Source organism: Mesocricetus auratus, unplaced genomic scaffold (assembly GCF_017639785.1).
Source record: "Mesocricetus auratus isolate SY011 unplaced genomic scaffold, BCM_Maur_2.0 Super-Scaffold_100007, whole genome shotgun sequence".
Taxonomy (NCBI): domain Eukaryota; kingdom Metazoa; phylum Chordata; class Mammalia; order Rodentia; family Cricetidae; genus Mesocricetus; species Mesocricetus auratus.
The window spans coordinates 51,102,107-51,243,615 of record NW_024429191.1 but is presented as its reverse complement, the minus strand read 5'-3'; the positions used below and the strand labels follow the sequence as shown (position 1 = coordinate 51,243,615).

At 45.2% G+C, this 141,509-nt stretch overlaps 6 protein-coding genes and 1 long non-coding RNA gene across 20 annotated transcripts in view; 3 read left to right on the top strand and 4 right to left on the bottom strand.

Moving 5' to 3' along the window:
* Positions 1-2,433, bottom strand: part of Xaf1 (XIAP associated factor 1) — an 11,090-nt gene extending 8,657 nt beyond the window's left edge. The window contains exons 1-2 of one of the 2 annotated variants that reach the window (XM_021225684.2): positions 2,196-2,433; positions 504-639 (exon numbers count right to left, since the gene is read on the bottom strand). In XM_021225684.2, coding sequence (XP_021081343.1) covers positions 504-639; positions 2,196-2,227 — 168 coding nt within the window. In that variant the 5' untranslated portion in view covers positions 2,228-2,433. The remainder of the gene's footprint in view (positions 1-503; positions 640-2,195) is intronic. The other variant, XM_005067820.4, reaches the window with a different exon arrangement.
* A 20,154-nt stretch (positions 2,434-22,587) lies between these two features.
* Positions 22,588-26,210, bottom strand: LOC121141397. Its single transcript, XR_005878294.1, has 2 exons — positions 25,691-26,210; positions 22,588-23,626 (listed from the first exon to the last, which is right to left on the bottom strand). It is a non-coding gene; the product is annotated as an uncharacterized LOC121141397 (long non-coding RNA).
* A 164-nt stretch (positions 26,211-26,374) lies between these two features.
* Positions 26,375-51,176, top strand: Slc13a5 (solute carrier family 13 member 5). Of its 2 annotated transcripts, XM_040749076.1 has the most exons (13): positions 26,375-26,573; positions 26,935-27,055; positions 31,631-31,759; positions 32,028-32,164; positions 33,450-33,637; positions 34,573-34,741; positions 36,178-36,300; positions 41,021-41,239; positions 42,024-42,124; positions 43,186-43,304; positions 45,432-45,593; positions 47,931-48,068; positions 49,565-51,176. In XM_040749076.1, the coding sequence occupies exons 1-13, from the start codon at positions 26,479-26,481 to the stop codon at positions 49,694-49,696; spliced, it is 1,833 nt and encodes a 610-aa protein (XP_040605010.1). In that variant the 5' UTR covers positions 26,375-26,478; the 3' UTR covers positions 49,697-51,176. The 2 variants fall into 2 exon arrangements, with proteins under 2 accessions (XP_040605010.1, XP_040605011.1); XM_040749077.1 differs by lacking the exon at positions 47,931-48,068.
* A 22,715-nt stretch (positions 51,177-73,891) lies between these two features.
* CUNH17orf100 (chromosome unknown C17orf100 homolog) lies at positions 73,892-77,055 on the bottom strand. The gene is made up of 2 exons (XM_021225686.2): positions 76,160-77,055; positions 73,892-74,501 (listed from the first exon to the last, which is right to left on the bottom strand). The coding sequence occupies exon 1, from the start codon at positions 76,855-76,857 to the stop codon at positions 76,456-76,458; it is 402 nt and encodes a 133-aa protein (XP_021081345.1). The 5' UTR covers positions 76,858-77,055; the 3' UTR covers positions 73,892-74,501; positions 76,160-76,455.
* A 47-nt stretch (positions 77,056-77,102) lies between these two features.
* On the top strand, positions 77,103-84,706 carry Med31 (mediator complex subunit 31). The gene is made up of 4 exons (XM_040749074.1): positions 77,103-77,239; positions 78,330-78,407; positions 78,678-78,774; positions 84,344-84,706. Exons 1-4 carry the CDS (start codon positions 77,212-77,214, stop codon positions 84,534-84,536), a joined length of 396 nt encoding a protein of 131 aa, XP_040605008.1. The 5' UTR covers positions 77,103-77,211; the 3' UTR covers positions 84,537-84,706.
* A 924-nt stretch (positions 84,707-85,630) lies between these two features.
* Txndc17 (thioredoxin domain containing 17) lies at positions 85,631-88,158 on the bottom strand. Its single transcript, XM_040749075.1, has 4 exons — positions 87,935-88,158; positions 87,405-87,486; positions 86,779-86,854; positions 85,631-85,966 (listed from the first exon to the last, which is right to left on the bottom strand). The coding sequence occupies exons 1-4, from the start codon at positions 88,077-88,079 to the stop codon at positions 85,898-85,900; spliced, it is 372 nt and encodes a 123-aa protein (XP_040605009.1). The 5' UTR covers positions 88,080-88,158; the 3' UTR covers positions 85,631-85,897.
* Positions 88,159-88,245: 87 nt separating this feature from the next.
* Kiaa0753 (KIAA0753 ortholog) lies at positions 88,246-141,234 on the top strand. 12 transcript variants are annotated; one of them, XR_005878290.1, is made up of 20 exons: positions 92,420-92,540; positions 93,226-93,368; positions 96,462-97,062; positions 100,444-100,550; positions 102,014-102,076; positions 106,034-106,249; positions 108,234-108,444; positions 116,582-116,811; positions 118,811-118,977; positions 120,383-120,502; positions 121,558-121,647; positions 121,880-121,969; positions 125,876-125,954; positions 126,971-127,084; positions 129,738-129,923; positions 130,973-131,054; positions 135,609-135,729; positions 136,160-136,384; positions 139,623-139,900; positions 141,113-141,234. XR_005878290.1 is itself a non-coding variant. In XM_040749069.1 (19 exons), the coding sequence occupies exons 2-19, from the start codon at positions 93,276-93,278 to the stop codon at positions 139,738-139,740; spliced, it is 2,913 nt and encodes a 970-aa protein (XP_040605003.1). In that variant the 5' UTR covers positions 88,246-88,503; positions 93,230-93,275; the 3' UTR covers positions 139,741-141,070. The 12 variants fall into 12 exon arrangements, 8 of the variants coding, with proteins under 8 accessions (XP_040605003.1, XP_040605001.1, XP_040605004.1 ...); XM_040749069.1 differs by lacking the exons at positions 92,420-92,540; positions 141,113-141,234 and adding an exon at positions 88,246-88,503 and having other exon boundaries at positions 93,230-93,368; positions 139,623-141,070; XM_040749067.1 differs by lacking the exons at positions 92,420-92,540; positions 141,113-141,234 and adding an exon at positions 88,246-88,503 and having other exon boundaries at positions 139,623-141,070.
* The last annotated feature ends 275 nt before the right edge of the window (positions 141,235-141,509 follow it).

Sequence of the window (141,509 nt, the reverse complement as noted above, 5' to 3'; positions counted from 1 at the left end):
CTGGCCTCTCCTCCCCTCTCTGACTCTTTCTCTCGGTTAGTCTGTTTGCCTCTAGAGGAGAAATCCAACTTCAGCAAGGGAGGACTTGAACATGCTGATGACATGGTACAGACTACTTGAACTGTGCTGGTTGGTTTTATGTCCACTTGACACAAAGCTAGAGTTATCTGAAAAGAGGTAATCTCAATTACCTCTTCCATAAGAGCTGGCTGGAGGACATTTTCTTAATTAGTGATTGATGGGGGGTGCCCAGGCTATTGTGGGCAGTGTCATCCATGGGCTGGTGATACAGGGTTCTATAAGAAAACAGGCAGAGCAAGTCTTGGGAAGCAAGACAATAAGCAGCAGCACCTTCCATAGTCTCTGCATCAGCGCCTGCCTCCAGGTTCCTGCCATGCTTGAATTCCTGTCCTGACTTCCTTAAGCCAAATAAACCTTATCCACAGGGCCGGTGAGAACTGGATTCCAGCTACTGACCCCTGTCCCTACTGCCACCTGCTCACCTGCTGGTGCACAGTTGCTGCATGCTCCTTCATCTCTGACTTTGGGATGGGCTCCTCACATTCCGGGCAAATGACCAGAAAGCGCAGGCAGTGGGCCTCATGGAGGGTGAAGTGGACAGAGGCCACATTTCTTTTGCTTCAGGATAAAGTGGGGGGGATAAAGGTTCATTGTCTTAGTATAAAGCACGAAGCCTTGTTGCATACCTAGGGCAAACTCTTCCCAGGCCTGTGGCATGGAAAATACAGTGACGCAGATGATGCTCTCCTGCCCTGCTTGTGCTGGTGAAAAAGTAGAAAAATTCACTATCACAAAGTAAGTGTGAGGGCAGTCTACAAAGCGCTACACTGCCCAGGAGAGTGGGCGGGAAGGAGTGGTAGGAAGGGGTTACCAGGGCAACAGGACAACATTAGAGAGCGATTCATTTCCTAGGTGGGATGATTTCACAGATAAGCAGCGTTTGTCAAAGTGTGCACTTTAAACATGGACAAGTCAGCTGGGCCTGTTGTCACAGGTTTGTAATACCAGCTGTTCATGAGACTGAGACAGGAAGATGGCTAGTTCAAGGCCTACTTATGCTATAGAGTGAGTTCAAGATCAGCCTGGGCAATTTAGTGAGACTTTGTCTCAAAATGCAAAGTAAAAATAGATCTGGGGATACAACTCTGAGTGATTGGCTGCTGTGCAATACCCTAGGCTTAGTGCCCAGTACTCTCCCCACCCCCAGAGACGGGGGAGGGAGGGAGGTGAAGTTTATCCTTTTCCAGTTATCTCTCAGTAAAGCCATCATGGAAACAAAATAACACCGGTTGGCATTGCAGCCATGACCACACTTCCTACACCGGTGAAAACAGCTTTCAGAGGCTCCAAGGGTTCCCCAACTCTCCAATAGTGAAAATTCAAGCAGCTGTCTCTCATCCCTGGGCTCTCCTGAAGCTACCCAGATAGGGGCTGAGACCCGGAGAGTCTGCCTGGGCAGGGTGTCTCCTCTGATAAGCTCATTACCTCATCTTTCCACCCCCTCAAGCTGGTGGCTGCTAAGGAGAAAGGAAACTGATCCCAAAGGGCCAGGGGAGGTGCCCCAGGGCCCTAGCACCTGGGTCAGGGCCACAGAGGGACGTGGAAAGCCTCACTGCTGTCAGCCTGATCAAGCTGTCCCCATAGATACACAGGGTGAAGTCCCCTTGATCTGCTTGCTCTCTGTTCTGCCTCCAAGCACACTCAGCACTTCTTCCAGAGTCGGGAGATCCTGGGCAGGTTCTGGAGGTGTGGCCATTGCCCCCTGCTGTGTCCTCCATGTTCTACCTCCCAGCTCCTGTCAGGTGGAGAGTGGGACTGACCCTGGAGCACCTTTGAAGTTTCCTTCACAGATGGGTGGGAAGACTACATTTCCAGGGCCCCACATGAGGACCTAAGTTTCCACAGGAATGAGTAGCCCACTAGGGACAAGTCCCTGGTTACTTAACTTCGTGGCTGACCAGCCGGCCTGAAACATCCATGTGAGGGAATGTAGTGACCTTGAATTCCGCTGACCGCTCCCCACCCCAGGGGTTCCAGTCCCTTCAGGCTTGTCCTCTGGTGTGTCCCTAATCCTCTTCACTTCAGAAACAGTGCTCTGCTCTGCCCCTCTCTGCTCTGCCCCTCCCTGCTATGGCCCTCTCTCTGGCCAGCCCTGGAGAGAGTAGCTTTCTTACCAATTGCTGCACACCTGGAAGTCAGCCTCCATGGTCTGCTCCTTGGAGCACACTGTGGACTTGAGCTACCGCAGGCAAGAAAACAAAACTGAAAGTGTTTCCCCAGCCTGGCTCACAGCAGCAGGGAGGAGGGGACTTTCAGTATTCTCAACCCAGGGCGGTTCCCAGCTCCTTGCAGCAGGACACGCCCAGAAGGCCACTCTGCAGCAAGATCTAGTCCCCTGCCATGCCTCTCATCCTGTGTTGTCCCTGAGCTACCGTGACTGTGACCTCTGGGGTGGGGGTGAGCCGACAGATCTCCTCGGGCACCATAATGACTCCTTCCTTCCTCCCCCTCCCTGACTGGTTTCACTCAATCTGGATCCCCACCCCTTCTCAACCTGTGACATCACTCCTCCACTCTGGTTCTGGTCCCATCCTCTGTGTGAAGCTTGAGTCTGCTCCATGAAGAAGGAGCCCCTGCACCTGCACTCTGCCTGGGTTTCCGTTTGTAGCAACTGGAAACAAGATCCGTGAGGAACTGGGCAGGGGTGCAGGGTGCTGGATGCTTAGACTAAAGGCTCTGCTGCAAAAGAAGCAGTGATGTCAAACACTTACGTAAGCCCAGGGTGGCAGGCACCACAAGGGGGCCTTGTCATCTCATCCTCAAATGGTAAAACTGAGGCACCTAGGGCCCAATAACCTGCACAAGTTCCCAGGCGACGCGGTCCAAGGTGTGATTCCTCTGCCATAGCTGCAGAGCTGTGGGATCTGCAGTCAGATCCTGATAAGATATTGAACTGAGCCTTCTCAGTTCAATCTCAGCCTTCTGGAGGCTGTTTCCTGGTTGGCTGGCTTACCCTGGGGCTCCTGGGGGAACTTTAGGGTCCCCGTGCTCCTAGAAATTGAATACAAAATCACTGCCATGTCAGAATACGCTTGTTCTCAAGAAGGTGCCCACAGACCCAGGCAGCTGACTGACAAGCCTAGCCGGCCTCATGTCTTTGAATCATTGAAGCTCAAAGATTCCAAATTCAGTTAAAGGCAGCTCATGCCCACGAGTAATATATTGCATAACGAAACCAAGTGGATACAGAACAGTTGCTGCTGGTTTCTTGTGTTCATTTTCTTTTTTCCTCACAGGAAGAAACAGAGTGTTACTAGTTACATAAATAAAGATGACAAAATAGGTTTGGGGGATAGATAGCGGTATGGCCCTTGCCTAGCATGACAGAGGTTTTGGGGTTGGTCCCTACTACACACACACACACACACACACACACACACACACACACACACACACACTGTACACACAATCACAAAATAGTATCTTTCAGTGACAACTGATATATTTACAAATACAGCCAGGCACCAAATAATGACATGTCCGACAACAGTAACCACATAAGATTATAGAGAACTGTAGCAACTTTTGAATGTCACTGCACTGAATCACTTGCATTTGTCCTGCCTTGGCATGAGTGTAGGGTGCAAGAAATCAGAGGGGCAGCTAAACACTGAGCTGAACTCCTGGAATCTAGTTGTAGAGATGGAGGAGTGATGAGAAACGGGTCAAGACCATGTTGAGGAAACCCACAGAAACAGCTGACCTGAGCTGACGGACTCCAGACTAGGGAACCTGAATAAGACTGAACTAGGCCCCCTGAACGTGGGTGTCAGTTGGGGGGCTTGGGCAGTCTATGGGACCACTGGCAGTGGAACTAGTATTTATCCCTAGCGCATGAATGGGCTTTTGGAGCTCATTCCCCATGGAAGGATACTTTTTCAGTCTAGATACAGCAGGGAGGGCCTCGGTTCTTCCCCAAATGATGTGACAGACTTTGATGATCCCTCATGGGAGGCCTCACCCTCTCTGAGTGGATGGGAAGTGGGATGGGGAGATGGTGGGGGGACAGGAGGAACTGGAGGGAGAGGAAACTGGAATTGATATGTAAAATAAGATTGTTTTTAATTTAAATAAAAATTAATAAAAAGCAGAGGGGTGTGTGTGAATATGATCAGTTGATTACACACATGTATTAAGATACAAAAATAAGAAACAAAAAATATAGCAAATAAAATTATATACAGGACAGGTTCAGTGGGTAAAGTACCTGTCACTAAACCTGAGTTTAACCCCTGAATTCAACCCCCTGGGACCTACATGGTAGGAGGAGAGAACCAGCTCCCTTGAGTTGTTCTCTGACCTCCACACACACAAAATAAATGTTTTAAATATTATGTATAGTACTCGATAATCACAATAAACAGCTATATTACTGACTTGAGAATTTACTATGGTATATTTCCTATTGTCATTATAGAACATATTCTCTTTATCCATAAGCAAATTGTTTAGGGCTGGGTATGCTTAGCATACACAAGGCCCTAGGGCCCATCCTTAGCATATTTAAAAGAGAAGACATAATGAAGAAATCACAATGTTGGCTATTGACATTAAAAGCAATGACAATTCAGAAAGAAGAACTGGCTTGTTCTGAGCCAACTTGAAAGAGCATTTCCCAGAAATATTAACAAGTTAACACCCTGGTTCCCCAAGAACATGGTCCTCCAAGGATGTGTGTTACCCTTTGAGTATAACAAGTCTGCTGCAGACTGTGAATACCTGTCCCCAAGCTACCATGCTGTTTTAGGAGCGTGTGAAACCTTCAGGGAGTGGGGCCTGGATGGAGGACACAGGTCAGTGTGGGGTGGGTCTGGGGGGATATAGGTCACCCCTGTACCCTGTCTGGCCTCTTTCTGCTCTCTGTACCAGGCCCACTGCCGTGCCTCCCCTCCACGACAGATTAACGTCCCTTTGTATGAGTTACTTTCTCCTTGTGACAAAATACTCAGCAACTTAGAAGAGAAAAGGGGGCTTACAGTTTGAGGGTCCAGTCTGGCATAGTGGGGCAGGCGTGGTGCTAGGAGCACGAGGTGTGGGTCATGTTGAATCTGAGTCAGGAAGCAGAGGGATGAATGCTAGCGCTCAACACTTTCTTCTTATCAGTTTGCCACACTCGGGACAGTGTTGCCCCCATTCAGGGCTGCTCTTTCTGCCTCAGTCAATCCTCTAGAAACACCCTCAACAAAGCCCGAGGTTTGCCTCCTAGGTGACTTTAAATCCAGTCAGTGGCAAGGTAACCACCCTCCCCTTCAAACTGGGGGCCAACAGAAGTCCTTCCTCCCTTACGTGATGTTTACAGGTATGTGTCACACCCAAGGAAAGTCCCCAGCTCTATGTGGTCCCATTCAGAACTGATTACACAAACCTATCACGGTGGGCAAACTTTACACAGATCCAGATGTTGGTTAAATCAGACAAGACATCCCCAGCAAGCCTCGGTTGCTGCCTCAGCCTTAAGGTGTAACAGTCCTGAGGCCTATCATCCTGCCGTATGTAGTAAGAGTTTGTTCAATAACCACAAAAATTGTAAGTAACAGAAGTCAATGATAAGTGGATGCCAGAGAGTTCTGAAACAGAATAGCCCAGCCCAGCCGAACCTAGGCTTCACAACTCACAGCACCTCATGTATCAACAAAGTCACAACAAGGTGACTGTGATCCTGTGCCGACAGGAGATGTTCCAGAGAGACACTGTGACCTTCCCTTTAGCCACGAGACTGTCATTTTTCCCCACTTATAAAATTAGTGTGCTTAACAGGCAGCCAGGAGTCTTGAGCTTGAAGCTGACCCCCAAGGAAAGTTGTAAAAGGCTTCAATGTACACATATTAAAGGAAGGGACCTAAGGGACAAAGATTCATAGGGGAGTTTCCATTCCAGGAAACACCAAGAATGCTTCCTTTTTAAAAATGGAGGAATCTAAGACCCCATTATTCTTGGCAAAGATTCAATAAAAAGCTGTCTCTGTGACAGAATGGAAGCAGTCTGGAACCTAGGATTGTTCTTAAATTTACATCTGTTCTAGATTTTTTTCTTATGGCTTTCTGTAAATTATAAGGTGGCCTCAGACATGGAGCAGGATTAGACTTCTCAGTTCTTATTGGTCAAACTGAGTAAATCCAGAGTCTTCTATTAATTCAGTTCCTTTTTTATCTATCTATCTATCTATCTATCTATCTATCTATCTATCTATCTATCTATCTATTTATTTTAGTCTGGGTTACTTGTAGTTCAGGCTGACCTCAAACATTCTCTGGGGTTGAGGGTGGCCTTGAACTCCTGATCCTCCTACCCCCATCTCCTGAGTATGGAGATTATCCAGTATACATTATCAGGCCTGGCTCTTAACGAAGAAACTGGGTATATTAGTTTCTATCCAACAAAAAGGAACTCAAGTGAGGACAGGTTTGTTTTGGCTCCCTGTTCCGGAGATATAGCGCATCCTGGCCAGGCAGGACAGAGGCAGGGGCAGGAGGTGGCTGTTCTGCTGGTCACACATTATATTCGAAGTCAGGAAGCAGAGATCAGAGAGTGATAAATGCTTGCACTTAACTGGCTTTCATTCAGTCTAGCTCCCCTCCCCACACTCCCCCATTAAATAGTACTGCTCACACTTAGAATGGGTCTTCCCACCTCAACATGCCCAGAGATTTGTTTGCATGGTGATTCTAAGTCCCACCAGGAGAACGAGGCAGTTTATGGACCCGGGTGTGCCTGGTAACAAGAGAATGCTCCAGTGGTGAGATTTAAAGCTGCTAGAAGCCCTTGGCTATGGAGGGGATCTCTCTGAGATGCTTCTGTTCACACCAAAAAGAGGTTCCTGTGACCATCTAGAACAATAAAAACCCGAGGAACTTTTATGAACTATGAGCTTCCAAAATGCTTCCAGAGATATTATTGATGGGACAGATGTCAAAGAGGCAGATGTAGGGGGGACACCAGGAATCTGTGGCAAGGACGGGAAGGGCAATTAGAAGTGATCTGGCAGCTTCTGTTGTAGTGTGCTCTGATTGACTTTCACCTATAAAGTCATTTTCTTCCAAGACTTCTTCAATGCTTCTCTCATGCTCCAACTTTTTTTTTTTTTTTTTTTTTTTTTTGGCTTTTACGAGACAGGGTTTCTCTGTATTGTTTTGGAGGCTGTCGGTCCAGCCCGGCCTCGAACTCACAGAGATCCACCTGCCTCTGCCTCCCGAGTGCTGGGATTAAAGGTGTGCGCCACCACCACCCGGCTGTAGCATGAATTCTAATTGGTCTTAATAAAAGCCCTGAGTCAGATATAGGGGTTAAATGCTGAAAGATCAGAGAAGCCGCCAGTTCTTACCTCTACTCAGATCTAAAGGGGTGATCTTGTCCTTATGATCAGGTCAGTGAAAAAACAATGAGATTAACCCCTATATCTGACTGCAGGTTTTTATTATGAAGACCAATTAGAATTCAAGCTACACAGGATCCATTTTTAAATCTTCTTTTAAACTTTTATTCTTCTCTCATACATCACATCCTGAGTTTCTCCTCCCTTCACTCCTCCCCTTCCTGCTTTCTACCTTTCCTCTCCTCCAGACCAACTCCTCTTCCAGGAATATCCACTGAACATTGCCTAATGAGGACTCACTTATCTTTTTGTCTGGTTCATCTCAATTTGTCCCCAGCAAACCACAGGTGTAGGTGACTGAGAGCAAACTTGTTCCAATTTGGGGATTTGACTGTTCCCCTAAGACCTGTATGTTGAAGGCTTGGTCCCTAGCTCACGATGTTACTGGGAGTCGATATTTGGGTGTTATTTAGGACATAGGGCCTAGTGGGAGGAAGTTATGCCATTTGAGGCATGCCCTTAAAGGGGGAAACTGGAATCTTGGCCCCTTCTATTCTCCCTCTGTGGCTCCTGGTGTCATGGAAAGAATAGTCCTCCTGTGCCATGTGCTACCACAGACCTAAACAAAGGTACCAAATGACTATTTCAGGAGTGTGAGACCTCTGAAGGCCTGAGCCAAGTGAACCTTTGCTGCTAAGACGTTGTTAACCTCAGGCATCTCATCACAGTGATGGAACACTGGCTAACGCCAAGCCCTTTCTGTCTATCGCCTGCATTTCTGAAGGGACCCATGTGCCTCTGGCCTGGAAGACAGTGACGGAACTGTGGCTTGCAACGGCGGCAGTCACATGTTGGCTGACCTGAATGGATGTGGATGGCTGTGTGTTTGAGATAATTAAATAGTATGTCAGGAATCTCCTCCACCCACACAACACCCTAGAACTCAAAGTGGCAACAAAAGCCATTTTTCTTTTGATTTTAAAAGAAAACTTATAATTATGAAAGTATGCATGACTACATGCTCTTTTTAAAGAACAGGGAATGTTACAGATAAAACAAAATTTCTTTCTGCCCACCATGCTTGCTCCTGAGCCATTATTATTTTTAGCCAGAGTGTAGATGAAGGCACAATCTGGTTAGCACAAAACCCTGTCCCCATTCCTGATGCAACTTGAAGCCTGGCTGGGAGGCTTGCATGACTGCATTGTTCTGTCGTCCATCTCTGGCCAGTTACCGGCTCCCCTCCCCCATACAGTAACACAAAAATGCTGCAGAATCACTCACTCTGTTGTGGACTTAAAATTCCTTTCTAGGACGCTGGGGCTACCTCTCAGCAGCTTGGTGGTCACCTGGAGTTTCCTGCAGTAGCTTTGTGTTTGGCCTGTGGGTCAGGGGAGAGGTGGGGACTTGTGAAGTTTTCCACAGGGAACTAACCTCTGAGATATGATTTGGACAGGCTGCTATATGGTACCTTTCTCTGGGACTCAGAGCTCTGGGTTGGCATGAAAGAATAATAATACATATTTCAACACATTGATTTGACAAGGAAGAGATTTTGTGTGACAGCTGTCTGAGATCATGAAGGACAGTATAACACTTTCAAAGAACATTACTGTGGCTGGCTTGAGGGGAGTCTTGTTAAGGCCTAATCCTTTCAAGGGATTGCTAGGCTAAGGGAAATCCTGTAAAGACAGAGAAGCTCCACTTCCCAGACAAAAATTACACGTTGGAATTGCACACACTCCTGTCGGCTGTGTGGAAGGGCCGTGTGGTCAGAGTGGGCCGTGTTCTGGGAGACATGATCATAGATTGCAGTCTCCTTGAGTGCAGTGCATTTGAGTGGGAGTTTGTTTTTCAAACCACATGCAAGTGCATCAAATGACTAGTCTCTCAGTAGAATCCAAGCCTGAGGATATCTGTGATTGTGTTTGGGGCAGGCTTCAGGCCTGGTTGGCTCTTGAAGTCAGAGAAAGTCCTGGCAGATCTTGTATATTTGGCAAGTACAGGAGAGGAACCTGGTCATTAGCCCCATGGGCTAGACACAGAAGCTCCAGCACTTGATGCTTTTCCATCGACTCCTGTGGGAAGTTGACTCTTGCACATTCGAAGTCTTTATCCTAGTTAAAACACATTGTTACCCATCCCCACCCATTCCAGGCAATCTTCAATCTCAATCCAATGACAAGGACATTTCAAGGTCACTGGGAAGACCCTTCTACCTTTTCATATAAGGTTTTTGTTTTGTGTATTTACTCATCTATCTGTTTGGTTTTGCTTAGGGCATTGCACATACTGCTTGCTGATAGAGTGCTCTACCGGGGATGCTTTCAGAGAGCCTTCATTAGGGCCATCTTGACTGGTGTCAGATCTGTACTTCAGTCCTGACAGCATAATTAACTGGGAGCTTGAGAGGCCTCAAACTTTCTAGGCTTCTGTGTTTCCTTATTTAATGAATGTCACTAGGGCCTTGGGGGCACTTTAGGAATCTAGGTGCTCCCAGAATATGTGTGCGAAATTTGTCACCATGTCAGTATGTGCCTGTTCATGAGGAAGCACTCATTCCAGAATGACTAAATTAGTCTAAGTCTTTGAATGTTCGAGACTAAAAGAAACCAAGTTCCAATAAAGGCAATGTGTGCCCAGAATTAATAAGGTGTAATAGAATCAGGTGGCTAGACGATGCTTGCTGGTTTCTTTTCTTTTTTTGTTTTTTTTGTTTTTTTTGTTTTGTTTTTTCGAGACAGGGTTTCTCTGTATTGTTTTGGAGGCTGTCCTGGAACTCACTCTGTAGACCAGGCTGGCCTCGAACTCATAGAGATCCACGAGCCTCTACCTCCTGAGAGCTGGGATTAAAGGCGTGCGCCACCAACGCCCTGCTGCTTGCTGGTTTCTTTGTGTTTGCTCTTTTAGCAGGAAGAAGCAGGCTGTGGCTAATTAGAGGAATAAAAATGACAAAAGGGGCTTGAAGTTTAGGTTAATGGTATGGCACTTGCCAGCATAAACACCCATTTTTTTGGACACAGGGCCTCACTATGTAGACCAGGTTGGCCTTGAAGTCACAGACTTCCTTTTGCTGCTGCCTCCTGAGTACCGGCATAAAAGGAATGTATCACCATGCCTGATCATATTTTGTCATTTTTTTCAGTTATATTGATCCCAGAGTCTAGTATATGCTGGATACATCACTCTTGGATACATCCCAATAAGATGAGCAGATAATCCAAGAAGGAATATGGCATAGGATCAAGAAATAAGAAATCCCACTGAGGGGAGGCAAAGGGAATTTTTGGGTTGCCAGCAAAGCGAAATCCCGGATGCCAGTTGTGTAAGCAGGTCTAGAGGACAGGTGGTTCATGCTGGAGCAGAACAGATGGTTCAAGGACTTATTTGCTTTTAGCTCCAAAGGGACAGTGATAGATTACCTCATGTTAGACCATGTGTGAAATCATAGCAAGTGGCTGTTTGAGATGCAGGCAGAGTTGAAATAAGCAGTAGAAAGTTCAGTGAGTAGCAGACAGCACTAGCTCTAAGGAAAGCCATGTAAAAGCCTGGGAAAACACACAACAATACGGTGCTTGGCTCAAAAGGTCATTGTTCTAAGAATTTGGGCATTGATTTAACTGAAACGGTGATAACATATTGAGACCATGCAGGAGGAGGGGAGGGGAGAGAGAGGCAAGGATCAGGCACTCAGAATTTATCAGAGGAAGTCGGCAAAGAGTTTCCAAACTTGAGAAGTTGCAAAATCATAGTTTGTTTCATTTCGAAGTGTGTAGGTAAATAAGTACTGGAAAAGCCTTCTCGAAAGCTCTGTTGCAAGTGTTTGCCTTGGGAGATGAGTAGGAAGAAGTGGGGTGGGAAGGTGAGTTGTTGTTATAATAATCCACTTTGTGGCATTGAACGTCTTCCTCTGGGTCCTTCCTGGAGTTATCTCAACTGTCATGGACCATCTCAGCACTCTCAAGTGGCATGGAGAGAACAGGCTGCCTGGGTGATTGCCCTGACTTGCCAAATAGGACCACCATCTTCCATTCTAGGGACATTGCATCAAAGGATGCTGATGAAAACAGCAAGTGAGACAATGCAGGCCACACTGCCCGAGTGGGCAGGAAGAACCATCTCAGAATCCTGGAGGATTCTCTGATAGATGTGTAACCCTAAGCTTCTCCACACTGCCTCCCTTACTTCTCCCACCCATGCTTCCAGAGTCATCTCCATCATACCCAGGGAGATAGCATGTACCACACCTGCCAATTTCCAAATCAGTTCAATAACATCCTTTTGGAATTATGATAAGAAAAGTAATTTTAGTCTACTGGGAAATCCTGCCTCCCATTTGCATAATTCCCTTGCTGTTGCAATTCCTTCTTGACTATCTTTTCCTTGTATAGTCATGTACAAGCCAATGTCCTTTGTGGTTAAAATTAAGCAAAACTAGATTGTTTACTGACATCTTGAAATGACAGCTGGGTTTTGGTGACACGTTCTCCTTTCTCCTTATATTTTTATTCTAATTTATCTAAGTAGAGACCCGATTTTCATGGATTCCTCTCTTTTAAATAAAATGTGATCTTCCTACAAACTTTAGTTTTGAACTATTCTTCTCATTTATTTCACATGAAGAAAGATATGAAAAATATGAAAAATATTTATCCATATGTAACCCGACAAAATATTAACAACAGCTTCCTATATTCTTAATTTCAGCATCCTTGCCTCCCCATATATAATTATTCTCCTGAACCTGAAGTTTATTATTCCTTCTATGTGGTTCAAAATATTGATTACATCTGTGTGGATCCATTAATTCTATAATACTGTTTTTGTATACAGTCCAACCTTTTGTAGATGAAATGAAAATATTTGTATCTCTTTGCAGTCTTCCTCTTCCTTTGGCTTTAAGTTTTTGAGATCTGCCCACATTTCGACCTAGAGTTCTATTTTATTCATTGTAATTTCTGCCAGATATTCATGTAGGGGCTGGAGAGAAGGCTCAATGTTTAAAAGCATTGCTTGCTCTTGCAGAGGATCTGGATTAATTCCCAGCACCCACATGGTGACTCACAACCGTCTGTAACTCCAACTCCAGGGTCCAACAACCTCTTCTGGTCTCCAAGGGCACTGTATACATGTGCTGCTTAAACATATATGCAGGCAAGAGACATATACACATAGTACTTTCTTTAAGTTTCATTTGTACAACTGTGTACCTAGTCATTAACCCATTCTTCTGTGAATTAAGATTTAGATTTTCCATATTCTTTGATCATTAATGATGATACTATTAAAAAAGTCTAGGACTGGCGAGGTGCTCAACTCTTAAAAGTGCTTGACCTGATTTGATTCCCTGATGCTACAGAGGAAGGAGGAACTGACTACTGAAAGTTGTTCTCTGATCCCTACACATGAGCCATCATGTATGTGTGTGTATGCATACACATACATACACATAGTAAAATGAATAAATACTTTAAAAAAGAATTGACATTATTAAAGTCAAGACTTTTAAATTTTTTTATTTTTAATGATGTGTAGGCATGCATCTTTCTGTGTGGGTGTGTGCATTTATCTTCTGCACATAGTCTCTGTAGTCTAGGAGGCTATATCCTCCACTGTTTTCTGAAACAAGAAAACAATGTTACAGAAAGAAACTAAAGAACAAAAAGTTACTCTTAGTTATCTTGGAAGACAAAACTTAGAAAAAGTCACCTAAGTAAAATAAAAATCCGGACGAGAGAAGCTTTTTGCTTGTTGAGGCATTACTCTCCTGGCTACTTTAGATCTTTGTCCATGGCTTCTTTTTTCTTTTCTTCCTTTCTTCTTTTCAAGACAAGGTGCCTCTGTGTAGCCCTGGCTGTCCTGGAACTCACTCTGTAGACCAGGCTGGTCTTGAACTCACAGAGATCCTCCTGCCTCTCCTCCCGAGGGCTGGAATTAAAGTTGTCCACCACCACTGCCTGGCTCCTTTTGCTTCTTGAGAATACTTAAGGAATTGACTTAAAGTATTTGGCCAATTAGTATCAATGTCCGTGTGTGGTGGTTTGAATGGAAATGGCTCCCAAAGGCTCGCAGACTTGAATACTTGGTCATCGGGGGCACTATTAGAAAGGATTAGGAGATGTGGCCTTGTTGGAGGAGGAAGTGTGTCACTGGGGATGGGCTTTGAGGTTTCAAAAAGGCCATCCCAAGCCCAGAGTCTAGCTTTTCCTGCTGCCTGCGGATCTGGATGGAGAACTCCAGATCAGGATGTCAAACAGCTACTTCTTCCAACACCATATCTGCCCCAGTGCTGCCGCGTTCCCTGCCATGATAATGGGCTAAACCTCTGAAACTGTAAGCAGGCCCCAGTTAAATGCTTTATTTTATGAGTTTCCATGGTGATAGTGTTTCTTTGAAGCTCTAGAGCACCGACTAAGACAGGAGGGGGCACCAGGGAGCAGGGTGTCGCCATTGCTTTTCTGGTGCTGTGATGAAACACCATGACCGGAAAGTTATATATAGAAGGAGTTCGTTTGGTTTAAGAATCTGTCATGACCAGGCAGCATGTCAGCAGGCAGCAAGCAACAGGCATGGCAGCCGGCGCAGGAAGCTGAGAGTCTCACAGTTTGAATCACAAATTTAAAGCAGAGAGGGAGTGACGGAGCAGCCATAGGACCCTGGACTGGCCAGGGTACTGCCTGAGTGCATTCTGCCAGGTCAGGAGGCAGGCCAGTATGATGCCTGACTCCTAACACATTTATCATTCATACCACCACAACATGCAGGGTAAGCAATGGAAAGGCAAGCAGAGCAGGCTTCCCTGTAGATTTCAATGTGTTTCTCTGAAGAGGAGGACAAGGGCTTCCCTGGCGCCTTCAGCGGCGATGTGCAATGCTCTGTGAGATGTGCACACCTGACTGATAAGGGTTCCAGCACTCAAGCAGATATTTTCATTCTGTCTGCTAACGTGTATACTTAGTAAAGCATTCACTTTACACTCGAAAAGGGCTAATGAGGCTCAAGGCATAAAACAAATGACAAATATTTCAGACAGAAAGAGAATAGCTAATGTTTCACTGCAATGTTAGAGAATCACATTCCACTCAGCCCAAAAGAATTCAGAATTTGAAACTTCACTCAGCCCAAAGGAATGAGGCTTCAGAATTACTCAGCAAGGCCACCATTACTATTTAGTGGTATAAAACTCTGGACTCAGCATTAATTTAGGGAAGAAATTAAAGTTCTCAGTTTGATTAGGGCATCATCATATACATAGTGATAAAAAGAAACTTGTTTGACCTCAAAGCACACAGAATGACCTTTTCATCCCCACATTGCTCTTTCTTTTATTTGCCTGTTTATTTCTTGAAATGGACTAGCCTCAAACTTTCTATGTAGCTGAGGCTGACCTTGAGCTCCTGATGATCTTGCCTCTGCCTCCCAAGTGCTAGGATTACACTTTGAAACAGAACCTTTCTATGTAGTCTGGCTGATCCTGAACTTTTCCCCCAGGTTTCCTGTAAGCATTTCGTTGGATCGGATGGGATGGGCGGGGATGGATTATGGCACTCGGGAGTCATAGAATACTGGGTATTACAGCTTGGAAAGAAAGGTATTCTGGCACTTGGGAGCCAAGGAATACCACAGGTCATGGTAAGCATAGCAGCTTACAGTCTTGCTTCAGGGAAAGGTTTCCCCAGTGTATCAGCTCTGCTCCTGCAGGAGAGGCTTTCCCCAGCGAATTTGTTACAGTACAACTCCAGCTCCATTCCCCTGGAGAGTGTAACAACTTCAGTTTCCAGGGGAAGATTTACCCCAGCAAAAAGTGTTACAGTCTTGCTCTGATCTGCTCTACTCAGGGTCATCTCTGATCCAGTGAAAGAAGGTCTCATCCAAACCTCATACAAGAGATTTTTTGGGAGGGAAGAATCCAGGAGAGTGACTGTCCTGTGGCAAAGGACAGCCGCACAAACAGCCATAAGCTGAACAGACACAAGATTTATATAGGGCTTCTTAGAGGGCAGAGTTTTCCAGGGTGGGTATTGGTCAAATTTCATCCCCAAGCTTAGGATGGCTAGAACTCCTCTGCTCGGGGATTGGTTAGTTTTCTGCATAGGGCTAGGGTCAGATTTGGCCCTGGTTTCAGGGCCAAAGTGTGTTTCTTTCTCTGGTCCTTTTTAGCCTTTGGCTCTAGTTTTAGGGTCAGGGTGTATTTCTTTCACTGGCCCTGATTCCAGGAACAAAGTGTGTTTCTTTGGTACTGGTATCAGGGTCAGGGTACATTTTTTTTTGGTTCTGGTAGCAGGACCGAAGTGTTTCTTTGGCTCTGCTCAAGGTGTGTTTCTTTGGCTGGACCTTTACCCCTACATTCCCCAAGTGCTGGACTTGTAGACTTGTGCCTCTGTGCCATTCTTCTTCCTTTCATTTAAGCTCCCTCCCCTTGGAGAAAACAAATGGCTGGAGGAAGGATGGTTCTTGAAATAACTAAATTTATAGTAAGTGGGTCATTGGCTTTTTTAAAAATTAATTTTATCTGTATGGTTGTTTTGTCTACATGCATGTTTGTATAGTATATGGGTACAGTGCCAAAGGAAACCAGAAGAGGGCATCAGATCTCCTGGAACTGAAGTTACAGGCAACTATGAACCATCATGTGGGTGCTGGAATTGAACCTGGATCCTTCTGGAAGAGTAGACAATGCTCTTAATCACTGAGATATCTCTCCAGTCCCATTTTATATTCTTTTGCCTAAAATATTTTTCTTTTATTTTACCTTGAGCCTCACTTATACTTTTTTAGTATAAAATCAATGCAATCCCTTTTTAGAATGCTGCACCCATTTATTATTTAATATTTAAAATAAAGTTTAAAGTGATGAAGGATTATCTGATATGTATTGCTATCCAACTAGAAATAAAATATTTTAGACACTATTGAAATATCCCACTCTGCTCACCTGGTCCTACCAGGTTAAAACTGGGTTAAGTTTGGTGTTTATTTATCTTTGTATTCTTTGGACTTTACTTTTGTTTATCTTCCAAAGCAAAATTATAGCAATATGTTGCATAATGTAAGCTTTAAAGTGGTACCACACTAAAAGCTCTCACCAAGTATTTGTAAGCTTTGTCTGAATGCATTTACACACCCCTGATTCCTCTATTTTCACTGCTATACACCAACAGCCTAAAATACTCTATTTATTCTGACACCAGTCATTGCATAATTCAAAATTATTTGTTCTTGCAAAACACTATTGCCATTTTTTCTTTTCTTTTCTTGGTCGAGAAAGGGTTTATGTAGCCCTGACTGTCCTGGAACTTGCTATATAGACCAGGGTTGGCTTTGAACTTACGTAGATCTGCCTGCCCCTGCCTCCTGAGTTTAAATGCAGGGGTCATCACACCCAGTTTTCTTTTTTAATAAGCCCTTTTTAATGCTAGGGACTGGGACCACGACCTCATGTGTACCAGGCAAGCTGTCTACCACTAGGCTGCATCCCAAGCTCACAAACTTTTTTCTTTTCTGAGACAATGCTTTGTTATGTAACCCAGCTGTCTTCAAACTTTCAGTCCTCCTACCAATCTCCTGAGTGCTGGGTTTATGGGTACGGGGCACACTGAGCATGTCCTACAGGCACGGAGCACATCCGAGCATGTCCTACAGGCACGGAGCACACCTGAGCATGTCCTACAGGCACGGAGCACACTGAGCATGTCCTACAGGCATGGAGCACACCTGGGCATGTCCTACAGGCATGGGGCACACTGAGCATGCCCTACAGGCATGGGGCACACTGAGCATGCCCTACAGGCATGGGGCACACCTGGGCATGTCCTATAGGCACGGAGCATACCTGAGCATGTCCTACAGTCATGGGGCACACCTGTGCATGTCCTACAGTCATGGGGCACACCTGTGCATGTCCTATAGGCATGGGATATCCCTGGCTTCTACCAGTTTTCTTTTATGTGTTCTTGTATGTGAGTTCTAGAGGCCACTCCCCTTGTAGGAGAGTGGTCTTTGGACTTTTTCATGAATGATCAAAGATAATTTTAGAAAAAAGTTATGTAGCTCTTCAGTGTTTTGTTAAAATGCTTTGTTTCTAAATTGCTATTTTTTAGTTTAAGTATTAGTTTGAGCATATGAAATTTATAGATTGAAATTAACAATTTTATATGATTTATATTGTAGTGACTGTCTTGTTCTTTCACTGTAAATATTTAAATGTAAAGCCGGGGAGGGATGAAACCATTCATTCATAGCAGGAAAGCATAGTTATCAGCCACCTGGCACGCACAGATGGTATCTAGATTTGGGCAATGTGAATTTCAAAAAGCTAGAGGAGTCCTAGAAGTTTTAGCAGAAGGAAATGTTTGAGGAGATAAATGTTCCACTGTGATGAAATATGCACATAGGGAAGCATCACATTGCATTCCAGGGATGCTGCGATGGTCGGTTGCAACATCAGTGTGTCACAGATTAGAATCACCTGAGTAGGGGGCCACCCCCAAAGAACTGTCCTGAGTGCCTTGACTCATACAGGAAGTCCCAGCCCAAGTGTGTGGGCAGCACGTTGTGGTAGAGGCCCAGGAAAAAGGGGGCGTGGCAGGAGGAAGATCACTCATTCTCCTTTTGCTCTGCTCAGTTAGTGTTCCCTCTTTCATCCGACTTGTTTTTACTATGGTGGCTATTGATTTCGTCATTGATATAGATCCAGTGTGTCTAGGATTAAGGACTAGTGACTTTCCAGGAACCTTTCATGATTTCAGGACCAGATTGGAACTACTGAGGGACACAGCCACTGCCAGGTTGCCAACCACTTCAGTGTGGGACAGCCCCTGTGGGACAGCCCCTGTGGGACAGCCCCTGTGGGACTGCTCCTAATGCCGAGATACCCTGTCTCAAGGACTGAGCATCTACCAGGTTCTCCGCCTCTCAGGTCTGAGACAATTGGTTTTCTAACATAAACCTATTTTATGTTATATTGGTTCAAACAGAGAATCCTCACTAATGCAGCTATGCATGCTTGTTTTTATCCAATTGTTAAAATAAACTTAAAAGGGCCCATGAAATGGCTCAGCTTAACAGCCTGAGTTTAACCCCTAGGACCTCCACACATGCACCATACATCACAGAGATGCACCATACATGCACAGAGATGCACCATACATGCACAGAGATGCACCATACATGCACAGAGATGCACCATACATGCACAGAGATGCACCATACATGCACAGAAATGCACCATACATGCACAGAGATGCACCATACATGCACAGAGATGCACCATACATGCACAGAAATGCACCATACATGCACAGAGATGCACCATACATGCACAGAGATGCACCATACATGCACAGAGATGCACCATACATGCACAGAGATGCACCATACATGCACAGAGATGCACCATACATGCACAGAGATGCACCATACATGCACAGAGATGCACCATACATGCACAGAGATGCACCATACATGCACAGAGATGCACCATACATGCACAGAAATGCACACACAACCATAAAAAGTAAATAAATGATGCAATCAGACTTTGTCTTTTGAGACAGGGTCTCACTATGTATCCTCAGCTGGGCATAGTGATGCACCTTTAATCCTGGCACTTGGGAGGCAGAGGCAAGTGAATCTCTGTGAGTTCTAGGCCATCTTGGTCTACACAGTGAGTTCCAGGACATCCAGGGACACACACAAAAGAAAGAAAGAAAGAAAGAAAGAAAGAAAGAAAGAAAGAAAGGAAGGAAGGAAGGAAGGAAGAAAAAGAAAAAGAAAAAAATTTGGTTTTGAGAGAGGGTTTCTCTGTACAGCTTTAGAGCTTGTCCTGGCACTCACTCTGTAGACTGCCAGGCTGGTCTCAAACTCCCAGGATTCACCTGCTTCTGCCTCCCAAGTGCTTGAATTAAAGACATGTATGTACCACCGAATAAAAGACAAAAAATTTAAATAAAAAACCACAAGTGAACATAAATAGGATACTTTATATTTTAAAATATATCCAAAGAACTCTAAAGGACACTTTAATCCTTTTCTCATTATTTTGTATTTCCATTCTCCTTAACCACAAAACTGCTATTAATGGCTCAGAGGACATATCAGAGCTGAGCATGAGGTCCACAGTTTGGTTCCTGAAACTCCAACAAACAAGAACCCCATTAACATATTTTGTTAAAATCTTCTATTGTCACGGCATTCATATCTTCTCATAGGAAACTTGTGGATAAATTGAACATTAGTGTTTTCAAGCTTCTTGTGATGGTAAAGACCTAAGTTGGAGCATTTTTCTTGCTTTGTCATAATGTTAAGTATCATAAGAATGTATATGATCAAAGAGACACAGATGTAGCAGCACACATTTGTACAAGTAATTATATATAAAAAGAAAGCTTGGCTTGGGAAGGAAGCTTAGCTGGACTGGAGGCCTGGCATCTCCACTCAGGTCCTGGGTGTGTTTCCTGTCACTAGCTGGAACGGGACTCTGAACTCATCCCAGCCCTGTGTCCCTGTGTGGATGTGGCCTTGGAGAAATGTTTCCATGTAAATGAAAACACAGGAATGAAAGCTATTTTGTAGAGTAGCATCTCTCAAGTCTGTGAATTTTCCCCGTGTTATGTGCCCCAAATCACATAATACTTACTCATAGAGGGTTTTTTTTTTTGTTTCGTCATTCAGCAACTCAACTGAGTTCTCTTTTTTTTTGGCAAAGAATTAGAAATAACCTGACTTGGGAAAGTTTTTGTTGTTCTGTCTTCAGACTAACCATTCACTCTACTTTTGAGAAGTACAGTCTTAATATGCTTTGGCTCATTTGACAAAATGCTATAAAATGGTATTTCCTTACCTTTATGAAAAACATTTTTCTCATAGTTTTTCCCAAGGTCAAAGCAGGCACAGCTGGTGTCTGGTAGGAGACCACCTTCTGGGCCATATAGATGGTACCTTCTAAGTGGGACTTCACATGAGGGAACAGGCAAGCTAGCTCGATAGGGTCTCCTATATAAAGCTGCCAGTCCTATCCAGAGGGGGTGCAGCCCTCACGACCTAATTGCCCCCTATGGCTTCATCACCTTAGGGGTCAGCATCTTAGTGTATAAAGTTTGGAAATACTAACCGCATACCAGAGGGCTTGCCTCACATTCATTAAGCACTGAGACCCATTTTCAGCACTTTGCACAAACAATAAATGAAATTCTGGAGACAGGTTTTGCTAAGATCTTTCAATGGGGGTCGGGGGAGCTGATGAGATGGCTCAGTGGATAAAGACACTTGCTGCCTGCATAGTGCAAGCCCGAGGACTTGAGTTCGATTCCCATGACCAAAGTTAGCTGGAAGGAAAGAACTGACTGACTCCACAAGATTGTCCCCTGACCTCCACCTGGGTGGTGGTTCCAATGAGAACGGCCCCCATATAGGCTCATATATTTGAATGCTTGGTCATTAGGGAGTGGCGCTGTTTGAGAGTGGTTAGGAGGCGTGGTTTTGTTGGATTAGGTGTGATCTTGGAGGCAGTGTGTCACTGGGGGTGCTCTTGGGGTTTCAAAAGCTCAAGCCATGCCCAGCGTCTCTCTGCCTGCTGCCTGCGGATCCAGATGTAGAGCTCTCAGCTGCTTCTCCAGCACCTCGTCTGCTCCAGTGCTGCCATGCTTCCAGCCATGGCGATGATGGACTAAACCTCTGAAACTGTAAGCCAGCCCCAATTCACTGCTTTCTTTTATGAGTTGCCATGGTCACGGCATCTCTTCACAGCAATAGAACACTGGCCAAGACAACATGTGTGCTGTGACATACACGCACACAAACACACAAAAATAAATTTTTTTTTTTGGTTTTTCGAGACAGGGTTTCCCTGTGACTTTGGAGGCTGTCCTGGTACTCGCTTGGTAGACCAGGTTGGTCTCGAACTCACAGTGATCCGCCTGCCTCTGCCTCCCGAGTGCTGGGATTAAAGGCGTGCGCCACCAACGCCCGGCCACAAAAATAAATTTAAAAATAGATTAAATCAAAGGCTGGGTGGTAGGATAGCAATGACTTTCTGCCACCCTGCGCTTCAAGCACACTTTTGTCAAAAATTTGAAGCTATAAACAGTTCAATTTATGAGAAGTATCGGCTCTAAAACCTAATAGGCAAGTTAGTCTTAATTGCCAGCCTAATTATTTGAATCAGACTATCAAAAAAGTAGTGTAGTTTCCTTTCCATTTGGGGTAGGTGTGGATTTGCATCCCTGTGACAACTGTCTGAACCCAAATGACTCATGGGAGTTGTCCCCATTTCTGTGCATGTCACTCAGAAGAGAAGCAAATGTGCTGGTCTGAACTTAGCATCTGCCATGGAAGGTAGACAGCGCAATTGGCTCACGCTGGTTAATCCCCCCACCTTTCCCTGTAGACGGTCTTTCCTCCAGTGTACTCATTTGGACTTAGCCGGGTGACTAGACTGGCTGAGAGAAGATGAGGGTTGAGAAGCATGCACGGTGCCTGCCGACAGCACAGGCTTTTAGATTAGGTCTGTGGGTTCCCACAAGGTCCTTCTGCATCTGCCCCTGCACCCTTCCTCAGCCCACGTGAAGCCCAGCCACTGTCCAGAACAGGAAGGATCTGGTGCGGCTCAACATCCATCCTCAGACGGGAGCAGACCCCCCCTCCCACTTACAACTCATGTAACATTTTCTGTTGTAGGTCTTGCCTTGGGAAAACTGACCGGTAACATTCTTTGAATCCTATATCTAACTTTTTAAGCAACCAATTTGTTTACAAATAAGAGCATTCCTAAGTTAAAGCCCAGAGGTGGTATTATGGCCAGTCATTATAGTAGCCCATCCATGGAAGTACTCAAGCCGTCATTCCCAAATAGGCATACACTAGCAAAAACTGAACACCCAAAGCCCAGGAGGATCTGCTCATCAGCTACGTTTCCAGGAGTGTCTTTGCAGGCCACAGTCTCATCAAATGATAGTGTTTTCTTGGGCTCAGATGTTAATACAAACTGTAAACTGAGAAGGATTTATCAAGCAGGAGCTTATTCATCTGTGAAGATATAAAAACATGCTTACTTGAACTTTCAATTTCAGTTTAACCTACAAAGAGTTAAAAAAATACACTGAGTTCCACACACCTTTCTCCAGGTCCCCCTGCACTAACAGCCCCTTTGCCCACAGTGAAGAAGTGGCAATAAATGAAGTTGTGGGAACAATTTGTCAAAGAATTCAATAAATACATTAGTTTTATTATAGAAGATAGTTTAGATTTTAAAATGTCAGATTTTAGTAGCGCTATTTTTGGTCCCCTGTTAAGAGAAAATTAAAAAAAACTTTTAAAAACATATATGCAGCCTTATTTAAACATCATATATTGACATTGATAAAATACTACCAACTCAACTAAGGGTCATGCTTAGTTTAATGGTTTCTGCATAGGCAGTAGGTGAGTGTGTGTGTGTGTGTGGTATTTCAGAATTACATCACACATATAGATTTGGGTGTTGGTCACCACAATCAGGTCACAATACTGATTGGTCACCACATAGTCACCCTCTAGTTGTCTTTCATAAAAAAAGAAGAAAAAAAAGCTAGTAATAGTCTCCAAACCTCACCCTTGGCAAACACTGGTCCGTTTAGCCTCTCTGTAATTTTGTCACTTGCGGCATTTTCTATAAATGGAAGGACACCATATGTGACCCTTGGAGCCTGGCTTTTCCACTCAGCTCAGTGTTCTTCGGTGCTGCTGCAGTCCAGGCATATGGGCCCCTTTCAGGCTGGGGAGTAGCCTGCATGGCTATGCCTGTTTAGCTCTCCACTCCCCTGGCCCTGGCAGAACCTGTGGGCTGCTTCCACTTTGGGACTGCCCTAAAGAAGCTGCCAAAAACAATCACACAGAGGTTTGTGTGGGAATGCGGGCATGCATCTCTTGAGGGTAAGTGCCCAGGAGAAGAATGGCTGGGTTCATGGTAAATGTATGTTTAACCTCCTAAAAAAACCGGCCAAGTTGTCTTTCAGCACACCGGTTATAGTTTACGGTTCTGGCAGCAAGGTTTGAGAGAGTCAGAGATTGACTGAGTGTTCCCTTTACAGTGCAGAGACTTTTTAATTTTATGGAGTCTCATTTGTCAACAGTTGCTCTTGTTCCCTGAGCTGTTGGAGTCTTTCTCGGGAAGTCTTTGCCCATGCCTGTAGAATGTCTACCCTATGTTTTCCTCTGCTGACTCCTGCAAGGCTCCAGGGGTAGACATGGCTGGGGCTGTGAGAAGATGGAAACAAAAAGCTGGGATTAGGAGGACTGTGTTCAGCACGCTGGAAGTTCAGCCTGTTGTTATATAAATCTGGAGAGAGAGGTGGCTCTAGCTGGATGACGTGGCAGGCCTATTACATACAGATAAAAAAGAAGGCAGCATTTCTGGGTCAAGGAGACAGGCTTAGATGATCTGGGCAGGAGCAGCTTCTGGGGGAAGCAGGTTTCAGGTCATAAACACCTGGGTGCAAATCGATGGTGAACATTTTCTGCACACACTGTCAGCACCTACACTTGGATCCCAGAGGGAGGTTTTGCCATTTCTCTGAGCCTCACCGCAGGGTGTGTGTGTGAGTGTTTTGCCATTCTCCCATGGGTCTAAAGCTATAGCCCTTTGATATGACTGTCCCCTGTCAGCAGCACACACTCACTCAGGACTTCACTCTCTTAGGGCTTCTTCTGCTCTAGCACAGCGCTTCTCAACCTCCCTAATGGTGTGACCCTTTATTACCATTCTTCATGGTAATTTGTAGACTCTGATTGCCCTGTGGAAACACTGGGCTTTCCTAGCTCTCTTAATGCCCTCAACTCTCCCCATGTAAAATCAGTGGGTATAGTTTAGAGGCAGTCTTGTCGTTTGATGCTTCTACTCAACAGACGGTTTATAAACCAATGTTTTTGTTGGTGAGACGGCAGTGTCAGCGTTTGGTTTGCTTGTGTTTTGGTATTTTGTGGAGTTGAGAGCTTTTTCTGGATGTGTTTCTAATGTGGAGATTGCCTTTGGAGAAGTTGTATTTGCTGCCTTACTGACAAATTCTAGCCTTAATGTCTTCTCTTTTACTTTTCTGTTCTACTTCAGATACAGCTTTATATGACTCCTCACTCTGCAACAGCTCCAGAGTGTTTGATATTAAATTACATAAAGACCAAAAATTTAGTGGTATGGGCTCTCCTTTCTGATGAGCTCATCTCAAAGTTCTCATAACTTGTGTCCATACCTTCAGTTTCCACTGAACATGAGGAGTTGCCTGAAACCAATGACAATGCCATTTAATTAATACCAAAAGCTCTGTATAAAGCAAGAGCAAATGCTGTTGGTTGCTGACTGGAGGCCACAGCATCTTGTTAAACACTCAGAGCGTTTACTCATGGTTCTTGGAAATCAAAGCTGGTATGAATCTCTCTATCTGTGAGAAGATGAATCAGGATGGAAGCGTCAGACACAGCACTAAGACAACACATGGGTGGAATAAGGACTCAGGCATCTAGATGCAGAGCACAAACTATAGCCTCTGTAAAGCACTTGAGTTATAACAGAATGGTTGACTTGCATTATATATCATAGAGAGATAGCTTTGAGTCCACCCCCAACGCTCAGTAAAGGGTGTTGAGTGAGCACACAGTGATAAATAAAACCAAGATTAAATAAAAACTCCCATGGGCTGGAGAAACGTCTCACAGATAAAGAGCAACACTTATTGCTCCTGCAAAGGACCTGGGTTCAGTTCCTGGCACTCACATGGTGGTTCGAATCATCCATAACCATCATTCCAGGGGACCTTTGTTCCAGAAGGCCCCTTTTCTGACACTGGGGTCATGAGGCATACAGATGGTACACATGCACACATACATGCAAAATACTCATACACGTAACATCTTGAAACAACAACAACAACAAAATAAACCAAGAAATATAGTGTTAAGTGCTCTGAGGGGAAGTGGGTGGGGCCCAGGGCCTCATGAAAAATGAAAATAGAAAATGAAGAGAGAGAGAGAGAGAGAGAGAGAGAGAGAGAGAGAGAGAGAGAGAGAGAGAGAGAGAGAGAGAGAGGACCTGAAGAAGGCAGTTGCAGACTTGAGAGAATTGACAGGTCACAGGAATAGAGTCAAGATCTTGATACAGCCATGTGCTGAGTTTAGGGCTTTGGACACACACAGGCTGAGAGAGGTGGGAAACACAATAGTTCTTTCCTGATGGTGGTGGCGGCAGGGTTGGGGGTGGGGGAGTGAGAGGAGAGGTTGGGTCTTCTCATACACTGCCTAGTGATTCATATAACTTAGTCTTCAGTTCACCTCCAGGTTGCTTGCAACACCTAACACCAAGTAAATGCTGTGATAATTGTTGGTCTCTGTATGGCTTAGAGTATACTGATGGTTTCCATGTTTACAACAGAAGCAGCCGTCCTAGGCCTAAACACTCTAACCATGTCAGCAACAAAGTCGTATTTGGATCGATGATGAGAGCTGTCTGTACGGGAATCTGGACTCAGCCATGTGTTGTGAAATGTGTAACAAGCAGCCTGTGGTAAGACTTCCCCAAAGAAGCTGAGAATGAGAGGCTGGCAGACTAGAAGAGAGGAAGAAGTCACCGAGGTGCCGACGTCTTTGCATCCTCCTGTCTTGCTGCCCTAAACAGAACTTAGTTAGTACACCAGGTACTAAGCATAGCTCTATTGATGGCAGGCTGAATCAATGAATGAACGAACGAACCCCATATCCACAATTGGCAGGGTTATGTCCTCTCTTCTTTACCCCATCTCCCCATCTCCCTCCGTAAAATGACACTAGCGAGGTATTCCTCACGTGGGCAGCAGCAGGTGCTGGCGCCTGGAGCTGAGACCGCTGCTCACGCGCGTCCGCTGGAGGGCGAAAGTCGTTCGGACTGCGAGGGCAGTGACCGCCTTCCTTAGCGGTCCCTGTAGAGCGCCCAGGGTGCGCTGGGTGGAAGACGGCACGAGGAGTGAAATGGGTTCTATGTCCAGAGTAGGGCTAACTCAAGGGGGAAGCCAGAGGATCCTGGGGGTGAGGGGGACGCGGTGGTGCAGGGCTCAGCCACTGCCTCTAAGAGACACCCTTCCGTGATGAGAAGGAGAGAGCTTTGGAGAGAGAAGCCTGAGAAACCTACAGGCCGGTGGAGCTTTTCATCTGGGACCCTTCCGAGCCCAGGAGAGAGCAGGTGCGGGTACAGAAAGAATCCTCACGCTTAAGCTGGCAGGGTGACCTGCACACCCTACGTAGTACTGGCGTCCAGAGTAGCGCCAAAGGTCTTGGTGAGCGGTGAGGTGCCAGGGTCCAGTCACTCCGCAGAGGACTGGTGCCAAACACTGGAATCTGCAGACGCCTTTCTCCGCCGCGGGGTGGCAGAGTCCCGGGACAGACGCGTCCGACAGACCCCGAGGGGTGGCTCCGCCCGGGCACCGCAGGGAGGCCCCGCCATGGGGGGCGGAGTTGTAGACGCCCCCAATCCGGTGGGACCGCGCGGCCCCCTTTTAAGCTCGCGGAACTTCTAGCTGCTTCTCAATCTTCTCTCCCGCCAGTCTGCCTCCCTTCTGTGCGATGGCCTCGGTGAAGACTTATTTGACCAAGTTCAAGTCCTTCGTGATTTTGTTCTTCTCCCCGATCCTGCTGCTTCCACTCATCATTGTGGTACCTGACAAGGTCAGTTGCGTGTCTGGGCAGTCCGGCGGAACCCGGGTGCCCAGTGCAATAACGGGCACGGAACCCGGGAATGCTGAGCTGGAACGTGCGGATTCCCTCGCGGGGGAAAATCTCCCTGGGGTGCGTGCTCAGATGCTCCAGGCACCAGATGGGAGGTGACCTGCAAAGAATCCCAGGGACGCGGAGACCTTAAGGTGAACACGTCCTGGAGTGCACCGATTGCAGGGCGCAAGAACCTTTCGGGCAAACACGGAGACCTGAACGTTAGGACAGATCTGAACAACACAGAGCCCACCACAGGCTTTTAGCCTCTGACTCAGAATCCTCCCCCCTCCCCCCGGCCCCCAGAATGCACAACCAGCGCTATCCCAGCTCAAAGATGCTACTGGAGGCAGCAGATATTCCAAGGCCTGGGCTTTCCAGCGTGTTTTTTTTTTTTTTTTTTTTTTCTCTAGGGAATAGACATTCTCCAGCTGTAGATGCCTTCAGTCAGGGACCTGCAGGAAAAGAACATCACCTGTATGAATCTCTGTCTCTGGCCTGAATTTTGAGGCTCACTTTCCCCTCCCATGATCTATATTTCTTTCCTTCTCTGAAACCAAAGAAGCCGTTCTGAGTCCAAATCCTGCTGCAGCCTGAAAGGCAGGTCGGGCTTGGTCTCCACTGCCCACTGCCTGCTGTGGCTGAGGCAGGAGGCGGGACACGTTCCCAGAGCTCGCGCCTTGGGTGGCATGGCACTGGGTTGCAGGGAAGTCCCATGCCCTGGCTTCCTAATGCTTCTGGGAGGAAGGGAGAGAATGAATGGCCTTGGCTGCAGGGCAGAGGAGGGGCGGGAGCCCTGGCCGGGCTCTTTTGGGCTGTGTGCAGCCAGTTTGGCGAGGCCAGAGCTCTTTGAAGCCTTTTGTGGCTGCTGGCTGCTCCTTCCTCCATTCCCTCTTTCAGCCCTTTCACTCTCAGCCCAGACAGGAAACCTTGCTCGATCCTGCTTCCCCTTCACAGGCAGGTTTGGGAAACAGTGGGACTCTTCAGGGAATGTTTGGAGAGGAGAGGAGCGCACTCGGGCGCACGGTCTATTCACTTTACATTGTGCCTTTCACCAAGACCCTGTGCTCTCTGGGTCTGGGTGCTTTGGTGGGTACAATGGGGTGACCGGATTCAGACACTTTAACGCTTTGAGAGTAAAAGGGGATCGTTCTGGTTCCTAGGATGGGGGAAGGGAATGTGCTGAGCACAGGCCCCACATGGGCCAACTGTGATGGCTTTTCGGTTGCCACACTGTTAGTGAGCATCCACAGAGATTTGGGATCGTTCTTGTCTGTGGGAGGCAGCCAGGCCAGAAAGTTGTGATTTTAGCTCTGCTGGTTGTGGGAGGGGGGTTGATGTTCCCTGGAATAATTATAGTCGCTTGGTTGACCTTCCTGGTAGAGGACAGTATAACGAGGACCCCGCTTTCCTCCTGGCAATGCATATACACACTGGGGTGGGGGGAGAAGGAGAGAAAATGGAGAGGAGAGAGAGAATAAATAACATTGAGCCAGGTTCCCAGCTGGGGTGTATGTGTATATGCCCTGGGAATGGAGACTGGGGGACTGGGAGACCGTAGTGAAGGTTCTTCTAAAAGGCTCTCTCCCTCTGCCTTCCTTCCAACGGGATTAGGTACTGGGAGCCTGGGCCTCTGGCTTCCTGTTTTCTTCCTTTCTGCTTCTGTTTTGATCACCACCAAAGAACACCCTGTCGCCACTCACTATGCCACTCAACCTGGAGATACACAACATTCTCAGGAGAGAAAGTCAGAGGACCCTAGGGGCAGCCTGAGCACCGTTGTCCCAACCAGATGATGGCTTCCAGAACATGCTGCCCTCGGTGGCCCATGGCCCCTCTCCAGGTTCTTCTGCCTTGCTTGCTTCCAGATCCCGCTCTGATCCACTTTTCCTACCCTTTCTCTAAGTCTGCCTCTGCTTTTAAAACTCATTTTAATAAAACCTGCGACAAGTTTAATCACTTTGTTAAACTTGTATGAAATTCTTATTTCCACAAGTATAAAGTATTAAGTATAACGTGAAATCAGGTATCCTCATTGCCTTATTATTAATGTCTGAATGGACAACTTTTCCAAATACCAGTCAACTGAGCTCCTGTCTTACACACCACACACACACACACACACACACACACACACACACACACGGTGAAGGGAGAATTTTGTCTACTTCAGTTTCATGCAATGTGTAATGAGCCATGTAAGGGCATTTTATTCAATACTGGACTACAATCATGACACAATCAGATTATAGTACATAATGATGTCATAGCCACATCACTTTGCCTTAGTTGACAATAACGATGTCACCTAGGGGCACATGGATTGGAGCATGCCCCTTGCTGACTGATGAGTACTATCAGATGAGCAGTCAGCTCTGGCTGATTCCACTGTGCATGGGTGCCTCCTGACTCCCTCTTGTGAGCTAGGCTCTGTGTTGAGTGTGGCTTTTAAACCTACCTTCCTCTCAGCTTCTGTTGCTTTTCCAGACACCTTCTCATTGGCAGGAAGTGCAGTACATTTACTTAGAATTCATCATCGTCTCCAAGGTTGCCACTTTTTCCCTAGACATTTGTGTGTGTGTGTGTGTGTGTGTGTGCATGGTGTATGTACATGTATGTGTTTGTGCATTTGGAGGTCAGAGATCAACATCAGATGTTTCCTCAGCTGCTGTCCATTCTGTTTCTTGAGATAGGATCCTCAGTGGCCTGAATCTGACCATACAGGCTGGGCTGGCCTGTCTCCACATTCTTAGTGCTGGTTGGGACACTTGTGTGACACATCTGGTGCTCTCATTTGTTTTAGGAATCAACTTCAGGTCCTCATGCTTACATGGTCAACACTTTCCTGTCTGAGCTCTCTCTCTCTCTCCTGAAACCCACCCCTAGACTTTTCCAACATCCCTTTCCTACTCTGTACTCTCTGTGGACACAGTGCGAGTCTAGATTAGGGAGGGTTGAGTGTGTTGATTGATTATTCAGGACTGAGACGTCTCCCGGACTTCCTGCTAATGGGTGGAAATGAGGCAGTTAACTTTGTATTTCATCCTCTTGGAGGGACAGTTAAAACAGTCACAGGACATCTATAGTCAGAGTTCAGAGAATAAGGGCTACTAAGGAGTTCCTGGCTTTCACACATTCTGTAATTTACAGATGAGGTTGGGAAATGAACCTAAAGAGGAACCAAGACTGGGAAGAAGGGAGGAGACTTGTGAGTGACATTGTTTAGAATTGCTATACCATGACAATATAGCATTATTACTTAAGATTTCTCTACAACATATCTTTTTATTACCCATGCCCAGAAGGAACCTCCTCTACCACCCACCCCTGGAGCTCACCTATAGCTTTCAACCAGTATCCGTCCTATAGGAGAGGAAGGGAAGGCTCCCCTTTGCTCTCTGACCATAGACTGATAAATGAGAGAACATCTACAGATTCATTACTCACAGGAAATGAGTCCCTCCTCACAAGCCTGTGTTGATGCCAAAGCTCACATATCCTGTCCCAAAGGGGAGGGGGGACCATGAGACTGTAGGAGGTTTTAGGTGACTACTAAATGATTTTTAGGGTAACCCAGTTAGTTTAAACAAATAAATAGTTGCCAGGGACAAAATCCACTGGGTCCCACAGCATAGACAATGAAATAGTGCCTCAAATGGAAGGCAATGGAATATGACAAGTGTTTGCAAGGTATGTTGACAGACTTTGCATTTTGGCTTTTATGTGATTAGTAGCTTTTTGATGTTATTGTTTAGAGTCTTGCTTTGTAGTCCAAGTTGTCCTGCAGCTCACTATATATGCCAGGCTGACCTCGACTCTGCAAAGGTCTAGATGCTGGGATTACAGACAAGCACCACCATGTCCTACTCAAACTTCATCTTCCTCACTGCCTTGGGAGTTTAGTTAATGAAGACCCAGAGAAGGGATCAGGAACTATTGTTTCTTATTGGTAGGACCCGACTTAAGCAGACACACAGCCTCAGAGCTCTTCCAGAATATATTGTCTTCTACCTTCCTTCAATTCAAAATAATAAGCATTTCAGGGCTCTTCCTTCTGGGATAACAGTCCCTGAAGTCCTTCAATCATCTCTCCTGCCCACAGTACGAAATGTATAGACCATGGAGCTAGCTTTCTCTTGTCATGAATAGAGAGAATGTTACTGCTGTCTTTTGGGTGGAGGACAAGGATGATGCTAAATATCCCACTGTTTAGAGAACGGTCCCCACAAAAAGGACCTGCCCTCACCCCAGACATCAGTGCGTGGGATTGGGAAACATAGCTTCAGTCCACGGGGAGGTGTCCTGGACTGTTTATGGGGTACAATCTTTCTTTGAAAACATTTGTTTATTCTGGTGGTAGGACTACACAGCAGGAAAGAGGGAGGCAGAGAAAGGTTGGACTTGGAAACAACCTGACTCTGTCCTGAGCCTTGGAGAGCCACACTACCCAGGAGCAGGGCACAGGCTTCTCCATCACAGATGCAGCTGGGATGTACAAGTGAAGCCGTCCAGTCCTCAGAACTGTCTCTTCAGTTTGTCAGGTGTGCCTATGTCATCATCCTCATGGCCATCTACTGGTGCACAGATGTCATCCCAGTGGCTATCACCTCCCTCTTGCCTGCCTTGCTCTTCCCACTTTTAAAGATACTGGACTCCAAGCAGGTGAGTAAGCTGAACAAGGGCTGGTGGCTTTTGGTCCTCCCATATAGTCTCCTCTTTTCTGAGCCCCTCTGAGCTTCCAAGGCCTAGGGATAGCTTCAGAAGTCCAGTAGTGGATCCCTCGAGGACAAGTATAGACAGATCACTCCAAGCTACCTTTGATATCAGTATCTGGCTTGCTTAGCTGTCTAGGGGACTTTGGTAGCAACCTTGGACCTAAGTAGTATATGATTGGGGATTGTCCTGATGGGGCACCCCCGCCACCCTGCAGGTGTGTGTCCAGTACATGAAGGACACCAACATGCTGTTCTTGGGTAGCCTCATTGTGGCCGTGGCTGTGGAGCGCTGGAAACTGCACAAGAGAATTGCCCTAAGAATGCTGCTCTTTGTGGGGACCAAGCCCACCAGGTAAGTATAATTTCTTTCTCTGGCCACATGGCTCTACTGGGGCCCCTGGAGAGTGGAGTTGTGACACAGCAGGATATCCAAGAGGAAGGAGAGGGCTGGCCTCTGGGTAGGACAGGATGATTCTGCTTAGATCTTTGGGATTCAGGAGAGGAGAGGCTCTGTGTAAGACAGTGGGAATCTTCTAGATCTATGTGGAAAGCTAATCTACCTTCATGTGGAGCTGCTCTGCCATACTCTGGGTCTTGCTAAGGCAAACTTCCCTGCTAAATGGGAGTCTCTTAGAACCACAGCTGAGTTTGAAGCCTCTCTCTGGCCTGGCAACAATATAGACATCAGCAATGTTTTTGAGAAGAGGGGTGACAGGGAATCATGTCTGTGACCAAATTCCTAAAAGGAACAACTTAAAGGAAGAAAGATTTATTTCAGCTTATAGCTTTGGATGGTGACCAGTTTGTGGTTGATAGGTTTTACATATCTGAGCAGAATATCATGGTGACAGAAGTGTGTGGTAGCAGAAATTCATCCACATCAGACAGGAAGCAAGAGAGGGAGCCAGGAGCCAGGAGCCAGGAGCCAGGAGCCAGAGGTCATGGCAAGATACACCACCAAGGACAAGCCCCAATGACATACTTCTTCCAATTAAGCCCCACCTCTCTTTTATTATTTGAGAACTTCGTATGTGCATATAGTGTGTGTGTGTGTATGTGTGTGTGTGTTTGTGTGTTTATCAAATCCACACCATCCTCCCCACCCCCAAGTCTTCTGCTAGCCACCATATGCCCTGTGGTGTTGTGGTGACACAAATGATACAGGAGTAACCAACCACCTTCTGATTGGGCTTAAGGACTTCTCCAAAAGATGAAACTCATGGCTGTACCACTGACTGGGCTCCAACCATGTGGCTGGGTAGGTCACAGGCTCCACCTCTCATGTTTTACCATCTCCCAGTACGGCCATCACATTACAAGTCCATTGAGGGTTTAATCTACTCATTATGCCGGAGCCCTCATGATCTCATGGCCTGTCCTTCACAGTCACACCCGGAAGTGAACTCTTTGACGAGGCATTCCTTGGTCCAGCCAGGTTGACAATGAAAGTGAACTGTCCAGAGAGGGAGGAGGGACGGGATGAAGGGCGAGAAGAGAGCCGCTCAAACTGCCACCCCGTGTCGGAACAGCTGGCCTTGAGTTGTCAGGAAGGGTGGCTCCAGCTCCCAGCTGTGCCCTGGGGTGTGCTGGGTAGGGCACAAGGGACTCTGGCTTTCCTCTTTGCCCCTCCTCGACAGGCTGATGCTGGGCTTCATGTTCGTCACGGCCTTCCTGTCCATGTGGATCAGCAATACTGCCACCACAGCCATGATGATACCCATTGTGGAGGCCATGCTGGAGCAAATGGTAGCCACAAATGCAGTTGTGGATGCCTGCCAGGGGACGCTGGAGCTGTCAGACAAGAACAAGGCCGGCGAGTTTCCAGGTACACACTGGCTTAGCTATTGCAGCTGTGGCCTTCCCTGCAGCTGCCAGGTGCTATGGCTACCTCCTTCCTCCTGGTCTCCCTATGCCATTCCTTAAACATCCATAGAGGGGGAAGAACAGGGAAATAGTTTTTGCTATTAGTATTTGAGTTTTGGCTATCACATAAAAGATCAATCCTTTACTCAAGCTTAGAACATTGCTTGATTTAGTCAGAGGTCATAGCTAGTCCCCTGATAAAAAGCATTGGGTGTTCATTTGATAACTCATTTATGCATCTTTGAGCAGCTGATGGATGCTCCTCACCCTTGCTACTCTTATTTTCTCTGGAGCTGCCTTCTTGGCTCTCCTTGAGCAGGTCACCACTTACTCCACTCCCACAGGTCTTGGGGTTGCTTCCCTATTCTTTCCAGGGGTTCTGCATGGGAAGAGCTCAGGAACTGTGGCTACTGCCTGGTTTCTAGGTCCTGGGTGAGGCAACATGGAAGTGGGCATATGAACTCTGACCTCTGACTCTTGTGGATCCCAGTGGGATGACCTAAGTGGGCACTCTCACCCAAATCATCAGCTTCAGGCTAGACAGCATGGCAGCTCAGAGAAGGAGGACCTCACTAGGAGGAGAGGCATCTGAGGTAGACTGAATCCCTTGGATTCAGGGAGTAGCTTGAGCAACAAACAGGAAGGAGCCAAGAAATAGGAATACATGCCTTAAATTTCTGGGCTTGGCAGGTACATGGAGGATACCTAGGGAAGTCATGCGAAGGGATCATGGGAAGGCAGATGGGGCCTGACTGAGGTTTGGGGCCTGGAGCTGAGGAATGTGTGTGTACTGGGTGAGGTGTGTTCCTGACCTCATGTTAGTAGCAGAGTAAAGAGTTCTGAATGGCTGGGTGGCCCTCACAACTGACATGGCTAACAGCCCCATGTCCCCCCTAGGAAACCAGGTGATATTTGAAGACCTCACTGCGCAGAAGCAGGAGGATGAAGACACAAAGAACATGTACAAGGCTATGAACCTATGTGTGTGCTATGCAGCCAGCATTGGGGGTACGGCCACCTTGACCGGGACGGGACCCAACGTGGTGCTCCTGGGCCAGATGCAGGAGTGAGTCATGACTGTGCCTTCAGGAGACATCACCATGGGTTTCTGGGGCTGGAGTTGCTGACTCAGCCCTCTTCTCCTGTCTTGGCCCTGAAGCCATCAGTCTAGTAGCGTGGGAAGATGAACCCATATATAGTCTCTGTGTCCCAGCATCCCTGTACCCACTAAGAGTCCTCCTGGGGAATGGAGACCTGACATCCTGAAGCTCATGGACAAGGCTGCTTTCTGCCACGGGGCAAGTCCAACTTCTTTCAATGCTCAGGGCTTCTTCTCAGACAGGGAATGAGGTCTGGATTTAGTGCTAACATCACAGGAAATGGCAGTGGGTTGAAGTCACAAAAATGGACATCTCTAAAGGAGCCCCTCTGAGCTCACTAGCATTGGCTGATAATGGCCGGGCTCCTGTGATCTTTGGGGTCTACAAATGGCACAGAGAGTTGGAATTGGGTCACCTATTGCCTGGCAGTCTCCTTCACTATAGTTGCATTAATTGAGTATCCCCAAGGCCTTGGGTGCACTACAAGGACAATCTAGAAATGTCCATCCTTGACTGATGGGACATAGGTTGTGAGGATCCCATGTGTGGCTTCTGTCTTGTGCTGGGTGGGCTTGGCATATCATGGAGGGGAGAGAAGTCTGGGCCCCATCATAGGCTTTTCATGGTCTGCTGGGGGTGTCAACTACAGGGTTCTTCAGGCAGCCTGGCAAATAAATGTGCTAATTGAAGTACGTACAACTTATAATGGTAAGAAACAAAAAGGAGGCAGTGCCTCTTTTGTGTAGACAAGAGTTCTGGACAGGGGTGGGGAGAGCAGCTGGCACTGGAACTGGGCGGGACAAAGGAGAGAGTCTCAGACAGGGCAGCAGCTGGCCTTTCGGGTCAAAAGCTTGAGATTCAGTGACTAGGGTCTTTTGATCCTGAAAGCGTTTTCTCCGATCACAACCCTCGGACTTTCCCTTAAATTCTACTGCAAAAAACAGTCTGCCTGGCTGAATGGGGGAAGTTCTGTGTGGGATTTAATGTCAGGCTAAGGAGGCAGAGTCTGGTTTGGGAGGAAGGCAGGACTTGGAGAACATCTTCCAGTCCACAGAGAAGTCCCCTGCAGAAGTGCAGAGTGAGGTTCCAGAGGCATCCATGCACCCCCTTTAAGCTGCATCCAGATTGTGTGCATGTGTAGCAAAGGTGTACTTTTCCAGAGGCCAGGGCTGATTCAGCAGGGTCTGTATCCACAGGTGTCTCCCCAGTCATTCATTCTTCAGTCTTATCTCTTGCTGAGGCCATGTTCTGGGGCCCCCAACAATGATGAACCCTGGTGACTGGACCCCAAACTTATGTGGCCTGCTGTCAGACCCATCCATCTTTCAGGGTTCAGCTGCCTGGCCTGCTCCCCACAACTCAGCACGGCAGTGGAGGTACAGACCAGCGTTTCTCCTTTCAGATTGTTTCCTGACAGTAAAGACGTCATGAATTTTGCCTCTTGGTTTGGATTTGCCTTCCCCAACATGCTGATCATGCTGGTGCTGTCCTGGATGTGGCTCCAGTTCTTTTACATGAGATCCAAGTAAGTGTGGGCTGTGCTCAGGCTAACATCTGATGGTGCCAGACCCCTGCACCAAGCCCTCAGCTCTGGGCCAATCTACAAAGTTCTTCTCTCAGGCCCTATTTCTCCAGCCTGACCTGCTGGCTTATTCTCCCATTTTCATCATGCCGGGAGACTTGCTGTACCTCTGCGTGTGTTGTCCCTTCAGCTCAGAGGGAGACTTCCTACCTTCCGTCTGCTGGCCTCCCCAGCACCGAAGGCCAGCTTCGGGGCTGCCCCTTTCCCAGCTGTCCCTCTCCTCCACTCCACCTGGGAATAACTCATTTTTCTGATCACCGCTGGGTGGATCACAGCACTATGCTTTGACACTCATCCTCATGCTCCAATACCACGCCTTCCCCTTGGCTGGGTTCCAGGCCCCCTTTGACTGCTACATTGTCTCCTGGCTCAGGGAGCAAGAGCAGGTGTGCCATCTATGTGGCTTAAGGTAACTGAAAGAGAAGGCTGTCTCCACATGCCAAGCCAACACAGCTGGACACATTACCACTTGGTCACCTGGGTCTAGTAGGCCAGATCACAGCAATCCTTTTTAGACAGTCTGAGTTAGTCAAAGCTCAGGGCTTCACTGAATGCCTGTGGTGTTCCCAGAAATGTGCCAGGCCAGTTTACCTTCCTATTCCCAGCACGCTGCCAGTTTCACCCAGAGTCACCTTTAATGCAGCCAGACTTTGGACAGAAACTATGATGTGGAGCTGACAAACAGCTTCCCCATTCCACCCCAAGACAGAGTTTCTTTGTGCAGTCCTGTCCATCCTGGAGATCTGCCTGCCTCTGCCTCCCCCAGGGCCCTGCTAAATTGCTGTTTTAAAAGACATAAATTTACCAGTGGCACAAAGGTGACCATGCCACACTGGGAGGGAAGACAGGAACCACCAGGGAGCTTGAACCCAGAAAAAGATGGGTATCTCTGACCCCAGGGAAGAGATCTGGTAGGAAGGACTTCATGGGGGTAAATGGGGGCATTTAAAACAATCCATTGTCTCCTGAAAGAGGAACCCATTTTCACAAAATTACATTTTAAAATTGCTACACTTATTCCGAGCAATTACAACAGTGCTTACTAACACCAGGCAGTGTTCCCCTCTGGCCGCCTGCCCTCCCTGTGTCCAGACCTCCCCTACTCCCCGCAAAGGGGAATCAGCAACAGCTCTCTCCACTCAGCTTCTCGAATATACACCAGGACTTAAGTCCTGCTGCCCACTCACATCCGTCCAGTGCGCTGATCAGCAGATGGTCCCTTGAACCTGCCGAGGCCTCATGAGGGAGTAAGAATTAAAGAGACTATCAGGTATGGTGGTACAAGCCTGTAATCAGTCTTCAGGAACCTGAGGTAGGAGAATCGTGAGTTCCAGACTAGCCTGGACTACATAGTTAGACCTTGTCTCAAAGGTAAAAAGCATAACAAAACAAACAAACAAACAAAAAACCAAACAAACAAAAAACACAGGCCCACCCACAGCACAGGGGGTCAGTGGGTAAAGGCACTTGCTGCCAAACCTGATAGATGATATATGAGTTCTATTCCCCAATACCCACATGGTGGAAGAGAACTGATCCTACAAGCTGTCCTCTGCCCTCCATACTTGCACTGTATAGCATGTGTGCATGAACACACACACATACACACACATGCATGCACACACGCCTACATAAGTAAATGTAATTAACAAACAAAACCCCCAGGGATAAGGGTGTGGCCCAGTGGTAGAGCACTTCCATGGTATGAGGCTCTGGATTCCATCATCAGCACTACCAAAGAAAAGAAGGAAGGAAAGAGAAAGAGAGACACATTGCATGACAGACACTCTTTTAAGCACTCTACATTAATGAATTAATCTTCACAACAACCTGTGAAGTAAGTGCTAGAGTAGTTATTGCCAACATACAGATATAACAACTGGAGAGGTTATATGACCCATGTCACACTGTACCGCACAGAAGTGGTAGGCCTGGGATTGGAATCCAGTCAGTCAGCTCCAGAGCCTGTGCCAAGGGTTGCTGTCCTGGTGTTAGAAGGACTACCTACTACCTATGGCCCTAGGTTTCCCTGAAACCCTAAGTTCAAGGACACAGAGGGAGTGGTTGGGCAGCAAGACTATCAGGGCACCATCAGCCTCCCAGCTAGCAAGTGATAGGGACACAAGGGCCCTGAAAGCTTAGCTGACAACCCAACTATAGTTCTACCCGGCCCTGTACAGCTTCTACTGCTCTTGTGGGCCATGGGAAACCTGAACAGCACCTGCCGTGAATATATCAGGACTTCTGAATGCAGGCAGGGGAGAAGCAGGCCTATCTTCTACCCTAGTCCTCTTTGACATGCCACTCTAACTCAGACACCAAGTGCAGCATGGCTCACAGGTAGCCTAATTTCCGTTCCAGATCCACAAGGTAGAGAACAAATGGCTCAGCAGAAATAGGAGCTGTTTTCTGCCTTAGGCCACGTCCCACCACATACCAGAGCCTGGTGATCTCCCCACACATCTGTGGCTTCCTGGACCAAGTCTGGTGAAGGCAAGAATCTTGTTTCCCATCCACAAGAGGTGCCTCTACTATTCCTTGTATCCTGTATTCTCATCTGAAGATGGGTAGCAGTACCAAGGTCTTGCAAGCAGAAAACTCTTTTTTTTTTTTTTGGTTTTTTTTTTTTTTTTGGTTTTTACGAGACAGGGTTTCTCTGTATTGTTTTGGAGGCTATCGGTCCAGCCCGGCCTCGAACTCACAGAGATCCGCCTGCCTCTGCCTCCCGAGTGCTGGGATTAAAGGCGTGCGCCACCACCGCCCGGCATCAGAAAACTCGTTTTGCTCAAGTTTATAGACAGTCACAGACCTTCACCCAGGACCACTAGGAATGGCGTTGGCATATTACAGCTGTCTTGCACTCATGCATCCCAATCTGTCTCAACTGGAAGTGCCTCCCTTCTGGCTCCATGGCGAGACGTGTGCATCCAGGGGCCCCTCTCACTCTCTGTGGCTCTGCGGCATATCCAGTTCACTGTGGTGCACCACATTGGAGGCCATTCTTCTGCAGAAGGACACTGTGGTCCCTAACCCAACTCTAGGATGCCCACAGAACCCAGTGGCCACCAGATGAAATGAGCCCAGAGGAGAAGGTGTTCAGTTAAACTGAACAAGGGTCAGGAGGCTTAGTGTCACCACTGTGGGGGCAGCATCAGAAGACTGAACATTCCACGCAGCCCCAGAGTCTGTGGATCAGGAACTTCCCATCCATCAGCACCAGCTAGGCCGGGCCTTCTTATTGCCTGTCCCATGCTAGGCAACTAAAACCACCAAGGCCACCCCTTCTCCTGGAATGCAGGAGTCCCCAGGACAGTTCTGAAGTCTCTCAGATGTCAGGAAGTAGCAGGCCGGTGCTTGGAAGAGCATAGACTGGAGCCAGTGATGGCAGAGAGGTTCCCACCAGTGACAACAGAGCCATCCCCACACTTGGAGTTCTTATGAGGGAGGCCCTCCCCAGTTCCGCATGGAGGTCCCAGCTGCTTTTGAAGGCACAGGAGTCTCATTGCTGCCTCATGTTCTGATGACCTAGTAGTGTCCTTGGGAGCCAACTATGCCGCTGACATTGCCCCTGAAGGTGGCTCACATCTAGCACAGCCGTGGGAACCAGACACTCTTTGTCAGCCCAGCCTTCCTGTGAATTCTGTGCTGGGCCCTGAAAGGGTTCTAAAGGGGAGAGCTCCCCAGGGTCAATGCTCTTGGTCTTACTCCACTGCTTCGAGGCCAACATGTCTGGAAGAACTTGAGGCCTGCATTTTATCCATTACTGGCCCCAGTTGCTCACTCCATGCAGTCCAGTTGCCTTTCTCCCTACCCCCCCCCCACTTCCTGCCATTTCAAAAGTCAGCACCACCCCAGGTGAGGCCGTATAAGCCACCCTGGCAGGCCCATGTTCCGATGGAGCACCCTGAAGGAACCATCCCAAAGTAAAGCCTAGGCTGGCTTCCTTCCTGTTTCAGCCATAGCTGCCGCTTGCCCTAGGTCTCCTGAGTCCTTAATCCAATCCTACACTTCTAGGCCCTGGGAATCCAAGAGTCCCAGCCCTGTCAGGCCAGCTCTGTTAAGTCCCTCTCATTTCTCCTACCCTCTGGAATCATTAGTGATGGGGTGAGATCCCAGCACTGTGGAAAGCAGCTCCAGGCTGGGATGGGAAGAGGAAAGCTTGGGGATCATGTGAGTCCAGGTCCTGTAGGCTCTAGAACTTCCCCTAGCCTTCTTCCTGGGGACCCTGGAGCACAGTCTTCCCTTGGCTAACGGCTACACCAGCTCTGCTGATGAACACGAGTTACATGCTCTATCCTTCCACTCGCCCTTCTAACTTCTCCTTTCCATCGACTGCTGTCCCTGTGACCTGGCTGAGATGGAGATACACCCCCTTTGTACCACCTCACCTCCAGCTTTGGAGGTGTTCTTGGGTTGTTCTCTGCGCCCTCAGCCTCTAAATTTCAACAGTCTCTCCCTAAAATGATCTGGGGGGAGTGGGGAAGAAGATGAAAATATCAGGAGGAAAGAGGGAGGGAAACCCTTGCAGGCCCCAGAGCAGTCAGGACGCAGTGTGGTGAATGTGACCACAGTACTCTGCTGTGAGTCGGTCAGATTCCTCTATCCCAGTGGCCCCTGAGTCATTCCATCTGCCCTGCTATCCTCTCATCCACACGTGATCTAGATTTAAAAAATCTTGCATCTGCTGCGGGCTGAAGAGAAGGAACAACGAGAAGGTTGCCTACAAGGTGCTGCAGGAGGAGTACAGGAAGCTGGGGCCCCTGACCTACGCCGAATGCAATGTTCTCTTCTGCTTCATCCTGCTTATCCTCCTGTGGTTCTCCCGAGACCCCGGCTTCATGTCTGGCTGGCTGTCCATTGCCTGGGATGATGGAAAAACCAAGTAAGTGGTGGCAGAGGAAGGCCTTATTAGGAGAATGTGTCTACATGCTACTGTTGCTTGGGCGCTGTGTTGCGGAGCTAGGCTTCAGAGGAACATTCTGTGGGCTTCATTCATTTGTTTCTGTGGCTCCCTCATGTCCCACAGAAGACTGAACCAAAAATGCTTGGTGAGCAGGGTGACCAGAGCCCTGGTACAGTTTATTGGGCTGCAGTAGGTCCCTTAGAGCCATGGTTTCTGCCATCCTCCTTTCTTATCTTTCTTCAGAAGCTATCTAAGATGCATCAAGTTTACTTGTAAACTTAGTGAGAGAGAGTACATGTGGGCTCTCCCCTGGCTTTGATGGGGTGGCATACAAGAAAGCTGAGGAATGACTATTATAGCAAAGATAGAAGATATGAGTCAGGAGGTGACTGCCTGAGGCTGCCTATTCCATCTTGGTTATTTGGCTTAGCAGCAGAGTTTGTGAGGTCCGGTGAATCCAGAAGTCTAAAACTCCTGGTTAAGAAATCATGAAGTTCACCCATAGAGCAGTGTAGGCTGACGGGGGGGGGGGGGGTGAGGGGCAGGGGGCAATCACCCAAAGTTGGTGGCCAAGAATTTCAGGGTATTGGTTGTAGCAAGACTCAGCCTCCCACCCACTCCTAATCTTGATTTGGGGGCCTTTGGTTTTCATACGTAGCAGAGCCTGTTTCCTCCTGAAGGAGCATTTAGATGCGGAACTGTGGGTCGGGGCAAATTTGTTGTATGACTATCACTGAGTTCCTACATGTGCTTCCCTACATAGTTATATCACTGATGCCACAGTGGCCATCTTTGTGGCCATCTTGCTTTTCATTGTACCTTCACAGAAGCCCAAGTTCAACTTCAGCAGCCAGACTGAGGAAGGTAAGGCTTCTCATGGCTTTACAGCCATCATGATTGGATCCCCGTGGGATGCTGTCTGGGTCTAGAGGGCAGAGAATTCTGTCCTACTGAACATGACTGGCTACATTACAAAGGCTAGGATAACTGAGATTGTTAAGATATGTACATTTTCTTTTTGTATTTCAATACTTGAAATTTTATTTATACATCACAGCAGGTACAGGAAGTGTTTTAAATTATCCATAATGGTGTCAACATTTTTTCTTTCGTCCTGTTTTTTGATATGCATATATACTTTAAAAAGTTGTCATCTAAGCACACACAGCTTGAACACTGTCTCTTTGTTGTTTTTATTGCTTGTAATTCTTCAATACTTTATCACATAGAGGGATCCTGTAGCCATCCTACTATAGAGTATTTGGACATGTTTTTTTCTTTAAAATTTTTAAAATTTACCCCCCCCCGCGCCCGTGTGTGTGTGTGTGTGTGTGTGTGTGTGTGTGTGTGTGTGTGTCTGAGTGTGTGTGTGTGTGAGAGAGAGAGAGAGAGAGAAACAGAGACAGAGACAGAGAGACAGAGACAGAGACAGAGAGACAGAGAAACAGAGAAACACAGAGAGAGAGCACCAGAGTGCATCTTTGGAGGTCAGAGGACAGCCCTTGGGAGTTGTCTCGGGCTTGGTGAGATATACCTTTATTCTCCCTAAACCTTCTCACCAGCCCTGAACATTTCACTATAAGTCAAATATTCTGGATACAGCTTTTTCTTTGTAGGTGTTTCTTTAGGCAAAATACCTAGCAGTGTTACTGTCATGGTAAAATAACAGAGATGCCCTTAAATGCATAATAGTTTTTAAGAATATGACCAAGTGGCTGTTTGAAAAGGTGGTTCTGTCTTACGATGCCCTTAGCCAAGAATGTAGCCAAATCCTCCCCCAGCAAGAGGTTCCATGATTACCATGAGTTTTTAGCTACTATGCAGGTATGCACTGGTATCTCATTCTCTTTATTGCCTTGTTTCTTGTGATTACATCTCTTGCTTTCTAATGCATGTATGCACGAGTGTGTTCTTTTTCTTCACAGAAAGGAAAACTCCGTTCTATCCCCCAGCACTGCTGGATTGGAAGTTCACCCAAGATAAAGTGCCCTGGGGCATAGTACTGCTCCTGGGGGGAGGATTTGCTATGGCAAAAGGATGTGAGGTACTTGTCCAGCTCTAGGTGGCCCTTGAGTTCTACTAAGAGGTGGCAAATGTCACCATCTTCCCCTTCCATCCCTGGGCTGATCGTCTCCACCACAGAACTGCATATTCTTTAAGCATGGAACTCTGTGCTGTCATCACCAGCAGTGTCCTGACTCGGGAAACAGGGAAGCACGAGAGGCTGAGGATGCTGTAGCCTCAATGAGTCCTAGGGAAGACTCTCCCTGAGTATTCTCACCATGTCCATTGGGTCCTCTACTTTCTGAACTCCTTGTTGACATGGTTTTGGGATTTTGAAAACTTTTTCTAGCTAAGTACTTGCAGCATAGGAAAAGATCAGTTTTTAAGGTAATTTAACTGTCCTGAGCAGAAAGGGCTGAGCTAGCTTGGGGCTGCTATCACCCATCCATCTATCCCATCTTCTCTCTGTCTCCCTCTGATTCCTCTGGTGCTCTCTCTCTCTCTCTCTCTCTCTCTCTCTCTCTCTCTCTCTCTCTCTCTCTCTTCCTTCCTCCATCCCTCGCTTTCTCCTCCTTTCTCTCCCCTCCCTTCTATCCATCCCATCCCATTCGTTTGCCATTCCTTTCTTCTTTCCTTCCTCCTTATTTCTTTTTAATTATTCCTTCCTTCCTCGCCATCCATTCTCTCTTTGTAAACATCCATTCAACACATCCGACCATCTTTTTATCTATCTAGGAATGTAATGTAACAGATAGACTTGGTCTGTATTGTGTTTACTGTTTGCTTAGCACCTAGGGCAAAGCCTGGCACACAGTGCACACGCGCATGCTATTTCATTTGTGCTGGGGATCATCAAGTTAACACAAAACACTGTACCATTGAGCCATATCCACAGCCCAATATATAGGCTATATGTTTAAATAAGTCAATACATGTTTCAGATGAACAAACCCACAAGTCTAGTTACTTCTCTCTCTACCATTCCTCCACCCACCAACTTGTTTCTCCATCTGGCATTTTCTTTCACTTAACAAACATTCCTAGTATGTCCCTAGTGACAGACCAGGCATAGAAGTTACAGAAGACATTGAGACATAGGATCTGTTTCTGAAAACTTCCAGGTCTAGAGACTCCGGTGCATCTACAAGAGCCTTTTGGAAGAAGTGGCATAAGATCAGAGAGGTGCCTGGTTGTGGCAGTGAGGCTGGAGAGGCCGGCAGACACCTGCATTCTAAGTGTCTGGTTTCAGGGTAGCAGGTGTGGCCTTGATTCTGAAGGCAAAGAGACACAGCCGGGAACGGCTTGGTTAGATGTGCACTTGAGAACAGTCATCCTGAGTCTGGAGTGGTGGCTCGGGGCCAGCAGGCCTAGGGAAGAGCTAGAGGGCTCTCGGCAGCTGTCGTCTGACTCCTCCTCTCAACTTGGCCGCTTACCACCATGTTGATCTCCAGGATGGCTCTTTCTCCTGCCTTCCTCCTTCCAGTGTCCCTCCTCTTCTTCCTGCCTTCCTCCTTCCAGTGTCCCTCCTCTTCTTCCTGCCTTCCTCCTTCCAGTGTCCCTCCTCAACCTTCTCTGCTGGTTCTTCTTCCGTTCCCCCATCATTTCCAAGGCTCTGCCATTGCCCCCTTGTCTATCTGCTTTTTGCTCTTGTCATCCTATCCCAGAGTTCCAAGGCTAAATCCTCAGTGGTCCAGGTTATTCTCCAAAGTCTTGAGAATGTGGAAGCCTAAGGGGAGGAGGTGGCTAAGAGTCATCTAAGGTGACTTGTGATGACTGGGTCCTAGGAAGCAGCAGGTCATGAACCCTCCACTATGATTCCCAGTAGCAGTGGCAGGTAGATCCAGTTACTAGCTAGGGATCCCAGAGAAGCAGATTCCAGACTGAAGAAGAGGAACCTAGATTGGGCCATGTTGAGCCTGATGTGCTCACAAGATATTTGGACAGAAACTTCCAGATAACATCTGAGGTTTGAATCTAGTTAATAGATCAGCTGAGCCACAAACAAAGTTGTAGGAACCAAAAGAAAGAGGAGGATGAATATTGTAGGGATGGATCAGATTTCCTATGTGCAAGAGAGAGAATTGGAAATGGGGTGGACTGAGCTCCACGGACCCTGGAGGAATTGTAAACCAAGAGTCCTGAAATGATGGTCTTCTGTGCTTCCCAGGCTTCTGGGCTGTCTGAGTGGATGGCGAGACAGATGGAACCCTTGAGCTCAGTGAGACCGGCTGCCATTACCTTGATCTTGTCCTGTCTTGTTGCTATAACCACAGAGTGCACAAGCAATGTGGCTACCACCACCCTGTTCCTGCCTATCTTTGCCTCCATGGTAAGTAACTGTGCCGGAGAAGGGAAGAACATTTCATGGGAAGTTGTGACCCCATGGCCATTTCCTGAGTCAGTAAAATTAGGATCCAAAGCCTCACCAGGCTTGAAGACCCAGATGTGGCCCTGGCTGTAATGCGGTCTTGGGCACACTTGATGGCCCCGGCCCTGAAGCCCTCTCTCACTGCTTTGTCCACTCTTCTTGGTATTTCTTCACCACCGCCCAAAGCATCAACTTCATTTTATCAGTGAGCCAGACTAGGGATATAGCTCAGTGAAAAAGCACTTGTCTAGCATGTGCAAGGTCCTGGATTCAATCCCCAGTTACACACACACACACACACACACACACACACACACACACACACACCCCACACCACCACCACCAGCCATACATCCATCATAGTCATCTAACTACCTGGGTTATGTTTCAAGGTGGTGAGAAGAGGGCATATATCACAGAAAGAAGCCCAGGAGCTATGGGACTTGAGAGTGGGAGGATGGAGGAGGAGGCATGCCTGAAGACTTCTCAGGGAAGAGAGGGGTCACTGGGATCTGAGACAGAGAATGGAGGCGATAGAGAAAGGACTGATGAATGTTAATTCCAGGGCAAGCTCAGTTGTGAGCTACGAATTGAGGAGGAAGCAAAGCCTATAGGGAAATCAGCTGTTGTCTGTTCTTAAGTTACCTCTGTCATTCATTAAAAGTAGTATTGACTTCAGGGAATTCAGGAAAAGCCAGATGACCTATGCCCCATCCTAGAGGTGTGCTGAGAGTCCCCATGAACCGTACATGAACCACAGAGAACCTGAATGAGGGAACCACCAAAGCTGTCCTGGAGAGGAACAAGAAAGGCTGTGGTTAGTCTGAGCTCAGAGACAGACTGATTCACAGAAGCTCTGAGCCTCGTTACAAAGTTGGTAAATTCTCATCCCAGCAGCCTGGGGCATCCAGTTCAAATAAGCAAATCTGAGTGGTTTTTCTTTCTATTCCTAGGAAGACAGAAGTGTTTAAAATAGCAAGGGAAATGTTTCCTTCACTAAGCAGGCTGCCCACACAAGGCTAAGGAAGCAGAGAAGGAAGGGGTGAAGGAGGAGGAGAGGGAGAGAGAAAGAGAGGAGGAAGAAGACAGGCTGAGGAGGATCAGGAACGGGGCAGGGAGGGTCTTTTGATACTGGGCATGCAGTGGAGATGCTCCTCTCTTAAGCAAAGGCTCTGGCTTTGTCATCTCCTGTGAACCCTGTGAGCACAAATAGCCCCTCCTAGGCAAACACAGGCTTTAAGCTAAGGAGGTAGTTGGGCCCTTTGAAAACAAACTCTTCTATGGGGCTGGAAAGATAGATCAGTGATTAAGAGCATTGATTGTTCTTCCAGAGGTCCCAGGTTCAGTTCCCAGAACCCACATGGAGACTTACAGCCATCTGTAACTCTAGTCCAGGGGTCCAACGCCCTCTTCTGGTATCCTCAGGCACTGCACACACATGATGCACAGACATACATCCAGGCAAACACTCATACACACACGCATATGATGCACAGACATTCATGCAGGCAAACACTCATATACACAAAGTAAAAGTAAATAAAATTTCAAAAGATAGACTCTTTTAGAGCTAAAATTTCAGAGTAAATTGCTCTTCATGTTCCTGCCTGAGCACTCACACGTGGAAAGTGAAAAGCGGTGGGCATTGAACTGAGTGCCACTGTTTGCACACACCATTGTGATGCTGCTAGCCATTGCATCAGTTTCCTGTGTGTTGGTGGTAAATCATTGTAGTGAGATCTCTGTAGATGTGTTTGCCCATGGAAATAAACCTGATAAGGAGTCCCTTTGATAGCTGTTAAAATTGTGTTATCTATTTATTCACTAAATATGTGGCAAATGCCAACTCTGTACTAGTAGATGTACAATTTTAATATGTAAAATGAAAAAGGTGGATACTGGGTTCCAAATTCAAAGCGATCCCATGGTAAGAGGACTGAATCCAGTTCTTCAGACTGCCTCTGTCTATGACAAGGCAGGTAGATGGCTCACAGGACATTTTAAGATTCAGTACAGGCTAGAGGAAGTCCAGTGTGGCCTCTGGCTTGTAGCAAGTGTTGCCCCCAAAACATATGAACTAAATTGAGGGGCTCCAAAAAGGCCTCCAGGAGAGGTAGCCTCTGAGCTCAGTCTTCTGTGGTCAGTAGTTACCATGTAGAGAAGCACATGGTTCAGAGGGAGTAGCCAGACACAGTGGAGAAGGCTGGGCTGTAACCCAGGCCTCAGGAGATGCTTCTGAAGTATGGCCAGCTTCTGTGTGTTCTGTGCTGTGAGTTGCAGTGTTGTGTGTCTCCCCAGTCTCGCTCCATCGGCATCCACCCGCTGTACATCATGATTCCCTGTACCATGAGTGCGTCACTTGCCTTCATGTTGCCTGTGGCCACCCCGCCTAATGCCATCGTGTTTGCCTATGGACACCTCAAAATTGTTGACATGGTAACATCTCCTTTTACTCGTTCCTGTTGGATGTTATTGGAATAAGGGATGTCCCATTTATGAATGGTGTGTGGGTTTCAAAAGGATGGCATATGGGGCTGGGGAGATGGCTCAGCTGGTAAAGCACTTGCTGTGCCAACATGAGGACCTGAGTCTGGATTCTCAGCACCTACACAAAAAGCCAGGCATGGTGCTGCATGCCTGTGACCCCAGGACTGGGGTGGTGAAAGCAGAAGGATCTCAGGGACTCCTTGACTAGTCAGGATAGCCTAATCAGTGAGCTTCAGACCCAGCTTCATGAAACAGAGGGCTGGAGAGACGGCTCAGTGGTTAAAAGTGCTCACTGTTCTTATAGAGGACCCAGGTCCAGTTCCCAGTGCCCACACAGTGGCTTACAACTGTCTGTAGCTCTTCAAGCACCAGACATGCACATTGTACACACACACACACACACACACACACACACACAGGCAAAGCACTCAGACACATAAAATAAATCCAAAAATATTTAAAGATGAAGAATTATAGAGGAAGACACGCAACACCAGCTTCTGCCCCCACTCCCAAACGCAAGCATGAGTGAGCACACCAGCGCACACACAAGGAAAGAACAAGGAAAAAAATAATAGAAGGCCCTCCTGTGACCTGAGAGTGCCACAGAACACCTAGACCTGTATTTGACATTTTCGTTTATTGTTCAGCCTTTCTTATTTATTGAAATGATCTCATATTTTATATGAGTTCTGTTCCCATGGAAGGTGCTATCTGGAGAAACCTTTCTGGGTCCCAGTGAAGTCCTGGCTGAATGTTTGGAAGGGATGGAGTGGGGCCCTCATATGACATCAGAATTCACAACTAGCAAGAACCCTGAGGACATTAAGGAGGGGGACAGTAGTCAGAGAGACCTGTGGGGTGTCTGAAGAAGGGATGCATGAATGACATGCCCATTTGCTTGGGAGTCAGTGATGCCTTGGAAGCCAACAGTCACAGACAGAGCTTTGCAAGCCGGGTTTGACTTTCTCACCTCTGGTGGGGGAATAGTAATTCTGTGACTCTGGGCTAGGGATGAGTGATTAGGTGAACTGGGGAGCCCCATTGGTCCTTACCTTGGGCACTGTGGGATTCCTCCTGAGTTTTCTTTAAGCACATCAATCCCAGAACCCACACGCTGCGAATTTGATTCTGAGCCCCAGCAAAAAGTCCATGCTAGTGTGTTGGAGTGATGGCTCATGAAAGTTAGGGAGGCATTCAGCCTGGGTGGCAGAAAGAGCTGGAGGGCTACAGGAGTGGTGAGTGTCTTGTATCACCTCTCCAAAGTTACTTCCCAACACCATATGCGTGTAGAGAACCTACCTGTGCTGACTCCTTTCTGGAGATTCCTCCATCAATGATGACACTTGAATTGCTTTGTCTGGGGATGAGAGGGGCCCTGAATACAGGAACACAAGGCCCAGACAATTCCTGTGTTGCTGACTGATCTTGTTTTTATTCTGTAGGTAAAAACAGGATTAATAATGAACATCATTGGAATCTTAAGTGTGTTTTTGTCAGTCAACACCTGGGGACGGTCCATATTTAACTTGGATGTTTTCCCTGACTGGGCTAATTTGACAAGTATCAACACTTAGGAAGAGCCCCAAGAGCACAAGCATTGGCCCCCCACCCTTTTGAGGACTTTGAACCTTCTGGCACACCTTGCACAGAACACTGGTGCTCAGACCCCAGTGTGATCCAACGATGCCAACACCCCAAGAAGACCTAGCCGACTAGCCACCTCTTTCTCCAGGCTCAGATTCAGAGATGGTAATAGGTGACTGGAAGATAGGTTTAGAAGAGGAACCAAGTCCCTTTGAAAGGCTGCAAAGCCCATCTTCCCCAGGACCCTGCCATGCCCTCTGGGACAGACAGGAAACAGGGACCAGGACTCAAGACCCTGTACCATGTGACTTTGAAGGACTACTGGTCTCCTGCTGGGCTCTGGCTCTCACATGCTTGTTCTCATGGTGGCCACATGGGGATCAGACCACCAGGATGAGAGCCCAGCCCCTGTGCCTCTTCTGCTCTGTCACTCTGAAGGGACTTCCCATCCAGGACTGAACTCTGATCTTGAACAGCTTCCCACTGCCAGAGTGAGGGCTGGAGTTAAGGTCTCCTGAAGACTTGGACCCTACCTGGTGCCATCACCAAAGGCTGAGCCACCTGCGGTGCTAACATCACAACATGCCTGCTCACCCTTGGCTGACATGTCCCCTACTTGCCTTGTTTCATATTAATTAACAATTCAAATCCCTTCCCCAGTTCCCACTGACTCCTAGATCCCTTTATTTTCTTGGACGGAAGCTGCTCAGCCCCCTGGCCAAGGCTCCTGAGAAAAACCTCTGTTTTTCCAGGGAGCTCAGTTTGATTCTTCTGGGAATGCTCTTCCTGCCAGCCTAGTACAGCTCGGATCACACTCCGAGGATGGACAACGGTGTCTCTTTGGGGGGTGGTATCAAAGTGGGTTACCTAAGTCTCCCCTTGGCTAGACCCAGAGCAGATTCAGCAGCTCATCTCCAAGGACCGGGCCACTGCAGTTAGTCTATCTGCTGGAGTCTGAGCTCCTCTGGGAAGGTCTTTCTGTTGCTGGCTGTATGTTGTGGTCAAGCCTGGTGTCCACCAGAGCATGGTTGAGACTGAGTGGTTTGTTGGTCCCTGAGCAGACAGGCCCTGCCAGAGTAAATCAATTGACCTGACAGTGTGGGAAATTACTCCAGAACGTCCATGGGAACCCATAGGACCCCTGGCATGAAAAGGAGATAGGAGAGGAAGCTCTCCCTTGTCCCTCTGTGACACTCTCTTCCCTGATGAAAAGAAGCTCTGGTGGGTAGATAAGGTCCATGGATGTCATTTTTCCAGGCAGAAGACAGCATGGGGACCCCAGGAGTCCCCATCAAAGACGACCATTGTGCCTGGTTCCTTGAGAGGGATAACTCCTGACCACGATGTTGAAGGCTTACTCTTGTCAAATACTCTGCTATGGAAAGTTCCAGTGTGCTGACTGGTCTGTGATTTTGTGCCTTGTGGGGAAGACAGAGGGAGGTAGATGAATAAACAGTTACTCTCTGTCCACCTCCTGGGTGCTGGCCTTCCTGGACCTGGCGAATCTGCCAGTTATCATTTTCCATATTTGCGGCTACCCTGTGAGACAGCCGGCATTAGGATCCTCTCTTGTCCTAGAAGAAAAACAAGGTTTAGAGTAGACAAGGGACAAGTTCTATTTTCCAGCTAGTGGTAGTTCTGGTTCCTATAAAGATAGGCCTCTTGCTCTAAACCCTTTTCTCCTCCCTCTAACCGTGAAGGGCCTTAGTCTTATTGGGCTTATAGGCAAAGGTGTGTGGCTGAGAGTCAGCCTCCCGTAAGTCCCTGCTTACCCAGGAATGATCCCTAAACATGAGGCCTTCCATTTGCACCCTCTGAGATGGGCTCAGGACAGTGCTGAATTAGACAGAACTGGTCCTCTCCCTAAGACTTTCCCCGAGGAGAGTGTGATAGAAATAGTGACCATCATGTCACATTGATGGCCTCACCTTACCCAGTTCTCTGATCTCCACAGCCCTATTGTGACTGAAGTCCTCGACTGGTGCTGGGTCTAGAGCCAGCACTGTGGCTGAGCCAGAGCAGGGTCACCATGAATGACCAAGGACTGATCTGTGTAGAATGGGCATGTGCTTCATGCAGTGGGAAAAGTCAGGGCGGAAGAGCATCCCAAGAGGGCACTGAAAGATAAGTAGTGTGGCCAGTGGGGAGGACAGGATTTGGTAGCATGAGTGGAAGACTCTCGTCCTAGATACCAGAACCCATAGTGGAAGAGGATGACCTAAGGCTGTCGCTAAGTGACATCTCTTACAGCTGTGTGGAGGTGCACCAATATGTCTGGCTTGCATTCATGTGGAATGCTTTGGGGTGTAAATAACCGAAACCCCAGTGGATGGGGCATTGGCCATAGGACAATGATGTTTACTTAATCAAAGTGTGGAGATAAGATCATCCAGTGGCTCACTACACCACCAAAGGCTGGGCCTCCACAGTCTACTCTGTCATCCTTAGGGAGTCATAGTTTTGCCCTCTCACTGAAACCTTGGGTCACATCTACTATGTTCCTTCTAGGAATGAAGAGAGGAATCTAGGGGTGTCTGGTGGTGCCAAAGTGTGTCTTCCTCTTATTAGGGAAAACAGCCTCTCTTAGAAGCCCTAGGGAGACTCTCCTTCATGTTTCATTAGGTAGAACCAGGTCACATGCATTTCCTTTGACCTGCCACTGACAGAAATAGGTTTCAGTGCCAGCGCCATGAATTGGGAATTAGCCTGTTTCCATTCACTAAACAAAAGAAAATCTAAATTCTAGCAGGAGAAAAGGCGAGGTAGGGGGAGCTGCTGGGTAAGCAACAGTGTCTGGTGCCATCTCCCCGGGCCACTTGGTGGCTCCATCTCCACAGAATGCCACAGGAAAATGTTAGCAAATAGCAAGAAAGCAGGTGGCTTGGCTATCAAAGAGTTTCAGCACTGTCTCCACTTTCCAAGGGCCAGGCTTCCTCTGAGGGGCCCACTGGACCAACGTGGTTGCAGTGTGTGCCATAGACCCAGCTGGGTCCCCATATGTGACATGGAGCAAGTCATTCTGTCCTCTGGGCATCTGTTTCCACTGTGAAAGGGTCAGACTAGACGGTCTGTTAGGGCCTTTCCCAGAGCTGGGGATCCTCATCTTAGGTGACCACCCCTTTCTTTCTGCCATCTACGACTCCTCCTCAGCGTCACTGTTCCCATCCCCATGCATCGGCTGGGAGCAAGCCCATGACTTTCGGCTCCCATCTGATGTTTAGCCAGTAGCAGAAGGCTGTCTTTGGCCATCACCTATATTTGCCTTCAACATATTGTATTGAGTCCCTTTTCTTGATATGTCAACCAGACATTTGGGGTCACAAATTAGCTGAACACAAAATCCTGACCATTATTATCTTCTAAATGTATTTACCAGGGTCTTAGGAGTTCATAAGGAGCTTTCATTCCAAATGCCAAGGCCCAGGGGCTTCTTACTCTCTGATCACCAATTAGGTGTCTCCAAGGGCAGCCTGTGGGTCTCCCTCCCTGCTTCCTCTGAGCTCAGTTTCTTTGGGGCATCTGCCTAGGACAGGTAAAGTCACATCTCCCAAAACCTCTTGCTTGTAATAGAGAGGCTGGACATCAACTCACTAAGAGTCACCCCTGAAATGGAGAAAGATACTCTTGGTAAGGACATGGGTATATTCTTATTTGCAGAAATAAAAGCAAGCTACTGCATTGTCTGGCTGTCCCATTCCAGAGCAGGCTCCCTTCTCCCCAGTGGCCTCGTTCCAATCCCACAACATCTTAAAAGTCTTGTCTTAGCCTAACAGAGGAAGTTTCACCCTCTTAACCATCACAAGACTTTCACTCAGACAAATTTCCCCATATCACAGGAGGGACTGGAAGTGTGTGACATGTCAGCTCAAAATCTTTGCAACCAGATTTTCAGTAAATTTCCACTGGTGTCTGGAACCAGGGAGAACCTAGGCGCTTGGGAGCTTGAAGGATCTGCCTGTCCAAATGCCACTTCCAACTTGAAACCTCGAGTTGTTCCCTCCTTCCTGACCTATCAAGGGGAGAGAGAGGTTAGAATTCAACCTCAGAACACCCTGTTATCCAATGAAGGCTTTAAATCAGGCTTCATAGTAACAAGAATTAATATGAGCAAACTAAGAAATGACAACAGAACAAAGAGCTATCTTAATATGTCTTCCACTTCAGACCTGAGTCCCCACAACCCCTCTCCAAAGATAACTGTCAGCACTTGCTCACAGAGCCTTCTGGAAACATTGCGCATATCCAAGGTTATATATAAAAAGTGTCTCTTTAGGGCAGATAGAATCCTATGGCATGTGTATTCTGTCTCGTTTCTTCCCTTCCGCCCCACATAAAATCATTTATTTGGAGGTTATCCCATTCCAAGGGATATTAAGCTTGGCTAGCAATTTTTCATTCAGTAGTTAATTTTGAATTTGAATTAAGATAAAATCAAAGGGTATAGAGAGATGGATCAGTGGTTAACAATACTGGTTGTTCTTCCAGAAAACCTGAACTCAGTTCCCAGCACCCACATGGTGGTTCACAAACATCTGTAATGCAGTTCCAAGGGATTCACTATCCTTTTCTGACTCTCAGGGGCACCAGGCATGAATGTGTTGTGCAGACATACATGTAGGCAAACATTTATATACATAAAATAATGAAAATATTTTAAAACAAAAGATAAGTTCACATTTTGTAGAAGGTACAGCCTGAAGTGTGTGCAATCCAGTGATTTTGACAAAGACACCTACCTTGTAAGGCACACCCTGATTCCATCACCCTCCCCTTAAAAGATTTTCCCATCTCTTCCAGAAACCTATTCTTCCTTCAGGCAGGCAGGTCCTGGTTTGTCTGTGTGACTTGGTTTTACCCCCTGAACATCCTAGAAAAAACATCACATAGTTCATACTCTTCGATCTGATTTATTTTGCTTGACAAAGTACTTTTGAAATTTATTTCTGTTGCTGTGCATATCTGTTCATTTATTTTCCTATTGTTATATAGTAACCCATCATATGACCTCACTGTAATTCAATTATTCTATTCTGTGGGTGGACGTTTGGGTGTTTCCAGTTTGGGGCTATTATGAATAAAGCTATTTCAGAAGTCTCTGGATGGTATGTTTTTGGTGGACATATGCTTTCATTTCTTTTGGAAGGTCTGAGAGTGAGTCTCCATCTTTTAAATAGCTGCTCATGGTCCACTGTAAGAATGTACCACAGAGTAAACAAGTGCCCCACTGGTGGACATTTAGGTTACTTCCTATATAAGGCTGGTGCTACCCAAGAGGAATCTGTGTGTTAGTGTTTGTACACATAAGTAAGAAAAGTATGTTCCTAGAATGACATGCTTGCTTGAAAGATGAGTTTTGGATTCTGGGAAACCAACATGAAGTAATTTGCTAAGAGGTTCCGTCCAGGTGTGTTTTAAGAGCTGTGCCTGGGCCTGATCTCACATACGCCTGGGAATAAAATTCTACCTTTGTTCTTTTATCTTTAAAAAATGCTTTTTATGGCAGACATCCATCCATCCATCCATCCATCCATCCATTCATTTATGTGATGTTAGGGCCTAATGAATGTTAAGCTCTATTGCTAAGTTATAACAGTCATGTATTACTTTAAGTTGTGAATAATGTTGGACATTTTCCCTTGTGTTTATAGTCTATTTAAAGATTTCTGGTTCTTGCTCATTTTTTTTAAAAAAGAGTATCTTTTAAGAGTTTTTTTCCAGAGGTAGGCATTGGTGGTGCAGACCTTAAATCCCAGCACTGACGACAGAGGCAGACAGATCTCTTAAGTTTGAGGCCAGTCCTGGTCTCCAGGACAGCCAGGACTATACAGAGATCAGGTCTCAAAAATACAAGACACAGACACATACACAAATACACACACACACATACACACACACACACACACACACACAGTGGGAGAGAGGGAGAGATTCTCATTTGTCAGAACTCTTTATATATTGAAAAAATAAGCCATACATCATGAGATTTTTACATAAGATTCTCTGAGGCTACTCACTCTTGTTTATTCTTTCTTTTCATTTTTGTCCCAAGCTAGTCTCACATATTTTTCCATAAGAATTTCTGAATCAGCTTCTCTGGTTCCAAAACATCGCTGGCTGTCCGGTCAGCATCTACATCCCTGGCTTTGTCTCCTACTCTTCTGCCCCCACCCCCAGGGAGCCTTGACCTCAACGCTATGGACAATTCGGATGGAACAGTTGTGCTGTTAGGGGCTGCTGTTGCTGGACGATAGGGGATTTATTCGCTGTGTGCCAATAGCAACTCCTCCTCCAGCTGTGGCGATGAAAACTGTCTCCAGACATTGCCAGATATCCCCAGGAGGGCAGAATCCCCTGTGACTGAGAGCAACCAACTCCCTCTCATCTTGCTGTCCTGGCTTCTAGCTGTCCCTTCTCTGACTCAGATCTTTTCTTAGAAACTTGCTTTACACTGCTTCAGATTGCACCTCTCCCACCCCTCCCCGCACCCCGACACCTGGCATTCTCCCTGCCATATTTGGATTTTCTCCATTATCCTTCCTCCTCCTACTTGCTCCCTAGTTTACCAATTTAATTCTGTATTTTGTCTCTCTCCCATGTCTAAGAACACAAGCCCCGAGAGTATACGTTCTCCTGTGGATCATCCTATGCCTAGAACACATGGCAGATGCACAATAAATACTGTCTGCATGAATGTACCAGGGTGAATTTGTAGATTGTCAGGTCAAAAAAAAATAAAGAAAAGAAATTTTCTGTGAAAAGATGGCATTTCCTCCTATACTCATTTGTTTTGCAGGGGCCAAGGTGATGGCTAAGGGAGAGAAGGGGTGCTTTCTGGGTAAGCCTGATGGCTGAGTTCAATCCTCAGACTCAGGTTAGAAGCCAGATATGGTGGCTTACAGCCAGATGTGGTGACTTGCATTAGAAATCCCAGCGACCCTCGGCTGGAAGTTCAAGGGCTGATCTCGAGTATACAACACACCAGAAGAAGCCAGAGAGATTCCCTTGGTGTTGGATGGTTCCTTGGACCCTCTGAGTCTTCGCCAGGTAGTCCAGAAGAGTCTTGGAAAAGAGACCTTGCCCATGAAGACTCTGAGAGAAGAACTCAGCAGAAGATTGCCCATATCTTCCCTTTCGTCAGACCCTTACAGATGGGCCACACTCCTGTATGGAGTGAAGCAGGACACCCAGGAGCCTGGAAACAGCCTCCCCTCTCTGGGACACAACTCTTCCAAGGCTTTGAGAACCCCCTCCTGCTCCCCAGGATCCTTCTTGCTGGGGCCGTGGTGAGGGTGGACATCAAGGCCAAGTGAGAGTCAGACTTGTCTGAACAGACCCACCTCCGGGTAACATTGTAGTCAAGGCTCCCTACAGGGGCCTGAAGCTGTGACCCGGTGCCACAGGCACTGAGTACCCAGTACTGTTGGACCTCTCCTCACAAGACCAGGATTGTGAGATGACCCCAGGCCACCATACTCATGTTGAGGGCAGTAACCTCTGCTCTGGGCCTAGCCGTGCTGTTCTGAGAAGGGAGCTGGGTTTCTGAGGCTTAACAGTCGAAGCCTGCAGGCTGCAGGGCATCTGAAAACGAGCTCCTGCCCACTGCTGGGCTGCGACAGTGTCTGGTGGTTGACCACTTCACATCAATGGCTACAAGGCTTCTCAATTTACTGTTCCTGCGGTGGCGAACCACAGCTATGGTCTGCTGGGGGCCGGTGTTGTGACAGAAAGGGCCAGTGCCTTGGGCTTGTGTCTTTTCCAAGCACTGCAGTGAAGGCTTCCCAAGCGTCTTCCTCCTACCTGATATTCTGCTAGGAGCAGGAGTCCTGCCAGAGGTGTGTGGGTTCTTGTGTCCCAAGGAGGGACCCATGATGGCAAAGTTGTGGATGGAGAGGAGGGTGAGGGATGAGAGAGCAGGGAGGACAGGAGCAGTGACAAGGGCCTCCTGACCCTCTGATACCATCGTCAATATTGTTTTCTGACCCACTGGCTCCTTTCCTAAGGGGGTTCATCTGGGTGGCTCACAAAACCAGGGTGAAATCACCTGGAACTTGACTTTTGGGTTCACAAAATGATTTTGAGGGCAAGTAGGAAGTGCCAGGACAAAGCTGTGGCCCTCTCACCTGTTTCCTTCCTGCTGCTCGGTTTTACAGGGGCTCACTCTGAACCTCCCGGCGTCACAGCAAGACTGGTCCTCTCAGCAGGTGGAAGAGTTGGGCTCAGGACTCAGGGTGGGGGCATGGGCAAGTGGGAGTGGGTTGTGGAGTAGTGAATCTTATGTTGTTGACCACAGTGAAGGCAGGTTCAAGACAAGAGCCCTGGTTCCAACAGTCCTTCCATAATCTAACCCAAAGCCACCCCTCCTCGGTGTGACCTGTGGAGTGGGGTCCTTTGGCTTGGCAGAACCTAGCTCCTCCGATGCATTCATTTTTCAGTCTGTCTGGCACTGGGCCAACCAAAGAGAGTTGCCCTCACAGACTTTTATACTTGCTGCCCCAGAGCTCCAGGTCTGGCTCTGACTTAATCCTCACCAACTCCTGGGTCAGGCAGGGAGAAATGAAGGGAGGGAAGGAGTCTGGACCGAGGTCTGAGACAGGCCCCCAGGCTGTCTGGAAGCTTACACCCTGCAATCGAGGGAAACCCTGCAAGGCAAACAGGAGGGGAGAGAGGGCAGGTAGAGCCATGATTATTGGGTGGGGTGCAGAAGGGGCCTGTGGGCTGGCAGGGCCCACCTTGAGGAGGTTGTGACCTAAAACTGGAGCAGTGTTATATAAATAAAATACCTAAGGTGTGTGTTTCATTTTTAAAGTTAGGGTTTATTTCAGTGCTCCCATTCTTAGCTAGCAAACAGTCCTCACATGCCAGCTCCTGGTGGTTTCTGCCCAGCTGGCTGGTTCAGGTTGGGTGCCCATAATCTGAGTCTAATGTGTGTGTGTGTTTGTTCGTGCACTTGTGTGTGTGTGTGTGTGTGAGAGAGAGAGAGAGAGAGAGAGAGAGAGAGAGAGAGAGAGAGAGAGAGAGAGAGAGAGAGAGAGAGAGAGAGAGAGAGACTGTAAAGAGCAATTCAGTTCTATGTTTACTGACTCAGTTAGGTATCAGATCTGTGCTGAGGCAGAGGGTCACTGAGAATAATAGCTTTCTCTTTCTCTTCTGTTCTGGAAGATAAGCCAGAAGGTTGAGGTTAGCTCCATCTATGTGAGCCATGATGGAGGGCCTCACAGGATGAACTTGAGCAGAGTTTTGAAGGTCAATGGTTTTTCAGGCTCTCCTTTTTTCTTACAAGGGACAGTTGGGGGCATCTACCTGTGGGCCATGAATGGCCTAGTAACAGAGAGATAAGAAGCCTAGCAGAAGAACGTCATGTCTATCTTCAGGGCAAAACTAGGACTATGTATAAGATGCATCAAGGCAGAAAGAGGGAGCCATCAATCGAGGTGGGGCCCTAAGAACGAGGGTCCAGGGAACCTGGCTTGGTGGGGGCTTGGAAGCAGTGCTCCAGGAGAAATCATACTGAAACATGGGTGCTGTGCTAGGCTTCCTCAGGTCCGGGTGCTTAGCAAGGGTGTGGGACCAGCCAAGGGGCTGCTGGATCAGACCTGGAGGTGTCAGGCCAGTTGTGTGGCCTGTGGGGTTCTGACAGCTGGATTCTAGATCGCTCTCCTTAATTTGTGAGGTGGGTGGCATTTAGGTGCATTTCACGTCTTTGAGTTTCATGTCCTCATGTCTAAAATGGAAGCTGCATTGACCCTGGATATGATTACTTGGTAGAATGATATGAGTAAATGAGAAGGCTGTGCACAGTGTCTTAGAGCCATATATGCATCTTTGAATGGATGGTGCCATTCAGTCTTCCCCAAGGGCTGCCAGGAGGCTGGACTCAGCCTGGTAGGGCTCCTCTGACCTCCAATGGTGATACAGGTTCATATTCAGGGGGCCCAATCCTACCTGGCTCTGTCTGAGGTATCATCACGGGGCTGATCTACTGGGAGGGGATGGGAGGGAATGGGAAGGGATGGGAGGGGATAGGAAGGGATGGAAAGGGATGGGAGGGGATAGGAGGGGGATGGAAGGGAATAGGAGGGGATGGGGGGGATCTTAATTGGTCCAGGCATGGTTGGTGACAGGGGCTATCCATGTAACTGGCTGTGTTGTGTTCTTTTGGTTTTCCTCCTTCTCTCTTTTCTCCCATACTTCTCTTTCTCCATTCTTTCTTTCCTCTCTTCTTTTTTCACCTTGGTCATTTTGGGCAACAGGAGCCCAAAGCAATTCCAAACAGCCAAGCAGTGGCCCATCCATCCATCCATCCATCCATCCATCCATCCATCCATCCATCTATCCATCTATCCATCCATTCAATCCAGATCAGGTGATGAAATTGAGCAGCATTCTGGAATCTTCCAGAGGGCAGAGGCTCTAAGATGGGCTTGACCCAGGCCTTCTCCTAAGCTTGCCTTGATGCTCAAGCCCTGGGCTCAGACCTGAGACCCAGAGATGGGCTTGGGCAATACTACAGCATCCTAGCTTCTCCCCACCTTCAGTGGCCTTCTCAGAAACTGTTGCTGACTTGGCCTTTTGAGCAGGCTGCCTGGGAGGGGCTCCAACAAGATGGGCCTTGTGAAAGGCCTGTTACCTGCCAGTGCAGGGCATCTAAAATAGACTCTCCGAGGGCAGCAAACCCTCTAATTCAATGTGTCCCAACAGCGGGTCGGTGTGGGGATAACTGTGATCTGGCTGATCTCGGGCTATAATTACGGAGTCAGAATAAAAAATTACAGGCATTGTGTGGGCTTGTTTTAAATATAACGTAATCCATACCGTCCTCTCTCTTATTTTCTGGATTTGAGGTGAAGTCTTTGGCAGTTGGCGTAGGTTTCGCCTGACGTGTAGCAGATAAAAATGGACCTTTCACGGTAAAGGGGACTTTGTGGGAGGCCTCCCCAGACCCTTAATGTTTTTCACTGCCCCCTGCGCACAACCACACATGCGTGTGCGCCCATGCCAGTCCTTCGATGTGGCTCACATTCTCTGTGTGCCCACTCTTCCCCAACCCCCCCCCCCCCATCTCCAGTCTTCCCTGAGCCAGCCTACCAGAAGCATCTTTGTGAAACTTGGCCTCCATACTTAAAAGTCTATTCATGGTTCCCCTGTGAGCACAGGGCAGACTACTCAAGTCCAAGTTTCTCCTTGACTTCCCACAGCTAGAGAACAGCAGTGAGCGGTGAGATGAGGGCCCTGGATTTCCACAGCGCGGGAGCAGGCAACGATGGCTTCTTGTGTGTGTGATGTGGGCCTGGACAGGTTCTTTAACTCCAGGGCTTCATCCGCCTGTCTGCCTAGAGAGCACAGCAGACCAGAAGCTTCAAAGTCAGGGGGGAAATGCCCCACCCCCAGAATGACCTTCTGTATGGCCTTTATGAATGTCTTTATCCGGGCTTCCATTGGCCCAGCATTAAAAGAAGGCAACAGGGGCCGGAGAGGTGGCTCAGGGGTGAAGAGCACATATGCTTTTGCAGAGGACCTCCTTCTGCTTCCCAGCACCCACACCAGGTGGCTCACAACCTGTAAGTCAGCATTAGAGGACACAAAGCCTTCTTACCTCCACAGTCACCACACAGTCACACCCCACACAAGGTCAAAATACACAGATGCACACAAATAAATAAAAATAAATCTTTTTCTAAAAAAAGGCAGTAGACTACCAGCTTCCAAATAAGAAACACTTCTTGGCATCATTGCTGGTGTGTGGTAAGGTGGACACATGTGTGAATTTAACCACCCAGGAAAGCAAAGTTGAAATATGCTGAGTCTTACAGCATATATACACATACATATATATGTCCAACATATATTTTATATATTATATATTACTATATATAATATGTAATAGTATATCATATGTCATGGTTGGAACACTAAGCTAAGAGAAAAGTCAAACTGTGGAAGGAAACATGACTTATGAAATGATGGCTTAACCATATTGTGCTTTCATATTTAATAATCCAATTGTAAATATAAATAGTTAAAGGATGTCCCTTCAAAAGACTGTTATGCTGTCATTGAAAGTATTCATGAAGAGCCAGGTGGTGATAACATTCGCCTTTAATCCCAGCACTCGGGAGGCAGAGGCAGGCGGATCTCTGTGAGTTTGAGGCCAGCCTGGTCTACAAAGCAATTTCCAGGACAGGCTCCAACCTTACACAGAGAAACCCTGTCTCAAAAAAAGTATTCATGAAGGCCATTTCCCTGTCCTTTATGAGCTTGGGTGCTCATAATCTAAAGCAAGGAAGCAGACAGAAAATTGTCCATGTTAGGCGGTATCAGCGAGGAGCACAGACAAAAATGAGATGGAACCAGAAAAGCAGCTATCTTGGATGAGTGGAAAGGGTTGATATTTTCTTTATAGTTTTTGATATTTTGCAAACATCCTAGAAATGGGTGTGTACTTCTCGAATAACACTTTTAAAGCTGTTAGAAGTTGAAACTTTGAGGGATTAGCACTTGAGAGTTGAGTCCTGCCTGGTTTCTGTGTCTGTGGTTCTAGTGCTTTGGACCACTCATGGTTCTAGAAGGTTTGCAGAGGCCTCAACTCTCCAGACTCACCTGCCTCTGTGGACTAGCTGCCAGGGGCAGGTGGGCTGCCAGGGGCAGCTGTTTGCCCTCCATGGGCACTCACCATATGCATCTGAGCACACTTCCCATATGCATCATCAATACATTTGGTGTCTTGATACCCGTCTGAACTCCTCCTGGTGCCATTGGAAGGTAGGTAGTGGCAAGAGCCCAGACCTGAACCTTCTGGGTTTTCTGCTTGAAGGCTAAGTTTTTCTATAACTTTAGGTGAGGTGCTGGTTGGAGCAAAAGAGCTGCTGTCACCTCTACGAAACTCTATGTTGTCCACACATCTGGACTCCGAGGGGCCCACTCACTAGCTCTTTTAGACCATAGATTTCCAACTCCCAGACATGAAACCCCATCTGGCAGGCTGCCTTGAGGTGTGGCACTTAGGACATCTCATTGGAGAGGGTCACTAAGGGACAGTCTGGCCACTCCTGGCTACTTCTTAGACCTTAGTGCCACTGACTCTTAGCTACAAGTTCAACTCAGGTGAAGCTACCTGAACGAATGGAAAGGGTCCCTACTGAGACCCTAGTGGAAAGATGGGCACCATTGGCCTTCAGAGGTGTAGCTCCCTATGGAAAAGCCTTGTGTCCAGGGCTAGCTTCCAGGTACAGAGGACTTGCCTGGACCTCTATGAAGAGGCCACAATCCTGACTGCTTATAACCTAGAGAAGGAGCTGAGAGATGGAGATAGGAAGGTTTAAGAAAGAGTGTAAAGATAGACAGAGGCTGACAGGCATGGGGAGACGCAGCCAGAACAGTGGCTGAGAGGCTGTGGGGAGCCTGTCACTGAGATACTTACATTAGCACCTACAGGCAGGCTCACCCTCACTATAATCAGGCAAATTAGAGGAACCGTGATGTGCCATTTTACACCCACTAAATTAGCGAACATTAGCAAAGTTATAACAGTGCATGCTACTTATATGGTAAAACCAACCTAAACATACTGCCAGCTCAAGTGTGAATTAGCACAGCCCTTTAGGGTTCCGGAGCTATTAAACTGCTCATACCTTTTTTTTTTTTTTCATTATAGTTCCACTCCTGGGAATGTGTTGCAAGGAAGTAATCCAACAGGACAATAAATGCTTTGTACATAAAAATGACTAGCCAGGGCTATCTGCTTCACCCAGTGTACTAGAGTACAGTGCTATCAATCTTTGTTTTGAGATGGGGTTTCTAAGCAGCCCAGGCTATCCTTGAACTTGGAATCCTCCTGCCTCAGCCTCCTCAGGACTGGGCATGAGCTGCCACATCTGGCACAACTATTACCTATTTAAAATTTATTATTAACCATTACCTATTTAAAATTAGGTAATATAACTAATTGATTACATTATCAGAATTCTTACATGAAAATAAAAACACCTACACATTAAAATTAATAGTTACACAAAAGCTGCTTGGAAAGTCCGGGCAGCCCCGCCCTGCTGAGGCCTATGTTCTGGCTGCCCATCTGGTCGACTAGTCACCCCACCCTTGCCATACTCAGCCTGCCCTGCCACTCCCTGTCTGGAACTGCCCTAGGTGATCTTGAAGCCTAATCCACAGACCTCAGGCTGGGGTGGTATGGGCACTGCGTCAGCAGAGCCTGCCCACCTAGCTCGGTTCTGTGGGGGCCCTAGGGATTTGGAGAGGGGCTCTGTGAGTCATATCTGGAAAGGTTGAAGCAGGAAAGATAAGGGATGGTGGAGGTGGATCTTTATTTAAGAAAAGGGATAAGGCGGTTTCCAGGTTCTGAGGCATCTGCTGTTTGCAAGCACAGCAGTCTGTGGAAACTAGCTGGTGTCTGGATTCCTAGCTGGAGCATCATGGGGTTGAAGACAGCTTACAGACTGAAGATAAAAGAAGAGGGATCCTGGCGTCACCTCTCTCAGCCTGCTGGCTTAACATTAGGCGCAATGTAACTCTGCACCTGAGTCATCAGCTCTGGGTCTTTTCCTTGTCCCCAGTGCCCATCACAGAAGCTGGCAGCCAGGGAGAATTCAATAAACTGGGCGAATGAGCAGGCACAGGGACAAGGCCGTGCCATATGTGAACGAGCAAGTCAGCAGACAATGCCCCCTTTGTTCGGTGCCTTCCAAACGGGCACTAATGGTGCTCAGGGGATGCTGCACCCCTGTGTCTCTTTTTCTCTGCCAGGGGATGTCCCACCACACAGAGGCCAGGAACAGTCAGTGACCATGTCCAGGTCCAGACAAGTCAACCTTGTTCCTTTGGTCCGGGGTTATCCTACTGAACACAAAGAGGCTTTATGGCAGCCCCTGCTCCTGGTGCTCTCAGTGTCATGGGAGAGACAGGAACAAACAAGGAAGGAAAACTATGGCGCATGCATGCACATGGAGGCGGTCAACAGAGATGGCAGTGGTGGGAAGGGGAAATACCAAGAGGGGCTTTGGAGTAGAGGACTGGGTCAGGCTTCCTGGGGAGATGAAATTGGAGTAAGGCCTGGAGGACAGGCAGTCTGTCTCCCACAAGGAACGCAGGAGGCCTGGGGCAAGTGCCAGTCTATGTGGGTCTCTTTGGCTTTTTTGCTCTTGAACCCATGCCAGTCAATCTGGGTCTGGTTGGAGCAGAGTCCAGCATCAGTCTCTGTTTGTGTCTCTGATCTCATTTGGTCATTCATTCATTCATTCATTCATTCACTCACTCATCTGTTTGTTCCTCAGACACTCACAACATAGTTGCTGGTTACTGGGTACCATGACAGGTTTGGGGTTACATGGTGAACAAGTTAAAGCTGTTGCTCTTCAGGAGGCAACGTAAGACAGTCATGATTGCTCTGTGAGTGATCTGTAAGTGATTAACTACTTGTTGTGACAGCTGTTATGGAGAAATACAGGAGTTGCATTGGTGACTGGGAGAGGAGAAATTGTAATATTTAATCAGGAGACATTTAGTCACTTTCTTGTCGATGTGATAAAACACCACAGCCGGGCAACTTACAGAAGGAAGAGTTTACTTGAGCTTTTGGTTCCAGAGGGCCAGAGTTCGTGATGGTGGAGGGAAGACATGGGGGCAAGAGCTGGATGCTGAGAGCAGAAGCTGAGAGTTCACATCTTAAATCACAGACAGGATGCAGAGAGGCAACCGGATCAGGATCTTTGAAACTTCAAAGCCCACCCCCAGTGATGTATTTCCTGCAGCAAGGCCACACCTCCCAAACAGTACCACCTGCTGGAAACCAAGTGTTCAATGCTGGAGACTGTGGAGGACATCTCACTCAAACTGCTGTGACAAAACTGTACCCGGTGTAACACCCAAGTAAAGAAGCAGACCCCCCCACACACACATACACACACACACACACACACACACACACACACACACACACACACACAGTCTAGGGAAGACTAAAGGCCTCATGGTAAGATAAACTTCAGCATGTTTAAGGATTAGCATAGGCCAGCAAGGTTAAGTGTGTCAGCCTTCTGTAACAAAAGGCCTGAACTAATTAATTTATGAAGTAAAGGGGTTTGCTTATCTAACAGGTTAGAGGTACTAGGCTATGCTCCCATAGACCATTAGGACGCTGGTTCAGGGTGCCTGATGGCAATGCCAGGAGTGGAAAAGCAAACTGGCTAGGAAGCAAAACAGGAAGAGACGGGAACTAGGCTCCACGTGAGTGTTCCCCCAATGACCTAAGGTCTTCCCATGAAATCCCACCTCCTAAGGGATCCACAGTCTCTCAATGGTGCGTCTGCCATCACCCATGCAGGGCAGTTGGGTGTTGAGGGGCACTTAAGGTTCAAACTATAGGAATGGGCAGAGAGAAAGGAGAGAAGGTGATAGGAGACAGAGCAGAGGCAGCGGAGAAGTCAGACCTGGCCAGGGTACTGGCTCCCAAGTTCCTGGAGCCCACATCTCCTGTATCATAACGCCGTTCCTGCCTTGCGTTTACGGTTTCAGCGGGGCTTGGATCCGGGTTGTGCACACTGACATGCTTGACTGGCACCAACAGGGGTCACACACTCATACAGGGGCCTGACGGGTCTGATACGCACAGTGAGAAGTCATGCATACTCTGCTGCCCTCACAGGACACAAGGCTCTAGTTTCTGTGACTTCACCGACTCCCACGCCTGTTCTTCATGGCAATGCCCCTGGAATTCCAACATAAAGGAAACCAAGTCATACTGAGTATGCCCCATAGGAGTGAGCACCAGTATGAAGTTCAAAGGGACCAGGTGGCAAGGCAGTGTCAGAGAACTGGAGACCAGGATAGATATAAGAGGCAGGGAGGCCCCCAGTGTGTCTGAAATGGGATGAAGGAAAGCATGATATATCTTAAAGCCATCATTTTGGGACCGGATCAATGAGGAAAGGAGAACTGGAAAGAGAACTTGGGAACATCTGACGACAAGATGACTCTGGCTTCCTACAGGACAAGGCCACAAAGGCTTGGTGCTCACTTGGGAGAGAGGTTTGGTTGGGAGAGACATCAGTAACCAGGCAGCAGGCGACACTGAGTGCCAAGTGAAAGCAGCAGGCCCAAGAAAGAGTTCTGGGGTCATCTGCAGGGTTCCTGCAGGGAAGAGAAATTGAGAGAAGACAGATGCATTGAGGACACACTAAGAGGAGCCAGGGAAGTGTTCCGGTTCACGGAAATGACAGAGAGTAGAACTTGGAGGAGGGAACTATCTCCAGTGTCCAATGATACAGGCAGGTCAGGAAGGATGGGGACTGGGAAGCCACCAGTGGGTCCTACAGTGGAACCGGCAGGAAGGGAGGTGAATGAAGAGAGATTTGGAGAAAGACTATGGGATGGGGAAGCCCAGGCAGTGACAGCTCAGAGTCTGGAAGAGAAGCTTGCGTGGATGGGGTGGGCAAAGGGCACAGAAGAGGATGTCCAGTTTGGGCAGAGAGGAGGGGAGATGCTGTGTTGACCTGGGTGAGGGAGCAGGAGGGGAAATACCCAAAGACCTTGGTGAGGAAGACGTGACCCAGGTGTCTCCCAACTTTCTTACCTTCCCCCGCTTCAGTGTTAGGCTGCCTGGGACCTTCCAGGCCTCCTTTTCGATGCTAGTCCAAATTCCTACTGCCCGTGCCTTTCTAAGTTGTTGTTGGCCTTTGTTTTACAGAAAGAGTCTCAGAGCTCATCATCACTGTGTGTGCATGTGGGGTCGGGGCAATGGCCCTGGGCATCTAAGCTGGGCTCAACTCTCAAAGTTTTCTATGTGACTCTGACACCTACTGGGTTCATAAACTGGAGTTTCCATGGGTTGGCTGAGGAAGATTGGGCTCTAGATCTGTTTGTGATTTAAGGTTTTATGGTAAGTACATTGAAAATTTTTCCTTTTTTTTTTCTGAGCCCAATGTGTCATTTCGTAGCTTCCCACTCTTTGGTTCTGGCTCTTGATGCCCTTCTCACAGCAGAACAAAGCCTGTGGTAGAACGGACTGCTCCCTGCTCTCCTGATGACCTCCAAGGCTCCTCCTGAGTGTACTGCAGTGCGCTAGGCAACTGGTCCTTACATAGCAACAGCTCGTATTTAAGGACACCATCCCAGAGCAGCCTGCCCACGTCTGGATTCTGGTGCTGTTTCTTTCTGGTCAGGAATGCTGGGTAAAGTAACTCAACCTCTTGACCCCTAGTTCCCTGACCTACCTCATCCAGTCCTGAAGGTGGCGTAGGTGCTTTCCATAGTCCCTGGGGCAGAGTGCTAGTGCTCAGCAGGCTAGTGCTCAGCAGGCAAACTTCTGGGAGTGACAAACTGTCTTCTGAGAACTGGGGCGGACAGAAGAGTCCTTTGATTCCACATGGGCATGTCCAGTGACTCTTTGATTTCCCAAGATGAGGACACCAGCCTCCATCAGAGGGCCTTGCCTACGTGGCATCCCCTCTGGGTTTCTGCAAGCTTTGCAGCTGTGTGGGGATTGGCTGACCTCTACTGTTCATTGTCTGTATGGCACCAAGTGAACTTTGGACTTTGGGTGGGGTGGAGGGTGGGGAGAAGACCTCAGAGATGCCCTTTTCTCCACTATTCTTGACAGTGACTCAGTAGAAATGTATGCTACCCTAGGGCTTTACACAAATGTTTCACAAGACAATTTAAATTTTCACTCTGAGGAGAACTCTGATATACTGTATTTTGTCTATTTTATTTCATGAGTAAGAAAATGTTAGTTACATTAGACTTCTATGTTCACTGGAATCTGAAGACATTGGTTCAGCCTACCAAGGAGTCCTGAATGAGCTTCTCAACCTTGGTGTGCACCAGGTCACTCCAGGCGGTCAGCCAGACCCAAGGCTGGCTGCTCATGCAATCAAATTATCTTTCCTTTAAATCAAAGAGCGTAAATGCCCACTTTGACCTGCATAAAAAATTGGTGAAATCACAACATTGAGGGAAAGTTGGTTTTTACCCAAGACAAACCAAAATAAAAACTTAGCTATCAAAATGAGACACAGAAAAATGTTTCTATACTTTCTAAACTCACCTTGCATTCCACGGCTCAGTTGGAGAACTAGGGATTTTTTTCCAAACACAGTGGGGGAAGTGGGCCACCTAGAGGTGGATTTGCTTATCTGCAGAACTGCCCAAATGTCTCATCAATGAGGAGAGAGGTGTTTTAGCAGCTCTCACAAAATGCTGTGCTAGGTCTATCAGTCTTCTGAGCTGATGGAGAGGCCCCATTCCAGAATCTCCCCCAGGGAAAACAATTAGTGTAGACACTTTGCACAGACAATGAAAAGTTCTATGCATTGCTGTTTTCAGAGGTCCTGATTAGTGACATGATGCATAATAGAACTGATTCATATTAGGACTTACTACTACTTCCAATTTTGTCTTGTAATTTGAAGCCAATGAGTTTTTAAAGCCTTGATAATTTTTGTTGACCTTGGCAAACTCAAGAAGTCCTGGAATTACAGCCTGTCTTAAGTAATGGATGAAGTAGCCTTGGGTTTGGAAGCTCATCAATGAATATACTTAAGGAGCTTTAAGTCCCTCTCTCCTGGACCTTTTAAAGGACAATATAGACAGGTCATTGACACTAAACCTGTGAGTTTCCACTGGTGAACTCTGGTGATGAATGAGGACAGTGCCCTGCAGATGACCCAAGTGCTGTGTGACTGGCAAGCAATATTAGCTGTCTCTTCACAGAACACAGGGATCAGAGTGGCTTGTTGATTTTTGAGCATTTTATTTTAGAATCAGGATTCATTTGTAATTGAAATCTTATGAAGCAGAGGGAAGACCTGGGGTGGTTAGATTTCTTAGTCTAACAGACATGTAGGTGAAACTGTGAGAGTATCCATAGGCACTGAACCGAGTAACTGCAAAAAAGTTTTCTCCAGACAACGGCAGGTGCAAGCATCCATGGATAGATCTCAGCTCTAAAGAATTCTTGAACCCTTGAACAGACTGGTGACCAGGCATGATTGATGGTGCACACCATTAATCCCAGTACTCAGGAGGGAGGGCAGGCTGACCAGTCTGGTCTTCCTAGTGAGACCCCCATCTCTAAAAATAAAGTTGGGGGAGGCATAGTGGTTTTTCACACTTTTTTGACAGTAACACATATGTTCTGAAACACAAGTTTTGTTGATATACGTCTTTATGTCATAAAATAGATTGTCAACACATGGACAGGGGCAGGGATGTTGTGTAAATATAAACCACAGACCTCATTTTGGGAATCAATTTTATTTCCAATAAAACACCTGAGCAATTTTCTGATGGATGGGGCTAACACCTCTTCTGGGAAGTCAGTTATCGTTGTACTCAGTTCATGTCAACCTTGTGAACAAATGGCCCTTAATGTCTTTCAACAAGTCTACCAGTCAAATCTATCAATCCTTAACCAGACTTCATGTTTTCTTTTGTTTAGTTTAATAATGATGTCTCCCTATACATTTCCTGTCAAATTTTCTATTACTAGACACTTGTTAGATGGGCTTAGAGGCCAACTGTTCCCTTGCTGCAACACAATAGCAAAAGCTCTAACTTTGAGCCATAACTAAATTGTCCTGACCTGGCCTCATTTCTTCCTCTTCTTCCCTCCCTCCCTCCCTCTTAAGCAAAAATGATGTGTTCTAATTCTTGTTTGATTTCGTTTTAGATTTTACTTCCTATTATTATTGTATGCAAGCATGGCAACTCTAAGGATGGATGCACTCGTGCCAGTATCCATGTGGAGGTTAGAGGGCAACTTTCCTTTTCTCCTAGACCACGGGTCAAGGAGGTGGACCACAACCATTAGGCTCACTCAGCTTTTACCTGCTCAGCCATCTCACCAGTACCCAATCTGGGTGCTCAGAACTGAACTGGGGTCTTTTGTAAGACAGTAAGTGTTCTTAATAACTTTCTCTCTACACCTGAGCCATCTCTCCAGCTCCTTTGTTTTTAAAACTATTAACCGTGAGCCACTAAATTGATTTCTCCAGCCTTTAGTAGCTTTGACTTGGGACAGTATTTCTGGCAGGTCGGTTTATGAAGACAGAGACATTGTTGCCAGTCATGAAATGAAACCAAAGGAGGAAACCAGGCAAGATGAAAGCACATAGTGGGAAATGGGCAGAAACTGCCTCCTGATGTTTAAAAAGAGAGCTGGGTGGTGGCATCACGCCTTTTAACCCAGCCCTCCAGAGGCAGAGGCAGGAGAATCGCTGAGTTTAAGGCCAGCCTGGTCTACAAAAGTGAATTCCAGGACATCTAGGGCTACATAGAGAAACCCTATCCCAGAAAACAAACAAACAAAAAACCCACAACAACACAAAACCCCACCACTACTACCATAAAATAAAAAACAAAATTAGAAAGATTTAACGTTCAAAGAGGAAACTGATCCCTAAACTTTAAGAATATGTGTGTAGGGGCTGGAGAGTTGGTTCAAGGGTTGAGTGGTGTTCTTACATGGAACCAGAGTTTGGTTCCCAGCACCCATATCAGGCAGTTCACAACTACCTGAAACTCCAGCTCCAGGGAATCCCACTCTCTCTTCTGGCCTCCATGGGAATCAGCACTCACATACACTCACATAAACATGCACATAAATAAAAATTTTTATTTTTTTAAAAAAGAATATGTATGCAATGCAAATAAAATCTGAGCTAAAAATACTTAGTATTCATAAACACATCAGTAAGCAAAACTGAAAGGAAAAGGGAGCAAAGGTTCTGAACAGGCAACTTAGATGGAAGGCGGGAAGGAACCTAGGTGACGATGATGCTGGGTAGTAGACAGGAGAACAGAGACTGGAATGACCAAAGCTGAGAAACTCAGAGGACCCCTGTAGAGTTGAAACTGCAGACTTCTGAGAACGGATGACTGGCTGGTGCTGGCTCTTCAAATAGAAAATTTAAATTCAGCTGCCTCTAAGGGAAGGGAACTGCAGCGGCCAGGGTGAAGTGTGGCTGGTTTCAGGGACTTCACAGGAAGCATAAGGAGGCACTGTGAAGGCAGCAGGCAGGAATCATCCCTGGTCCTCAAGAGAGAATATGACCTACAGTGCCCCCTGGTGGCAGAGTAGCAAAGAGCCACAGAAGGGGTAAACTAACTAATACAGCTAATAGCATTAATAATTGGCATTTATATTTAAGCTCCCATACCCTCCTAATGTTTTTCTACTTATCACAATGTAACTATTTCTCACAGGAAAATGATATTATTACCATCTGCTCAAATAGACACAATAAACCAGGCAAGGTGGCACAAATAATGTAGTCCCAGCACTCAGGTGGTGGAAACAGGAATAGCAAAGTTCAAGGCCAGCCTGGGCTACCTAGTGTGGCTGTTTTGAAGATGAAAGAGAGAAGGTCAATATAGCCATTGTGTCCATCTCAGAGACTGTGATATGTTCCATTCCTGGGCTATAACTACCATAAAGACTTGTGCACAATCTCACCGGATTTTCTGTTACCTAGAAATGAAACTGTAACATTAACCATCAGAAAAATCTGTATTAAATAGGGAGGAAGAATATTCCAGGCAGAGTGCAGTAGTACTCTGGTTAGAATAGCTGAAGAGATGAACCTGAGCTGTGTGACTGCTCCAGCTCCCTGCCAGAGAGAGGCTTTGGCCTGCAGCATGAGGAGGAGGAGCTGTGGTGGAGCCCTTTCACCATCCCGAGTGGAGGAGGAGAAACTGGATTCACAGGGCCTCATACTGAAAACAAGAACGCTGCATAGACAGAGAACTCTAGAGACTGCACATGTGCCCAGCAAGCCCTCAGCTGAGTATTGATCATTGCTCATGTAGGGAAACTGCTTCAGGGCACAAACTGCCAAAGCCCGCATGCACTGAGAACAGGGCTTGTTCCCCCAAGTCAGGGCAGAACATCTCCTATGTTGGGGATATCCAGAGAAGATATAGAAAGTTTCTGCCTCAGAGAACATTAGTCATCCATTTCAAACCAAGAACTCATAAAACAGCTTAAACGTGGATACAAAGAACAAACTGCTTGCAAATAACTTACAAGTGACTAGAACAAAGTATGTTACTGGGGGGTGGGCTTTGAGGTCTCAGAAGCTCAAGACAGGCCTACTGGCTCAGTCTCTTCCTGCTGCCTGCAGATCCTGACGCGCAACTCTGAGCTCCTTTCCAGTGCCATGTCTGCCTGCATGCCACCATACTTCCCACCATGATGACAGTGGACTGAAGCTCTGAAACTGTAAGCCAGCCCGGGTTGAATGTTTTCTTTTATAAGAGTTGCTGTGGTCCTGGTGTCTCTTCACAGCAATGAAGCCTTAAGAGAAGGTAATAAGCAAGCATGCAGAACTAATGTACTGTATACAGGTGGTAAAACAGTCAACAGACTGATCTGATGCTGTTACTGAATGACATACTGTGTGACTTACAATGGGAGAGACAGACTGTTCCTTATTTCTGACACTTTGGGACAGGTTTTCTGATTTTAGTCATGCAATTCTAACCACTGATTACTGTGGGTGGTAACTGCTTAGGCAAGGGAAGCAAAGGCAAAGGTCACAGTAGAGGTTGGGTAAAATATTCAGGGCTTGGATACCTGTACTAGCCATTCTAGGTTGGAAGCAATAGAAAGAATGGGGGAACAGAAATTTTGGAAAGTCTGTATGAAGATGTGAGAACAAACGCCTCATTAAATTGGATTCCTGGTTCTTCCCATGGCCTGAGTAGTTTGGGGGAAAGGAGATCCTGTCAATGCCAATACAGTATATTTTAAATTAAATATACTGTATATGTGTGAGAAGGGTGGGGGAGGCATATGTGTGGAGGTCAGAGGACAACTTTTGGGAGTTTGTTCCTTCCTTCTACCGTGTGAGTCCCTGGAAGCAAACTCGGGTTATCAGACGTGGTGGCAGGCAACTTTATGCTCCAAGCCATCTTACTGGGCTTGCCCTTCCTTTTTCTTCTTTCTTTGTTTTATTTTTTGAACAAGGATCTTGCTTTGTAGCTTTGACTGGTCTGTTATTTATTATGTAGCCCTGGCTGGCCTGGAACTCATAACAATCCTGCATAAGTCTCTCCTAGTCCTGGGATTATGGGTATGTACAAGCCCAGCCATTTTTTTTCAATACAACAGGCAGTAAATATTGTAAACCACCCTCAGATAATATATAAAAAAGATAGTGAGAATAAGAAGTGACTTCTTTATAAGAATTTGCATTTATTTAGTTTTTCAAACTAACCTGGCTGGTACAACTAAAGGCAAGACACAACTATTACCTAGCATAGTAAACCCAGTTATTAGATTGTGCCATTAAAAGCTTTCGTGACTGCAAATGGAGACTACAGCTCTTCATGCATTATTGTTGCACATACTGTCTTTCACATTGCATGGCATGTGTCAGGTTCAGCAGCATTACTTCCTACAGAGAACAACGTGAGGATGAAACACAGCATGGCTAGCAGTAACACACATTTACAAAGTACAACAGCTACATTAACAATTACCTTTATCAACACACACTGTCCTTTGGAAGCTGTGGAATGTATAATAGAGTATCATGGCAAATGAGGGGTTTATCATATCCTTTACTTTTTTGACACTTTCTTCCTCTATGTATCTCTCTTTCCATTCCAGTTTTGAAACATGAATAAGTAAAATGCAGAGAAAGAAACCTAGATTAAAAATCTCTTTTAAGAGACAGACAATAGAGAATCTACCAGAATCCTGTGCCCTTCCTGAAGCATCAATGATCCAGAAGCCAGATATGTCTGGCTTTTCCAGGTCACATTCAGCCAGTCTTCCAGATACTACTAAAAGAGGAAACAGAAGCAAGAATCCTTGTTAATGGAGAAAAGTAAGGAGGAACAAACACATTTCTGACATTATTTCCAGGCTAGAAATGAAAGATGATACAGTATTAAATATTTCTTTATAAATCTTTGGTTTATTTGTTACATTAGACACATATCACTTTTGTAATAAGATTAATGAGGAACCCTGCTAAAGAGAAGCAACTGCTTTGTTCACTTGTATTTAAGGCACAGTTGGCATATTAAAAAGAATTAGTAAACTGGAAGAAACTGACATTCTAAAGGCTAATTTTTGTTAATAGTAGTTTTATGAGGCGGAGAGCCATCAGAGTAGCCTTGGGGTGTGGTGGTTATAGCATCTATAACAGTTGTAACATTTCTTCTGACCTAAGCCACCATTCTAGGGGACAGCCCAGTGCACTCCCTGAGATTAAAAAGTGCCTGGAAGTAGCAAGTGCTCTAACTAACAAGGAGTCCTGCTTAATCAAAGTCATTTGCAGTCTTCTGTTCTAGGGGTAAATGTCACACACACTTGAGGAGAGGTGGCGGGGTTCCTACAGAGCACATATCCTCTTCCTCTTTGAGCTCTTGCTCTGCTCCTCACCAGAAGATACTGTTACCACTTCCAGTACTGTACTTTAGGCTTCCCACAATCCTGCTATGCAGAAGTGAGGGTTTTGCTCAGATGGCCAAGCTCTAGCAAAGTTACTAGAACCTTCCATGTTTCTCAACTTCACCACTGCCGACTTCCTCAGCACAGCTGTTCTTTGTTGTACAGCATAGGATGTTAGCAGCATCCGGGGCTTCTAGGTACTTGAGGCTTAGCAGTAGCACTTTCCATGCTGTCTCCAAATACACATGCCTCTGTCAACTATCCCAGGAGACAAAATCACTCCAACTAGGGTACCATCGCACTAATGATGGAAAGACAGTTTTAAAATGTAAACTGCATCCCACTTTTACTCCCTTGCATCATTTTTCTTGATGCTCTCAGAATAAAATTCAAACTCTTTGCTCTCAATACTAAATTCTCATATTCTAACTGGTCTTTCTGTTCCATAAACATCTTCAGTCTGTTCCCACCGACCTGTTATGCTGGCTTTTCCTCCCGTCTAGAATGCACGCCCATCCAGATCCTGGTATGGCTCATTGTTCACTCACGCAATTAGCAGAGCTTTCCCTGACCATATTCTCTAAAGAAACTCCCTGCTCTCTACCAGACACCTTTTCCTTCACAGGAGCACAAGAGAACTTAGCTTTCCCCTATGTTTCTGCCTCTTCACTAGAGGGAGATCTTAGTCTTTTCCACTGTTATTGCTGACATGCTCTGACTAGTACCTAGCACACAGTAGGTATTCAGTAATCATCCTCTGTCAACCTCACCCCTCAGGTCAGGTGTCAGTGGCTTCCTTTTCACTTTCCCTTCCAAGAGTATTTTTTATTAATTGACTTGCCTTCTTTTTTCTAACACCCCCTGACCTATTAAAAAAAAAGCCTGTAAGTGGAGCACTGTGTATAAAAACTTAACATAGGAAAGCTTATTATGAAATACAAATAAAGGCCAATTAATAATCCACGAAAGACAATTCTTTGCTCTGTAGGTTTCAAGCACTATATAATCAAGCCATTCTAGAGGGACCTCAGGCTACAAAACTTACCTGGTGCAGAGACTCAAAGAGCCTCTTTGCCCATCGGCCGAGTATATACAGTACTACAAGTCTGAAACGCTTTGGTGCTGGCTTCAAGTTAAATGGTACACTCGTCAATAGCAGGGTGGTCTAAGGTGCTGCAATCTCAATACTCGTTGGCAGCTCCCAGAAACCGCAGCGTTTCTTACATTGATTTAGTGGCTGTTTCCATGAAACCAAAGATGCTTGGCTCTCCTGGAAGCTGGCTGGCTGGCAACTGGAAACACTTCAGTCCTGGCTAAGGGCCATGGCCCTTGGGTAGCACTTCATCGGGCCATTTTGGCACTCTGGCGAGCGGCTTGCTTGTCCCGCCTGGCTGGGCTCTCTACACGGTGCACAGTCGTCTCCACCCGCAGGGATGACGACGCCCTGACGTGGCTGGAGGACGTCTCCGTGCACTGCGAGGAGGTTTCCACGTGCTGGGAGGAAACCTCGAGGAATCTAGGGAGTCGCTTCGCGGAGGAGGTGAGGGAGGGTCCCTCTCGGAGGCGCTGAGAGGTCTCCACCTGACGGGAAGATGTTCGAACCTGCCGGGAGGACGTCTCCACGCGGTGGGATGACGTTTCCTCGCGGTGGGACGATGTCTCCACGCGGACAGTCGACGTTTCCTTGTGGCGGGTGCTTTCCACTCGCGGGGCGAAGGATTTGCTCCTAAGGGGCGAGGCCATCCCGCTGGTACACCCAGGTCAGGGGGGACAAAGAGGCCCAAGACTCATGCTGTGTGTCAGGTCACATAAGGAATGGTGACGTCGAGGTGGTGAGCTACGTCAGTGTACTGCAGGACACATAAGGTCTGCAAGTAACGAGATCTTCCAGCACGCCGCCCTGCCCAATAACTGCACGCGCTGCGGGCCCAGGCCACACAGATAGGCGGGGCTTCTCTTCTCAAAATGAGGCTTTCCCCGCCCTCCCGTCCCAGCATGCCCCGCGACAGGAAATAAGAGCCGTGACTTCCGGATCCTCCCTCACCGTTTGAAGCTGCGGTTCGGTCGGCCTGGTTGTGTTCGTGTCTCTCTCTGGTTATGGCCGCGGCCGTCGCTATGGAGACAGGTGCGTGGTGCCCTGCGCCTGGAGTCTTCACGGAGCGAACGGTCCCCTCCCCGCCCCTGACCTTCTCTCCCGTTTTCCTGCGCCGTCTTTCGGTCTTAACTCGGCATGCTTAGGGAGTTGGGATCGGCGGGGGAGAAGGCGGTGTTGTCTCTGGTTGTGGCCCGTGTGAACATCTTTGCTCCTGGGCTACTCAAACCTCCACTCCTTGGTTCCCGGGCCGGGGTGGCACTGAGGGAGAGGACCGAGCCCTTCAACTGTCTACTCTTTGGAGCTTTTCCCGTGAACTTGGTTAAAATGTTTGTAATGTGTATCGTTCTGATACGGATTACCATCTCCGCTCCGCTGTTTTTTGTTTGTTTGTTTGTTTTTGTTTTACGAGACAGAGATCCGCCTGCCTCTGCCTCCCGAGTGCTGGGATTAAAGGCGTGTGCCCCCACCGCCGGGCTCCGCTCCGCTGTTTAATCATTTTGCATCTTGCTTTCTGCTTTTATTTAGCACTTTGTTTTTGCTTAACGTAATCACTGTTAGTAGTTGTGGTTATAACGCTAACAAAGGGGATGGCACAGCTATTACAGACTGTCCTCCCATAGTGGCCTACAGGTGGTAAATAGCCATTCTATTTATCTTCCTCATCTAACTTTAGATAATTTCTTTATTATCTTTGTTTTGTTTTGGAGATAGGGTCTCACTATGTACTACTGTCTGGCCTGGAACTGGCAATGTAGACCAGTCTGGCCTGGAATTCACGGAGATCCTCCTGCCTTCCCCTCCCAAGTACTGGGATTAAAGGTGTGTGCCACTCGGCTTGTTTTGTTTTAAATCAGAAGTCTCTCCTGCAGTTTGGTATTTGTTTCATAGATTCATTCATATGGGGGTGGGCGGTGCATGCCGAGGTCAGAGGGCAGCTTGCAGGAGTTCGTTGTCTCTTCCTGCAACCCTGCGGGTTCCAGGGATCGAACTCAGGTTATCAGACTTTTCTGTAAGCACCTTTACATGCTGAGCCATCTCACTTGTAGTTTAGTTTTGTTTCTACAAATCATTCATATCGTGGCTTTTATTTTGGGTGTTTATTACTGTGTTTTTCTCCTAGATGATGCTGGAAATCGACTTCGGTTTCAGTTGGAGTTGGAATTTGTTCAATGTTTAGCCAACCCAAATTACCTTAATTGTAAGTCGAGTACATCATTAAGTTGAGTAGCTTGCTGTCATGATTTCTGACAGAAGAGATGTAATTCATAATAGTATTTACTTAAGTATGTTTGAATGGGATTTTACTTTCGATGGTCTGTAGGTATTAACTAAACAAACAAGGTCTTGTGTTTTTTAATTCTTTGTGTTTTGATTGTAGGGACGTTAAAAGAGCTACTTTATTTTAGAGATTACAAGTCAGTAGTCCAGCAATTGGTTGACATACAGATTGTTTCTTTATGCCTTTCAGTTCTTGCCCAAAGAGGTTACTTCAAAGACAAAGCTTTTGTTAATTATCTTAAGTACTTGCTTTACTGGAAAGAACCAGAATATGCCAAGTATCTAAAGTAAGTTTAATTTTTATAATCTTAAATCTGTGTGTACTTTATTATAAATACTGAAGTGCTGATATTTAGCAGTTTTCTCAGTGTCAGAATGGGAAACTATGTTTTGAATCTTTCTGCTTTTAGTTAATGTAATACATTGTCCTCTCTAACTTGAATTGTTACAGTAATCTCGCTTATTTCTGCTATCATTCTTACCTCACTCCCTTCAAACCAAACAAAACCAAACAGTTGTCTGTCAAAGCCAACTTACTCTCTTAGTAATCTAAATCAGAACATGCCACTTCTATTCATCCAGTAACTAGTTTTAGAGTAAGGCTCTGATTTGATTTGGTCTGTCTAACCTTGTCATTTAACATTCCCCTTGTCTCTTTGGGTTTCCAATGCCTATCAACCCATAAACTACTAAAATGCAGTGGCATAGTCATAAACTGAAAATAAACACACAAGAAGGAGTGTTTTCTGGGAGTCTTAGACTTACTGCCCTTCTTTATAGTTTCCTATGTGTCAAGTACTGTGCTAAATGTATTGTGCACATTAACTCACTGTAAACAGAAGACAAACATGAACAGTATCAACTTGTTTGATAGACAATTTTATTATAGGATTTCCTGAATTGTACAACTACACAGCTATCCCTTTTAATGATAAAACAAAACCTTGAACTCACCCCTCTGCTTTGTTTTTAAAAAAAAAAAAAGGAAAAACAAGCTGGTATATACCATTAATCCCCCAGCATTTGAGAGGCTGAGGTGGATGGATCCCCGAGTTCAAGGCCAGCCTGGTCTACATACAAAGCTACTTCCAGGACAGCTAGGACTACACAAGTAAACCCCGTTTTAACTCCCTCTCCCCTAAAAGGGTGGACAACAGCAAAAAAAAAAAAAAAAAAAAAAAACAGAAATTTTAGTCCGATGCCCCTTTAATCCCAGCTCTCAGGAAGCAGAAGCAGGTAGATCTCTGTGAGTTCTAGGCCAGCTTGGTTATGTAGCAAGTTTCAGGCCAATTAGGGCTACTTAGACAGGCCCTATCTTAAAAATTAGAGGGAAACATTTCAAGCCTTTTCTTTATATCCTAGTCACTTTTCTGAATTGATCCTGGACTGCCTGTAGAACTGATTGCACCAGATTTGCTCTTCATGATACAATTCTTGATTCCTTTAGGAATTTGAAGGAGAGACTTAAGTTATTAGGAGGTTGTAACATTAGTGCTAGCAGATTTACACACTGGGTATTAAAAGGCTTAGTCACCTTCAACTCAAGTTCAGTCTTACCAGCAGAGTTGTTGGACAGTAACTATCTGTACTCTGGTTGGAGGCCTCCAGTGAGCATATGTCACTCTATTAGAGGAAGTTTACTCCACTGATAGCCAGAGATTAGACAACTCTTCCTTATATTGTTATCAGACAGACCTCCTTGTAGCTCTAACCTGTTTGTAGATTCTTTTTTCTGTGCCCTCTGGAGATGGTAGTTATAGATGTTTAAATTCAAGAGAGATTGTGAATTAACTCCTGTTGGTCAGTTTCACTGTTATTTGCACAAGGTCTTAGATTTTTAAAATTATTGCCAAAATTTAAAGATGGGAAGGATTTATGTAACAGAATTCCAACTCTTGGACCTTGGGAAGAGCTGAGGCCTTCTTTTTTACAGGTCAGCAGCTGGTTGCAGCTGAGGAATGCTGTCCCATCTAGGAGTCCCAGCATGTGGCCTGCTTACTGATAGCTAGTACAATCTTAAACGGTTCTCAGGTGCCTTCAGTAAGTTTTTTAGTGTCATGGTTTCCAATATTTTCAGGAACCCTTCGATTATCTGGCAATTCAACAAAGAACTAAACATAGGCCAAGCAAAGTAGTGCTTGCCTTTAACCCCTGCACTTGGAAGGAGCAGGGGGAAATCTTTTGAGTGGGAGGCTAACCTGATTTATATAATGAGACCCTGGCTCAAGATCAGATAATTTGGGAGGCGGGTGGCTAGAGAGATGGGTTAGTACTTAGAGCACTTGCTGCTCTTGCAGAGGATTCAGGTTTGGGTCTCAGCACCCAGTGGTGGTCACATCCATCCAAAACTCCAGTTCCATAAGTTCTGATGCCTTTTGGCTATAAAAGCACTGTACATACATGATACATAGAGATAAGCAACAACACGCCCATGCATATAATATAAGTAAAAATTTAAAAACAAACTAAACATAGGCCTTCAAATGTGGTCAGGGTAACACAGACCACATGGTATTTTTCTTCTTGTGATAATTTAACATAGGCTGACTACTTTATTTGAGTGGAAGACGTTTGGTAGTCAAATCGTTGACTTCTGGGAGCTTTATTCCAACTAAAATCCACCAGTTATTTTCATGAATTGAATGCTGTCACTTGACTTCTCTGTTTATGTCTTGTTTATTTTCCAAAAGTCAAAATGTGAGTCTTCCCTTTGTACCTCTTCTATTTCATTCTGTATACTTGGAGTTAGTGTGTTGTAGCCTGTCAGAATATGTGTAGGCTAATGTATTAAGAATGTTGTTTTCTGAGCCGGGCGTTGGTGGCGCACGCCTTTAATCCCAGCACTCGGGAGGCAGAGGTAGGCGGATCTCTGTGAGTTCGAGGCCAGCCTGGTCTACAGAGCTAGTTCCAGGACAGCCTCCAAAACAATACAGAGAAACCCTGTCTCGAAAAACCAAAAAAAAAAAAAAAAAAGAATGTTGTTTTCTATAAAATTGATAAGTAAATGATCACTGCCTAAATTCTAGTTAATGACTAAATACTATTTAAGGCCATTTACTTGCAGGTCATATTATTTTGCATATAAAGAAACTTAAGAGGTTGAAATGTCTTTAAAGCCATCTACCTGCTACTCAGAGCTCAATCTTTTAAATTACTGATGTGCCATGAAAGGGAACTAGATAGTATAGTGGGAATAGGGCATTCTGGGCTAAGCTATTACAAAGAACTCTTTATTTGAAATATAAATAATAAGCCATTACTGGAAGGGAAGCATAGCATTGGTTCTGCAGTAGCAGCCATAGCCATTCCTACCCCCCACTCCTGTGTGCCCCCCCATAGCTCCTTCTCATTTTCTTATCACCTCCTCATCTCCCTTCCTCCTTTTAAAAGCTCCAGGACAAAATTATTAGCATTTACAAGAAAATACCCCAGAGCAAAGCTGCCAAAGGAGAATGGAAGGGAGAAGAAGAAAAAAAAACCATGCCCCTTGAGTTCAGCTGACATGGAAGGCAGTGGGAAAGGATGGAGGCAAAGAAAAGTATGGAACCTCAAAGTGTTATGGGAGGCATGCTTAGCAGAGAGAGAGCAAGAAGAGAAAGTGTAACTGTCCCTTGACTTTTCTGAGTAATTCCAAAAGACAGGCAGAAGCTGCACTGGAATGAGACTGCCAGGATCTTTGTTTTGATAGAATATTAATATTCGTCTACTCTGTATCCTATGGACCCCATTAGATTCTGTCTGTTGTCCTATCTGTGGCCTGTATCTAGTGTGGCATCCAGTCTAGGGTTTATGTTACATTTTTGTCATCCTGTTTTCTTAGTCTTGAATTCTCTCTGCTTCCCTCTCCCCTCCTTCACTCTCCTACTTCCCACTTCCTCTCTCTAACTCTGTTTCTCTTTCTTAGGCTGACCAAATGCTGACTTGCTACTTTGTTACTTTGTCCTTCTTCTGTGTCATAATCCAGAGATAGGTGAAGTCTGTTTGTCTCAGTAGTGATGATGTTAATTTTGATCCCTTGTGTTAGGTGGTACCTTCAGGATTTCTCCACATCAAGTTACTGTTTTGTATTTAATAAGTAACTTGTGGGGAAAATACTTTGAGACTATATAGACATCTTGTTACAGAAATTTTATTCACTGAATTTTTTTTTTCCCCAGACAGGGTTTCTCTGTGTTACAGCCCTGGCTGTCCTGGAATACATTTTGTAGACCAGGCTGGCTTTGTAACTCACAGAGATCCTCCTGCCTCTGTCTCCTAAGTGCTGGGATTAAAGGCGTGCACCACCACCTGGCAATTTTAGCATTTTTTAATCAAGTAATAATTTAGGTTAACCTACAAAATGATGGGTTCATAATGACATCGTCATACATGTGTCATTTTACTTTGCTCTCGTTTGTTCACTTTTCCCTAATTTTAGCACTATTGCAAATACTTGCCTCAGTTTTTTCTGTGGAATTTTCTATCATTCTATATTTACTAGTCAGAATTCTGTAGCAAGGGAAAGCATTCCCCTGTTACTCAAACATGTATATATCAGTATGAACTTTTGGATTCTTGTTTTTATCCAGTGACTACAGTCATCTTTTCTTGGCTCTAATTATTCCAGCAGGATTGGCTGCTGTGGCACCTTTAGATTGGCTCTTATATACTTCTGACATCCACATCCATGTTTAGCACTTCTTTTTGACATGTTGTACCCTGCGTTCGTGCTATACTTTGTCCATTCTAGCCCTGGAATTAGTTGTTTCAAGGAACTGTGGAAAATGCTATTTGAGAACAAAGCTCTAGAGACTCAAGTGTGCTCATTGATATTACAGTGTTTTTGTTTGTAAGCCCTTGTGCATACAAAGCTTTCGTATGTATGTATATGTTTGTATATGCACACATACATATCTATGGCTGTTTCTATGTGTTTGTGTTAAAAGCCATGAGGATGAAGCTGGATAGGTCATTAGGTTAAGAGCACTGACTGTTCTTCTGAAGGACCCAGGTTGATACCCAGTACCCACATGGTTGTTTACAACCATCTAGTCTGAGGGGATCCAATGCCCTTTTCTTCTGACCTTCATGGGTACTGCATGCCTGTGATACATAGACTTACATGCAGGGACAACACTCATAAACATAAAATAATTTTTAAAAAGGCCATGAGAACATACTGTTTGAAGTTCCAGTTCAGCGACGCAGCATGCGTTCTACTTTCCCCTCTCCTTATCCTTTTTTTGATGATCATATTTAGCTTCTTTTACCCTGTTGTACTTGTCTTTGCTCAATCCTAGACTAAACATGATTTCTTGTTATAATTCCCATGGATAATTAGAGCACGATATTTATTCATGGTTTTCTCAAGTTTCCTGAGTATTTACTAAACATGTAACTATTTTCAAAGTCTTCAGAGCCCATGAGATAGCTCAGTGGGTAAAGAAAGGTGCTTGCCTGCAAGCCTGATGACCTGAGTTTGATGTCTGAGACCCCCGCCATGGTGACCTCCACAAGTATCCCATGGCATGTCTTCACTCTCCTTCTCACACAAACACTAAATAAATAAATGAAATAAAAATTTTTAAATTAAAAAGTATTCATGCATGTTCCTCACTTGGAAAACTAAAAGAGTATGGTTTATCTACCAACTTTGACATTGCTTACCAGTTTACTGAGTTGTGTGGTCTTGCCAAGTTACTTAAGGTTTTCAAACTTTAATTTTGTATGTTCTGAAATAACATGGTGGGAGTAACATTACCAAAGGTATGGTTTAATAGAAATTGTAGGCTTAAGATCATTTTTAGTGGAGTATCTGCATTAGAACTTGGGATGCCTTAAGTTATGTTGATAATTAACTTATGAACTTAAACCCAGGTACCCTCAGTGTTTACACATGTTAGAACTGCTCCAGTATGAACACTTTCGAAAGGAGCTGGTGAATGCTCAGTGTGCGAAATTCATTGATGAACAGCAGATTCTACACTGGCAGCACTATTCCCGGAAGCGGATGCGTCTTCAGCAAGCCCTTGCAGAGCAACAACAGCAGAATAACACAGCAGGAAAATGAAGAGCTGGGGACAGTCCAGGCTCTTGGGACATGTATAATGTATTGCTATTGTACAGTACTGGTAAAGGAAGACTCTTCTGCCCACCTTTATTATGGAGCACTCAGAACCATTAGTGTTATTTTTGGTCAGCAAGTTTTATATTGTTAATAGATTATTTGTTAAACCAGAATTGTTCTTTTTTGATTTCTCTGGGGATTTGTAAATTTCTGTTGCATTTAACAGAACCAAGTGAATAAGAATGTAAATGTTAGGTCTTATAGAGCAGTTTAAGAATATGGTGTGACATACAGTGGTACCCTGAGCCAAATCATCTCTAGGAACCTTACTGAGATTAGCTCATCTGCCCCCTACCCTCCTCTCACCTCATTTTCAGGAGAGGGGTCCTGGAATCAAGAAGCTCTAAACTCAGAGCAAGAACTACATGAAGGTTCCTTCTTTCTGCAGTAAGGACATATTCAATTGCTTCCTGCTCTGTAAGTGGCTTAAGGATAGCTACTAGGTCTGGCTCACATGCTGCTTTTTTTAGTGTATGAATGTTTGGCCTATACAATGGTATGTACCACTTGCATGCCTGGTGCTCTCAGAAGACAGTACCAGATCCCCTGGGTGGAAGTTACAGTTGTGAGCTTCCGTATGGGTTCTGGGACTCGAACCCAGGTCCTCTGGAAGAGCAGCCAGCGCTCTTAACCACTGAACTACCTCTTCAGTCCACATTATTTATAGAATAATAGTTGGGCTTTTCATTTGTGACAAGGTCTGGTTGGTCACAATGCCTGACACAATTCTTTTTTGAAGAAACTGAGATTTAGACAGTAACTTGCCTTGGCTTGGAGAACCAGCCTGTCTTATTCCAAGAGAATTACATTTCAGACAGTTGTGAATCAAAACTGCCTGAATTAAGCATATGCATTCCATATGGGGTCTCTAAATGGTTTAGTGAAATTCTTCATTCCAAAGACAGGAAAGGGTTTTGCAAATACATAGAATTTAAGGTACTAATAGCTACAGATTTGGATGTTAAATTATGTCTTCAATATTTCCTCTGAGCTACTACTGCCATATTGATGGTGTATGTTACAAAGCTTATTGGAAGTTTGTATTTTAATTCTTTATTGTTTAGACATACACTGATCAAAGCAAGTATGTGGCTTTTTTTAGGCAAACCAGGAAATCAACACAATTGTGATCATCAAATCTTTTGCTTGTTTTTGTAGACAGGATTTCTTTGTATATCCCTGGCAGTCCTGGAACTTGATCTGTAGACCATGCTGGCCTTGAACTCACCAATCCACCTGCCTTTGCCTCCCAAGTGCTGGGACTAAAAGCATGCTCTACCGCCACCCAATGCTATCATTAAATCTTAATCTTCGGAGAACATCATTTCCACGAGGTTGGACTGACAGCACTCAGATTCCACAAGTTTTTGGGGCTGCAAAAACAAAACAAAAAAAGTTAAGTTTTAAGCACTGCTATGAATGTTACCAGGGGTGGAGTGAATTCTACTTTAAATGACACTTTTTGAACACAAAATGTTGCCATCAGAAACTATCAGCTAGCCGGGCCTGGTGACACACACCTTTAATCCCAGCACTCCAAAGGCCAGCCTGGTCTACCAAGTAAGTTCTACAAGACAGTCAGGGCTACACAAAAAAACCCTTTTCTTGGGGGGAGGGGGGAGCTATCAGCTAGTTGTAACAAGTTAAGATATTTGTCTTAAGATGAATCATTAAATACTTGGCCCAAAGGGCCTTAAACTTCCATACCAGGAAGCCCCATAGACTGAAAACAAGAGCTGGCAAGCCCAGTGCCATCTCTTTCTCTCTCTTTAATTTAGGATCCTAGGGGCAGGGCTGAAAAATGGAGTTAGAAAGCAATGACATAGTTGCTTCCAGGAGTGAGCCAACTTTCTTTTGAACTCTGAATCTTAAAAGTGGCAGGAAAGCATTAATAATACTTCATTGGGATTGACTGGGGAATGGGTACCAGCTTGTGTTTCTGATGAACTATGAACAACCATGTGATGTTGAAACTCAAATGTCGATGGGGGGTGGTGGCACACTGAGGCCAGCCTGGTCTACAAAGCAAGTTCCAAGACTGTTACACAGAGGAACTCTGACTCAAAAAACAAAAAAAAGAAAAAAGAAAAAAAAGGAAAAATTAAATGTCATGATCTTCTCAAACATAACTGTAAACAACTTGAGTTTTAACTGTTTTAGCCACAACATAAAGGTGGGTACTCACTGTTCCGTATTTAAGGAGTGTAGGCACTGCAGTTACTTTCAGTTTTTGTCTGAAGTCATTATTTGGGTCTTTCCAGCTATTCCAAAAAGAAAAGGATAATGAAAAATACTTCTTAGTTTATTACGTTTATTCAACAGTAGTTCTATATTTAGTGTATTAGTAATTACTGCTTTTGTTAACGTTTAAACATTTTGAAGATTGAAACTTATGTATCATGCTCTACAAAAGTTTACATTTAAAGTGTGGCTAAGGTAGCCGGGGTTGTGGCACACTCCTTTAATCCCAGCACTTGGGAGGCAGAGGCAGGCGGATCTCTTTGAGTTTGAGGCCAGCCTGGTCTACAAAGCTACACAGGGAAACCCTGTCTCAAAAACAAACAGGAAAAAAAAATTTGTGGCTAAGATAAGGCAAAAATGTAAAGTCAATAAATTCTGATCTTATTCCATACCAAATTCACTGATGGTATTATGTGGCTAAACATAAATGTTAAACTTGAATTCAATAATTCTAATTGTTTGGCTTATCAGACATTACCTAAAATACAGAGCCTGAGCATTTAAATATGAGATCCATTCAGCCTAAGTTTATAAGAATCTGGAGATAATGGTATATACATGATCACTTACTAAGGTCTGTCTCCTACTTGGCAGTAGATGAACACACAGTCTTCAGTAACATGCTTCAGCCCCTCTCGAACGACTGGCTCAGCTTTTTAAAAAAGTTAAAAGTAGTTACATATCAACTGCGATAGCCCTAGCCCTGCCCCCATCTCTCCTCCTTTCTCCAGTCTTAGTAGACTTTAACCTGCAATAGAGTGAGGATGTTAGTCAGATGTTCTCTTTTGGACTCGAGAATCACTAAGTCGTAGTCTTGACTGTCCTTAAGACACACCCAGAACATCGGAAAGCAAACGATGGAAAGACGAACTTGTGAGTCCCGTAAGACACTAATCATTTGGAGAACTGAGAATTTTAAAGAAATCAGGCTCCAGTCCATGAGGGCCACTCTTGTGTGGCGAATAAGGACCTAATGAGAAACTTCTGCGGGTCTACGGGAACAAGATAATTTTTTGCCTCCACAATCCCACTTTCTGGCTTTAGTAGGGGCCTTCCTCCCACCACTTGTGCGGTGTAGCAACCTGCAGTCCCGGTCTTACCTTCCACGCAGTCCGGACACCAGCTCTTCCCTTCCGCATCCTTAGAACCGCTGAAGTAGGCGAAAATGGTCTTGCCCTTGTGCTCCTTCACAGCCTGGTCGAACTCCTCAAAGCCGGACACTTTCACCTCCTTGAAGGTGGCCATGGGTACAGTCCAGAGAGTTGCGTGGAAGGCGCTCTGGGTCCTGCCGCCTCAAGGCGGAGCCCAAGTAGGGCGTGGACAAGTTTCCGGGTGGGAGGTACCGCTGGAGCTGTGAGGTGCTACGGGAGCCTCGGAAGGCCATAACTCATTAGGACAGTCATTTTGGTCTACCGGAGTTTCTTTTTGGCGCCAACTCCCTTCTGACATCTAGACTTCTGACCTGGTCTGGTCCCCACCTTGGCCTCATGGACAGTGACTACAAAACCCGCCGTAGTACAACACCTTGATCCTCAAATGATTCAGGAAGCTCAACGGTCCCCAAGCGGCCACGCTCCTGTTGCTATGGCGACTGGGAGAGAGGCCGGAAGCTAGGCCTAGCTTGGGGTTGCCTATCCGCCTTCTGGTCGCCGCGCCTCGCCCAGACCAGGTGGGCTCCGGCGGGAGCTGGGGGAATTCTGGGAAGCTGCTTTAGGCAGACGTGGGGGACAAGCGAGAGGAGCCCCTGCCCAGGGCTTGTCTTGCAGCTCCACCCCTCCAATTACCTTTCCATTCGTCAGGCTTTAGGGGGGCCGGGGGTGGGGGCGGCGTCCGGGACTGGGCGTGGGTACGGAGAGAGCTAGGAGGCTGAAAGGCAGCGAGGGCTGGATCCGAGTGTTGTGAGTGTGTGTACGGGGCACGCTGTCTAGGGGTACAGGTGCAAAGACAGCGTGCCCGAGGTTGTGCTGGGGAAAGGAATTGTCCGGGAGCTGCGAACCCGGCGGTGGGCCTCGGGGCCCTTGCCCGAGCCGCGCAGGTGTACGCTGACAGCCAAGATGCCGGCTCATTGCGTGGTGGCTAGCAGGTCGCGGCGGGGTCTTCGGTCCCGGTGGACAAGGAGGTGGGGTGCAAGGATGTCCCCAGGCTATAGAGTAAGGCGCCGGGCAAAGTCTTCAGTGCGGCGGATGCGCTGTGCAAGCATAGGGAGGCTGCAGGACAGTCGGAGGCCTTTGGGGGGGAGACGAACGGAGCCCGTGGTGCTCCCTGGGATGAACAAGGCCTTTAGGACACCTGGGACTGCAGGCTCAGTTAAGACAGCAATGGACCCCGGGGCAGTGTGGGTGAACGGGGCTGTGGTCGAGCCCGAGGTGATTGGGCCTGCTGGGTCTGTGTGGGTGACCAGATCTGGGAAGGAGGAGCCAGATGACAGTAGTCCACCAAGCTGTGAGAGAAAAGGTCGACCAGGAACACTTGGCCATGAGAGCATCCTGGAACTGTGGCTGAAGGTGCGGGCTATGAGGGTAGCTTCAGGATGTTGGGAAGGAAGCCGAGTGGAGCTCCATCCTATTCCTGAGGGAGAGGGGCCAGTCGAAAAGGGTGTTCCCGGGCGAGCTTCCTGGATAGAGACCAGCCGAGGTGGTGTTACAGGACCCTGGGTGAGAGGACATGCTAGGGCATTCCCCCGGGCCTCAGGACTACCCTCAGCTAGGGGAATAGGAGTAGGTTGTGAGAGACTCTCCATCTTCTCTAGGCAGGGACAAGCTGGAGAGATGTCTCCTGCTGTGGGTGGACCTGGGGTAGAGGAGAAGATGGGCTGTGCTGCCTTGGGCCCTTGGGAAGAAAGACAAACTGTGGGGGTACCTGTGGCCATTGGATGGTCTGAGGCTGTGGAAAGGACCCGACCTGGAGAAGTGAGGGAATGTGGGGGTAACCTGGGTCCATGTCGGGAAGGGCATTCTGTGCAGGTTTCTGGGGCTCTGGCAGAAGAAGCTGTGCATGAGCATACCTTATGGGAAAGGGGGAAAATTGTAGGGCCACCTACTACCTTGATGGTACTACCCAGGGCTATGGGAGATGAAACTACCTCTCAGGGGCCTCTGGGGTTGTGGCAAAGGGGACAAAAGGTGGAAGATATGGGTTCTGGGGGTATTCCTGGCCTGAGGGCCATGGGACAGATGGTAGGAGTGCCTTGTGCTAGAGAAGAGGGAGCCAGATGTGGAGGTGACCCAGGGTCATGGGGAGCTGCACAGGCTGCAGCGCTGTCTGCCTCTGAGGAGCTGGAGGCAGGTTCTCAAGGTACCCAGGGCCTGTGGGGTATAGAACAGGCAACGGGAGCACCCAGGGCTTTGGGAAAAGAGGCAGATGAAGCAAGTGTTCCAGAACTGTGGGGAACAGGACAGCTGCTGGGCTCGCTGCCTGTGGTGGTGTCAGGAGACAGGGGAGAAGAAGCCAGCTGGGATGCTTCAGGACTGTGGGAGAGGCAGCAGGCTCTAGGGGCCCCTCTGGCTGACGCATTACCAGGGCCAGTTATGGATGAAACACACAGTGGGGATCTAAGCCTGCGGGAAAGAAGGCAGGTTATGGAGCAGCACAAGATCCAGGGACCTGACACTTTAGGGATACCTGGGGCTGTGGATCAAGATGCCAGTTATGGAGCTCTCTCATGTCTGTGTGGAAGGAGGCCGTCTGTGGGGGTGTTTGAGACAGTTGTAATGCCAAAACGCAGGTGTGCCACAGAAAGAGTACCCTCAGCTCTAGGTGTACCTGCTACCTTGTGGGTGTGTCAGGAAAGCAGCCCTGTGGATGCCAGGAACCTGCAGGGAAGGGGTCATGTTGCCTCTGGGAGGCCCATGGTTCCTGAGGAGGGCTCATCTGTGGTAGAGGATACTGAGTCTAGGACTCTCTCAGGTTCTCAGGGAAGGAGACAAGCCAGTGGGGTTCCCATGATTCCTGAGATACCCGATTCTCTGGCATTAGAGGGTGTATCCAGAGGTTTCTCAGGCTTGTCAGGAAGGAGACTAACTGTAGATATGCCTGTGGCTGCAGGGGTATCCCCTGTTGGTATGAGCGTGGCTGCCAGGACATCTAGTTCTGTGTGGGAGCATATTAGCTCTAGGAGAGTCTCAGACTCAACAGAAAGTAGGCCACCTACAGGGGTATCCATGACTGTGGGGCTCCCTGAGGCCACAGGGGATGAGACACTAGCTGAGGGTTTACAAAGAATACAGTCTGCCTCAGTGCCTGTGTCTGCTAGAATTGCCACAACTGTGGGAAAGCCCACAGCTTCTGGGCTCTTGGGGCCTCACAGGCTGGTGGATAGTGCCTGTGGAGAAAGCTTGGGGATATGGCAAAGAAGACAAATAACTGATTTGCCGACTGCTGCCAGAGTCCCTAAACCTGAGATGGAGGCAGGCTCTGAAGGTGTCTCTGATCTGTGGAGGGGACACAGTGGGACAGTTCCTGAGGTAGTGAGGGGGGCATTGCATCAAGGGATGCTTGCAGCTGTTGGGGTGGGACGTGTTCCTGCTGCAGTGTGGGAGACTGGCTGCCCCAGAGAGGAGGCAAATGGAGGTGTCTCTGACCTGACAATGGTTAGGAGACAGCCCACTGAGGAAGTAAGGGCGTCAGGGGAGGAAACAGAGAATACAGGGATCCTTGGACTTGCAGGGAGGGGCCAGGCTGTGGGGATGTCTTATGCCCATGAGCTTGGTGCCAGGATGTGGAGCAGTCCAAGATCTGGGGGGGAGGAAACAACCTATGAGAATGTTCCCAGAGTATCTGCAATGAGAACAACTGTGCCTTCAGTTTCAAGGGAGGAAATAGGCCTTGGCCATTTCAGAGATAATCTTCGGGGGAATGGGGGCAGAGCCACAGGAGGAGTTCCCGAAGCTAGAGTGAGAGTGAAGGATTTCGGAGAGAGGAGGGAGGGTGGATTGAGGGGCACCTTCCAGTAGCGATGTGTAAAGCAAATTGGAAATTGTCCTGGGATTCTGGGAGGGAAGTGGTTGGGAAATGGTTTGTCTAGGATATAAGTGAAAGAACAGATTAGTGTAGGGACCTCATGGTTCCTGGAGAGATACTTTGTGGCAATGTCTCGGTGTGCAGGGAAACTACCTGGGAGACTTCTGGAAAGATGGGGAATGCACTGCAAGGAGAGGGCTATCCCAGGACTTTGTATAGGGGAGTGGTGGGGTGGGTGTCCCTGAACCTGTGTGTGAATGTGTGTGTGACTGGTGACTTAAGGTGTACAGCCCCAACTCTGCAGCTCCTTCCGTGGCTTCAGCTCCAGCCCTGTGACACTGGCAGGCCAGTTGGCATTGCCTTCCTTGTGTGCTCCTCTCTGCCTCCTGGATTGTGTCTCTAGTTTAGAAACAAGGAGTTGTGTACAGCTGTCCTATGTTCCTACAAATGCATCTGCCGTAGAGGACCCAGTCCAAACTTTGGATTTATTTTTTTTTAATTTAAGCTAGCTTTTTTCTGTCTTAACCTTGAATTTCCCAGTTGATTTACTATAGGATTCTTTGAGAGATCAAGTTCTCCGTGTACTTAAAACTTACAGTTTCTCAGAAAATTGTTCAGCACAACCGTGTTGAGTTAAATTGTTTACTGTGTTCAAGTACTGATTGTGGGGAATAAAGGAGTGACAAGGCCCTCAAGTCTCAAGGAGCCTTGTCCAGCTGGAAAGCTGAGACACAGACCTTGAAATAGGTAAATAACTATGTGTGAGGATATGGTTAGTCCCTGAGTGGTAGGGCCATCCAAGTATGTTAAGTGTCTTCAGAATAGAAGAATGAGGGTGGTGTCCTTATAGATTCTTCAGTAGCTGTGGGCTCACTGCCAGTGTATACATGGTATGGATGATGGCCAGGTAAACACCTAGATTCTTCAGTAGCTGTGGGCTCACTGGGAATGTATGTAGGGTGCAGATGATGGGGGAGCTAAACACATAGAGAGCCTATTCCACTGGTTAAACCCCAGCTTTATTTAGAGTCACTCGGAATTTTGTCTGAGCTACTTAACAGAGGAACACATTCTGCTCTTTTGACCAGTCATTAGGATCTATGCATATAGAACATGTCCATGAAACTGTCCAGTCACAATAATAGTTTATCATAACAGAACTAATGTCTTACTGCAGACCCTTGGGATTTGAAATGAAAATGGTCTGAGGGACTATCATTAAAATAGTAGCTCCCTATCCTTTTGAAAATGAGAATTTCAAAAGTGGTTGCTTCTATAAATATAAGAAAGTCCTCTTTCTAAGCAGTTATTCTTGCATGAGGTTACTGTGGGTTAATTCTGGGATGCTGCTACATAAGCATGGGGTGATAGGTTGCTTAATCTGGTGTTTGAAGATTGTGGCACTGTTAACTTTAGACATGTTTGATTTAAGGAAGATTTGCCTGATGACTCTGTGATCACTGTTCTTCGTCACCTGATGGGATGGGACCAAGCCAGCCAGCTTCCACCTGTGTTTACCTAGCATCCAGTAACCAACTAGATGGAAGGTGTGACCCCAGGAATCTTCAGCCCCAGGTTGTTTCACTTCTGATATTTATTACAAAATGTTTTGTTTTGTTTTGTTTTTCAAGACAGGGTTTCTTTGTATTTCTTTGGAGGCTGTCCTAGAACTTGCTTTGTAGACTAGGCTGGCCTCAAACTCGCAGAGATCCACCTGCCTCTGCCTCGCTAGTGCTGGGATTAAAGGCGTGCACCACCATTGCCTGGCTACAAAACATTATAAAACATAAATACAAGTTGAAAAATAAAAAGATATTGTACAGGGGGCTGGAGAGATGGCTCAGAGGTTAAGAGCACTGATTGCTCTTCCAGAGGTCTTGAGTTCAATTCCCAGCAACCACATGGTGACTTACAGCCATCTATAATAAGATCTGGTGCCCTCTTCTGGTGTGCACTCATGTATGGGGGCAGAATGTTGTATACATAATAAATAAATAAATCTTAAAAAAAAAGACATTGAGCATTTTGTACCATTTTCTAGATTTAGCAGTTGTTAATAATTTGCTGATTTCTGTCTGCTCAACCATCTGTCTGTAAGGTTTTATGTAAGCATACCAAAAGACGCTACAAACATGATGCTTTTTTTTTTTAGATTTATTTATTATGTATACAGAGTTCTGCCTGCATGTATATCTGCATGCCAGAAGAGGACACCAGATCTCGTTACAGATGGTTGTAAGCCACCATGTGGTTGCTGGGAATTGAATTCAGGACCTCTGGAAGAGCAGCCAGTGCTTTTAACCTCTGAGCCATCTCTCCAGCCCCCCCCACCTCCATGCTTCTGTTTTAAATATTTCAGAACACTTTAAAAATGAGCTCTCTTACATAATTGTACCATTATCACACTTAAGAAAATAACTTAAAAAACAAAACAAAACTTGTGTGTGTGTCTGAGTGTATGTGCACATGTGTGTGCAGGGGTACTTTTAGAGGCCAGAAGAGGGCACTGGATCCCTCCAGGCTACAGTGTGAATCCTGGTACCGCTGACCACAAATAGCTATTTAATTGTTAAGTCTTCAGGTGTATGAAAAGTAAGAGTTCAGTACTTGCGTAAAGTACTTTGCGTGTCTAGGCCCAACAATGGATAGTTCAAATACTATGTTCAAAAGTTACAGGTTAAATTTCTTCCTACTCTCATTTTTTAGTGTGATTGATTTTGGTTCACTGTTTTCTGTTGGTATTCCTTTCTAGGGTTTTCCATTATCTTTATGGAGCTATATCTCCCCACCCCTTCTCCCTTGTGTATGTGAAGCGTTCACATGGTTCCGATGTAAACCTGTGCAAACAGGTGTATTCAGGGAAGTATTGTTCTCCACCCAGTCGTTCTTTCCATCTTGTTCCCACTCACATCCTATGGATAACTGATCTCACTAACTCCCATTTTTCCTTGTCATTTTCTTTCTGTCGTAAGGCCCACATGCATGAACACATTCTTATGGTGTCTTCTTTTCTTGATAATACAGCTACTCTTTTCCTTTTTTTTTTTTTTTTTTTTTTTTGAGAGATCTCCCACACCGGTTCCTAGAGCTGTTTCTAAAGATGTCCTCATGCCTTACATTTCTAGCACTCTATTCTGCAGCTATCCCAAAGTTTATTCCATGGCCAACCCTATGTAGACATGTAGCTTGATTTTAGTAATTGGCAGTAACAAGCCATGTAATAGTAAGTAAGTCTTTATATGTGTACTGTTGGGAGTATATCTGCATGGTATATGTCTTAGGGTTTTCTTGCTGTGAAAGGACACTATGACCACACTAACTCTTCTTATAAAGAAAAATGTTTCATTGGGGTAGCTGGCTTACAGTTTTAGAGGTTCAGTTCATCATCATCATGTGGGAGCGTGGCAGCATGCAGGCAGATGGTAGCTGAGAGTCCTACATCTTGCTGGCAACAGGAAGTCAACTAAAAGACTGGGTGGTATCCTGAGCATAGGGACCCTCAGAGCCCTCCCCCACCCTGACACACTTCTTCCAACAAGGCCAAACCCTCTCCTACAAAACCATACCCCCTACTAGTGCCACTCCCTGTGTGATTATGGTGGGGCAATTACATTTAAACTACCATAGTACCCTAGAAGTGATAGTAGAGAGGAGTGTGCCTATGCCCATTACACACCCTCTCTATTACTTTCACTCTTCTGCCTCCCCTCCCTCTCCCTGCTCTTTCTCTCTTTCATCTCTTCTGTCTTTCCCATTTCCTATGTTTTTTTAAATGTGTATGTGTATGTGCCTGTGTGAATTTATGTGCATTACTCTATGATAATATGTTTCACCATAGCCTTACCAAAAGCATGTAGTGTACTCTTATTTTATGGAATTTATAAGACTGATCATTTTTTAAAGTTTTTTAAAATTATGTATATGTATGTAAATTTGTGTATGGATATATGCACAGGAGTGTAGGTGCCTGTTGAGGTCTGAAACTTAGAGTCCCCTGGAACTGGTGTAACAGGTGGTTGTGAGCCTCTTGACATGGGTACTGGGTTTTCTTCAAGAACAGTGCATGCTCTTAACTGCTGAATCATTTCTCTGGCCCCAGGTTGAACACTCAACCCCTGTTACACACACACACACACACACACACACACACACACATGTAAGAGTCTTCTTTTTTCCTCTGCCTTTCCCATTTCTTATGGCTTCTTACTGTCTAGCAACAGTGGCTTAGGTCTGCTGTGTGGTGTGTGCCTGTGGGGCTGTTTCTAGGAAAGCTCTAATCCAGGGTCTTTGTGTCTTACTAGACTTCAACATCCTGAAACAGGATAGATCTGTAGTTGGGAGTTGAATAACTTACTGGTTGCATGAAGCATTTTAGGGCAGCTTTTGCAGGAGGACCGGTATGTTGTTAGTAGGTAGAAGGCTGTTTGCAGGACTAGTGACTTAGTACAGAACCTTGTGTGTGGTGTATGTGGGTGACTGGTTCCATGGGCACACCAGAAAAATATCTTTATATACAGACAATCTTCTGTGTAAAATATTAGGAACTGGAGTGTTTGTGTGTGTGTGTGTGTGTGTGTGTGTGTGTGTGTGTGTGTGTGTGTGTGTGTATGTGTGCTGTACAATATGTCGTATTTCTAATGAGAGGTTACTTTTGTTTATTTCTTAAAGAACCAGCTGCAGTTTAACAGGAACGTTCCTACACATCCCAGCAACTTGGCAGTCCGATACTCTTGTCCACATGCAATTAAAATTGAAAAACTGAAACACTCATATAATGAATTGTATCATTGTAAAGACTTGGATTTTAGAGCTGGAAATGATCTAAGCAGTTCTGTCTCATTTTCTGTCATATCAGAAGAGAGGCTTAGCTATGCTGTCCACCTAGCCAAAAGAGATGTGAAACGAAGACAGTTTGAAGAACACGTGAAAGATCATCTCAGAAGTCAGCCTCATAGCTCTCACAAATGTGTGCATGCCAGAGTGGAAAAGAAGGACTCAAAGAGTCAGGGTGTCTGTCATTGCAGCCATCAACCATCCAAAGTAGGCCTTTCCAGCTCAGGTGCCAAGGTTTATATATACACATCTCATCCAGGACGATCAGATATTACTGTACCAAATTCACCACCTACCCATGATCCAGGACTTCAGCCACAACCCAGGATAGAGGAACACAAGGACCTATGGGAACAGAAAAGCCTGCTAGAAGTTCAGCGACTCCAAAAGGAATTGAGCAGTTGTATCCATAAAATAGAAGCAGTAACTAAAAAAGGTGAGAAAAACTCAATTCTTCATTTGATGAGATGCTATGGTTTGGGATAATTCAAATGCATTCATTTTGGGGACCCTTCCCGCAACACACACACTATCAAGTTCTGCTGCCTCCTGTGAGCTGGTTGGTTCAGTAGAGCTGAACAACCACTATAAAAGAGTTGGGCTTGGCCGGGCGTTGGTGGCGCACGCCTTTAATCCCAGCACTCAGGAGGCAGAGGCAGGTGGATCTCTGTGAGTTTGAGGCCAGCCTGGTCTACAGAGCCGATTCCAGGACAGCCTCCAAAACAATACAGAGAAACCCTGTCTCGAAAAAAAAAAGAGTTGGGCTTGGAGATTGACCTGACTCTGCCCACTCTCACTGCCTGACATCTCCTAATACCTGTGTACAAAGCATCCTATGATATTTGCCTTGTGGATACAGAAGTGTTTCTGGCAAAATGATGTTTAATTTGCTTTAAAAGACCGTAAGATATGCGTATTGTAGATAAACCCACTTCATATCTGACCACAGGGTCAAAGGGAAGAAGTATAATCACCATATACTACTTTCACAATAGTTAGTAATCTAATGTCCTTGCTTTTCTTTTGGAAGTGGTAGATTCAGGAGTAGAGAGTAGGGTTACTATAGCCAACAAGTAAGTCAGCTCTTAGACAGTGGGGCATGAGGAGCTGTGTAGCAAAAGGAGCTGTTGGGCTACGATAATACATTGTCTAAAATTATATTTTGCATTTAAAGTTTAATTAAAATATAAACATAAATATATGCATGTTGGAGAAAAATGTAATACTTTTTAAAGTACCTGTTGGTTAACACAAGATAAAACTACATAGTGAGGTGTGGCTGGGTAGGAGACAAGAGGACTGGAAAAAGAGATTACTAAGGATGGGTACAAATGTCCTCGTTCCTAGGAACCAGCTACAAAGCAACTGCCACTTGTTGGTAAACCCACAACATCTAAAACATAAAAATGCAGCTGCTTGAGAAAACCAATTCACACACACACATAGCCAGTCTTCCTAATCAGCATGTCGTATAATGATTGAACATCATGGGTGGTCCAGAACGTGCCACAGAACACCCCAGAAATATTGTGGTTTGTTTGTCATGATATCCATTAGTGTCAGTTTGTAGCATGACCTCACCAGATACTTTAAGTAGAAGCTATGCTACCAGGGAACAAAGTTCCCAGGTCTCCTGCTCTGGTGATCTGGCCTAAGACCAGGACCTTTAGAACTGAGCTTTGGAAGTACTGTGGGGAAGGGCTGGCTGGTTTACTTGGTTTATGTAAATATTTTAGTGGATCCCAATACTTAGTAACTGTAACAACAATGTCCTGACTGGGGCAAATGACTAAAAAGACATGTGAATACATAGTTTCAGTTTCTGCATTCAGTAGCTGGTTGCATTGGACTCACCTTCAAGGTGAAGAGTTAAAAGCCCCTGTTAAAACCAGTTCCTATTTCTGTTCTTACAGGTGAGTGAATGTTTCCCCACTGTGTGACCCAAATAGAGGTGGCAATAATTTAGCCTAAAGACTCCCCTATGACTCTTAACTGTATGTGCGACTTCTGGCTTCAAATTGCCTTAATCTTGCCGGTGCACACCTTTAATCCCAGCACTGGGGGAGGCCGAGGCAGGCAGATCTCTGTGAGTTCGAGGCCAGCCTGGTCTACAAAGTGAGTTCCAGGACAGCCTCCAAAGCCACAGAGAAACCCTGTCTCAAAAAACCAAAAAAAAAAAAAAATAATAATAATAATAATAATAATTGCCTTAATCTTATTTGACTCTTTTTAAAATCTGGTGCTAAAAGTTAAACCCATGCATACTCGGCAAGTGCTATACCGCCAAGCAGCACTCCAGCCCCACTCTCTCATGTGTAACTTTTTAATGAGAAAATTAAATTCAGAATATGTAGGCATTTCGGGAAAGTCAGATGGGACAGGTATTCTGGCACTCGGGAGTCACAGAATACTGAGTGTTACACAGCTCAAAAGGGAAGGTATCCTGGAGCTCGGGAGCCAAGGACTACCAAAGATCACACTAAGCATAACAGTCCTACTTCAGGGAAAGGCTTCCCTAGTGTATCAGCTTTGCTCCAGCAGGAGAGGGTCTTCGAGCTGGGGATGTTTGTCCAGTGTAGCAGTTTTGCTCAGGCAGGAGAAGGTTTCCCCAGGCAAAGTTGATACAGTTTAGCGTTCGCAGGAGAGTCTGCCAGGGGAAGGTTTCGCTCTGCTCTGCCCAGCCCAGGGTCTTCTCTGCTCTGCAGAGAAGATTTTCACCCAAAGCTCATCAAAGGGGTTTATTGGGAGGGAAGAATCCAGGAGAGTGGCTGCCCTCTGCCAGAGTAGCAGAGGACAGCCGGGTAGCACGAACAGACACAGGCTTTATATAGGGCTTCCAGGGTGGGGATTGATCAGATTTTAATCTCCTGTTCAGGGATTGGTTAGTTTCCTGCACAGGGTTAGGGTCAGATTTGGCTCTGGTTTCAGGGCCAAAGTGTGTTTCTTTCTCTGGTCTTTTAGCCTTTTGGCTCCAATTTTAGGGCCAGGGTGTATTTCTTTCACTGACTCTGATTCCAGGGACAAAGTGTGTTTCTTTGGCACTGGTTTCAGGGTCAGGGTACATTTCTTTGGTTCTGGTTGCAGGGCCAAAGTGTGTTTCTTTGGCTCCCTGCTCAGTATGTTTCTTTGGCTGGTCCCTTTTCCCTACAGAATATACTTACACTTGCAAAGTATTGCTGCTATCAAATTATCTGTTAAGAGTTTTGTAGAAGAATTTGTGTAAATATATTTGGAAACAGTGGTCTAGAAGAAGTACATAAATTGGATTTCCCCTTGGCAGAAATTGTCTGAGCTGATCTTTAAAAAATATGGGGAACCATCGAATACAAGAGTGTGCTTCTTGACACATAGATGAAGACTTAGATCTAAAATCATTCAGATGATTTTAACACTTCTATTTTAATGTGTTAGAGAAAGAATTTCTCATTTGGATTCAGGATAAGAAAGTAAAAATAATCTCACTTAGCATGAAAATAGTCCAGTAAAGGTATTTTTTTATTTTTATTTTTTGGAAAGTAGAGGAAGCTTTGTGGATTTTGGCTCAGTGTAAAGGAACTTTGAGATAGTAAGAAATGCTTCACAGTGAAGTCCAGTGGGATTTGTTTCAGTGAATTCTGGTGTGCTAGACAGCTTGCCAGCATCTTCCTGTCCTTTTTGTCCCTGAGTCAGTACACAGGCTCTTGCTCAGTCTTAGCCTTGGCTGTTGTAGGTGTCTTAGTAAGACCTGAGAGCCTCAGCTATTGCTCCATTAATTTCTTAAAGTTTCATTGAGTTTCTTTGTGTGGTTTTTAACCTAATATGGGGAAAATACTTTCAGATAGACTAGAAGAAGCTTTGGATCCGGATGAAGAGCATCGAATCCGAGTGAGGAGACAGGAGCAAGCTGTGCGCTGTGCTCGAACGCTCTACGGTCTTCAGCAGCAGGTGTGGAAAAGCCAGGGGAGGTGTAGTGGGTGGCCAGCATGTGGCTTTCTTAGGGACTTACAATTTTCCTTTTGTCACAGAAAGATGAATGCAAAGGGCCCTCCATAAATTCTAATGAATTTTCAGGCTTAATTCCCTGAACTTAGGGGCAAGTAATTTGTGTGTATGTGAGAGAGAGAGAGAGAGAGAGAGAGAGAGAGAGAGAGAGAGAGAGAGAGAGAGAGAGAGAGAGAGAGAGAGAGGAGAGAGGGAGGGAGGGAGAGGGAGAGAGAGAGAGGAGAGAGAGAGAGGTGCATATGATCAGGGTCCTTAAACAGTTGTTTTTGACTTTGGGGGCATAGGCTACTGAATCTACTAAAAGCCATTCCTCCTACTGAAAAAGTGCTTGTACATATGAGCCTGAGTCTTAAAGGGACTTTCCCATCTGTCTTAGAGAATAACATGGTTATTCTTTATTTCATGGTAGAATGAAATATTTAATGATTGGTAAACAGGCATTTGCATTGAATATTTTTGTGAGTGAGTCTGTGATATTTCTTTAAAGTTTTAATTTTAATCCCCCACCTCCAGGCAGGATTTCTCTGTGTAGCTCTGGCTGTCCTGGAACTTGCTCTGTAGACCAGGCTGGCCTAGAACTCACAGAGATCTGCCTGCCTCTGCCTCCCAATTGCTAGAATTAAAGGCATGTGCTACCACCACCTGGCAGCTCTTTATTTATTAATAAACCTTTAAATTTTTCTGATTATTGAAGTTACAGGTTGAACCAAAAGCTATCCTTTTTTTGTTTGTTTAGAGGTAAATGCCATAGCTAAATTTTTTATTAATTTATTTTTTATATTCCATTTTGTTTTTATTAATTTATTTTTTACATTCCAAAATTTTCTTATATATTCTTTTTGAGTCTTGTATTGGTTCTCATGCTACACCATTGTTGCCAGAGAGATTGTTCTAGGCAAGTGCTATGCCATGGGCTATATATATTCCTAGCTGAGATCGTTCTGAAACATGAATCTAGATGTCAGATTTTTACTTAAAAGACTTCAGTAGTGCTTGGTAATTCCCTCCCACACTCCCACTCCCAGTGTATGTGTATGTATATGGTGCATGTGAAAGAGTTTTTCTGTGTAACCCAGGCTGACTTAGAACTCATAACCACCTGTTTCTGCCTCCCTGGTGCTGAGATCAAAGATATGTGCCACTCACACAGCAGAAAGCAAAACTCTTTAGTATGGCACTTAAGACTTAGTGAGTTGGCCCTTCTGTTACTCATATTCAGTTCTTACACTGGGGACCTGAGGATAGCTCTATTCACCATTTTGAACTGGAAACCAGTCAGTGTTTTGGGAGTGTGGGCAATGAGTTAATAAGGGTTATATTTGGACAAAACAAGGTCTTTTTTTTTTTCTATAAGAAAGATCAATGGACAGGTATAAAATTTTCATTTCCACCTTTTCATAAAACAGGTAAAAGAAATCCAGGAAGAATTGGATAAACTGAGTCCACATAAAATTAAACATACTAAGAAGGTACGTTATAATTCTGATGAGTAATTAGTAATAGAGTGCATTTTGCTGTTTTTTTATCATAGTTTATGTAAACCTGTTGGGGGCTAAACTGCTAGTGTTCTAAATGTGGAGTTGCTTTCCAAGAAAAGGATCTGAAACAGGTCACTGCATGGTCGCTCCTGCTATAGAGACAGGTCACTGCATGGTCACTCCTGCTATAGAGACAGGTCACTGCATGGTCACTCCTGCTATAGAGACAGGTCACTGCATGGTCACTCCTGCTATAGAGACAGTCACTGCATGGTCACTCCTGCTATAGAGACGGGTCACTGCATGGTCACTCCTGGTATAGAGACAGGTCACTGCATGGTCACTCCTGCTATAGAGACAGGTCACTGCATGGTCACTCCTGCTATAGAGACAGGTCACTGCATGGTCACTCCTGCTATAGAGACAGGTCACTGCATGGTCACTCCTGCTATAGAGACAGGTCACTGCATGGTCACTCCTGCTATAGAGACAGGTCACTGCATGGTCACTCCTGCTATAGAGACAGGTCACTGCATGGTCACTCTTGGTATAGAGACAGGTCACTGCATGGTCACTCCAGCTATAGAGACAGTCACTGCATGGTCACTCCTGCTATAGAGACGGGTCACTGCATGGTCACTCCTGGTATAGAGACAGGTCACTGCATGGTCACTCCTGCTATAGAGACGGGTCACTGCATGGTCACTCCTGCTATAGAGACGGGTCACTGCATGGTCACTCTTGGTATAGAGACAGGTCACTGCATGGTCACTCCTGCTATAGAGACGGGTCACTGCATGGTCACTCCTGGTATAGAGACAGGTCACTGCATGGTCACTCCTGCTATAGAGACAGGTCACTGCATGGTCACTCCTGCTATAGAGACGGGTCACTGCATGGTCACTCTTGGTATAGAGACAGGTCACTGCATGGTCACTCCTGCTATAGAGACGGGTCACTGCATGGTCACTCTTGGTATAGAGACGGGTCACTGCATGGTCACTCCTGCTATAGAGACGGGTCACTGCATGGTCACTCCTGCTATAGAGACGGGTCACTGCATGGTCACTCCTGCTATAGAGACAGGTCACTGCATGGTCACTCCTGCTATAGAGACAGGTCACTGCATGGTCACTCCTGCTATAGAGACAGGTCACTGCATGGTCACTCTTGGTATAGAGACAGGTCACTGCATGGTCACTCCTGCTATAGAGACGGGTCACTGCATGGTCACTCCTGCTATAGAGACAGGTCACTGCATGGTCACTCCTGCTATAGAGACAGTCACTGCATGGTCACTCCTGCTATAGAGACAGGTCACTGCATGGTCACTCCTGGTATAGAGACGGGTCACTGCATGGTCACTCCTGCTATAGAGACAGGTCACTGCATGGTCACTCCTGCTATAGAGACGGGTCACTGCATGGTCACTCCTGCTATAGAGACGGGTCACTGCATGGTCACTCCTGGTATAGAGACGGGTCACTGCATGGTCACTCCTGGTATAGAGACAGGTCACTGCATGGTCACTCCTGGTATAGAGACAGGTCACTGCATGGTCACTCCTGGTATAGAGACAGGTCACTGCATGGTCACTCCTGCTATAGAGACAGGTCACTGCATGGTCACTCCTGCTATAGAGACAGGTCACTGCATGGTCACTCCTGGTATAGAGACAGGTCACTGCATGGTCACTCCTGCTATAGAGACGGGTCACTGCATGGTCACTCTTGGTATAGAGACAGGTCACTGCATGGTCACTCCTGCTATAGAGATGGGTCACTGCATGGTCACTCCTGCTATAGAGACGGGTCACTGCATGGTCACTCCTGCTATAGAGACAGGTCACTGCATGGTCACTCCTGCTATAGAGACGGGTCACTGCATGGTCACTCCTGCTATAGAGACGGGTCACTGCATGGTCACTCTTGGTATAGAGACAGGTCACTGCATGGTCACTCCTGCTATAGAGACGGGTCACTGCATGGTCACTCCTGCTATAGAGACGGGTCACTGCATGGTCACTCCTGGTATAGAGACAGGTCACTGCATGGTCACTCCTGCTATAGAGATGGGTCACTGCATGGTCACTCCTGCTATAGAGACGGGTCACTGCATGGTCACTCTTGGTATAGAGACAGGTCACTGCATGGTCACTCCTGCTATAGAGACGGGTCACTGCATGGTCACTCCTGCTATAGAGACGGGTCACTGCATGGTCACTCCTGCTATAGAGACAGGTCACTGCATGGTCACTCCTGCTATAGAGACAGGTCACTGCATGGTCACTCCTGCTATAGAGACTGAAATGAAAGTATCTGCACAGAACACCCAAGACCAAGTTCTTAGCACAAAGGAAATTTATTTGCCCCAGAGGAACCAAATAAGGAAGGGAATAAGAGACAAAGACGGGGGCTAGAGGACAAGGAAGAAGGGGGAGGGAACAAAGGAGATGGGGCAGGGGTGTTTGTCCCAGAAGACAAAGGACTGCCTCTGTATAGAGAGGAGACAGACATGGCCCATAGACAAATGGCAGTTTATAAAAGTAAAATGGGAAACCCTGTGTTAGGATGAGGTGTTTAATTTTAATGGGACATGTTAATTAGGTGAGCCAAAGGAGACTTTTGATTGCTGGACTTCAATACTTTGATAGCTGGACCTCGATAGTCAGTCTCAGGAGGAGGATGTGGCCAAATAATGGAATAGACCTTGGTGGTTAGCTTTAGGAATGTGATCTAATAGTTTTTTAGCAAGGCAGAGGGAATGGGGGAGAAGGGCTAGGTCTGCCAGAGCCATGCTCACCATGCTGGAACTGGCCAGAGTCCTTCACAGACAGCAGGAAAGAAAAGAACCTGTTTTTAGAGAGCTTGGGGTTTTTAAATTCTCTTCATGCTGGGAAAGGTTTTACAACAGGGAACACTTTGTATAGTGGATAGACTCCAGATGTTTTTTTTTTCTTTTTCATTTTTACATCCCGACCACAGCTTCCCCTCCCTCTTCTCCTCCAAGCCTCCCCCAACCTTTCCTTTGCCTCCCCATTCATTACTCCTCCTCCTCCATTTCTATTTAGAAAAGGGCAGACCTGTGGATATCAACAAAACATGGCATATCAAGTTTGTAGTAAGACTAAGAATCTCTCCTTGTATTAAGACTGAGTAAGGCTACCCAGTAGGAAGAGGAGAGTCCCAAAAGCCAGCAAAAGAGTCAAAGACAGCCGTTGCTCCCACTGTTATGAGTCCTATAAGAAGACCAAGCTACACAACTGTAACATATTTGCTGCTGCCTAGGTCAGTCCCATGCAGATTCTCTGGTTGTTGGTTCAGTCTCTGTGAGCTCTTAGGAGCCCAGACTAGTAGATTCTGTGGGTTGTCTTGTGATGTTCTTGACCCCTCTGGTTCCTGCAACCCTTCCTCCCTCTCTTCAACAAGATTCCCTGAGCTCAGCCTAACGTTTGGCTGTGGTTCTCTGCATCTGTTCCCATCAGTTGCTGGATGAAGCCTCTTTGATGATAATTGGGCTCGGCACCCATGAGTATAGTAGAATATCATTAGGCATCATTACATTGACATTTTTTTCTCCAGTTGTGTTTGGTTCTGTCCTAGGTCTCTAGGCCATCCAGCTTCTTGGTCCTGGTGCTTCAAGTAGTGTCAGGGGTGGGCTCACTCTTGTGACATGGGTCTGAGGCTGGACCAGTTATTGGTTGGCCACTCCCATAATCTCTGTACCACCCTTACCCCAGCACTTCTCATTGGCAGGATAGACAGTAAGTTGAAAGTTATGTGGCTGGGTCAGTGTCCCAATCCCTCCACTGGAAGTCTTGCCTGGTCACAGGAGATGGAAGTTTAGGCTACTATCCCTTATTGCTAGGACTCTAGGTATTTTTAAAGGTTGCTGTGGTGTTAGGAAGTCGGAACCTGAAGTAACCCCTTACTTCTTGTTTGTTGCCAGTCGTGGGCAATGTCTAGGCTGGCAGCTGCTCATCGAGGAGCCATCCGGGCCTTACAGATGTTTGTCACTCAGTTTACTGATCGAGGGGAGCACCCAGTTCCTGCTCAGTGTAAAGAACTGGGCAACCTTATTCGTCAGCTTTCACTGTGTTCTGCCAAGCTGGATACTGATCCTTCTGTGCCAGATGTGGTCATAGACATCTTGCAGAAAATTGAGGTATGAAATGGACTCCAGTTTTTGTTAAAGGGTGTTGTTTCAAGGCAGGGAAATAATGCTGACTCTAGTTCCAGACAGTGAGAATACAAGACAAAGCTTCTGCCTGGTAACTTAGTGCTTTTCAGAGGACATAAGTTTGCATTTTTATTGCGTTTACACTCTGGTCTTTATTGCATTTCTCTTCTTTGAAAGAAGAAATGATATAATACATCAAATAACACATACTGTGGCACACATGCCCACACGTCATCTATATACAGAGTAATAAAAGAATAAAAGAAAGGGAAAGGAAAATGGCAAGGAATTCTCAGATTAGCATTTAATTATCAGTATTTGATCTAGATAGGTTCTAGAAAAGAAATGCTTAGGATCCATGCAAGTAAGAGCCTCAGATTTTAGGATGACTGGGAACATCTGGCATTCCACAAGTGGCACGTGGTAATAAGGAATGGGCAGTGTTTTTATTGGCAACAATGACAGCATTAGCAATGAGCTCTGAGTTTATAGTTTCATAGGTTTGTAGAGTCCTGCCACACAATGTAGCCTTTGATTCTTGCTGCAATACCCTGACTTGCAAATGTATTTTTAGTACTAATTTTTATTATTGCTGGTTTTTGGGGTTTTGTTTTGTTTTTTTTAAAGATTTATTTGTTTTCTGTTTATGAGTGCTCCATCTGCATGTACAACTTTGTCAGAAGAGGGCATCAGATCCCACTATAGAAGGTTGTGAGCCATCATGTGGTTGCTAAGAGTAGAACTCAGGTCCTCTGGAAGAGCAGCCGTGCTCTTAACTGCTGAGTCATCTCTTCAGCCCCTATTGTTGCTATTTTTAAAGCAAAGGTCAGAGTGTTGTCTTGAAGGCTGGAACTAATAAGCCACCTATACCAGTGTTACTTCTGTCATGCATTTTCACTAAAAAATAGGAAAAGATAATCTTATATTAACAGGCTGTTGGCCCTCATGGAAGAGTGGCATAGTAGAGAGAATTCTGTCTACCACTAACTGGCTCTAGTGGTCATTAAATCATGCTTTGCTATTACAGTCATATTTAGCAAATGTCTGTAATTAACTTTGGTTCTATCTGTGTAGACATAGCTCAGTGTCAGGAGTGTGAATGTCAAGGGTAAATCTCAGAACTGTTGACAGCATATCACATACATCATGTCATTCTCGCTCTTTCAGCTTACCTATTTGAAACATTACTAAACAAAATAATTTTGTTTAGAGGACCTATCTTACAAACCCTAGAAATGATCTCAAGAGGTTACCCCATATCCTGAGCAAGAGCACTTTGAACAGTGTGTCTTAAGCATATGTAATCTCCCCTAGTTTTAAAAATACTCAGTAATGTAAGAAATTAAGTTCTTGTTGATTCTTTGCCTGACTTACTATCTTGTAAAAATAGTACAAAATAGCCTTCCTGACGGTCTTCAGTTGTCTTTAATTTGTACTGACCAGTACTGTCCGGTGATGAGTGAGTGGGTGTGCCGTAGAGGATGGGGACACACACCTCCTGCCATTACTGCCATAGACAAATAGCTACTGGACCCACTGTTAGCTTATGGATATGCATGTTCAGTATAATGTGTTTGCCCACATAAAATACTACTTGAGTTTATGGGATTTTGTTGGAAATGAACACCCTGTTAAAGAGCATATAGCTATGTTCTGGAAACTGGTTAGTTTCCCAAGTGATGATTCTTAATCTTAAGGTTAGGGCATCTCTTTAAAATGATCACACTCAAACATCTTTGCTGTTGATTTTAATGAACTGAGTAAAAGAACTTTGTAAATGTTATTTTTATAAATTAATCTCATGTTGTAAATAATACTGATTTTAAATTAAATTAAACGAAACATCTTGTTAACCACTAGATTACCATTTAATGACATGTCTCTTTGAAAGGTGTTATTTTTCAGTGTTGTGACTAAAGTCATACTCTTGTGAGATAAACTAAGAGAATAATGACCGTTTTCATGACAGGCTTTGGAGTCTCTCCTGGAAAAGAAACTGTCACCTAAAAAGGTAAAGAAATGTATCACAGAAATTCAGAGCAGATTTCCTATTGGCAGCCAAAAAATCTTAGAGAAATGGCCAACTGTACTGCCAAAGAATGAGAGGAGACCCTTGGTCACAAAGGAGACATTTCCACAGGAAGCTAGTCGACCTTCTGTGGCAAAGAGACTTCTTGCTGGTATGTGTCTCAAAATGTTACTGTGTGATCTTTTACTCTGTCAAAGAGGCTGCAACAGTTAGTGAGGTGGTGGTAGGTGGTGGTGATGGGGGGGGGTTGTTGAGGTGTTAGGACTGTGGCCCTGTCTATGAGAGCTGCCTTGCAGCTGGGATCGGAAGTAGCCACCAGCATGTGTCCTAGGACTAGAGAGTGGACTATGCTTCTCCAGAAGATGGTGAACAAGTCAAATTCCCTTTGGTTGGCATAGTGCTAAGCTGATTGTATTGTACTGATGCGTGTTGTGCATTTCCGGACCCTCATCCTAGGGAGCAGGGGTGTTAGGTTGTGTGGTATGCACATTTGTGAAGATCTGCCAGTTTACCCTGTAAAGGTGGCTGTGTGATCATGTTTTGATCAGCAGTAGTTTCTACAATAAAATCTGAATGTTTCCAGCCTGAGGGGTGGCGGTGGCATCTTACTGTTGCACGGTGTAGCTGTGTTCTCTTGAGGACTGTTCATGGCTCCTTCCCCATGCTTATTGCTTCTGTGCTGATTTTCCCTTTGTATTCTCTACCCTCTTACTGGGTTTTACTTCTTTTACTTATGAGTATAAAAGTTCTGTGGATAGTGTGTAGCTCTTAATCGTCTTTTCTTTTCCTTCCTTCCTCCTTCCTTTCTCCTTCCTTCCTTCCTCCCTTCCTTCCTTTTCTTTCTTTCTTTTTTCTTTTTGAGACAGGGTTTCTCTGTAGCTTTGGAGTCTGTCCTGGAACTCACTCTGTAGACCAGGCTGGTCTCGAACTCACAGAGATCTGCCTGCCTCTGCCTCCCAAATGCTGAGATTAAAGGCGAGTGCCACCACTGCCTGACTTAAACTTGTTTTGGTTTATTATAAATATTTTCTCCTACTTAGTCACTTCTCTTTGGAATTTGTTTATAGTTTTTTAAAATCTGATATAGAAACTTAATTTTGTAGGCAAAACTGTCAATCTTACTCATATTTTCATACTTGACAATTGATTTTTTTTCTTTGTTACCTTTCAAAACTTTGCTGGTCGTTGCTCACTCTGAGAAACTGAGAATGAGCTTATTGTGTGTGGGAGTGTTGCTGGCAGCCTGGGTCAGCTTGTGGGGAAGAGGGGACTGTGCATTGTGAGCGCTCACTGCGGCCCCTTTTCTAGACTCCAGTCCAGTCGAGAGGCTCCCCCATAGGCGCTTACAAATCCCTTGCTACATGTATTTCTAGTTTTCATGCTGTTGTGAATGATATTTTTGTTAATTATGAAAAGTGGCTGTCACTACTTAAAGGGAAGCTGTTGGCTTTGTGCATTGGCCTCATATTTGGCAGTGCCTTGAAGTCTTTCGTTATGACCCTGTGTTTTGTTGGGCCTACACAGATGAAGATTTCTGAAACCGGAGAGCTTGTCTTTTTGTAGTGCTAGAGATCCAGCCATTGCACATCCAGGCAAACAACACCACTGAGCTACACAGCCAGCAGAAGGGCATCCCCCAGGCCCTGAGGTAGAGCCATCCTGCCCATCTTGCTTGACAGCCCAGCAAGCCTTATAACTGAGGCAGACCTGTAACTTTGCAAACTTTGTGTCTTAGGCCTCTTGGTGCTGGGATTACAGGTATGAGTCACAATATCCTGCTAAGGGATGTGTCTGGTAATTAATTATAACATTTAAATTTTTCAACATGTAAAATTCCTAATGACTCATAGATGTGTGTTATAAACTAATGCTTTAGATTTGATAAAATAAGGGTTTTGTTGCTTTTTTTGTCACTTTCCAGATAGATGAGATAACCTATAAACATCTATGGGTAAAATTGATAAACTAATTTTCCTTTCAAAATGCTCTATTTTATTTATAATTATAATTAGAGAGTAGGGAGGGGCGATAGATATATGTGTGGAAGTCAGAGGTCACTTTGATGGATCTCTTCATCCACCATGGGTTCCAGAGATTGAATTCAGTTTTTCAGTGAACAGTAATCCCTTTTTATCCTCTGAACCATCTTACTGGCTCTGGTCTTCATTTTTTAAATTGAAGTATAAATATAGATAGAGAAGTGTACAAAGTGTTAACTCGCCACTGACCTAATGCTGGGAAAGAGATCTAATGCATTTTATGAACTATCTGCACTAAGACCAGAGTGACTGCTCCTCAGAAATGCCCTTTGCCCTCCTCCTTCTCACCTGACTCCTGTGTGTTTCTACTTCTTTAAAAGATTTTATTTTTGTTTTTAATTGTCTATTGCAGTGCCCATAGAGGGTAGAAGTGGACAGTGGATCCCCTGGAGCTGGAGTTAGAGACAGTGTGAATGGCCCAGCATTCGTGCTGGGTGAGCGTGTGCTCTTAACTTCTGAGTTGTCTCCAGCACAGAAGTTCATCCCCCTCCCCCCCAGACAGAGTTTCACTTGTCTTGAACTCACAGAGATCAGCCTGCCTCTGTCTCCTGAGTGTTGGGATTAAAGGCAAAGGTCACCACTCCAGGCTATTGTTGGTTTTTTAAACACTGTTACAGATCTCTATCTTTAACCTTAGATTTACTGAGTAATGACATGTTGAATTTCCTTTGACCTTATTTTGTGTTTTTCATTTACCAAAGTTTGGGTTTTTTTCCCCCTCGTTGTAATTTACTATGTCTACATTTTCTTCTCTTGAGATTAGAAACTCGTATGAGTGTCTCATCTCTTTTGGTGTGTTTGTTGATCTGCTGCTCTTCTGTGGACTCTGAGCAGCTTAGTGTTCCTCCTATATCCTCAGTAGAATGCTAAGTGATGACAGGAGGAGCGGTTAGTTCAGAGTGTGCGTGGAGGGGGTTGTGTAGCTCAGCTCAGTTCTGACAGGTGGAGTAGAGTCCAGGGCCCACAGAGGGAAGGCTCAGCTCCAGAAGACTGCCCTACCTGAGATACCAGTTGTAGGTCTTGGGTTGTAACCTGCAACTCCAAAATCTAGGCTTGCTGGGATTGCTCACCAAACTCATATTTTACACCAGGTACAGGTGAATAGCCAGATGGGAGATACCTAAGGCCAGGAATGTGGGAAGGGGAACACCACCTCCAGGAAACCATATGCACATAGCAACCCAAAAGCTCTCTGAAGCCTGTAGTGTAAGAGATTATCATGGAGCTTTCATCACATAGGCATGCTTGATTGTAACTCAAGCCCTGCCTGCCTGTATTCTACCCTTCCTTAACTGGGTGGAGGGGAGATAGAATAAATAAAACTTGCCCTGGAGGCAAAGTAGGAGCCTTGACTCCACACTCACTCTCCTTGTGGCCTTGAGCAAATGCTTCATTTATTTCGGCACCTGAAGGATCTTAGGAAACCTGTTCTGCCTGCTCTGGAAGGTAGCATGGTGGAACTCGGATGTGAATTCTGCTAAAAACAAAAAAGTGTTGTAGCAAACGTGAGGCACACTACACTATCACCTTTACTGTGCAGTGAAGCTTGACTATAGGTAGCTCATGGAGAGCAATGTGGTAATCTTTAGTGTTATTTTTCTTGTTCTTATGATAATTTCAGAAGGTCATGTTTCTTTTTTTGTTTTGGATACGACTCTACCTCATCCCAATTCTTCATTCTAATTTCCTGGAGTTCCTCCTCCCTAACCAATACCTCCCAAATGTCACAGGGAGCCCCAAGTGGGGGAAACTGTCTCTGTGTCCTTTGGGATTTACGATTGAGCCTGATTGGATCAACTGCCTTGTGATTTAAGTAATTGTTGGCCAGCATGGCTGGTTCTTAAGAGGCTCTGACTCCTGACTGCATTAGGTACTGTGCGAAGCTCTAAGGAGCGGGAGACTAGTGGCTGCCACTCTGATGCTAGCAGTGTCTTCAGATGCGGCTCCCTGTGAATTTGCACTGTATTTGCCATCTGATTGATGCCATTCATAGCTGAAAAGGTGTCAGGACCTAGCAGCCAGCGTTGCTTCAATAGATGTAATCTTGGGAGTTCCTACCCTGCAGACTGAGGCGTCAGTCCTGGCACTCCCCTGGTCTGGTCTGTCTTCCTTGCTGTGTAACTTACAGAGTGCTGTGGATACCCGAGGAAAGCAGTGTGGGGAACCCAGTTCCTGACTGACCGCTGCTAAGGAAGAATCTGAATAAAGCTTTCATTTTGCTCTTAAATATTCTAAACAGAGAGAAAGAAAATCATAAATACCATGGATCTACTATGCAATTTTAAACATTTTAGTCTGGAATTTTTTCAAAAATTGTGACAAGTACTGTTAAAGTCCCTTGAATATTTACCCCCATTCTATTTTCTGCCCTCCCTTTCTAGAGGTTACCATTATGAGCCTGTTCTGTTTTTATGTCTGAGCGTCTCATTATTATGAGCATAATATATTGCTTCATACATGTGATCACATACAAGAATATACCATCCTGTAGTGTGCTTCCTTCTTATTTAAATTAGTAGACTTTTCATATGAATAGGTGAAATCTATTTTTTCTGAGTGATAGGGTCTAAACCCAGGGCAGAAAAGCTGCATCCCCAGCTCAGAGGATTCTAACTTTCTTAACTTTTGTGTCTCATTTGCATGAATAAACCATAGATAAATTTTCATCTCTTCATCCTTATTAACGAGCACTTGGGTTGTTCCCAGTTTCTGTCAAGTGAGCCTCTCTTCCACTTCCTGAGTGCTGCAAGTATACACAGATGTCACCGCACCGCTCTGCTGGCTGTTTCTGCTTTTGTAAACAGTGACAGTGACAGGGTGACGTAGAAGCCTGTGCCTCTTCTCTTTGTGTTTGCATGTGCCAGTTCCCTGGGCCGAGTATACCCGTCATGCAGCTGCTGCCCTGCACATCTTCATCCTTACTAGGCATTGATCCATCGTCGAGCCACTCCAGAGGAGTTAACCAGTTCACTCCCGTGCTAGTGGTTTCTGGGTTTCCTCACTCGTCATTTGTGTTTGCTGCCATTCTTCACATTTTCCCAATCTAATGGCTGTGAATGCTAGCTTATGGCTTGATTTTCCTGATTACTGAACGAAGTTTGTCATCTTGTCCTATTTTTATTGGCCACTTGTTTTTCTGCATAAATTATAGTTTCTGTACTTTTCAACATTTCTCTGTTGAGCTGTTTATTTCTTTTATATATTTGTAAAAGTTCTTTATAGCATTTGAGTATTGATCCCATGTTAATTACATGTATTTCAGGGATCTCCTTCCAGATTTGATTGATTTGTTGTGGTGACTTTTGATCAAAAACTGTAGTTCAGTGTAAATAAACCCTAATAAGTTGATATCATATTGAGTTTAAGAAAGTCTTTTCTGTCCTGATGATATGATGATATTCTCCTATTTTTTTTTCTTTGCTTAAAGCTCTAAAGTTTTCTTTTTTAGGACAGTGGTTCTCAACCTTCCTAATGCTGCAACCCTTTAATACAGTTCCTCTTGTTTGTTGCCACTTCATATCTGTAAATTTTCTACTGTAGCTGTAAATATCTGATATGCAACCCCCAAAGGGATCACGACCCACAGGTTGAGAACCAATGTTTTAGGACTTTATGCTTTTGTGAGTTAAGTGCTTTTTATTGTGGGGCATGGATTCCACTCTGATACTTGATATGTGGTCAGTAGCAATCTTCAGTCATCTCTGCTGATCTGTGGCTCCCATCCTCCTGTGCCATTGTTCCCGTGTCCCCTCCACACAGCCTTGACCACTTCAGCTCTTGCTCAGATTCCCATCTCTGGTCAAGAAAGACTCCTGCCTCCACTTCACTCTCCATTTTGTTGTTATTGTTTTAGATTTGTTGGGCTAATTCTTAGACTTTTATACTTCATATGAATTTTTAAAATTAGATTTGTTATTTTATGTGTGAGTGTTTTGCCTGCAAGTATGTGTGTGTACCATGTGCATGCCTGGTAGCCTCAAAGATCAGAAGAGGGCATTGGATTACCTGAAACTGGAGTTACAGATTATTATGAATCATTTTTTTGTGGGTCCTGGGGACCTAACTTGGGTCTTCTAAAATGTTCTTAAATGCTAAGCCAACCTCCAGCCCCTTCATTTGAATTTTAGGATCAATATGTTTGGGTTTTGTCTGTTTGTCTGTTTTGTTTTGCTGGTATTCTTACTGACCTGGGACTTGCTATGTTGTCCAGACTCACCTCAAACTCATAGAAGTCTGCCTGCCTTTGCCTCCTGAATGCTGGGAATAAAACCATGTGTCATCACACCCAGCCTGATCAATCTGTTCACACACACACACACACACACACACACACACACACACAAACACACTAATTTTAACTTGATATAGATTTGAAATTATAGATCACTTGATGGAGAATTGACATCTTTAAAGTGTTTAGTTTGTTTGTAAATGAAAACTTGATGCAGATTTTCATTATGTTATTTCAATGGCCAGGTACATAGTCCCAGCACTGCAGAAATAAAATTAAAACTTTGAAATGTTTTCTGTGAAATTCCTGTGAGTTTTTCATTAGATTTCCTCCTCATATTCTTAGAATTTTTATGTTTGTTGTTTGTGGTTCCCGGACTGGAGTCCAGGGCCTCACTCACACTGACACTCTACCACCAAAGTATCACCCAGGCCTGCCTACAGCTCCTGTTGGCCATGCTAATGGGATATGTTTCCTATTATATTTCCTAAGTAGTTATTTTGTGACTTTTGTGTGTTGCTTTTACATGTGGAAACTTGACTGAACAGTCTTATTAGAGTTTGTCCGATTTTCTTGAATTGTCTATGTAGGCCTTTATCTCATTTTTAAAGAAGGGTTTATTTCCTTTTTTATTGTCAATTAGATGTCAGGTGTACAGAATACAGTTCATACTATATTCTGTATAAATTAGGGATTCAAAGATGTTGAGTAGAGAAAAAATATTCATAAGTGTTTTCATTTTAAAAAGTTTTTAATCTGAGGCTAGAGAGATGGCTTAGTGGTTAAGAGCACTAGCCGCTCTTACAGAGGATATGGGTTTGGTTCCCTGGACCCACATGGTAGCTCACAGCTATTTATAACTCCAGTTCCAGGAGATCTGAGGGTACCAGGCATACATATGGTGCACAGACATATATGGAAGTAATGCACTCATCCACATAAAAGAAATCAATCCACAAAAGTAAAATAAAATGTTTTATCTTTTATTTTTATGTGGATAAGTATTTTGCCTGCATGTCCATTTGCACACCCTTCCATGCAGTCCTCGTGAAGTTTAGAAGGTGGACGATTGTGAGTCACTGTGTGGGTACTAGAAACTGAACCATCTCTGGCTCCAGTATTTACATTTTAGAAATACAATGTCTTAGTTAAGATTACTGTTGCTATGATGAAACACCAAGACCATAAGCAAATTGGGAAGAAAAGGGTTTATTTTGCTCACAGTTCCATATAGCAGCAGTTCATCATCAAAAGCAGTGAGGACAGGAACCTGGAGGCAGGAGCTGATGCAGAGGCCAGGGAGGGGTGCCACTTACTGGTTTGCTCAGCCTGCTTTTTTTTTTTCCTTGTAAGTTTATTTTTTATGTACACAGTGTTTTGCCTGCTTGTATGCTTGTACACCAGAAGGGGGCACCAGATCACAGATGGTTGTGAGCCACCATGTTGGTTGCTGGGAGTTGAACTCAGAATCTCTGGAGGAGAAGCCAGGGCTCTTATCCTCTGAGCCATCTCTCCAGCCCCCTCAGCCTGCTTTCTTATAGAACACGGTGGGCTGCACCTTCCCCCATCAATCACTAATTAAGAAAATACCCTACAGCTGGACCTTATGGATATATTTTCTTTCAATTGTGGTTCCCTCCTTTCAAATGACTTTAGTTAGTGTCAAGTTAAATAAATCTAACCAGCACAGACAATTTGGCAACCCAGTGGAAATGTGACTACACTCAGCAGGGGGCCTGTTTGGGGCATATCTAATAATCAAGGGACACTTGAGAGGCAAACCTGGGTAGGAGCAAGATGTATTGCAGAATTAGGACCATAGACAAGAACTGGAAAATCAGTAAATGTGGATCCTGCTTCGGGCCATTGGTAATTACAGCTGTGGTGGTACTGGTAAGGGGCGAGAGAGTCTGGCAACAGAGCTCCATGCTTTTCACAGAGCCAGGCTGGAGGTTATGCTATTCAGTCATTCCACCTGTGTGGCTAAGTAGACTTTCTCCTCTGAAATCTCTGTGCAGATGACTGTCAGCCTGATGTGGAGCTTCCAGTGACTCAAAGGCTGGAGAGTGAGCTTGGTGTGGTAGATGAGGATACTCTTCCAGAAGCCCCTTTTACATTGGGCCATGGTAAAGATGTCAAGGATGAAGCACTAACCCCAGCAAAAACACGAGCAGTAAGAAAGAAGACTGCAATGGAGCACATGCCATTTAGGAAGAAAGATACTCTGGAGTCGGCCAGACTGCAGCAGGTATGATCTTTCCTTTCTTGCGACCCATGTATATTCATTTGATGTTGTCCATGGCCATACAGGCTACTAAAGGGTAAGACCAGCTTCTTAGTTGAATTACTTAATTCTAGATTTGCTTTTTATTTTAACAAAAGCCAGTTTGTAATGGAAGTATAGAATATAGCATTCTATCCTTCCGTGCTTCAGTAAGATCCTAACTAATTCAATACCATGGTCGTAATTAGGAAGCTTGTCTTTCAATTCAAAATTTGAAAGTGTGAGAGTTGAGAGGATTTAAGATTCTGTTCTGAGTGGTTAGTTAGTGGGGAATGCTGTTCCTGGGGCTGAAGATGACTCAGTGGTTTTAAGAGTACTTGTTGCCCTTCTAGAAGACCCAGATTAGGCTCCCAGTACCCACATGGTGGCTCATAGCCACCTGTAACTCCAGTTCTTGGGGATCCAATGCCCTCTTCTGGCCTCCACAGGCCCCTGCAAACATGTGGTACACCGACATACATACAGGCAAAACAAACTTTTTTAAAAATTATGTACACATAATTTTTTAAAAAAAGATTGTGTTTCTACTAAAGATAGATACTTAACCATAATAGTCACTGAATATTAAACGGCAACTTTAGGTGAGTGCTTTTTGATATGGCTTGGGAGCTAGCTTGTAATCTGAAACTACCTTATATTTTAGGCTTCTGTCTAAAACTTCCTTACAGGACTGAAGAGGTGGCTCAGTGGCTAGCACTGACTGCTCTTCCAAAGGACCTGGGTTTGGTTCCAAGCACTCACATGGTAGCTCACAACCATCTGTAACTTCAATTCCAGGATATCTGGTGTTCTCTTCTGGCCTGCATGGGCACCAGGCATGCAAGTGATACATAAATATACATGCAGGCAAAACATCCTTTTATATACATTAATTAATTAATAATAAAAATATCAACAAAAAGCTTTCTTATGGCCCTATAGTGGAAAACTGGCCAAATGAGCACCACTGGTCCAAGTGCACTTACTGCTGTGACTGCCATTCAGTAGTGCTATCCAGAGGCTTTTGTAGCAAACTGGGGTATTGTCACATGACCTTGGAAAAGGAAATTTGGCAGTTTACTAGTTTTACTAGTGTCTTAGTTTCCTTCCTGTTGCTGTGAAAATACACCAAATTGGGAAGGAAATGGGGGGGGGGTTGTTTTTTGGCCAGGGCAGAAGTTCAAGGTGGAAACTGGAGGCAGGAACTGAAGCAGGGGCCATGGAGGATGCATCTTACTGACTTGCTCCTCATGAATTGCCTAGCCTGCTTTGTTATACAATCTATATGCCTAGAAGTGGTACTGCATACAGTGAGCTAGCTTCTTTCACATCAGTCATTAATCAAGAAAATGTTCCGTAGACTTGCCTACAAGCGAGTCTGATGTAGACACTTTCTCATTTGAAGTTCTCTCTTTGCAGAGGACTCTAGTTTGTGTCAAGATGACAAAACACTAATCAGCACAACCAGTAACTGACAGGTCATGGACTGGGAATCAAGTCTTTATTTCTTCCCACATAAACTTGTAATGAGGTACTGGGAAGTCAGGATTGAGTTTATAAGAAGGAATTCTACTTGGAGGCTCTTCTCAGCCTCATGCCCAATGGTATTTGAAATTGTGTGATTCATTGTGGTTAGACTAATGTTCAAAGGGTTAAATATTTTAGCCAAGAATATTTTATAATTTACCTGTAAACAAACATGGACTTTAAAAGGGGAAATTTAATTAAGGAAAAAGGTAATAAATACTATATATACATACTATATATATATATATAAATGTGGAAAAGCCAAGGATTCTAGACCCACCCTTGCCCAGGTTTACTTCAGTGTGATTTATATGCTTCTCACATTGCCCTCAGAGTGCTTTCTGTTAGCTTTTAGAATGAATGCAAAGAGGCACTTGCACCTTCCTGTGAGTCAGAGGTTGAGCTAGAGTGTCTTTGATACTTATTTGACTTTGTAATGCATGTTTACTTTTCACAGGGACTCCACATATCTGAAAGAAATAGACCAAACCAACCTTACAGCAAAAGCAGGTTGCAACAGACAACAGTGTCATCCAGATTAAAAATGAACCGACAGCCTGTGAAAGACCACAGGGCTCCTTGGATACCTCCAAACCCCACGTCCCCACCAGCGTCTCCTAAATGGTATGCAAAAATTCAAGGAGTATGAGTTTGCATGGCCTTGTTTTTCTTCCACAGATGACACACATTAAAGCAAATGAACTAGTAGGTTTTGTTCTTCCCCTTGGGCAGAAATGCGTATTTGGGTGAGTGATACATGATGAGTTTTTTGTCCAGAAGCCTGTTGGTTCCTTTTTGTACCTGTCTGTGGGTGGAGTATCTCAGTGCCTAGTGGGTAGGAAGGATTGTGACTGTTGTCTGCTCTGTGAGTAGATTGTGCTTATTACTCAAGGCTGGACACTGTATCTCTCTTATGTCTTGGTTTGTTTGTTTTTTGAGACAGAATTTCTCTGTGTATTCTCTGTGTAGCTTTGGAGGCTGTCCTGGAACTCACTTTGTAGACCAGGCTGGCCTTGAACTCACAGAACACAGCCTGCCTCTGTCTCTCAAGTGCTGGAATTAAAGGTGTGTGCCTCCATCATCTGGCTGATTGTGTGCTTTTGTTTGTTTTCATGACTTTGTTCTGATCTCTTTGTTTTATATACGTCAATACAGGGATGTGAGTTGAGCTGGTAATATAATACATCCACAGGTTGAAGTCTGTACTGCTAACCAAGTGCACAATATACTATCTTCTAGACCAGAGGTTCTCAACTTGTGGGTCTTGACCTCTTCGGGGGTCAAACAACCCTTTTCATAGGAGTCACATATTAGATATCCTGCATACCAGATATTTACAATACAATTGTATTTTAGTTTAGTTTAGTTTTGGTTATTTGAGACAGGGTTTCTCTGTTTAACAGTTCTGGCTGTCCTGGAACTCACTTTGTAGAGCAGGATGGCCTTGAACTCACTGAGGTCCACCTTCCTCTCAACTGCTGGGATTAAAGGTGTGTGCTACCACCACCCAGATTATGTTACAATTTATTACAGTAGCAAAATTACAGTTGTGAATTATCAATGAAAAAAATTTGGGGGTCACTACAACATGAAGAACTTTATTAAAGGGCTACAGCATTAGGAAGGTTGGGAATCAATGCTCTAGACAGTATGTATGGTGGGTGGAGACATGGGGCAGATAAGGCTTCCTGAATCATAGTGCTGTGTGAGACCTAACACAGACACTTAGGGGACTTGGATATTAGTAGTGACTCATATATTTAAAGCAGGTTTTGTTGAAGCACATTCTTTATTCTGTGACAGGCTTGTTTGTTTGTTTTTAATTAAAATAGTGACTGCTTCTATAGGCAAGGGGATCTTCTCCCTTGGACAATGGGCATGAGAGCTGGAGGATCTCTGTCCTTCACATTCATTTTGCCATCAGGCACCAGGCACTGATCTGTAGGTCAGTGTTGCTGTGGTGCTCTTAGGATGAGTCACAGGAAGTGGACAAATGATTGGAGATGACATGCTTTTCCATTTGGTGTAGTGCTGCGTGGCTGAAGGTGAAGTCCAGTCCCAGAGATGCTACAAAGGAACAGTCCCTCCAGCAAGAGGACACCCATGAGGAAAGTCAGTTGGGAGGTGCTGCTGAGCAAGAAGCAGCCAGGTTTGTATTAGCATTTTTCAGAATTAAAAGGTGCCATTTACATATAGACTCGGAAGCAAAGCTCTTCTTTGAAAAATCAGGTTACTGAACTTTCCTATTATACTCTCCAGCTTAACACAGGCCCACCACTCTTTTATTCTTTCTTATTTTATTCGTTCAAAACTTTTATGCATGTCATTTGCCAATTTGTAAATGGCACAATTGTGCACTCTATGCACTTTTTTTAAAAAAGAGCAAATAAGACCATAATCTCAGTCCTTCTTATTTGCTACCAGTGGAAAATAGATGTAATTAGCTATGATTTAAGATGGAACATGGTATACACCCTAAGATCTGGGCAAGTTCAGGGCGGGGAGTGTTTACCTCTTGCTGCAGAGAATGAAGCTTCATGCAGGGAGGTAAGAATTAAACTAGGACTAGCACAGGCAGGAATAAATGTGAGGGGTGTAATGAGAACGTTCCAAAGGAAGACAGCAGTGAAAACAGCTTGCTCTACATTTGTTTGGCTGAAATTACCCTGGCAGTTATGGGAAAGCAAAAATGAAAATGGGTATTAGGGCCAGGGGGTAGCTCGGGAGTACAGCTTGGTTCCAGTGTATGTAAAGTACACTGTACTCCAGTAGAGCTCCATCTTCAGTCCTTAAAAGAGAGTGGGTCACTAGAGAATCTGGTGATATTCAAATACCCTGAATCAAGAACCAAAGCTCTTTACACAGACATGCAATAGAATTGTTTAGAGTTTTGTTTTTATTTGGTTTTATTATACCTTCACTGGGGTTCATTTCTTTGTCTAAACAAGTAACCTGTCCTGAGAACAGGGGTGGTTGGTTGTCTCGTCGGCAGCTTTCTGTGTATGTACTAACTGTGTATAAATGTCCTTTTGTAGGGACATATTATGGAAGCTTTCATGGGTACACAGAGGATACATTACTTTTTGAATCCTTTCATAGAATCAGCATTGGTGCTGGGCTGGGGGAGGGGGCTCATTGTTTCTGTGATAATGACACCCTATGGTTTTGAGGCATGGCTACCTTGACTCTTTTTTTATCTGTTAGGCTTTCTTGGCCAAATGCTCAGTCTTCCAAAAGATTGAAGGAACTAGAAGAATTGGAAGCCAAGGGAATGGAAAGAATGCAAAAACAGAGGTAAATATTTGTTTCTGAGGTAAACAAGAAGGCAGGTTTGGTCTGCATCATCTCACTCCTTCGACAGTGAGTCAGGATTGTTGACGTCAGTTTCACTTCTGCTCACTGGCTTTCTGCCTTCTTAAAACTGCAAAGCTACCGACAAGACTGTGATAGAGCCAAAGATAGAAGCCAAGGGAGTCCTGACTCTGCCATAAGGAGAGCAGACATGACTTTGTCTTGTAACCTCTAGACTTGACTGGCTTGAGGCTGAGACTTTTAGAAGAACCAAGGAGCTGGATGAACTGAAAGCTGAAGAAATGGAGAGACTTCAAAAATTAAGGTATATGTTTGCTTCTGGGGAGTGATAGGGTATGTGTCCATATTTTAATTGATTCTTATAGTTTGAACAGCACAACCTGATGTTTTCAACCTCACCTCATTCCCAAATCAAGTAATGGAATGAATGAGCATGTGCTTGTTTCCATGTACACTACTGCACCACGGTATCTTGGGAGTGTGTAGCATGTGAAGAAGAACTGCAAAGCCATGTATGATCTGGGAGGAGGTCTGTGTTTGCTGACGTGCCTCCCAAGGCACTGCGCTAGGTGGATGCCAGTCTTCCTGAGGTCGGAGGGTGAGCGGATGTGCATGGTGGGTGTGAATGATGAGTGTGAGGATGCCTTTGTCTCACATTAGCCTGAATGTGGCCTGAGGTTTTCAGATGAGGTTACTTTCCCCATTCATCCACTAAGAGTGCTGCCACCCAACAGGCAATGAAGAAATATGCTTGAGATGTAAAAGGGCTGATGTCACTGCCACAGGTGACTCATTTTTCCACCTCTGTCAATCATTCACCCTGTAGTCAAATGAACAAAGCACTGATTGAAACATCTGTACATTTTATCACCACTAGTGATGGCATTCAGTCCCAGTTACAGGGCTCTGGTTCTTTCATTAGAGGCCAAGAAAGGTTAAGATTTTAGTTATATAATCACAGAATGTTAGGATTTGAAGAATTCCCCCTACACACGTAACTGATAGTTCCAGACTTCTGCTGTCTCCAAGAAGTGCCCAGCATGTGTATACATACCTCTTTGATGGGGTGGTCACAGCCTTTGGAGGGACTCTGCCTTGCTCATCCCTAGCTAGTATAAGGTTGATTGCCTGTGACCCTTACCCACTTATCTTTTCACGTCTCATTTATTCCTTTGTGTGTATTTTTTTCTGAAAAAAAATAAATGTAGCATAGAATATAAAAACATACTAAATTCACATGTAGGGTTCAGAATATTATAAATGAACACCTGTGCATTGCCTCCCAAACCAGATAATACTGATGTAGAAGCTATACCCCCTTCCTGCTAGTGATACCAGCTGTCCTGATTGTTCTGATTCCTGAGTTAATCTTTTCATTACCCTTGTTCACAAATCTACTACTGGTGTATGCGTTTCTGCCAACAACCTTAATTTTGGAAACAGAAGAACAAGGGAAGGGCAGTTTTATTAATGTTAGAGAAAGACTCAGGAGAATATGAGGTAGAATCTGAACCATCACCTGACTTTAAAGCTTTCCTCAGAGTATTCAAGAGCCCCATCCCAGGAACCAGATAGCAAGAGTGAGTCATGACAGACAAGGTTTTACCACCTCAGGGCTGCAGGGGAACTAGGGCTACTGGACTTCCAGAAGCCTTGTCTGGAGAGTGAGCTGTCTGGTTGTGCTCTGTTTTCTCAGCTCCTCTTATGGGGTGAGGTGAGGACCCTCAGCAGATAGGTCCCAGAGGATCAGCACTTCATCAGCATCAGGAAAGACTTACATGAATTTCCTTGTTATGTCTTCTTTCTGTTTGTGTGCTTGTTTTGATGAAGCACAGCCTAATTTAGCTTCTCTTTTAATTGCAATTTTTTTTTTTGGTTTTTCGAGACAGGGTTTCTCTGTGGCTTTGGAGGCTGTCCTGGCACTAGCTCTTGTAGACCAGGCTGGCCTCGAACTCACAGAGATCCACCTGCCTCTGCCTCCTGAGTGCTGGGATTAAAGGCGTGCGCCACCAACGCCCGGCTTCAATTGCAATTTTATAGCTTTATTTGATACTGCAGAAAGTTCTCATCCATGTTGAGTGTCTATAGGTTTAGGGGGTATGCAGGGGGTGATGGTTTGGTTGTTAGTGTTTTTTGTTTTGTTTTCTGTAGGGTTTTGAATGTGGTAGCAAGGATATAGACCTTGTTTGGTGACTCCCCATCTTCATATTTTGGACAAATGCATGCAGATATAATAGGAACTATCATTTGGCTCAGATAATTTTGTTGAGCATGCTATGAGCATGCACATCTGGAGTCCCCATCTCCTTTGTGGCAGATTTCAGATTTCCTTGAGTGTCCAAGGGTCACACTCCCTGAAGCCTACCCTGTGGATATACCCTTGTGAGTGTTGATGTATTCTCAGGTCACCACAGTCTTAGTTATTTTTCTATTGCTATAGTAAAACACCATGAACAGGCAATTTACAAAAGAAAGCATTTAATTGGCTTATAGTTTCTGAAAATTAGGCAGAGGCAGAGAAAGACACATACATTGAGAATGGCTTTGATACCTCCAAGTCCTTGCCTAGTGACATACCTCCTGCAGCAAGGACACACCTCCTAATCCTTTCCAAACAGAGCAGTTCCACCAACTGAGGACCAAGTATTCAAAACATGTGAGCCTATGGAGGCCATTCTCATTCAGACCTCCACAGCCACCTCAGTGATGGCAGAATGACCTTTCTTCACCCCTTGCAGGAGCTATTACGCCAGGTCCTCTACTTTAGCTTCTTAGATAGAATGAGCTAGGTGTGGTATATGCCTGTGATCCTAGCACTTGGAAGACTGAGGCAGGAGGACTGCCATGAGGCCAACCTATTTTACAGTAGCTTGAACTTGTCTCAAAAAGTAATAGCAATAATTAATTGGAGGGAAAGGAGTCTTTTTTCCAGACATTTCAAATTATAAAATGTATGTTCTATGTTTATATTTGTTAATTTTGTATAGCCATTATTAGTCTTATAGAATTCTTATTATAATTTTAGCAGAAATTTTGTTAATATTAAACTTTTTATTATTAGGTAATTATACATATACAAAGTTGTAATAATACAGAAAAATCTTGGGAAATGATTTTTTAGCTACCTAGTGTACCATCTTAAACTGTTGACCACATATAGCCAGGGTGGGTACATGTGCTTAGCTGGCATTGCTACAGTCATGCCCATGCCCATGCCCATCACCACAACTTCCCTCATGTTGCCCTTTTATAGCCATGCATACTTCGTAAGCATGGCAACCACTAATCTGCTTTCCCTTTTTATAATTTGTTTCAAGACTGTTATTTCTATAATGTATAACTTTCTGGAATTGGCTTTTTAAATTTTTGCTTATTCCAATGGGAGGGAATTATTGTACCATAATGTACATAGTGTACATATGTCAGTAAGAGGCCCACTTACAGAAGTCAGTTCTCTTATTCAACTATGGGGATCAAACTCTGTTCATCAAGATTGACAGAAAATGACTTTAGCTGCTGAGCCATCTCACCTGCCTTAGAACTGACCTTTTTGTCCTGAAGTAATTCTCTGAAGAGTCATTCTGGTCACTACATGTATTATGTGTTTGTTCTTTCTGTTGGTGAGTTGGGTTTCATAGTTTAATAACTCATCTTAGTAAACAACCGAGAGACATCTGGGTTGTCATTAATATGGCATTATTATTACTAGAGATTGTATAAACATACATGTATCATGTGGTGTGGCTTTATTTCACAGTAGTAAGTTCCCAGAGTGAATTTGCTGGGTTGTATGCTTCTGTATGTTTTGGTTTCTGTCTTAGTTGCTGCGAAGTCTGTTGCTGTGAAGAGATACCATGACCAGTGCAACTCATATAAAAGAAAGCATTTAACTGGGGACTGGCTTACAGTTTCAAAGGCTTAGTCCATTATCATCATGATAGAAAGCATGGCGGCAGGCAGGTGCTGAGAGCTACGTGCTGATCTGTAAGCAAGGTGGGGGGAGAGAGAGAAAAAAAGAGAGGGGTGGGGTTTTGGTCTCACTCAGAGCAACTGAAACCAAATTTACCTTTCATAAGAGCCCAGGGGATACATGTGGCCATTGCAGTTGGAGGAGCATGGTGGGTTTGCCTTCACCTGGAGGAGTTATATAAATATACATAATAGGATAGGATATTCTGACTACTAATTTTCCAACTTCACTTGTAAACAGTGTCTCTGCCACCCAGCTGGCTGACAAGGTAGAAGAAGCAGTGCTGGAGCGGTTGAAGCCCCTTTTGATCAAGGCCCAGGTAACTGGCTTATCTCATTTGCTTGTCGTTGGCAGTTCTGAAATGAAGAGTTATTACATAGGTCACACTGACCCTCTTTTAGAGGGCCAAGTGTCTCTTTGGTGGTGGGAGCCTGCAGTACAGAACAGGGTTTCACTGCTGGGGCCCTTTACAACCTCCAGACCACCACACAGTGTCCACTATCCTCCTGTCCTCTGTGTGGGTGTGTGTGGAGTGGGGGCAGGAGTATAGGTAAGGGGAAGAGAAGCCCGCACTGCTTTTGAGAAGGGTGACATTTTAACTTGGGGAATAAGTTTAGAGTGAATTTTCCATTCTTTCCAAATCAACCTATTGATAATGATGGTGTTCACTTAATCATCCCCTGGATGCTGGTCTCTGTGACCTTGGTAACTTAGAATGATTGGTTATTTTACAATAGTAGAGAGACACTTGGAACACTTCTCTGCACAAACTAGAAGTTTCTCAAAGATGTAACTTACAGCATACCACGATTTTATGTCACCCTCCTGTAAGCAGTAGGGATTCAATAGTGACACCTGATGGATCCACCCTAGAGATAGAAGCCATGTTGTTTCATGCTTATACATGATGTCATGTAAGAATATAATGACATTAATTGATTGATTGACATTAATTAATTGATTGGCATTCTAAGAAGTGTTAGGCTATTAGAGTCCATGGAAATTCTAGGATTCGTAACCTCAGATGGAGTTGTGCAGTCTTCTCATTTGACTCTTGAGAAAAGTATAGAACAGACAGGTTGAATGACTTGCAAAGCAGCATATAGCTAGGCTGACAGTGTTTATAAAGTTGAGAGATTAAAAAAATAATGTCTGGAACACCGAGAACAACACATGGCATTTGTTTTCACGAGGACTGAGTGCTTTGATTGCTGCAAGAAGCCTACTGCAGCTAGAGCTGATGAGTGGTTCCACACAGGCTCTTCTGCAATGTGGCTTATGTGTTAGGAGTCGTGAATTTTTATAATCTGTGAATGCATTTGTCCATTTTAATAGAGAGTTAATTCTTCTGTGGAAGCAAATAGTCTTTTGAAGGATCGTCCATCACCAAGTGCAGCAGCAGCAGCAGCAACAGCGGCAGCGGCAACAGCATCCCAGCCTGCAGTGCAGGTGTGTGGTGTTGGGATTCTGATATTATTACATGATCATGTCTCCAGTCAAAGGAAAATGATATGTAGATTACTTAACAAATACCACATTACCCTACTCAAGGAGAGTGAACATTCTTTTTCCTATGTAGCACGTTAATTCTTAGAGTATATATTTAGTTCTGTGTCTGAATAGGCCTTATAACCAGCTCACAGACATCTCTAGAGCCACAGGTTTTTGTTGGTGCACTTTTATCTCTCTCCTAATGACAGAGTGTAGATAAAGTGTGGCTCCGAATGTTGATGGCCTGAGGCAGAAGAGTAGCTCCCTCATTTCTTTTTCATCCAGCCTACTTTGGCTCATTACTAGCCTAATTTCCTTTCCTTTTAAGGCCTAATGTTTTTGTTAAGCAAACAAGTTTTGAGCACCTAGTACATGACCATGTCTGATCTAACAGAAAGGAAAGAAGGTCCAAGAAAGAAATGAAAGAATTTGAGGAAAATGAAAACCTCCTTTGTTGTTGTTTAGGTTGATCTTCCTCTGGGGGATTTGTTTTTAATGTTTAGGGGACTGTCCCTTCTGCCAGGCCTTAGGGACTTTGGAGTAGAAGGTACAAATTGCATTCCTTTAATCTTCTAAAAGTTGAAAAAAAAAAAGGTGCTTGCTGCTGTAATTGCTCCAAACAAGTAAAAGGCAGAGAATAAAGGAGGTAGAAGGAAGCAGGAGTGAGGGTTCAATAGCCCAGTGACTGGGAGCAAGAAGACCATAGGTCAAGATTGTTCCAACTAATGTAACTGTTAAACAAGGTTTTAGCTGTATCTTCATTGTTGCCATTCTTTTGGTGTTATTTTGTGTTGGAGTCCCATGTGAGGTCAGGCTGCTAAGACTGGAACTAGCCTCCATTGTTCATTATAGTCTTAGCTGTATGATAGCTTGGTGTTTTTTATACATCATGGCCACTAAAAGCCCCTTTTAGCCTACCAAATAAAGTGATGGGCTATCTTCTAACCTAGGAAAGCAGCTCCATAAAAACATTTCATTTTGAAAGGAAAATGAAATGGATTGCTAATACTAACAGTAAAATAGACATATAAATACTATGAATAAAACAGGGTTTTTATTTGCAAACTACTTTGTAGGCCTTAAATCATCTTTAATACAATTGTTTGAAAGATAAAACCCATCTCTTGTTTAGAATTCTGGGTTGGAAACATTCTCATTGCAAGGAATTTTCCAGGCTCTGTATCAATAATCAGCGTTAAAAATAATCAAACAGCGACGGGCAGTGGTGGCGCATGCCTTTAATCCCAGCACTTGAGAGGCAGAGGCAGGTGAATCTCTGATTTCGAGACCAGCCTGATCTACAAGAGATAGTTCCAGGACAGCCTCTAAAGCCACAGAGAAACCCTGTCTCAAAAAACCAAAAATAAAATAAAAAATAAAAAAAAAAATCAAACAGGCAACTCATGACTGCTGAGAGAGGGAGAACTAGTGTTTCCCAGGGATGAGCCCTCTAATTAATTATCTAATACAAAATGGTGAGCCATGAAATTGTGTATACACAAGCAGCACTAAGTGTCTTCAGCAGGTTGTGTTTATATAGGTCTGTGTGTGTGTGTAACAATAAAGAAACAGAGGTTAGCACTTTGAGAGAAAGTAAGAGGGGGACATGGGAGGAACTGGATGGAGAAAAGGGAAGGGGGCAAGTTACGTAATTACATTTTAATTAAAATGTTTTTAAAAAATTAAGTGTTTGGGGCTAGCCTGGTATACAGAATAAGTTCCAGGACAGCCAGGACTACACAAAGAAACACTGTCTCAAAAAAACCAAAAGAAAAGGAAGAAGATAAGCCCAGAGAGGCTGAGTAAACTTGTCCAAAGTTGAAGGGCAGAACCAGGCCTTACTTCCAGGAATGTCTCATTCTTTACCCAGATGATATTTTTAAAAAACAGATCAGATTATAGAGCTATATTAGGATCGAGAAAATAGATGGGTGTGGTGATAGAAGCTTTTAATCCCAGCACTTGGGAGGCACAGGCAGGCGGATCTCTGTGAGTTTGAGGCCAGCCAGGTCTACAAAGTGAGTCCAGGACAGCCAGGGCTATGTAGAGACCCTGTCTCAAAAAAAAAAAAAAAAAAAAAAAAAAAGAAAAGAAAAGAAAAAGAAAGAAAGCATGGAGAAAGGATTGCTTTGCAAACTATAAAGTACTTTGTTAATTTAAAGCACACACAAAGTCAGGAGAGAATGTTTAAAATTCTTTTAAATCATAACAAGAGCCTCAAGCTAAGAAAAGAACCCTGAACTTTGTAGTGCTGTGAGGCTTTTACGAGGGCATGGACCAAAGGAAAAGACATGCCATCTAGAATGCATGATGTATAAAATATGGTACATTCCCATAAGTGTGGCAGAAGAGATATGTCCAGTCAGCAAGGCAGATGAAATGACTGGTTAAATTGCAGTAAAGGCACTACTAGGTCAGTGCAATCACTTAAGGGACTGATAGAATTGTATTGGCTGGTGCTTTTGTTACGTACTGACTGAGAAGTGTGTTCTGGTATAGGATATCTGTCAGTTGGATCACTATGCTTTGGGGCTGTAATGATCAGCAATAGTCTTCAATTTTTCCGTTCTCTTTATATTACCTTTTCACCCCTTCTTCCTTCATTTTGTAGGCTTCAGGCGTCAGTTATGGATCCAGGAATATTCATCATCTGGATGACCGTCTGGAAGATGCTGCTCATGAGCTCTGGGCCATGACTCATGATAAGAACTTGGGGTTAGAAACTTCAGCCACACTGGGGGACAGCAAGGATAGCCCCGATCTAGAGACGATGATGCTCCGGATGGAGGAAATGGAAGTAAGGTCTGGGCCTGCTGGTCTGTCTTACCAGTGGGGGTTCACCTCTGCTCCTGATCTTGCTACTGACATACAATGTGACAGAGCCCCAGGGTCCCACTTTAAATCCAAGCTCTCTTGCCAACTAAGTGTACCTTAGTTCAGTTGCTTACCCTGCCTAATAAGTAGGGTTTTTGGGAATAGAAGATATAAAGTATTTAGCAAACTTATCTGACACATAACAAGTGGTCCATACTGTTATCACTCTGTTAACAGTGACTTGTAATTCCAAAAACATCGATTCCAGGACTTGGTCCCACAGTTTGGACCATTGACTTTTACATCCATCATTTACAGACACCTTTCAGCTAGCTTGCTGTAGTGACTCTCACATCACAGATGTCCTCACATCCTTAGTTTGCAGGCTACTACTTTTATAATGACTCCTTTTTCTTACAAACTTTTAGACCTCAAACATGAACCATCCTACTGGATTGTTCAAGAACAGGAAATCAAAACCCAATGATCAAATGGTGTGATCAAGGTCATACAAAACTGCAGAGAGGGCTGAGATGCCCTGCCCAGAGCTGGCCCCATACTCAGAATTTCTGTTTTAGTTGTATCACGATTAGCTCAGTTTTTCCTCATTGCTAAATAGGAATTTATAAAGAAGATAATTTTTGGTTGGTTTTTGAAAATTTAAAGACACACTGTTTATCCTATCCTTTAAACCACTTTCTCTCTCTTGGGGTAACTGCCTAGACCTGAGCTGTTCTAAGCAGTAGAAATAGCCAATATATGTCTGTTGAAACACAAACCGAATGAAGATGAAAATACAGGTGGTCCATAGGTGGACAGGGGACCTGTGTCTGCCATCACAGCAAGCTCTAGGGGACAAGCTGGCTGAGGTTGCAGTCATATTAGTCACACTTTCTCCTAGGCTTCTCTCATGAGCTGCTCAGCAGATACCTGTTCTCATCAATGTCCGTTTGCTGAACTGTTTCCATACTTACTACTTCTGGCTTATAATGAAACTTACTTTTCTCATAAATTAAACTTTCTTTTTTAAAGAAATACCAGGAGACAGTTCGCCAAAGATATAATAAAATTGTATACGCTGACCCTCATTTATGGATTCAGGAAGAAAGAAATGGTAGGTGTTTCTCCCCAACCCCACCCTCAATATTTTCTCTGAAAATTTTCAGACATACTGAAAGGCTGAGAAAAACTGCCCAGTGATGACCAAAATCCTCATCTTGTAGCTATGAAGTTACCATGTCTCTGTTTACCCTCTGTCCTCGGTTTATCTCAGTTTTGCATTTCAGATGATTTTGTCTATGCATTTCAAAGTAAACTACCAGATTATAGTACATTTTTCTCCAAATATGCAGCATCAACTTAAGTTTCTTGCTTATTTATGGTTTTGTTTTATTTTTCTGAGGTAATATTTACATATAAGGAATAGAGAGATGACTTACTGAGAGGCTGAAGCAGAATTGACAGGAGCTCCTGGGCCAGCTAGCCTGTCATAGGCAACAAGAGAGACCCTGGTTCAAACAGTAGAAAGTCCTCACTCATCTAAGTTTGTCCTGACCCCCAGGCATGCTCCTCACCATGCCAGTGCCTGTATTCTTACACCTTCATCTCTCTCTCTGTCTCTGTCTGTCTCTCTCTCTCTGTCTCTCTCTTCCTCCTTCCTCCCTCCCTTCCTGCCTCCCTCCCTCTTTCCTTCTGTCTCCCTCACTCACACACAAATTTATTAGCTAAAAACACTTGTATATACACTTGTATAAAAACACTTGTATATAAAAATACTTGTATATACTAAAAACACTTGTATGTGTTATATAACACACAGGTCTCAACCATGTCATTTGAGGAGTTTTGACAAATGGATTTGTTTCTTACCCAAACTCCTGTCTGGATGTAGTACACACCATCGCTGCGGAAATTTCCCATGTCCTTCCCAGTCAATGCCCTAACTTTAGGCAACACTGTGCTTCTCAGCCATGTTGACTAATCTAGCTAGAGGTTAGAGTAAGTGCAGCCTCTTGCTGGAGAATGTGTTCTTGTCTAGGCTCTTCCAGTCAACATAGCATGTTATAGTCTGTTGTTGCTTATTTTCTGTTGTTACTGTAGCAAATAGAAGTTAGAATATGTTCTCTTACAGCTTGAGAGTTTGAGAACAGTCTGGGCTATATAGCAAGTTCTGGGATATCCTAGACTACATAGTAAAGAGCCTATCTGAAAGGTGAGGAGAGAGGAAGATCAATGAGAAAACCCAGCGGGTGAAGGTGCCTGCTGCCGAGCCTGGCAGACTGAGTTCTGTCCCTGGAATCCAAATGGTGAGAGGAGAAAACTGAACCCCTAGTTGTCCATTCTCTCTCTCTCTCTCTCTCTCTCTCTCTCTCTCTCTCTCTCTCTCTCTCTCTCTCTCTCTCTCTCTCTCCCTCTCTCCCTCTCTCCCTCTCTCCCTCTCTCCCTCTCTCCCTCTCTCCCTCTCCCTCCCCTCTTTCTATTTGGTGGGGGATGAGACAGGTTTCTTTGTGTAACAGCCCTGGCTGTCATGGAACTCACTTGGTAGACCAGTCTGGCCTCAAATTCACAGAGATCCCCCTATCTCTGCTTCTCAAAGTTCTGGGATTAAAGATGTGCACCACCTCCGCCTGGCAATTTCTCTTTTTTGATGAGTAGTACTTTGAACCTTTTCAAGTGCTTAGTAGTTAATGCGATATAATTCTTTGAGATGTCCAAAGTATTTTTGTCTTTTTTAATTTGGTTGCCCTTTTGTTTTTAATTATACAGAATATTTGTGTGTACTCGGCATAAGTTCTTGTCAAATATGTTTGGGTTAGTTTGTTTCTGTTTTTTTGTATTTTGCAGTGCTGAGAATTGAACCCAGTACCTTGTATATGCTCAGCAGACACCGTAATTCTGAGCTATTGTCTCAGCACTGCCTTTCTGGTTTTTGGTTTTTGTTCTTTGTAAGTAACTGCTATATTCACATAGTTGTCTGACCAGTATTCGTTGCTACTTTCTCAATTCCAAAACATTTATTTTCACACGCCCAAGAACAAGCCTCTGCATGCATCAATGGTTACTTCCGGTTCCATCCACCCACCCCCCACACTCCACCACTTGCTGGCAGCCACCACTCTACTCGGTTGGTTGTTTTGCAGATACGTGTTTCCTGTGTATGGCTTAACTACTTCCTTTCTCAATGGTGCTGAAGTTTTAATTCTGATAAAACCTCAGTCAACTTTATGTATCATTTGCTTTTGTTTTTGTTTTTGTGGTCCAGGAAATCTTTGCCTGCCAGTGGGGTAAGAGGATACAGTTTTCTTCTGGAAACTTTTATAGTTGTTTGTTTTAGCTTTAGTGTTAGCATTATGGTCTATCTTAGATAAAAGTTTGTGGACTGAGGAAAAGGCTGGTGATTGTCACTTGTTCTCACTCCATTTGAAGAAAGAGACTTGCTTTTCTCTTTCACTTTTCAAGTCATACATTTACATTGTGGCTGCAATTGCTAGACCGCTGTCACAGTTTGCTGGGACGCGCTTATCAAATTCTGCTTGACTCATGTTTGTCTTCTCGTGAGAAAGTAGAAGTGGTTGAGCATTACTCCTAATGGAACTTAAATTCAGTGCATATCACACTTACCTAGAGATGTGGAAGGAGTTGTGGTTGGTGCTTGATGCCAGCTTATGTCACATAGAATTATTTCAAGATACAAATTTGTGGCATTGTTCTTAAAAAAGTATTCTGCATGTTAAATTTTGAAAAATGGGTCATGTAACAGAACGTATCTGTACTCTTCTGTGTTTTCTGCAGTTTTTGTTCAATTTGTTGTTATTCATGGTGACACCCCCTGGCTTCTACCTCATGGGCTAGTAATTGAATTGTTCTTCTGGGCCTGGCTCATGTGATCCTACCTGTGCAGTACTTTTTCTTACACAGCTGAGCAACCATAAACAAAAATGCTAAGATCCAGTGTGCTTCCAGAGTCTTAAAATATTTGACTTTGCAATTTGAGGCACTCGGTTTATGAAACTTATACATACTTCCCCAAATCTGAGCAGCTCAAACATCTGAAACATTTCTGGTCCAAAGCAATTAGGGATACTCAACTTTTATTATATAGCTCTCTCCCTTTCTCCAGCTCTTGCTTGTGAACCCCACAGCCTGTTCCAGCAGGCTACAGCTGTTTATCAAGGTGTCTTAACTTTCCCAACTAAGCCTCAGGTTCATTGAGGCCTGGAGAGTTTGTCAGTCGTCATGCCTCCATCAAGGCTACTGAAGGTACAGCAAGGACCTTCCTTCTAATGATTGTGCAGACATTGAGCGGAGGTACAGCAAGGACCTTCCTTCTAATGACTGTATAGTCAGACAATGGGTGAAGGTACAGCAAGGACCCTTCTAAGGACTGCATAGTCAGACAATGGGTGAAGGTACAGCAAGGACCCTTCTAATGACTGGGTAGTGAGACAATGGGCATTTAGCATTTTTTGAGTTGGAGGCAGAAGAAAGGGATGTGCTTTACTGACAGTTTGGTCATGGGCCACAAACTGTGAAAGACAGTTTTAGGAGGGACTTATCCTTTTGAGAAGACAACCTTGAATTACTGGTTGCTATATAGGTCTCTGTGTAGAGGCTGCATTTACATTTCAGAGGAGCTTTTTAGGGTCTGGAGAGATTGCTTAGTATGTAAAGTAGCATACTACTCTTGCAAAGGACCAGAGTTTAGTTCCCAGCACTCACATCAGGCAGCTCTCAACTGCTTGTAAATATAGCTCCAGGGCATCCAGGGCCCTCTTCCAGTCTCTGCAGGCACCTACGCTCCAGTGCAGACATACACATAATTAATTTTTTTTTAAAGAGGAGCTTTTTAGAACACTAAGAACTGAAGTGGGTGTTGGACACTTGTGATCCCAACATCACGAGACCACAGTAGGAATCCAGGTAACATGCTTTTTGGCTCAGACCCAAACTTAAAGTGATCTTAGGGTCATGGTGTCTAATCCTTTTCTCTCTGTGAATAACTGAAAATAGATTTTACTAGGTAGTGGTTACATTTTTACAAAAACTGACCTTGGCAGTGTTTGTTCCTGACAGTGTGCCATCACCAGAATGTATATGCATCAGAGAAAGTGTCTTACTGGAACATTATCTGAGTGACTGGTTTCTTTCTTCCACTTGAAGCACAATTAAAACTAGAAATCTCCTGAAGCTCAGGCGAGCTCTTGGGCCTGCAAATTATAGTTAATAAATTAGTGTGTTGACTCTCATGCAGAGTTTTTGCAACAATGTCCAGAGACAAGTTAGATCCGCTAAGTAAGTGTTCAGATCTGAGTGGCTTTCTCTTTCTTCAGTAATCAAAGCATTTAAAGGTTGAAAAACAAACTTCATGACTTCAGACTCCTTGACTGGCAGCTGAGTCCCAGTAAAGTGGTGTCTTCTGAGGCCTTTCACAGACCAGGCAAGCATTCTGACGTGGAACTAGGGAGCAGCACTGGTTTCTGAACACTGCCTCTTTGTTTCTCTACAACTTGAAAATTCACCTTTGTGTTTGAAGCCCCTTCACACCAACCCCGGGCCTGTGTCAGTGTGTGGGGAAGATGGCTGTGACTCCTTCACAGTTCATTGGCTACTACCACACTCATAAGAGGGACACATTTTAAATCAGTCATTTTATGCCTGTCCTTTCTAGACCAGAGCAACCCAGCAGTAAGTGAAAGACCTTTGGCTCCCCATCCAATCAAGATCACTAAGACAGCAACTCCCAAGAGCCCAGCTGTGAACATCTTGTTAGAGAGGCCCTGCAATGCCAAGTAAGTGGCAGTAACACTATGATGTTTGCTAGTTGGTAGCACTGGGTGCAGTTAAATTCTGAATCCCTTTAGTTCGTATATGGCAGAAGTTGTTTGGAGCTTGCAAAGTTCTTGCAAACTTTGATGGGTCATTAAATCAGTGGTTCTATATAGGCATTGAACACTGGCATTGTAAGGAAGCCTCCCATACCTGGCAGCATTTAGCTAGGTTTCGCTCTGGCATGTACAAGTTGTGCTGACACTTAGTGTGAGTTTTCTTTCATCTGCAAAGCAGGAATGCCTGCCATGTTGAGGATTAGTGTGGTGGGAAGAGAAGTGGGCAGTGATGGTAGGATGCTGAGTTTTGTTCAGAATGAGGACAAACCATCGTGGAACAGGAACAGCTTGCCCTTGCCTACATTTAAATGCCTTCATCCTTGTATGTTCTCAGCTCACTGGATGAAAGTTTGGGAACAGAAGAGGAATCAGAGAAAAGGGAGGCCCCCTTTCCCTCTGTCGGAGAAGATCTGCACCAGAAAGAAGGCCGAACTCCCCTCTTTGTCCCACCAGGGATGCGGCACAGCATTGGTGATTACTGTAGCCGATTTGAACAGTTCCTACGGGTCATATCTCATGAGGCCATCGGCTCCTTCAACCCATGTCTAATAGCTGAAAGGTCAGTAAAATTTCTGTGTCTCTGTTTATAGGCCAAGGGCCAAGTTTTACACTTGAAGAGGAGCTGGGGAAGGACTAGCTGAGGTCTTAATCTTTGCTCTGGGGTTCCAGTGGCTGCTCATGGGCTAGCGGGCAGCCCCTTCTGTGAACTGCTCTTTTTCAGATGCAGGAGGCTTTGTCACTTGGAGAAGCAGAGTACCCTGTAGTCTCCTCTTGGGCAGACTGTCAGGTCAAGTTCAGGTTGCTATAAAATACTGTAGCTGAGGGACTTAAAACAACAAGAATGTCTTTTCGAAGTCTGGAGGCTGGGAGTTAATTAAGATCAAAGGGTCTGGTGGGTATCCCCTTCCTGGCTGGCAGACAGCTGCCTTCTTGCTCTGTCTTATAGTTACAGAGGTTTGCTCTCATCTCTTCCTCTTGGGGCACTAGTCCCACCACGAGGACTCTACCCTTGTGACCCCGTTTGAATTTCATTATCTTCCAGGCTCATCCCATCTTATTGGGAGTCAGGGCTTCAGTGACTCAAGGCAGGGCTGACTTCTTGATGCTGTTGTTGAGGATTTTACTCCATCAGAGAGCACAAGTATTGCTGGGCAAGAAATAGCCGTTATCAGATCCTCATGTCTGAGACACTGGCCTTGACAAGCAGCTAACTTCTGGCAGTACTATTCTTCATTCACCTCTCCTGTACCCTCAAGTTCCTCCTCCAAGTGCTGCTTTATTACAAAGTACAAGGTGTTTTTGTCATTGAGCAAAACAGTAGATTACTTGTATTTTTCTTAAGTTTTAAACATGCCTATTTGCATTCTTGGATTATGTATTTATGAGCTTTTGATACCCTACACTGCTTCTCCTTAAGTTACTGGAGCCCATGTGCTGCCCTGGGCAAGTGTGCACTAAGGAAGAAGATGTAGGATTTCAGGGAATCTGGATTCCAACATGGGACATCCAGAAAAATGGCAAAACCACTTCAAAAGAAGTTGCCTTTGAGCATAGGATGCAGCCCGTTCAGATTGGAAGGGGAAGACAGGCGAGGAGGGATGATTCTTTGAGGCAGAGTGAAGACCTTTGAAAGGAAAACCCTTGCCATATGCCACTCTGTGCCGAGTGACTGAGAGGTGCCCTTGTGTTTCCCTTGTAGTTTAGTGGAGAAGCAGTGGTAGGAATAGAGAGAGAGAAGCAGATACAAAGACAAGGTGGTCATTCCAGAAATGACACACTTCTGCTTCCAGAAATGACATCCGTGATTTGAACCACTTCTCCCTCGAGGATAACTGTTAATAGAAACTCTGGATTAAAAATAAAATGTATACACTTGAAGACATCTAGATACTAACTAGGTAATGAAGAATATAGGTCAGGACCAAGGAGAAGACAGGCACTTGGCCCACAGTATGGTGCTGAATGGTTTGCTCTGGAGGAAAACGCATCCACAGCCTCCTCAGGTCAGGAGACGGAGGTTGGAATCCAGTGGTGCCAAGCTACTGCCTTGGGAAGGTTCTTCATTTTGTTGTCTGTGGTGCTGGTATGGAACCCAGGACTTTGTACATTCTAGGCTGAGCTACATCCCTAGGCCTTGCATTCTTTCTGATTGAGACCTTGAAAGGTTGTATTCTCTGTAAGTTCAGGTGAGGTCTTATGGACTTCACTCAGTGCTGCATCTTCTCAGTAGCTGAGGTAACTCTAGATCTCTTGTTCCCCAGGCTCCATATGTAAGCAAACATATGTTTTCTCTGAAGGAAAATCATACCATCATGGCAGACTTAATTTATTTCTATAATTTTCAGAAAACGGTATCTAATTTATAATCAAATATCCAGGCAAGAGAGAGACAATAGTTACAGCACATCCACAGCAGCTCCAAATATTGAAGCTGTTTACAGACTCAAATAACTGTCTGGTAATAGAAATAAAAGATACAACTTAGAATTTTGCCAAAGGACTAGGAGCTAATCAAAATTCAAGGATAAAAAATATACTTTATGAAATGAAGAATGCATTATATAGGAAGAGAAACTTGGAGGCTTGGAATGTGGAAATATATATATGTATATCATATATATATATATATATATATATATATATATATATATATATATATATCCAGAGTGGTGTAGAAAGGCAAAATTAAAGATGAAAAGTAAAGGCAGGAGGGTTGGGAACATAGAAGACCAAGTAGTGTGGCTAATATATGTGAGGTTATGGTCTTATGAGAGGGGACTAAGACAACGAGTCTGAAACAATATCCAGAGAGGTAATGACTATCATCCCCAAAGGAACAAGTCATGAAGACACAGGAAAACAAACCCCAAGTAAGTCTGAAAATATCTCTATATAATTTACTTATTAAGTATAGAGGAGAAACTAGAGCTTTATAAGTAAGAAGCCTGGCAGACATCACCACAACTGAGTGGTCAAAATCAGCAGTCATAAGTAAGAGACAAGCACTGAAGGGACACAGTAGCCCTCTTTTGGCATCTGTTCTAGAAATATGGAGCTGACCGTGATTTATGGGAATACTAGACAACTCCAGATCCAGGAACAGTATAAGGAGGAAAAAAAAGAACTGTACTCTTCAAGAATGTTATGGTCATGAAAAGAAACTGAGGAACTTATTTTAAAACAAAGTTGTCTAAGGAGATATGACAACTAAATAGCCTGGATTGGATCCTATACTATAAAAAGTTTTAATGGTGTTATTTGGATGGTCGGCAAGGTTTGAATAAAGTCTGTAGGTAAGATTAGATAATGGTTTATAGTGACATTACTGCAGCTCTCTGCAAGGTGTCTTTTCTAGGACACACTGAAGTTCTTGAGGGATACCAGGTCTGCAGCGTACTCTTCAACTGTTTAAATGAAAAAGGCTGTTGTGTGGGCATGCATATGTTTATATAGAGACCTTGCCCTTTCCCACAGAGAAAGCATGTACCTCCACCAAGCTAGGGCTGAGCTGTGGGCAGCTCATTTATTTGCAGTCACCTCTAATATCAGCCATCTCAAGGGTGAGGCCCATGTGTCTGTTTTGGTGCTTTTGCAGCGCTTGGGGATCTATGTGCTACCGTCTCAATATCTGGGAAAGCCAGACCCCTCACCTGTTTTTTCTTCTTTAGAAGTATCTTCACTCTTCTGGGCGCCTGCATCACCAAACAATTTCCAAGTTGATTTACTAGGTTTTCATGAATACTCAACAGCTCCGTGTTTGGCTGCCCACGCCTTCAGCTGTGTCCTTTGTCTTCCAGCTTTTCAGATGAGCTGGTAGATGAAGCCCTGGGGGCCGTGGCTGCGGAGCTGCAGGATGTGTGTGAAGACTATGCAGAAGCTGTGTTCACCTCAGAGTTCCTAGAGGCTGCTGCATGAAAGCTGTCCCTCATGTGTCTGGAGGAGGGACAGCACCACCCTGTGTCAGCCCATGGGGAACCTTTGTCCTCAGCTGCCCACTGAAGAGAAACACCAGTGAGGCCATCCTCACTCCGTATTCTCTCATTGTCTTAGCAGTGGTTCTGGAAGTCACAACAGGGTGGGTTATACCTGAGGAACGTGAGAGGATTATAATGATGCAATATTTTCAGAATGTATAATTTTCCTACTGAAATGGTGTGTTCATTCCTCTGACTCAGTTTGGAGATCAAAATGTTTTGAAAGGTAATGGATAAAGACATTTCACATAAGAATCCCAGCCTCTACTGAACCACAGGGGAGGGCCAATCAGTACTAACCCAAGTGCAGTCACTGATGGCTCCCAGCACTGTTGACTCCTGTGGTAAATGTGTTCCTTACATTGTCACTGGGGGTGTCCTATGAGGACACCTGTCCTTACTGGGTGGCAACCAATGTGGAATGCAAAGTGTAGTGATACCACCTAGCCTCTGCTCAGCAGCAGTAGGAGTGGGCAGCCCAGCGCACAGGCCAAACCCCTTTTCGAAGGCTTTCCTTCCTAGAGATCTTCACGTTTCCAGTTCCTTGGAGTCACTGACTGCTGTTTGACGCATGCTGGTGTGAAAAGCATTTCTCTGAATCAGAGGAAGTTTAAGGATAGGAGAGGGTAGGCCTTCCCCATGCCAGCTCACTCTCCCAGCGAGCAGAAGGTCCTCTCCACACCACAGAGCATCCCGTCTGGAGGAGGGAGCCAAGTGGGTGATTGAAAGACTTTTGGACTCTCTGGGGGACCAAAGATGCCCACATGGCCTTTCGAAGACTCGTGGGTCCTGGTGCTAAGGTTTTTAGAAACTCTGAAATGAGAAAAACAAAAGGAATATGTGTAAAAAATAAGGCAACTGTTTGAAAAAAAAAAGTTGCCTTTGTCAGTTATTTGAGTGAGGTTTGGTGAAAGAAATAGAAGAGCAGAGGGTGCGACACACCCAAGGACTCATGTGAATCTGGCTACTACAGATGCTCCTAAGAGGTCTCCTGGGATTGTCTCTGAGGGACCACAAGTTCAGGTGATGATTCAAGCTGCTTGGTCACACTTGTTTGTGCAAAATTGATTTTTGTTTAATGTTTTCTTGCTTAATGTTACATAACCTCAGAATGTAAAGGGCATTGAGGGATTCATAGTCTTCAGTCTGGAGAGTTAAACATGTGCTCTTGAGCCAATAGAAGCACTTGTTATTGGTAGTGTAAAGTCATTTGTGTGGTAATTTTTACTGTGCTGATTTTTTAAAAATAAACTCAGTATTTTAAACTGTGATCATGTCTATTTGAAATAATTTACATCTCCTTTTTCCCACAGGCAATGTGAAATGGGATTTACAGAAACCACTGAGAATACTTTTGTGTTTGATGTGAACATAGTGGACTATTTGCCACCTCAGAGAAAAATAAATGCTAATAAAACCTAATATTTATTGAGCACATGCTGGAGTATTGCTCTAAAGGTGTTCCCTGCACTAACTTAATGCTTGTGTGCCCTTTGTGAGATAGATACCATCACATCCCATTAACAGATGAGAGCAGGAAGGGAGAATTTGGGCTAGCTAGCTTGTGTTTATGAGATACACTATGGTCATGGAGTCAGTCACTCCCATGAAGATTACTGTGTCACTGGGTGCATGCTCCGCCTCTCCTTGTCTCCAGCTACTATGATAGACACTGTTTCTGGAGCAGTGCCTTTGCTAAGTACTTCCTGC

Excerpts from the sequence above, each read along its gene's own strand:
- Med31 (XM_040749074.1), top strand. The coding sequence starts at position 77,212 with ATGGCCGCGGCCGTCGCTATGGAGACAG. Across the intron at positions 77,240-78,329 it reads GGCCGTCGCTATGGAGACAG|ATGATGCTGGAAATCGACTT; the intron begins GTGCGTGGTGCC and ends TTTTTCTCCTAG. Across the intron at positions 78,408-78,677 it reads CAACCCAAATTACCTTAATT|TTCTTGCCCAAAGAGGTTAC; the intron begins GTAAGTCGAGTA and ends TATGCCTTTCAG.
- CUNH17orf100 (XM_021225686.2), bottom strand. The coding sequence starts at position 76,857 with ATGGCCTCGCCCCTTAGGAGCAAATCCTTCGCCCCGCGAGTGGAAAGC.
- Kiaa0753 (XM_040749069.1), top strand. The coding sequence starts at position 93,276 with ATGGGACCAAGCCAGCCAGCTTCCACCTGTGTTTACCTAGCATCCAGT. Across the intron at positions 97,063-100,443 it reads AGAAGCAGTAACTAAAAAAG|ATAGACTAGAAGAAGCTTTG; the intron begins GTGAGAAAAACT and ends AAATACTTTCAG. Across the intron at positions 120,503-121,557 it reads GCTGAGCAAGAAGCAGCCAG|GCTTTCTTGGCCAAATGCTC; the intron begins GTTTGTATTAGC and ends TTTATCTGTTAG.
- Txndc17 (XM_040749075.1), bottom strand. The coding sequence starts at position 88,079 with ATGGCCACCTTCAAGGAGGTGAAAGTGTCCGGCTTTGAGGAGTTCGAC. Across the intron at positions 87,487-87,934 it reads GTGTCCGGACTGCGTGGAAG|CTGAGCCAGTCGTTCGAGAG; the intron begins GTAAGACCGGGA and ends TTTTTTAAAAAG. Across the intron at positions 86,855-87,404 it reads CAAGTAGGAGACAGACCTTA|CTGGAAAGACCCAAATAATG; the intron begins GTAAGTGATCAT and ends TTTTTGGAATAG.
- Slc13a5 (XM_040749076.1), top strand. The coding sequence starts at position 26,479 with ATGAGAAGGAGAGAGCTTTGGAGAGAGAAGCCTGAGAAACCTACAGGC. Across the intron at positions 27,056-31,630 it reads TCATTGTGGTACCTGACAAG|TTTGTCAGGTGTGCCTATGT; the intron begins GTCAGTTGCGTG and ends CTGTCTCTTCAG. Across the intron at positions 42,125-43,185 it reads CAGCAGCCAGACTGAGGAAG|AAAGGAAAACTCCGTTCTAT; the intron begins GTAAGGCTTCTC and ends TTTTCTTCACAG.